The sequence below is a fragment of the Lepidochelys kempii genome, chromosome 4 (genome assembly GCF_965140265.1).
Source record: "Lepidochelys kempii isolate rLepKem1 chromosome 4, rLepKem1.hap2, whole genome shotgun sequence".
NCBI classification, from domain to species: Eukaryota; Metazoa; Chordata; order Testudines; family Cheloniidae; genus Lepidochelys; species Lepidochelys kempii.
The window spans coordinates 13400785-13544963 of NC_133259.1; the positions used below are offsets into that span (position 1 = coordinate 13400785).

Below are 144179 nucleotides of genomic sequence, written 5' to 3' on the forward strand. Positions count from 1 at the left end.
ACACTGCATACAAAGTTCCCCTAAGTCACCTCTAGTCTATTCAATACTTTTGATAATGACATTTTACCCTATTTTTTTAAGGACTGGCAAGCATCTGCTTATGAGAATAATCTACAGAACATCTGTCTACTGCAGAGGTGGGCAAACTGCGGCCTGGGGGCCACATCCAGCCCTCCAGACATTTTAATCCAGTCCTTGAGCTCCAGCCAGGAAGCATGTGGCTCCCGGAAGCAGCGGCATGTCCCCCTTCTGGCCCCTACATGTAGGGGCAGCTAGGGGCTCCACACACTTTCCTGCTCCCACAGCTCCCTTTGGCCAGGAACTGTGGCCAATGAGAGCTACGGGTCAGCACCTGTGGACAGGGCAGCGTGCAGAGTCGTCTGGCCATGCCTCTGCATAGAAGCCAGAGGGGGACATGCCACTGCTTCTGGGAGTTGCTTGAGGTAAGCGCCACCCGAAGCCTGCACCCCTGACCTCCTCCTGCACCCCAACCCCCTCCCGCCCTCCAAACCCCTCAGTCCCGCCTGCACCCCCATCCAGAGCCCTCACCACCACCCCCGCACCCCAACCCCTGCCCCAGTCCAGAGCCCCCTCCTGCACCCTGAACTCCTCATTTCTGGCCCCACCCCAGAGCCTGCACCCCCAGATGGAGCCCTCACCCCCTCCCACACCCCAACCCCCAATTTTGTGAGCATTCATGGCCTGCCATATAATTTCCATTCCCAGATGTGGCTCTCAGGCCAAAAAGTTTGCCCACCCCTGCCTTAGCCTAGCTGCAACTCAGCATAACAACTAACAGGGTGAAGAGAGAAGAGACAGAGCAATAGGACTACAAAGATCTTTTTCTTGCTTTCAGTAATATTTAAAAGCACAGAGACTGAGTCTTTCTCTGTTTGGAAAGCACTTTGAACAACGTAGGTGATACAAGCGTCTAATTATATTGCAGTATTTAAAATACACCTGTTTGACAAGGTTTCCAGGAATGGGTAAGGGTGTGGGACTTTGGAGTGGAATGAAGTTTACTGCTGTGTTTATTGGCTGGCGTATTAATTTTTATATTGTGTTAGGTGCTAGGTGATATTTTGTTGGTAAATTCAATTGGTAGGGTGCCCAGAGCTTAGATATACACATTCTTTAAACTTGTGTTAAATAATGGATAATAACACAGTAAATGTTAAGTGTTTAAAATATATAATATTTTTAAAAGTCTCATAGACGTTTCAAATATAATTTTTCATTGCTGACTTCCCCCCTTCATTATGCACAAAGTTATAATGAATTGCTGTTTTTAAAAAGAACATTGAAATATTTGCTTTCGGGGGAAAAACGCAGAGAGAATTATATGGCCTCTTTGCAAAGTGATAATAGGAAACAAACAGGCAAAATTTTGGGCCTACCAGTCTTGGCAATGCTAGTGAGGCATGGTAACACAAGGGAGTGGGTTGCTATTGTTCATTACAAAAAATACAACATAAAAAAGGAAACCAATTGATGGAATCTATACCTGCAGGGATATCTGGTATTACAGATGCAGGTACTTGTATGTATCTGGTATTGTAAATATGCTTAAATGCTACATTGAAACTAAAATATCAAAAACATTGAAAATGAAGTTATATTAGATACCTGCATTTATCATGTGGCTGAAGACAGCTGGAGCACAGCTCCCAGTAAAGAATGGGGTCCTTAATCTTTATTATTATTATTATTATTATTATTATTTATTATTGATATGTATTACATTAGCACCTACAGCAGGGGTGGGCAAACTTTTTGTCCTGAGGGCCACATCGGGGTGCGAAACTGTATGGAGAGCTGGGTAGGGAAGGCTGTGCCTCCCCAAACAGCCTGGCCCCTGCCCCCATTCGCCCCCTCCCACTTCCCTCTCCCTGACTGCCCCCCTCAGAACATCCAACCCCCTGCTCCTTGTCCCCTGACCGCCCCCTCCCGGGACCCCTGCCCCTAACCACCCCCTGGGACCTCACCCCCTATCCAAACCCGCCCCGCTTCCTGTCCCCAGACTGCCCTGACCGCTATCCACACCCTCACCCCCTGACAGGCCCCCGGGACTCCCACTCCTTATTCAACCCCCCCGTTCCCCATCGCCTGACTGCCCCCAAGAACCTCCGCACCATCCAGCTGCTCCCTGTCCCCTGACTGCCCCACCCCAGAACCTGCACCCCATCCAACTGCCTCCTGCTCCCCGTCCCCTGACTGCCCCCCCAGAACCTTCACCCCATCCAACTGCCCCCTGCTTCCTGTCCCATGACTGCCCCCCGAGGACCCCCTACCCCTTATCCAACCCCCCCCCCACCCTCTTACGATGCTACTCAGAGCAGCAGGTGCTCACAGTCCTGCTGTCCAGATGGAGGTGGCGGGAGGGGACAGGAACAGCAGGGGTGGGGCTGGGGGCTAGCCTCCCCAGCCAAGAGCTCAAGGGCTGGGCAGGATGGTCCCGCGGGCCGGATGTGGCCCATGGGCCATAGTTTGCCCACCGCTGACCTAGAGGCTCAGGTGAGATTGGGGCCCCACTGTGCTAGGTGTTATATATACACATAGTAAGTGATGGTCTCTGTCCTAAAAACTTTAGTCTAAGTATACAAAGCAGACAAAGGGTGGGACAGTAACTGTAATAGGCAATTTAGGCACAAGGGGACTGAGGTCCTGATCTAAGGCTCATTGAAGTCAATAGAAAGCCATTGACTTCAGTGGGCTTTGGATCAGACCCTAGGTTATATGACCTAGGTCACACAAGAAGTCCATGACAGAACCAGGAATGGAACCAAGTCTTAACCACAAGACAGGCCTCTGTCATGTCTCACCTTGCATCAGTGGCACGTTGGTATCCATATAACTGCAGATCTTTTAGGTGTTTGGTGTATCCACAAACATCATGAACCACGAAGCGTGCGCAGTCTTTGCAAACACCATACATATATCATGATGATGATAAATCACAATCACACTCACACAGTTTTTATTTTTGGTTATTTTAAGTATGGCTATAACAATTAAGGGTCAGACCGTGCACAAATTTATCAGCATCAGACGGGCATAAGTGTTTGCAGGACTGGGTCCTGAGATAAACTGTATACTTGTATTCATTCAGGGGACTGATTCTATACCATTAGGTATCAGTTGCAGTCGTCTATCATACTGGTTGATGTAACACATCGTACTACACCGAAACAGTAATCATAAGTGTTGCATTTGTGGAAGTATCTCTCTAAGCATAGCACTGTCACTATAAAGAAGCTTGAAGTTGCTACAGTAAAAGTTACAGTTCAGCAACAAATAGCAGAACTGTTCAAGAATCTGTCAGCACTTTTCATGAGGTTCTGCTGCAGAGCGCACATGGATAGCAATGTGTGATACTATCTGTCTGTACCATACACTCTTTCATTCTTGCCCAGGGTATCTTTTATGAACGTACATTTACATCCTCCCAACAACATTCATCTGATGGAGAGTATGCACTCAGATGGACATCGTACCAAAAGGACTGAAGGTAAAAAATCCATTACAATCTACATACCACACAGACTATGCTGACAGCTTGTGCCACACGCTCTCAAAGAAACTGTGGAACCACCTGATCAACATCCTCTACAGCAAACAGGGAAAGATTAAGAATGAGCTCTCAAAAATGGATACTCTCATAAAAAACCAGCCTTCCACACAAACTTCCTCGTGGCTGGACTTTACTAAACTAGACAAGCCATTTACAACACACACTTTGCTTCTCTACAAAAGAAAAAGGACACTAAACTTTCTAAACTACTACATGCTACAAGGGGCCACAGCAATCATTCCCTCAACCCACCCAGCAATATTGTTAACCTATCCAACTATACTCTCAGCCCAGCAGAAGCAGCTGTCCTATCTCGGGGCCTCTCCTTCTGCCCCTCCACCCCCACGAACATGATACAGTTCTGTGGTGACCTAGAATCCTATTTTTGACGTCTCCGACTCAAGGAATATTTCCAAAATACCTCTGAACAACATACTAATCCACAGAGACCTCCCTACCAACATTACAAAAAGAAGGATTCTAGGTGGACTCCTCCTGAAGGTCGAAACAGCAGACTGGACTTCTACATAGAGTGCTTCCGCCGACGTGCACGGGCTGAAATTGTGGAAAAGCAGCATCACTTGCCCCATAACCTCAGCCGTGCAGAACACAATGCCATCCACAGCCTCAGAAACAACTCTGACATCATAATCAAAAAGGCTGTCAAAGGCAGTGCTGTTGTCATCATGAATAGGTCGGAATATGAACAAGAGGCTGCTCGGCAGCTCTCCAACACCACTTTCTACAAGCCATGACCCTATGATCCCACTGAGAGTTACCAAAAGCAACTACAGCATTTGCTCAAGAAACTTCATGAAAAAGCACAAGATCAAATCCACACAGACGCACCCCTGGAACCCCGACCTGGGATATTCTGTCTACTACCCAAGATCCATAAACCTGGAAATCCTGGGCGCCCCATCATCTCAGGCATTGGCACCCTGACAGCAGGATTGTCTGGCTATGTAGACTCCCTCCTCAGGCCCTACGCTACCAGCACTCCCAGCTACCTTCGAGACACCACTGACTTCCTGAGGAAACTACAATCCATCGGTGATCTTCCTGATAACACCATCCTGGCCGCTATCGATGCAGAAGCCCTCTACACCAACATTCCACACAAAGATGGACTACAAGCCGTCAAGAACACTATCCCCGATAATGTCACGGCAAACCTGGTGGCTGAACTTTGTGACTTTGTCCTTACCCATAACTATTTTACATTTGGGGACAATGTATACCTTCAGATCAGCGGCACTGCTATGGGTACCCGCATGGCCCCACAGTATGCCAACATTTTTATGGCTGATTTAGAACAACGCTTCCTCAGCTCTCGTCCCCTAATGCCCCTACTCTACTTGCGCTATATTGATGACATCATCATCTGGACCCATGGAAAAGAAGCCCTTGAGGAATTTCACCATGACTTCAACAATTTCCATCCCACCATCAACCTCAGCCTGGACCAGTCCACACAAGAGATCCACTACCTGGACACTACAGTGCTAATAAACAATGGTCACATAAACACCACCCTATACCGGAAACCTACTGACCTCTATTCCTACCTACATGCCTCCAGCTTTCACCCTGACCACACCACACGATCCATCGTCTACAGCCAAGCTCTGCGATACAACCGCATTTGCTCCAACCCCTCAGACAGAGACAAACACCTACAAGATCTCTGTCAAGCATTCTTACAACTACAATACCCACCTGCGGAAGTGAAAAAACAGATTGATAGAGCCAGAAGAGTTCCCAGAAGTCACCTACTACAGGACAGGCCTAACAAAGAAAATAACAGAACGCCACTAGCCATCACCTTCAGCCCCCAACTAAAACCCTTCCAACACATTATTAAGGATCTACAACCTATCCTGAAGGATGACCCAACACTCTCACAAATCTTGGGAGACAGGCCAGTCCTTGCCTACAGACAGCCCCCCAACCTGAAGCAAATACTCACCAACAACCACATACCACACAACAGAACCACTAACCCAGGAACCTATCCTTGCAACAAAGCCCGTTGCCAACTGTGCCCACATATCTATTCAGGGGACACCATCAAAGCGCCTAATAACATCAGCCACACTATCAGAGGCTCGTTCAACTGCACATCCACCAATGTGATATATGCCATCATGTGCCAGCAATGCCCCTCTGCCATGTACATTGGTCAAACTGGACAGTCTCTACGTAAAAGAATAAATGGACACAAATCAGATGTCAAGAATTATAACATTCATAAACCAGTCGGAGAACACTTCAATCTCTCTGGTCACGCAATTACAGACATGAAGGTTGCTATCTCACAACAAAAAAACTTCAAATCCAGACTCCAGCGAGAAACTGCTGAATTGGAATTCATTTGCAAATTGGATACTATTAATTTAGGCTTAAATAGAGACTGGGAGTGGCTAAGTCATTATGCAAGGTAGCCTATTTCCCCTTGTTTTTTCCAACCGCCCCCCCCCAGACATAGGGGGGAGGGATAGCTCAGTGGTTTGAGCATTGGCCTGCTAAACCCAGGGTTGTGAGTTCAATCCCTGAGGGGGCCATTTAGGGATTTGTGGCATAAATTGGGGATTGGTCCTGCTTTGAGCAGGGGGTTGGACTAGATGACCTCCTGAGGTCCCTTCCAATCCTGATATTCTATGATTCTATGATTCTGGTTAAACTTGGATTTATGCTGGAAATGGCCCACCTTGATTATCATACACATTGTAAGGAGAGTGGTCACTTTGGATAAGCTATCACCAGCAGAAGAGTGAGTTTGTGTGGGGGGGGGCGGAGGGTGAGAAAACCTGGATTTGTGCTGGAAATGGCCCACCTTGATTATCATACACATTGTAAGGAGAGTGATCACTTTAGATAAGCTATTACCAGCAGGCGAGTGGGGTGGGAGGAGGTATTGTTTCATGGTCTCTGTGTATATAATGTCTTCTGCAGTTTCCACAGTATGCATCCGATGAAGTGAGCTGTAGCTCACGAAAGCTTATGCTCAAATAAATTGGTGAGTCTCTAAGGTGCCACAAGTACTCCTTTTCTTTTTGCGAATACAGACTAACACGGCTGTTACTCTGAAACCTGTTAAAATGGGAGTACCCCATGGGAATACTGTGAAAAGTTAATATTTTTATCAACATCAATTAATTTGGATGCAACTTTTCTGTATTCCCTTGTTCACTATTCAAGAAGTAGCTCCAATAATCCCATTCTGCCTCCACAACCAGCTTTTCCTTCTGATCAATCCTGCACTGAAGTCGTAATCCGGTGTTTATGACATCAGTGCATTGCTGAGGAAATGACTGACTAATGCTGCCTAATCTCATAACTGCAGGATCAAATAGGAGAGAGTGATAGATTATTAGGGTAAAAAAAATTAAAAGAACTATATTTGATTCTGAAGATAGGGTGACAGTTTTAATGGAGTTATGAGTAAGAAGGATATATTTCTAAAGTCCCCCCACTCCTGATGTGGTAGTTCCCCTTAATAATTTCTGGCTGCATTTTCCTGCTTGATATATTGTCTGTCACAGCACTCAGACATCCTGTTCGTTCTCAGCTTGGAACATTCCCAGCCAGGCTTGTTCCTAGCTTAGAATTGATCAAAAACAGCAAAGAACATTGCCATTAGTAATACAGCCAAGGATAAACATGGGTAAGTGGAGTTTACCCGCTTCTCATTTGGTGACTTAGTTTAGTTTAGTTCAGGAATTTACCCACTTCTTCTTTTTATACCACTGCATCACTTCCCTCTCTCCTCCTACACAGATAGTCCTTGATCTTGCAAATGCTGTCCTTGAAGTTAATGGAACTGCTCATACAAGTAAAGCAGCTGCATAAGTGTTTTCAGGATGGGGGTCATACTCAGAATTGCATCATGAGGCCAGGTATATGTATAAATTTGCACTGCTTTAGATAAACTGGTTTACTTAATCTGGTGCAAACCCCTGCACGGACACACTTCTATTTTGGTTTCAAAGTGGCTAAATTCAATTCAGCTTAAAACGATTCAAGCTGATTCAAAATAAGCCTGGTTTATACCAAACCAGGAGTGTCCACACAACCTTTTGCACTGGTTTACTGAATCAGTTTAAAATCACACTTTAAGACTAACCTGGTGCAATGCTGCAGGCAGGCAAAGATCATGGCTTGGGTACAGTCAGTGTACAGCAAGCCGGGTGTGGATCTACAGCTCTCTAGCTTGCCATGCACTAAATTGCTGTGTGGACCCTGCTACGGTCCACAAAAAGGTCTGTAGTGCACTTTGACCAACTGCTGTTTATATGTTGATATGTTGCTCAAGGGTGTGAAAAATCCACACCCCTGCGAGATGTAGTTAAGCCAACCTAACCCCGGTGTAGACAGTGCTAGGTCAACAGAAGAATTCTTCCATTGGCCTAGCTGCCCACTCTCGGGGAGGTGAGATTACCGACACCGATGGGGATGGGAGAACCCCTCCTGTCTTCTTCATAGGTAGTGAAGTGCTACAGTAGGGAACATGCCGATGTTGCATATTGAATGTAGACAAGTGGCTATGTTGCCATGTAGACAAGCACTTAGTACAGTCTTGTCACCTATAATCTTTTCCTTTGTCTATTCCAAGCTAAGTGGTTTAAAGAGATACTATTGTCTGTCCTTGGCAGTTTGTAATTGTTTGATCTCTCTCCTGTTGGTAATACCCTTCTAGATCCTTGAAGTTAATAAAGTTTAGCTCTTCATGGTTGCTGAGCAACTCTACAGCTCCAAAGGTCATTTCTGAGGGTTCTGGAGAAATTTGAAAAAAGCCCCTAGTAGAGCTGGTCAGAAATGATGGAAAAAAAGATGAATCAGTATTTCAAAAATAGACTTTTTTTTTTTTAATTTAACAGTTCTCGCCCTTGACACAGGCTTTCTAGACACTCCCCTTTTAATGATACAGACTCCTCCACGTGTACTATACAAACAGGGCTGTCTTTAGGGACCCATATTCCTAGATTTTAAAGCACCAAGATTAAACAAATGGCAAATAATATTTCAATTTATCTTAAATGTCTATTTTCTCATTCAGTTTCATCTGAAAAATAGAATAGTCCCATAGTTACAATGAAACGATTAAAGGACTAGGCCAGGGGACCCCTTAGTTGCAAAATCATAGAGCTAGGAAAGTTCTGTTAGAGCAGTGATCTGCTTTCGGAGGAATAACTTGCAGTTCTCTTTGCACCAATGTCATTTTAGATTTGATGAAACGAAGGTGTGAAATCTTTAAAAATATGCGGTCCCCCTTTCCAACTGAGCATCAGGGACACCATGCACTGCACGAGAATAACCCAAATCCAAATGGACTCTAGAAAATCTTTTTTATTGTTGGTTTATTTATTTGTCAACCTCTATACCCTAAACAACTGTATCCAGGAAGTCATCTACATGATACTATAAGAGAGAAACCTGATTCACAGCTCTCATAGTTGAGGAAGAAGGGGATGAGTCATCCTAGGGCTTGTCTAAATGAAGGATTTGTGCACTGGTGTAGCTACAGTGTAGCAGCCCAGTGGAAGGTCCTAGTTCAGAGAGGTGTTAAAATCAGGCTTCCGCTGGTGTAGCTGACCCAGGTGTTACAAAGGAGGTAAGCTGCACAGAAGCAAGTCACTACTTAGACCGCAGCAACATGTCTGCACTAGGGGGTTGTGCTGGTCCAGCTACATTCCCCCAGCGTAGGCCAGACCTGAGACTTGACATCCACTGAACTGAAAACTGACAATACTTTTCCTCTGGGAGAGCCACAGCCTAAGTTTCAGCTTCCTTTCACGTCAAGGGTTCCCAGGCCCTTAAAGCGGGATGAAAAGCTTTGAGGAAAGAAAGCAGCCAGGCCCAGATAGTCCTTTAAAAATAATAATTAATTAATTAATTAATTAATACTAATTAACAAAAGGCAGATCCCCCCCCCCCCACTCACAAATGGAGAAAAACTTGTGCAAGAACTTTAAGGCCATCATTACACATCCTGACTATAAATGGAAAATACAGTGACAAATAGCATTGTAGTTACACGTCATGGGACTGCCTTAGGGCTAAAATGTGCACCAAGGCTGCAGCATACTGTAAGGTTGCTGCACCCCTCCAGGGAGCCGTGATCCTTTCCTTTCTCCCCTCTTGGTCCAGCAGGATAGTAATTTCCTGCTTGCCTAGGCTGACAGCTAACTACTGCCCTTTCCTGCCCACCCCCCTGCTGCTCCTGGCTCAGCTTTCCTGGCTAGAGCATGGGGGGGGGGGGCGCAGAAAACTCTTCCCATATCACTCCTTTCCCTCTGTGCTCTGAGTGCAGAGTAAGAAGGCATACAGAACCACTTGGACCTGAGTGGCCTGTACAGGGGAAGCAAGATGTGAGCTGACTCCCCCTGGAGCATGCAGTCTGGTCTATGATCTAGCCTTTTGTAAGAGATTGTGTGTGCATTACAATGTGTGGTGTGCATCTCCTTGCACAGTAGTATGTAGATAACTTTCTGGATAAAGATATAAAATATTTAGTTAAAGGAGTGTGCATATGTACAGATATACACACAACATTTGTGTTATTAAGCATTATGTTACCAAGACATGGTTAATTATCACCCTGACCAATTTGCTTATTTGTTGTGCCCTTTTCCCTTATCCTCTGTTGGTGTGTGATTTTGACTTTCATCCTGGAAACACACAACTGTGTAACTTTATGTACTGCTGTAGTGCAATCGATTTCAGTGTGACTACTTGCATGTGTAATGTGAATGTGTTCAGGATCTGGCCCTTACACTGTAAGCTCTTTAGGGGCTCAGTTTTGCAAAATGCTGCGTACTTTGGTCCTGGTCCAGCAAACTTCAAGCATCTGGGTAGGCCCATTGAAGTAACTGGTACTGCTCATGTGCTTAAACTGGTGCTTAAGTGCTTTGCTTGATTGGGGGCAGACTGTGGAGTACTTCGTAGGACTGAGCCTAGGGTAATAACAGTGCCTCTTCTCTGAGTTTGGAAATCTTGGGCAGGAGCAGCAAGCCACAAATGCAGTGTTATTATTTAGTAACACTGCTTAAAAGTGGAAAAAAATCTTGATGAGGCCATCTTTACACATCATAAAGGAGCAGCAAATTGCACAATTTTTCCTTGTTGTACAGTTCACCTTTTAGACTGCAAAGATGTCATTAGCTGCCATTCACAAGCTGCTCCAGCTCTGATGTGCTTTCTAATATTTTATGAAATCAGTGCCCCCCTCATTATCCAGGCACTGATGTTGACCTCACTGTGCAAAGGCTCTGCAGTGGTATGTCCATCGACTTTCAAATCCTTTTCTCATCTCCACATTTGTGATCTTAAAAAAAACAGATGAGTGATATTGTGAATGTCCCAGCTGAAGCAAGACAAGTTTAGACTGCAAATAAGGTGTAAATTTTTGACAATGAGGCTAATTAACCATTGGAACAATATACACAGGGTCATGGTGGATTCTCCATCACTGACAAATTTGAAATCATGATTGGATGTTTATCTAAAAGATATGCTCCATGAATTATGTAGGGGCAGTTCTATGGTCTGTGTTATACAAGAAGAGATCAGACTAGATGATCACAATGGTCCCTGCTGGCTCGGGACGCTATGAATCTATGAACACCGCAAAGCCATTCACCCTATAAAGGAGAGTGCCAAATAAAGAGGATTTCTTTTCCAGCTGAGAGTAATGACAGTTCTCTTTCACATCTCCACCCTTTTCCTTACCCACTTTAATTATACGGAAACCTGTACAAGAGACCATCCCTGTTAGGTAATCTGCTGTTTTAAGAGACTGTGCCACAGTGTATCCAATGTAATGAGTAATTCTAAAAGTGGTATGACAGGACCACTTCCAAATAAATGCTACTTACAGGTCATGGGGTCAGGAATGATCTGTGTTTGCATAGCAGAGGCCTGGTCCAGGACTGGGATTCCTAAGTACTACTGCCAAATAAATAATTGGGGTGAGAGCCTTCCCTAATGGTTTAAGCTGGGATTCACTTTGATTATGAAGGATTGTTTATAAAGCACAGTGTGAGTGCTGGGTCTGTCCATACCCAAACAGAGACACAGTCCCTGCCCCAAGGATCTTACAGTGTCAGTTAGTCTGGCAAATGATAATTGGTCCTTTCCCAGGCACATATGTTTGTCTGGCAACACTCAGGAGGGAGGGACACAGATTCCAGGTGCAGAAGACACTGTTTAAAATTCCTGTAAATCCTTTACAGGCCTGGGAAATGCTGTGTGAAAATGTGAACCAGAAACAGAACTCATCGCAGCCGCCCAAGAGGGGGCTGTGCAGCCTGGCTGGGGTTTAATCCCCCTGCTCCCAGCGATCAGCTCTGCAAGGGGGGCAGCTCCCAGTGCAGAGCTCTGTGTCGGAGGCCAGGGGGCATGTGGGGGGGCCACTGGCCCTTGTGACCCTAGTCACCAGGTAACCCCACAGGTGCTGGAACTGGGGGTGCAGGGCACCCCCCCGCCCCCGGCTGGACGTGGTTCCCAGATAGCCCAGCCAGGGTCACAGTTTGTTTCAATGGCTGGCAGCGACCCCCCCCCCCCTTGCACACATGGTTCCCGGGGTGCCCCCCCCCTTGCACACATGGTTCCCGGGGTGCCCCTTCGCCTTCCCCCGCGCGGCGGCTGCAGCAGGCCGGGCGGACGCGGGCACTCGCCGGGGCTCGCGGGCTGCAGCGGACCCCGGGGGCGCGGCCTGCGCGGGGACTGGGGCGGGGGCGGCTCCCCCCCCCGGCGCGGCCCCTCCCCCGCCCCCGGCGCGCATGGGCCCGCCCAGCCGGGTGGCCATGTTGCGGCTGCAGCCCAGCGGGGGCAGAGCGCGAGCGGGACCCGGAGCGGCGGCGGCGGCGGCGGCTGGAGCGCGGGGAGCCGGGCAGGCTGGAGCCGGAGCCGGAGCCCGAGCCCCGGCGGCGCAGCGCGGGGATGGCCGTGGCGGTGGGGAGGCCCGCGGTGAGTGAGATCCGGATCGGGCCCTTGCGCTTCGCCTGGAGCCCTCCTTTGCCCGGGTCGGGTCTGTGTCTGTACAGCCCCGAGCACGGCGGGGTCCTGGTCTGCCCCGGAGGGCTTCCAGCCCCGGGAGAGCATTCACCCCAGCAGGGCGATGGTTCCCTAGCCCAGGGCACAGACCTGGCGCCTGCCGTGGGCTTCCAGCGGGGCGGGCGGCGCCTGCTGGGTGGGAGATGCTTGGGGAGGTTTTCAAGCCGCCTGTGTCCGAGCAGCAGTGGCGGTGAATTGAGCCCCGCAGGGAGACGCCTTCAAGGCTTCCTCCCTTGCGACAGTTGGGCGAATAGTTTATTCTCTGGACAAAGCGTGTGGTGTTGCGTGACCCGAGAAAGGGTAGCGTTGAACTGGAGAACAGAGGTGCTGGGGGAGAGCCGTGTAATGAATCTGGGTTAGCACGGCCGTGACCTGCCCTCTTTGCTTCCTCCCCAGCTATTCCCGAAAGAATAAAATAAATTAATAAATGGTGATGGTGACTCCATGTGGTCATTTGGCAGCTACAGCTTCTCCCCAGCAATTTCCCACAGTCAGAAAACCTACAGCTGCTGGATTTAAGAGCAACTGTAGATTGCGTCTAGGATTAACTAGGGAGGGAAAAACGCCCAGGATTTCAGATTTTTTTTTTTTAGGGGTTTTTGTTTGTTTTGATACTTTGCTGATGGATTATCACTGAGTTTAGAAACCATAAATGAAAATGATTTCTTAGGATGAGCTTATAGCTTTTGCAGGTTTTGATGTATACCAGTTTGTTTTGATCTCTGGTTCCCACCGAGTTTTTCATACATGTTGGGAAGTACAAAAGCATTAAAAGTGATCTTACAAAAAAAGCTTTTATTGTGTCGAACTCACAGAAATGGGGGAGAAATGAAATGTTGACCAGATGAATGCGCTTTCATACACTGTCGAGAGGGGGAAGGGAAAGAAACTTGATTGACTTTTTCCTGTGCCTACCAGTAAAACAGATGTTGCACATGGAGCTGAAGATTTTAAATGTGGTAACTTTCATAATGTGAAAATGGTGTCTGTGTTCAAGATGTGACCTGGATCACACAGTTTCTGTTAGCATTCATTACGTAATTATGGATCTAACAGGCTAATAAACTGCATATTCTGTGCATCAGAGTCAATGTATATGGTCCCTTAGCAGTGTTGCTGTAGAAGGGGAAGTTACACTGCTAAAGAAAACAAAACAAGAGTTGAAGTTTAATAACAGAACAACTATAATTTATGCTAGCTACTGGAGAGCCATAGCTGGCTGTGAAATGGGTCTCTAAGATCCCAGTTCAGCAAGGCGTTAAACAGGTACTTACATTTAAGCTTGTACTTCAGCACAGGCTTAAATCCCACTGAAATCAGTGGGACGTAAGCGCAGGCCTAAATGTGTTGCTGAATGGGAGCCTACAGATCAGAGTCTTCCAGGGCCATCTCATTAAGTAGGCTCAGAGCTTGTCTACACGCAGACTTGCACCAGTTCAATGTAAGGTGATATATAGAACTGATGTAGTTAAACTGATGCAAAAAGCTGTGGGGGGCATTCCTGTGTTGGTTTAATTTAAGTCCATGAGGAACAGGTGTCAGCTAAACCAAAATAAGCATTTCTTAAACCAGAATAATAGTGCCCCAGTGAAAATTTGCACCAGTTAAACTGGCTTCAAGTCTGTGTGTGTCGTGGAGCCCTCGTTGATTTCAATGGGACTGCTTGCAGAATAAATTCCTACTCAAGGGGAGAAGAGTGGGGAAAATCTTTGGTTTAGAGTTAAGGTTGCCTAAGTGCAAAGCCTAAGGCAGTGTCCAGTTAGGTAACCTGCTATATAGCACACAGTCTGTTAACCAGCTGTACTGCTAGACTCTGCTACTCCTCTAGAATCTCAGTTTCTGGGCTCTGCTGCTGAACAAGAACAGAGTTCTGCTCTCCTGAGAGCATCTCTAGAGAGTTGAAGTCTCATAGCCATGGTGGACCATTCTGTATGTGCAACTCCTTTAATCTAATCTTCTCTTCCCTACGTTTACTCCTGTGTGGGTATTGGGTTGGTGGGAGGGAGAGCTGGAGAAATGGTTAATTGTTAACACATTATACATGCGGAGAGGGTGAAGTTCCTCTTGTTAAATGTTTGCCTTTCAAACTCTGAATTTGGCTAATTTGTGTGTGTGGTTTTTTTTTAAGTATTTGGGGTGGGGGGGAATGAAAGTAGAAGGAATGAAATTAAGAACAACTTAATCTGATTTAATGAGCCAAGATAGCATTCTTGAGTCGTAACATTTTACTGCTGAGATGGCCTATGCAGGATATGATCTTTGTTACTTGTAAAACATGCATTAAAAAAAATAACTAGAACAAATATCTAACCAACCACTCCAAAGGAACTATATTTAATGATAGTCTAGTAGGCTGGCTATGAGTACTGAAAAGATGAAAGATTTTAAGGCCCTGATCCAGCAAATGATAATTCAATTTATGCACTGCATTGCCTTTGGTGGTACTAATTACAATGTGTAAAGTTAAACACGGGCATATGTTTTTGCAAGATTAGGGTCAGGGACTCCAGTGGGACTTTGCATCTGCTTAATATTATGCATGTGCTTAAGTGTTTTCAGGATCGTGACTTGACTTTTGTAGGAAGACCAATAGCTTAAATCCAAGAATACTGCGCAGGATGAAGCGCTGGAGTGCAAGTTTTACACGTGGGCTTTGGAAGATGATGATATAATCTGAACAGTTTTAAAAATGGTATTATCTTTATCCTTGACAATATATTAAATATACAGGAAAAGGGCTACCAATCACACCCATTGGAGAAAAATGAGAGAGAAAACAAAAGCACGGCTAATGGACTACTCGAATTTGTGACCTCTTTTAGGATCTTTGAGTGTTTGTTGTTGCTGGCAGAATGTCAGACTTCGTTTAAAAAAAATAAAAAGCCATTGAGTGGACCCCAGGTGCTGAGTGCCCCTGGCACCCACTGACATCAGTCAGAATTGTGGGTGCTCACCATCTTTGGAAAGCTAGGCCTCCTTGTGAATTAGTGGAAGGGTGCTCGTACCTGTGTGGCATCTTAGTTGTTTGGACAACTGGAAGAGTAGTTTATGGAAGGTGTTATGGAGTTGCGGATGGCTTGGAGACCTGGGAGTAGGGAGATGGGTTCAGAAGCAAATGTGGTTCACTCCTGCACCTTTGTATGGGGTGGGGTGTTCTGCTTCTGTCGTAGGTCCTTGTATGGCCCCATTACTGTGATAGCTGAGCACCTCGCAATCTTAGCACCCCTGTAAGGTAGGGAAGTGTTGTTATCCCCATTTTACAGAGGGGAGCTGAGGCCAAAAGAGATTAAGTGCCCAATATCACACAACAGGTCTGGCAGAGCAGGGAATTGAACCCAGGTCTCCCGAGCCCCAGGGAGTAGCACCTAACCACTAAATCAGTCTTCTCCCTGCTTGCAATCTTCTTCTTTTTTAATTCTTAGGGAAATTCATTCAAACCTTTCTCCTTGTTGCTCCCACTCTTCTAGCTGGGCCCTGGTGTGAACAGTGTGTCCCGTGTCGTCGTCCCCCCCCCCCCCCCCGACATTGTTGCCATTGCTATCTCAGGTTGAACTGCGAGTGATGTCCTGCACCCAGCAGGCCATCTTCCCTAGGGCTAGTTGCTCCGTGAAGCAACTGTGGGAAACTCTTGGAAGATGTCCCTTGCCACAGAGCAGTTGGCTTTAAAGTCAAAGGAGGACCATTGAAATGCCAAGGCTCATTAAGCAGCTTCAGTCTGAGAAACAAATGTTTGCTTAGACAGGAGGCATTTTGAAATGTCCCCTCCCCCGCCCCCAGATTCTGCTTTTCTGGCTCATTGTCCACACTGGAAGCAATCTGGGTTTTTGTTGCTCATTCCTCCTTGGAATCTTTGCTTCTCTAACAATTGCAAATGCAGGATGGGCACAAGGGTTTTATCTGTTTTGTTTTGTTTTTTAATTAGTGGCAGAAATCCTGTCGTGGGGGGGAGGGGCGGAGAGAGCAGGGGGAGGTGCTGGGAAGAGACAGGCTTACTCTTTCGTCTGACCCTCAGCAGACTTGTCTGCCTCTGCAACATCCATTGTCTTCTCTGGTTGGATCTGCTCTCGGTTCTGAACCATGTTAGCACAATGGTTCTTCCTGGAAAGGTGCTAAAACAATTTCAGGTCCCAGCATAGATGGGTCCCTCTCCTGGAAGTGCATAATGATGATCCAATCTAAATTCGCCTGTGCTAGTAGCATTCACAATTAATACCAATGAAGCACCCTCCTGACTGGATGGGAAACGCACACAGACAAGCATGTTGCAGGGAGCCTTGTTCTCACAATAAACGAAGTGATAGCAAAAAGATTCCCAGATCACTAGTTACAACAGTGTTCTATAGACTGTGCAATCACATGGCTGATGGCCCAATGTGCACTGGGATTTGAAACAGACAGGGTATGCCTTCCTCAGAGGGGAGAGCTCAATGACTCTTCAGAGCACTCTTCCAAGGAGATTAGAAGGTTGCTGGGATATTGGCTTCCCTCCATTGCTTGCACCTTATTCCCCGCTCCTGGAGGGTGAAGGCCTATAGGCTAGCAGAAACCCAGATGGTGCATAGGAAAGCATGATGTGGAGAATGACTGCTGCCCCTGCTCTGCCATCTGCCCTAGTCATCCTATGCCCATCGTCCGGGCCCTGAGCATGTGGTTCTTGTGCAAAGGGGCCTGTTGGCTCAGGGGAGACCATGCCACTGAGATGCTGTTTCTTCTCTGCTCCATTGAGTGTCTGGAGGCTCTTCTAAGCCATGTTGCACTCCTCGACACGCCAGAGCACCGGGCAGCGTGTGGCCCAGGATTAGCATCATTCTAGAGTGAGTTTTACACACAGTTCGGGTTAACATCATTTGGACTCTAGGATAGACAACGTCTGACTGACCACTGCGGTGTGCTGTGTTTAAAATATATATATATCTCCACAGAAGGGGGATCAATTCCCTGCCATTTTTTTACAAGTATCACCATGTTTTTCCTGTAAATTTTTGTGTCTCTGCACCCCCACAGCATCTCTTTGGACTTCCATTGAAATTGCCTCAGCTGTGCCAAAGTGAATTCTAAAAACCAACTGTTGCAACAGCAGACAAGTAGCCAAGAGACTATTCTCACCATTTCACTGAAAGTACATTATCTTGCAGCTCTCTGACCTAATGTCCTAGGGATTTCTTATCCAAAAATCTAAACCCATTCTGTTTAGAAGAGAGTCCTTTTCTGTGAACGTGTATCCTAGCTCTGTTGAAGTCAATGGGACTCAGTGGGAGTTAGGACTAGTGCACGTTGATCTGTTTGCAGGACTGGGCCTTCTATTTTCTGCTTTCATCTCCTGTAATCACTGATAAGATCATGTCAGGGGGCACTCCAGGGATTTTCTCAACTGATTGCTTATTTCCTTAACTCTGTATGTGTTTTTGTACATGTGAATTCACCGTCTTTCTGTTTCTGCTTCCTTGTTTTAGTTTGATTCTATTTGCTATTTAAAATCTATTAGTAAAATCTTTTTTTAAAGAAACAGTCCATTTGCTCCAAAATCATAAATATTTTCTTTACCAGTTCCGGTCATGTGCCCTCCTCAACAGTTATATGCAAAGAGCTCATTTTAGAAATTTTTTTTTTTTTTCCTTTTGATCCAAACATCCTCTTCTTTGGAAATTGGTTACTCAAAACTGATTCCTGAACAGCAGATGCAAAATCCTTTTGTAAATCTGTTTGTATTTGGTCCCTTGCACTCCTGAGGAACAGTAATTGCTCTTATCATAAGAATGTTCCATTTTTTTTTTTTTAATTCTTCCACTGAATCCATGTATTGAATCCTGAAGGGAGTCTTCAGAAATGGTTGACTAGTTCCAGGCTGATATTTTTCCCATTAGGTGGCTGATCTAGCTCTATTGAAGTTGATGGGAGTTTTGCCATTGAGTTCAATGACAATAGGATCAGGCCGCAGTTACCTTTTGCAGTTGACAAGAGATTCAGTGTCTGGGCTGAGTATATCAAAAGCTTGACTCAAACAGTTGAACATAATTCCAGTCAGGTTTCCAAGATCTCTACCCATGGCATCATCCATTTATATTTTTAAACAGTATAAAGATGAGGCAGGGATCAGCCTTATGAAGACTGCTTTGATAATTACAAAGAAGCTTTCCACCTTTTTTTTTTATTTGCAGTGATAAATTGCAGAGCGTAAGCTGCACTGAAGAGTGAACTGAAAATCCCTTATTACGTTGTTAGATGGTTGTACACACTGCTTCCTCCACAACCTAGTCTTTGCATTTCATATCATCTTCCTTAACTGATCTGAACACCCATCCCTTGGAATTTGAGTGTTAGTATCAGGCCGTAAAAATTATGGGTTGGGTTTTGTTAGGTTTTTTTGGGGTGTGTGTGTTTTTGTTTTTTTGTTTGGGCCAAGCTCACATGAATGAAGAATGCCATAGTTACAATTATGGCTTTTTTTCCAGTATGCTATTTGGCAGGCAACAGCCTGGTTTGGCAAGTGAGAGACTTGCAACCTGGAAAGGCACTGGCATCTGGCTATCATTGAATTGGCTATCACCTTTTGGCACCCTATTGTAATAACAGTGATTACCCAAGATACTTCAGACTTGTACAGGAAACAGGTTGTCACCTGGTAGCTACTGAGGCTCCACAAAACTGGAACTGTCTTTTCTCTTGTTTGTTGTTGCTTCATATCTTTTTGTCTTTGAGTCTCTTGTCTTGATTTTTTTCGATTGGTAGTATTTGATCTATAACACACATGTTTAAAAAGAAACTTTATTAGTAATTCGGGTCAAGATTTTAAAAAGTGGCTAGTTTTTGTTTTTGTCTAAGAGTTTTTTGGTTCCCAAGCTGAGACGTATTTTATTCAGAAAGTGGTGAGCACCCACCTTCAGAAAATTGGGCCCCTATAGATTCAAAGTTGAGATACCAAAATAATCCTCTAATTTGGCCAGCTGTGTAACACAGGCCGTATTTCACCCAGTGACCTCTGCATTAAGCCCACTAACCTGGGGTAGAAGGGGCAGTGTGTGTACGGGTGTAATATATTTATCTATCTTAGAGAGACCTCTGATCTGCTTTAAATGATGGAGACTTTACCACATCCTTTGATCTGTTCCATTGGTTAATTACACGTACTGTTAAAAAAACAGAACACCCCTCTTCCCTGCCCACCATTACTACTTATTTCCAGATTGAACTTTGCTCAGCTCAGCTTTCGGCAATTGGATCTCTCTGTTTGATTAAAGAGGCCTCCAGATCTTCATCTGGGGCAGGTACTTTAAGGGTGTCTTAAATTGAGTACCTGAAATCACTAGTCACTTCAAAATCCAGGCTAACAATTTCAGTTTTGAACATTTTCCCATCTTGTGTCCAAACAAAATAATGAAGTTAAGGACTTTACTAAATTGGGGGTGGGGGATAGCTTTATCCCATGGTTTTAGGGTTTTTTTTTTCAAGGCATTAGATTTCAGTTTAGTACTGACAATGGCTTTTTTCAAGTATGTTTCCAATCTTCTGTAGGTAATACTGTATCTAATCTGAGAAATCCTTCATGCTTTGAATATTTAAAGGAATTCATGTCTGCCACAAAGTGTCTTTTATTACAGAAAGAGCAAACCTAGTCTTGCTGTGTTTCATCTGTCTCATTAATATTGAGTACGTGGCACTTTAATATGGCAGCTGAGGCAAAGCAGGAATTTCAGCAACTATCTGACAACTGCAAGCTGAGAATTAACTGGCATCCTAGTGCGATCTGCTATATATAAAATAATTTGCACTTTCCAGTAGCATTTGACCTAATTTACAATTCTCTTTTTAACCTGTTTTTGGAACCCTGGATTAGTCAGACACGAGGAGCCTAAGTGTTCAGTGTCTGCCACCCTATGGCACAATTTTCAAAGGTGCTGAGCACCCACAGATCCCATTGAAGTCCAAAAGAGTTGAGGGGCCCAGCACTTTTGAATACTACCCCCAGTACGGCCTGATTCGGCCGTGTATACTCCTGTTCAAGTGCTGACTCTCACAAGGAGTCTCAAAGCAATGATGGAAAGAGCTGCACTGGCATGAAGGGGTGTGTGAACCCAGCGGATCTGTATGTCTTGTATGAAGTTGATATGGCTAGCGCTGAGGATATCATGGGGCATGGAGACTTGGCTGTTGTAACGGGCCCCTAAGGGCAATCGGCAGCTGTGCAGAGCTAAGTTTGCTGAAGTGGTCCATAGCTGACCTAAGATAAGAGGACACAAAGGTCTCATGAAGCTCCATCTCCATCCCTGTGTGCCAAGCTCAGGGATCGGGATGAGCTTTTTATTTCGATGGGTGGAAAATGTCTTGACATGGACGCACTGATAGAAATTAGAACTGCAAGAACCCCCACTGCCTGCATCAGGTAGAACGTGCTTTCCGGGTTCGTGACTGTCTGTTGAGTTGCTCATTTAAAAGTTTGAGGTGAGCCCTCAATACACCCCCAGTTTCAAACACCCACAAGCTGTGGGCCCAGTCTCTGTAACAGGCTGAAATGAAGCTGGGGGCTGTCATTGTGTTGCTGGTGGGCATGAACAACCACCACTGACTTTAATGAGAGTTACTCACATCCCATGGAGGGGAAACGTGGGTCTGGTTATGGCTTACCTGTGGGGAAAGTTCAGGTGTGGATCTGAACTTTGGCTCCGAGCCAAAGCAGTAATAAAGCCCTCCTGATGCTTTGAATTTACAAGGAAGCTGAACTGAAAGATGAAACCAAGCTGTTTCTCAGAGACGTGCCATACTTCCTGGACACGCACTGATTGTCACAGTGGCAAGGGATGCTGGTTAAGCAGACTTCACAAATCTAGAGTTTCTCATATTCTTGAGCCTATGTGTGTGTCCCCTCCTCCCCCCAAAGCAATTTATACCTTCCTGTTTGAAGCAGGAGTATCTAGTAATAGTACTATGTGTTAAGAGGTATGTATTTACTCTTCCCTATGTAATTAGAGGCAGTGGGGCGTAGTGGACAGTGCACTGACCTGGGATTCAGAAGGCCTAGGTTCTAGTCCCAGCTCTGCCACTGGTTTACTGGGTGACCTTGGACAATGTCATGTTGCCTCCTTGTGCCTCAGTTTTCCCCATCTGTAAAATGGAGACAATTGAACTCCTTTGTAAAATGCTTTGAGATCTATGGATGAAAAGTGCTATAATAAATTATTTAGAACCTGAGCCAGTCCCTATTGAACTTAATGGGAGTTTTGCCGCTCAAATGTTTCATCAGCCTAATTCTAGTGATTACTTAATACTGGCACAAAACTAATATATTGTGCAACTGCTTTTTTGAGAAGACTAAATGAGTGATTTTAGCGAATAGCATAAATAAACCTGCTCTGTGAAAATCCAAGGTAACTCCACTAATGGAACTGGTGGCAGGATTTGGCCAAACATTTCAACCATTTTGTTGGAAAAACATTTCAAATCTTTGAGCACTCATCTGCATGCTCTACGGAAGGGCATTCTTTTAAATACATAAATTATTCCACACCCCGTCTGCTGCAACATCCATTAGCTGTCAGTGGAGCCCTGCAGAAAGGTTACACGAGAGCCAGCGACCAGCCCTGCAGCTGCACTGTAGAGCTTGCCACCAAATTCTGCTTTGAATGCCCAACCCAGTCTTTGCTTTACTTCTTTAAAAAAAAAAAAAAAAAAAAAGTCTCTATACCGAATTATTTATTATTGTCCCTTTGCCAAGGCTTGTTGTGAGGTCGCAGGCTGTAACCACTGCTCTTAGTAAGGAAACATGAAAATAAACTCCGCCATTTTTAATATAACATTTTTTGTGATTTATCCCCGAGAGAGAGAGAATTTTCAAGCTATTTTTCAGATGCTTCCAAACACGTATTCCAGCTACCACAACATGCAGAAGGAAAAATCTAGAGCAGCTATTCGGATTCTCTTCCTGGATACTTCAGCTAAAAACATACCTGCCAGCATCTGAAATCTTATGACCTTATTTATGAGACAAAAATAGGGCCAAACCTCCTCACTTCGTTGAAATATGCTGTAAAAGGAGGAGAGATTTTTCGAAGGATGAAATGGAAAAGACTGCAGCTCTACTGCCAAACAAGAACAAAAAAACCCAGGGTGCTTGATCCTCCATTGCTTTGTGCGTCTATAGTCATCTACTCCTGTGCAAAGCAAGTCTTGTATATTATACCCACTTTGCATGGAGTAAAGTCATGGAATCACAGAAATATAGGGCTGGAAGGGACCTAGAGAGGTCATCTGTCCATCCCCCCCATGCTGAGACAGGACCAAATATACCTAGACCAGCCTTGGGAGCTGTTTGTCTCTCTAACCTAGTATTTTAAACCTCCAGTGAGGAGGTCATGGCCTCCTTAGGTGCGGGGTTAGCTGAGAACCTCAGGGACTCTTACACAATGACAGCTTCATGTGGTGAGCGTTACAGCATGCGACCCATGTTATCAGGATAAGCTTGTAATCTCAAACAACACCGTTTCAGTAGAGATGCTGGGGACAGACAGCCCAAGCCGGGTCGCAGTCCCGCAAACTGCATCCACACGGACAGAGTCAGGTCCTTGTGCCTGGGCAGAGTCCCATGTGGCTCCAGCTAGGTGTCAAGATATTCCTAGCTGACTCCAGCTGCCCAGCCTGGGCCTCGCTCTGTAAAAATTAGATACTAAAGTAGGTAACCAACACAACAGGTCATGGCAATTCATTTTCTAGCTTGGCCATCGACCGCTCAAGCAGATAATTGTGAAGCGGGTAGTGGCCTAGCCAAAAACCAAGCACAAAAGGCTGTCACAGAGACTGAGTCAGACAAGACAAGATGCACAAAGTTAGTAGGGGCAGACACTAGTCTATTATGTTTCATCTCCTCACAACAGGGTGGATTAAAGGACCTGATAAAGAGGCACAATAAATCCACAGCTTTATGAGCCATACCGGTCCTAGAAGACAAACCCACCCAGCGGAAAGTTCAGCTTGCTCCAGAAAGATACGGAGAGGGGCAGAGTAGCTCAGTAGAAGTCATACAAATGAGCTCCCTGCATCCCATGGTCACAGGCTTACTAGTTCTCTGTCCCCATAACTAGGGCACAATTCTCATGTGTGGCCCAAGCTTTACTGTGGCTTATTAAAGATAGATATAGATGTTACTAAAGTAAATTATCTGTAGTTAAATGTTTCTTACTATTTGGAAATGAGTAAACTTGCAAATAAAGTCCACACGTCTGTATTAGCACAGTCAAGGGCAAGTAAACTCAATTGCAGATTCTTCTCTAGCTGGCTGAGTTTCATCAGCTGACTGAAGAGCCTGGCTAATCATCAGGAAGTCAATGTAGGTTCCTATGGTCCTTTCCAAGAACAAAGCTCCAAAGATTACCATATATGGCAACGGGCAGGGTGATTCCCAGATGATGCTCTTAGGAATGTGGAATGCCATGTTAGGTGGTCCATGGCATCTCCAGTCAGGATAGAGGCATGGACATTCTTCCCTCGAGATAGGGGACTGTGGACCATGTTCTCTAGCAGCTGTGGAGACTCATCTCAGCTAGATCATGCTCAGAGCACCAGCCTTGATTGTAACGTTTCCTGGGTTTGAGCTCAATCTGAAAACATCTACTCCTAGGGCTAGTCCCTACAGTGCGACTGGTCCCGTTGATTCCCATGGGAAACAAGCCCCATTTTTAAATGGGGGGTGGGATGGGGAGGGGAGTATTTTGTTCTCATTTCAGAAATTTCTTTAAAAAAAAAAAAAAACCTATACAAACCAGTTACGAATGGGTCTCAAACATTTATGCAAGAGATGGCAGCAGCCCCAGCCATTGGTTACATACAGGCAGGTAATGGGAGATAATTTTAAATGTATGTGATTTACTACTTATACGCTGGACCATAACTGTTTGGGTCTAGTGTACAGAGTTACTTTGGACACTTACTGTGCATTTAGAAGGGCACACAAGTTCCTTATTAAGGGCCTGATTCTGTTCCCCTTCCCCACATCCAGCTGTGCTTTTTATTATGCAGGTAAGTCCCACTGAAATCAGGAGGAGTGCTTGTAGTAGCCACATCCTAAAGTCTCATTTCCCTACTCATGGCACTCATTATTTACTGTAGTTTAGTTGTTATAATCATCACATCAAAGTGCTTGATGGTGCCACTTAAGCAGCGGCTGGCAGGCACGCTGTGACTCAGAGGGACAGAATGCTGCTGGAGATGCCTGGCGTGCAGATAGAGTGAGCTCCTCAACACCCTCCAAATGGCCAGTCTGCTCCGCTGCCCAAGGCAGTGCCATCCATAGCTGCTCCCCATCCCCTTCAGAGCACGATGCAGCCCTGAGGGTGTAATGACGGATGCCCAGATCTTCCCACCTCCGTGTGGTTCAAACCCCCATTACTCCCGCACTGAGTAGGAGGCCCAGTCATGGAGCAGGACCCCATAGTGTTAGGTGCTGTACAACTGTGCTTCTCAAGGTATCTGATGCGGGGGACCGGCAGTTTTTTTTTCCAGTGTGCGCGCAGACCGGCAGGCGATGGCTCGTGGACTGACACTGGTCTGCGGACCACCACTTTGAGTAGCACAACTGCTACAAATCCCAGCAAACTATTGTGTGAGAGCAGGGAGCACGACAGGGAAACGGTCAGAGGGGAAAGACGGCAATATCTGCAAATGTCACACCCCTACGCCTGGGGTCGGTTCCTTTCGCAGAGCAGTGAAGGGCTGTGGAAAGAATGCTCTGCAGCTGGAGGGTGGCAGGGACAGTAAGCGTGTTCAGAACCTTGCAGCCTTTGCATGCCATAAGATGTGGGAAGCAAAGGCCTGAGTAGCTTGCAGGGAAAGACTTCAGCTGTTGGCCCCTCCCACGCAGCCTTCCTGACCCCACATTGTTCACTGTCCAGAAAATCTCCAGCTCTGAGTGCCCCACAGGCATTGAATCACTTCGTCTCGCCGCTGCTGAGGTTACGTCAGTCGTGTTCTCAGTGAAATGGGGATGAGTCGGCTGAGGGCTCATCTGCGCGCCCAGAAGTACAGGTGCAAGCTGAACTGGTCTAAGCCAGGTTTATACCAATGTAAGAGTGTCCACCTACAAAAGTGCACCTGGTCAACATTGCACCGTTCCTTCAACTGGTGCAGTGTTGGGTGTAGAGCAGGCCTGAAATACAGACGGGTTAAGGGCCAGGTTTACAAAGGGGTTGAGGCAGCTAAAGATGCAGATAGGTGGCTAGTGGGATTTTCAGACATGCCTAAGAAGGGCCCATTGACTTGTCCAGTGTAGACCTAGGAATCGTGACAGTGGGAATTTTGGGCAATACTTTTATGACCCCCCATTCCCCACATGTGCCTCAGTTTCCCCAATATGCGGAATTGTTTCCCAGTGGGTGGAAAAGGACTGTTTGCTCTCAGGGCAGGCCAAGGAGCCACAGGTATGAATGTCACTTAGTTATTTGAGTTGGGATGGGTCATTAAAAGGGACTGGCCAAGGCCAATCTCATATCCTCGAAGACAATGGCGAAGACAATCACCAGGACATTGACACTTAGCAACCAGCGACCCAAAGGGAGAAGGATTTTCCCACCTCTCAGCAGGGAAGCTGAGCAGCATCCCCCCAGCTGGAGAAAAATGGACAGGGGAGATGCGAAGTGGGGAGTGGGGCACAAAAGAGTTGGCTGCTGGAAGGCGTCAGAGCTCTCACCTTGGATCTGATCAAAGAGGTCAGACAGAGACCCCTTGAACAGGGGGATTTACTACAGCTTGGCTGGGCTCTGGGCTAAGCAGAAAATACTAGAGCTGTGCATTTTTCTCTCTGCTAGCGTAAGGACTTCTTTTGCTGGGTTCCAGTTGATAAATAAAGAAGCCTGTTTTGACAATGCTGTTTGAGTGTCACTGCAAATGTTTGGTGGAGAGCGTACAAGTCTCTGCCGGGCGGCTCTCTGTTGGAGTTGCTGAGTGGCGGTGTGAAGCCAGAGTGCTAGATCCCCAGAGGTTCAGTCTAAGGAGGCAGTGATGCCGCATGCCTTGCCTTGGAGGAAAAGTGAGATCCCTTGGGGGTCTGGTACACTGAAGGGGTTCCTCCTATGGACTGTGGACAAGCTGGGGGATCTTGTGGATCTGTGACATCAGGGTGGATTGATTTTTTTTAAAATTTTTTTTAAATCAAGTTGATTTAAATCTGTGATTGAAATCATGGCATAAATCACCAAGTGGAAAGCCTTGAGTTGAATAATTGAATGTAATTAACTTTTCCCTTTGTGCATCAGTTATTTTCTAAAGAAAGGTGCATTCTCATTGGTAGACATAACCATTAAAACATCTTGACTGAGAGCTAAATGGATCCTTTACACTAGAATTGGTACATCTTTTTGCTACCTAGGAGGGTACACTATAATTATGCATTTATTTAAGGAATTATATAGCTTAATATTTTTCAATTCTTATTAGTTGTACAATTTTAATGTTAGAAAATGGTGAATGATTGCTTATTTACTAGATAATTAACATTTTGCTTATGATTTGTGTCAAGCTGCATTAGGATGGTAACTGGAATTTAATTAAACACAAAACATACACAATTTATTTTTATGAAACAAAAAAACCTTACATCTTTTGGAAACATGAACTTCTCTTTTCAAAACTTGTTTCACATTTACAGTGAAATGATTTATGAAACAGAGGGATTAACTGTAGTCAGTGAACTAAATGGATTGTTTCAGGTCAGCCTGGGAAAATTTTCAAATATGCCCAAGTAAAAGTGACTGGGGCTTAGGTTTCTACTCACCTAAGTCTCTTGAAAATGAGGGAGTCTCCTAAGTTACTTAGGCTGAGCTATTGCTGCATATTTATAAAGTTTGACCTCAAAAGTTTGATGTTTCCCCCCAGTTCTTTCTTTACATGGCTAAGCAGCCTTTAAGACAGAGTTTTTGATACGGGTTCGTGGATTCAGCAAATTTTTTATTTAGAAGTTTTAAGAGATTATAAATTCAGGACTTAACATGTTTTGTATTAAATTCAGATTGTGTTGCAAACAGGTTTGCTTTAGAAAAGAAAAACATAATTAATAACAGCATAAAAATCTAATTCAATAAAAAATTGATTCCTCCATCCCCCCAAAATCTTTTTATTTTATTTGTATCCACCCTGCTAGAAACAGACCACAGGTCCTTAGGCTCCTGGCTTGGTGCATTACCCACAAAGCCATCCTTCATGTCCTCTTGCTTAGCTGCTTCAGGAGTGCCAGAGGTGGCAGCTGTCCGCACAACGCTTCCATGTGTCTTATTCAGCTTTTTGCCAAGTGCCTTCTACGTGACTGAGCTGTGTGAATAATTAATACTAGCATTACCTCGTGTGGCCAGCGGCCTTTAGGGGACTCGCTGTCATTTATTAGATGGTGCAATGTGCCCATTCACGTTGGCTACAACCACCGAATAGAGCAGCCCCTGCCCTGCAGCGTGAGGGGTGAGTTTGAAGCTGTCAGGAGAGAACGGTTCAATGGGTTTTGGGGGTCAGAGCAGTTGGCCTCATAGGCCAGTATTTATTACTAGGTGATTATTTGCTGCTGCTACTCTTGTTACAAATAGCACTGCTTTCTGTTGCAGAAAGCCACCTGTGTTTGATGGGATAAAATGCAGTGCAACCCCGAAAGGTTCTTGAGCTTTGAAATGCATCATGAGATGGCCAGACTTATAACTCTAATCAAGTGTATTGCAAAACCAAGAGCCTTTCAAATATGCTTAAAGAGGCCACTTCTGTAACAACTGCTTGAACAAAACTGTAGTGGTAGCAAGACATATTGAAACAACCCAGTAACTTTTTTTAGAGAGAGGGGATGGGGGTGTGGGTGTTAAAGGAACCCACATAAATCTTATGTTGACTTTATTCATTAACTGCTTCAAATTGTAGATGTAGCTTGTATTTAATAACTGAAGAAAGGGAGTTTGGACCTGATTCTCCCCTCCAACTTGTGCAATCATGTTAGTGCAAAGTGCTACCAAATGAGAGGGGCAGTGTTCTGTACTCACTTTGCATAGTTGTTTACATCAGTACAAGGTGCAGAGCAATGAAGAAGCAAGCCTCTTGGGTTTTAGAGGGTGGTCAATGGAATTAAACCTCAAACATAATTCACAGAATAGCCTTGATTACTTTAAGTATGGCTGTATGTCTGTCATGGGCATAGAAACGTTAAATGTTCTGTCTGAGTGGTACCAGAACAGTCTCTGCAAATTCTAAGGGACTGCAGCGTAAGCCTAGCTGTTTGTCAGATCAAGTAGATGCCATGAAAGACTTTCTAAGTATAACTTGTGATGTTAGTAGTTCCTGATAGTCCTTTATGGAACATACAAACTCGATGAACTTACTACCAGGGATGGGTCCCAGCTAAATGCCTCAACCGTATATCTATCATCTCACTGGAACACCTGGGTTGTATGCAGTAGTGATCTGGAGGGATACATGGAATTGAAACATGATGGGGGCTTGAGTCTCTGGCTCCCGATTTACACGACTGTAAGTAACACCCGTGAAGTCAATACTATCTCTCTTTCCAGCCCTCTGATTATTGGTTCATCCCCTGGGAATAGCAATCTTGCTGAGCATGAGTCTCAATTCTGGAAAGCCTTGAATTTTGTGACATTTCTGTGCAAGCTGTTTCCTTCCTGTTGTGTTGGTTGCAGGGTGGATTAATTAAAATCATCAAGTGGAAAGCCTCCATGTAAATTATCGATTTGAATCAACCTTTCCATTTGTACTTTAGTTGTTTTTCTGAAGAAAGGTGCATTTTCATTGGTTAGTATAATCATTAAGACATGTTCATTTACAATTAAGTAGAACCTTTACACTAGCTTTGGTACATCTTTTTGCTCTCTAGGCATGTATGCTATAAAAATATATATTTATGTAAGCTATTATATAGCATAATATTTTGCAGTTCTTATTAATTGTACATTTTTAGTGTGTGAGAAAATGGTGAATGATATATTGCTTATTCACTAGATAATTTACTTTTTGCTCATGTTTTGTGTCAATTCCAGTTACCATCTCAATTCAGCTTTAAGTAAACACACACAACAGCACATAATTTATTTTTATTCAACAAAACAACCTTGTGTGTTTTGGATACATAAAATTCTCTTTCTCAAAACATGTTTCATATTTACAACTAAATGGTTTATTAAACAGAGGGATCAACTGTAGTCAGTGAATTAGACTGGTTATTTCAGGTCAGCCTGGGAAAATTTTCAAGTGTGCTTAAGTGAAAGTGACTGGAGCTTAAGTTACTTAGGCTGTCCTGTTGTGCCATATTTATAAAGCTTGACCTCAAAAATTAGATGTCTTCCTCCCCAATTCTTTCTTTATATAGAAAAACAGCCTTTAACTCAGTTTTTTTTAAGAGAGATTCATGGATTCAGCATCTTTATTTTTTATTTAAATGTTTTAAGAGATTATAATACATTTAGGCCTTAACATATTTTGTATTAAATTCAGATTTCATTTTGAAACAGGTTTATTTTTTTAAAAGAAAAACTTATTATAATTTAAATCATCCATTTTTACCCATCCTGGTTTGTGGGATATTTTTATGTTTTGCGGGCTTTTTTTTTTTGGTTTTCTTAGGGATCATGTGCAACAGTTACTGCATATCTGAAAGAAGGATCAGCCACTTTGCAGTTGATGCTGTGCTTCAGATCAAGCTCTAAACATTATTTACTAAACAATATGAATATGGTTGCATAACTGTGCGACCACTGATCTCATTAGCTTTTGGAATATATCCATTAATTCGGGGTTAATTTTCCTGATGCTGTCAGGTGGAAATCAGACTTCACGTTTGAAACTTTTTTTACCTGCAATTGTTCAAATAACACTTAAGGTTACTCCCACTGAACAAAAATGGAGGAAAAAACCCTATTTATCTTTTTTTTTTTTTCTCTTCCCAGTTCAGGTACACTACATTTGAATGCTCTTGGTGTATAGTCAGTTTCATTGGGTCTCCCACACTCTCGGTCAGTTTCCCTTTGCAGGCATTAACAATAGAGAGAAAAATATTTAACAAAATAGGAAGATCTGGTTGTAACAACCACAAAAACTGCTTGGGAATTCCAGGGGTATGCATAGCATCTGAAACGATTTTTAATTTACTTGTTAAAAAAAGAATTAGATTTCAAGTTGGTGTCATAGTTAAGAATGTATTTAGCGTGGCTGATTGTTCTAAAGAATGCTGGCATATAGGTGCTGGATTTTGTCAGCGGTTGAAGCAGAGTTCAAGAATTTGGTGAGCCTTAAGCGTTGAAAAAGGCTTCTCCTCTTTGAATCCTAGGTAAAGTTCTGAGCATCACGAGGAGGCCACTCGAACTGCACAGCTGCAGGAAAAGGCATGGTAGAACTGCAAGTGGGATGTGGACCCTTTAAGTACAAGAAAAGCCGAAATGAACGTTACGTCCACTATCTGTAGTGATCTAGTACTGCCGCCTAGCACTCGGCTACTGCAGAATAGTAGCCCAGAGGGCAGTCACATGTTACAGACAGAGCATTAAATGTAATTATGTTGTTCAGAAAACCCACAGTGCCGGATTGATCCTTGTGCAGCCACAGGGCAAGGAGGGCAGGCTGTCACTCACCTCTTCCTGACGCTTAACTTCATCAATGTCAGTGAGTCAGAGCTATAGCTGGTGGAAATCAGTGCAGTTCCCTTGACTTCCCTGGACCTATGCTGACCTACACCAGCCGAGGATCTGGCCCAACAGAGTTACATCAGGGTAAAACTGGTGCAAGTTTGAGCAGGATTGTGCCCGATTTCTACTAAATAAGCAAAAAAGCTCATGTTCACCGAGCCACTGAGAGCAACGCTTCTCTTGTTTCAGCAGACCGTTGCTCTTTGCAGATCTAGCTTTTATTATAGGACTGTAACTGCTGACTGAGGTGGTGTTTCCTTTTTAGCACCTTAATCAGTGATTCGACTTCCTGCTACACGAAACGTCCATATTTTTAATTCTCCCAATTATGAAATAGTAGCTGGTCCCCCCTCAGTGTTACTGACTCTGATGTTCTCTGCAGCTCAGAATCCCTAGCTGAGGCCATTGGGTGATGGAGAGGGAAAATGTAGGGGGCCTTTTGGGTTAAGTCAGTATCCGCCAAACAGAGGCTATAGGAGGTGGCCCTCTGTGTGTTGCGAAACCATTTAAAAATCCTGGAACCAGATTCACTCAGCTGGTATAAATCAGAGCAACGCTGATCTGCCCTAGCTGAGAATCAGCCCTTGCATTCTCAGAACTGGCTTTGTTGAGGCCGTAAATATTAAAGCTTTGCACCTTGTGTCATAAAACATTTTGGTCTTTGCATGAAGCTTTTAGCATAGAAAAACTGCCGTTTCTACTCATCCACTCCAGAGAAGAGAATTTCTCCAATGAGTGGGGCAGACTGTAAAGCTTCTGCTCTGTGCTAATGTTTTGTTTTTCTGATGGGTCCTCATCCACGGGTTAGCATTTATTTCAAGACTGACATTTGCCTTGATAATAGGCACTGGGGATTTTTACAGCACATGTAAAGTACAGACCATGCTGTAAAGTGCATAATTTTAACAGGACTTGTTTTCTCCGTGTGCAGATCAGAATGTTGTTGCAAAAATAAACATGCTCGATGTATAACCTTACTGCAGAGGTTCCCTGGACTGAGCTTCCCTGGACTGCACACCATATTGCTGCCACTCCAAGACACCCTGGCGATCCCTCTGCTCTTGCTTCAGCCTGTAACAATTCATTATCTCCATTGTACTGTTCCCGTTACTCGGGAGGGGGATTTTTGGGTGGTGCGTGTGATCGCTCATTGACAAGAGTAGGGAGTCTGAATTGAATTAACTTGGTGCCTCTGTAAGATGGCAGTGGTGATGTGCCCTGTGTCTGTCATGCCTAGATCGTAGGCCCTTCGGGGCAGGAACCAAGTGTCAGAGCTGAAAATATAAATGGTTGATAGTTAGGTATAGAATTGGTTAAATCCCTTTTTGCTGTTACCAAAAGAGCCCTACTTACCATGGCAAGCCAGCACCTTTCAGCTTCTAAAGACGTGCCATTATATGGCTTTTTTTAAAATGGAAATTGGTCAAAATTTTAGGCTGTCCAAACCTGTGCGTGCATAAGTTTGGAGACCACATAAGTATCCTGGGGTAAATCTGAGAATGACTTGTGGGGCCTCCATTTTGCCACAGATGATTCAGAAATCTTTAGCCTCTGGGCTGACGGTCTGGCAGGAAGCTTGTCAATGCCTAGCAAAAGAGAGGGAGAGCAAAGAAAGGCAGACAGCTGTCAGAAACAGCTTCTGGCCTTAGCTATGGCCACAACTACTGCACTAAACTAAACCTGCTCTTAGTCATGATTGGGCCTGCACGTCCCACTGGGGTCAAATAGTCGTGTTGCTGCCCTGATCACTGCAAAATGCAGGTTCTGTCTGACCTGTTTGGGGGAGGTAGGGGGCAACATTTGTTGTGGAGGGTTTGGGTTTTGATTTGGCTAAATATAAATGGTCTGTGTTATTTAAGGGCAATAATGTATTGCTGATTCACTCTGTGAACGGCTTAGTAGGATTTTACAGTGCCCTTTTGTTATCTATGACCTATAATGTGCCTCCCTCACGCCCTCTTCCCCAGCTCCGTCCTCGGTTCACCGCCGTTTATGGATGACCTGTCCCATATCAAGCATGAGAGAAGACCCAGACCCTGTGGCAGAAGTTTCATGCTGAGGCTGATCAGTTGCACTGTAAAGATTCTTTAGAATTCTTCTGCCCTGGCTGTGTGGGAGACAGTGAAATGTTTCTTTGCCTCCGCCATAGTATCTGCCTAGCATCACTCAGCTGATTTGTTCCAGGTGGTAGGTAGTCTGGTTAATCTAGGCTGTCTTCACTTGGTTGCTCATGTGTGCTCCTCCCGTTGTGAGTTAATTTGCAGATAAAATCGATCATAGCCAGACTTAACTGTCTGCAGCCATGGAGGTGGGTGAGTCTCTAAAGAGGAAAAACACTAGGTCTTCTCTGTGTGGATGTCAGCCAGTGTCACATCTGATAATTCTGGCTGGTCAGGGAGAATATCTGCTCTCGATCCTCTTTATTTCCTGGTTGGGGCTGTCCCCAGTAGGCAGGGCATCCTCTGTGTGGGCCCTATGACTGCAGTTTACTCTTTTCCCCCGCCAGTGCACTGCTACAGGCTGGGGACCGACTGGCTGAGCAGCAGTTCTGCAGAAAAGGACCTGAGGATTACGGTGGATGAGAAGCTGGATATGAGTCAGCAATGTGCCCTTCTTGCCAAGAAGGCCAATGGCATATTGGGCTGCATTAGTAGGAGCATTGCCAGCAGATTGAGGGAAGTGATCATTCCCCTCTATTCGGCACTGGTGAGGCCACATCTGGAGTATTGTGTCCAGTTTTGGGCCCCCCACTACAGAAAGGATGTGGACAAATTGGAGAGAGTCCAGCAGAGGGCAACAAAAATGATCAGGGGGCTGAGGCACATGATTTATGAGGAGAGGCTGAGAGAACTGGGCTTATTTAGTCTGTAGAAGAGACGAGCGAGGGGGGATTTGATAGCAGCCGTCAACTACCTGAAGGGGGGGTTCCAAAGAGGATGGAGCTAAGCTGTTCTCAGTGGTGGCAGATGACAGAACAAGGAGCAATGGTTTCAAGTTGCAGTGTGGGAGGTCTAGGCTGGATATTAGGAAAAACTATTTCACCAGGAAGGTGGTGAAGCACTGGAATAGGTTACCTAGGAAGGAGGTGGAATCTCCATCCTTAGAGGTTTTTAAGGTCTGGTGTGACAAAGCCCTGGCTGGGATGATTTAGTTGGAGTTGGTCCTGCTTTGAGCAGGGGGTTGGACTAGATGACCTCCTGAGGTCTCTTCCAACTCTAATCTTCTATGATTCTGTGAATGCATTAGAATGTCTTGACTTCTTGTAGCCTGTGTATCTGAGAGGGCTTCTGGGGAAGGCTGAAGACTGGGTTTTTTTTTTTTTTAGAGAGAGAGGGTGGAATGTGAAGGCAATTCTGCTGGTTTGTAAGATGTTCTGGTGGCTGGTATGTGGTGGAGCAGGCTAGGAGAGAAGTATACAGCTATTGTGGTTCTGCAATGATTTATATATTGTTTTAATTGACATCACCTGTAGTCTAGGACGGGCCTTCTTTTATATTGCCCAGTACAAATCCAAATAAATAAAATGGAAAGACTGGAAAGAGAAAATCTACCTGATCATGGTTATTTTAGCACCATGCTATCTAAGGACAATGCCTCCAGCAATCCCAAAATGAGACTGTTTGCAGTGTCTGCATTGCCTGGTGATGAAAGTATTTATTTTTCTTCCTGTGGAGGTTTGATTATCAGTCTCATTATAAGATGTAATAGGAATTTAACATTTTACAGTGTCTGGTAAGCTTTCCCTAGTGCCCCATTCAAAAGTTGGAATATCAACATGATTAGAGTGCTGATCAAATGCTTCCTTTGCAAGTGACAAATGTGGGGAGTGCTGTGGGAACATTCCTTTTGTGCAGTTTGTATCTGAAAAGAATGTTTTGTCTTCTGCTGCTGGCGAAGTCCAGAAATGTTAAATATCTGTAACAATCTATCAGCACAGTAAAATTGGAGATGAGGAAGAATCTTATAATATGGCCTCTTGCTTCTGACTTTTTCTAAATACACCAATGTTATGACTATGCCACAGGAAGATCTCTTGTTGATGTGCCATTAACATTTTCAAATTTAGATAAGCTATTACCAGCAGGACAGTGGGGTGGGAGGAGGTATTGTTTCATATTCTCTGTGTATATATAAAGTCTGCTGCAGTTTCCACGGTATGCATCCGATGAAGTGAGCTGTAGCTCACGAAAGCTTATGCTCAAATAAATTGGTTAGTCTCTAAGGTGCCACAAGTACTCCTTTTCTTTTTGCAAATACAGACTAACACGGCTGTTACTCTGAAACCTGTCAAATTGACAGAGTTATCCATCCAATTTTAAAGGCAACCACTGAAATCATAATTAGCACGCCCACAAAAAAAAAAATAGTCTAAGGTTAGCACCTCACTCCTTCACATCATGATCTCATAACTAAAAACTTTTAAAAGAATATTCCAAGGAAAATATAAGTATACAAAAATTAGAAAATTCAAGACTGGCTGAGAATATTATATCTTGTTAAGGTAGCTTACAACTTTAATTCTAGAAAATGAACACTTTATGCCGAGGTAACTTGTGTCGGCAAAAGTTTGTAGTGTAGACGTGCCCACAGATTTACAAGAGATCCATATGAGCCACAAGACTTCCTAAATCAATCTCTGTCTCTGTCTCTGTGGCCAGCATTTCACCCTGATTGTGTTTCACCCATGACTGATGTATGTGGTGTTGTGGAAAGCTGGCCAAGATTCAGACACCGCTTTCGAAATATCACTGGGAATTCTACACCAACACACATGACTATCGTATCGGGGCGAACTGCAAAATCCAAAGTCTTTGAAACAAACCAGATTTGCAGCTGCAGAGATCAAACTTTCCTCTGTGGGTTAATTTCTCATGGTGTTCTGACTCCACCTCTGGGTTTTTTGGTTTTTCTTTTTTAACAGAGGCTACCTCCATTTATTTGCGAGTATGTAATGTAGCCCTTTTGGGTGGGTGGCAGCGGTGTTTAGGAGGAAATGGTTCATATTTTTCTTGCCACTGACTTGCTGGCTGAAGTCTGCTCCTCTGATTACATGGGCTGAAGTACAGGAAGGACTAGAAACGTGAATGGTGACCGAATAACTGAAAATAAATGGTTTTCCAAAGCTCCTGTTCTGAAAACTTGCTTTCCCCCCTGATTATGCTTCTTTCCTTCTAATTTGTTATTGAACTCTAAGGGCCAGATCTTTAGCTGGTGTAAATTGGTGTAGCTGCACTATGCTGATGTGCACCAGCGGAGGATCTGGCCCAAACTGTGCATATCCTCGTAAAAAGTATTTGAATGAATGGTCCCACAGCTTTCTTCTGTGTTTTGTGTTGGGGGGGAAGGATGGGTGTGGGACATAATCCGAGAGGAGGTGTACTTGTTTTCTCCTCTTATGACACTTTGGAAGTCGGGGGGAAATTAATTTTTAAAAACAAACTGTAGGCTGTTGTGGAACAAAGTAATTTAGCATTCTCCCCCCCCCCCCTCCAAAAAAAAAAAAAAAAAACCTGGGAAGCTTGGAATTGACTGACTTCTGTTCTGTCTCATCAACTTAATGCAGCCATTCAGAATGGTAGTGTTGCACATTATCTGCCTGACACTACAGACCCTGGGCCAGTGAGGGGAACAGCATCTGTTTCTTATTGGACTTTGTCTTTGGAAATTCCTCATGCTTGTTTGTCACATTACTGTCTCTTTCTCTCTCGTTCCCTTCAGTAAGTTTACAAGACTCGCCGGAATGCACATATGGTCCTTATCAATTCCCAAACTTCAGCTTTCTGCTGGTTAGCAATTTGTGACATTAGGGCTGTTAGAGGCATTAGTCACACTTACTCCAAATAGAAATGTTCGTGGTTTTTGGAAACCTAAGGAGGAAAATACTTTATGTCCGTTCTTGGCGTAAAGGGAGATGTTACTGCTCCGAGTTTGCACTGACCTTTAAGCTAAACCATTTGCCTTGAAGATAAATGTTTGTTCCCACTCTACAGCCACTTGTGAATTGTCACATTTTGCTGACTCTTCTCCTACAGCTCATGTGAACTGTACTCTTTTCTCAGCCCCCCTCGCTCAGTTTTTACAGGATGCCATGGTAATCTATTCCCCTCCCAAGTGCCTTTATGCTGTAGGCCGCTGTCTGAGATAGTAGCAACATGGGCTCTATCAACTGCAGATGGGCGTGTGCACGTCTCGCAGGCTGTGGTTCGGTCCTCAGCAGCCCCCATTGGCTCAGAATTCACTCTCACCAAATACAAATGAACAAGCCTCTTGATGCTGGGCTATTAGGGAGAGAGATAAATGCCTCTTGGTTCTTATTTTCTTTGGGGAAGGTGGTAGGGAGAATAATGGGTTTCAGTGGAAAGAGGAGGTGAAGAACTTGAAAATTAGAATAAAGGCCCCACCCTGCTGGGTTTTCCTGTTGTGGCTGCCTTTGTACGTTTTGTCTATGTGGCAACTTGCAGTAACATTTAAAATGAGTATTAACTGAAGAGTGAGCCAGAATGGGAGTGTAGAGGGAAGAGCAGTCTGACGCATGTAACAGGATGAACCACGAGGGGGGCCCTTTAGGAATGGCTACTGCAGAGAGGATGGATACTGGGCCCAATTGTGCTCTCTCGTAGCAGCATCCATCTGGAATAACGCCACTGGACTGTAACAGCGAGCAGAACATGGTGCATGAATTGTAACCATCCGTCAGTATGCACGGGGAGAGATTTTGGGGGAGAAATACATTATCACACTGCGCTAGCATTCAAAAGTCCAAATACTCCTAGCTTTTAAAATCGACACGAGATTACATTGGATATTTGTAGCCTGATTCCAAAGACGAGCTGAACCATTGATGGGCCTGATAGGTTGTTGCACTAGGTCTCGTGTCAGCCAGCTCTGGTAGTGCAAAGGGGCTGATCCAGCCACTGGAGAATTTTTGTATGTGAAAGAAGTCCCTGACCTCTGCCCCACACACAGCCCCATTGAACTCTGGCTGTTTCTGGCTGCCACTATGTCCTCCTGAGATCGTACATAGCTGGGCACCTGCTCAGGCAGCCCTGAAGGTGTTTTAACTTGTGCCAGAGGGCGGAAGAGGGCGGTGGAAAGGGACCTATTTCCTGCTCCCTGGGTTCTGCCCCAAGCACACTCCAGCTGTACCTTGCCATTTATGTTCAGGAAAATGAGACTCTTTGCTAACAAGGAAACAGTGGGGGAGACTTCTGGAGAAAAATGGAGGCATTGCAGCCTTGGGATAGTCAGTGCATCAGAGAGGGAAAAGCAGGATTTGCTGATGGATGCTGTGGTAAAGATAACTAAGACTAGTAACCTGGGGTCTCCAGCCAGCTCCAAAGTTGCTGAGACTTTCTCTTCCAGGAGGCAGGATGTTGAATGTCTAATTGTGCTTGTAACTTGCATGAGGGAACCCTCCCATTTTGTGTCCTACCCCCGGCTTCCATAGATACTCTTCGGCGAATATCTGTTATCTTAGGCTGATCCCAGTGCAAAACTGCAGCCATATTCTCATTAGAATATCACTGGTATAGTCAGCATTGGACAGACACTGAGGAAGTAAAGATCCCTGCCCTCAGGAGTTCATAATCCAAACAAAAAGAGAATCACGCCTTGCTAGGGTAAAAAGAGCCTCTCCACCAATCGCAAGCGCAATCTGTCCAGCTCTAACAATCACTCCCTGGTCATGTAGTTGTTGGCCTACCTGCTTGTCCAAGGTCTTGGAGCCTCCAAGCGTTGTTTCTTAAAACACGTCTCTGAAATGACCCGTTTGTGGAATTATTCGAAGAGTAACATCTCTGCAGCAGAGTTGCTTGTTTTGCCTGTTTGCAGCCTCCTAGGGCCAAAGGCTGCTCCAGTTTAAGCTGATGGAATTGGTGAGCAATTCTGTCTGCAGCCGAGACCAGTTTTGTCTCTTCGTCCCCACGGCTCTTGTTGGTCACACTATCTAACTATACACTGTGTGTGCTCGGGTCTGGCTATCGGCCAGCTCCCTTCCTGCCTCTCTTCCACAAAATAACAAATTTTTACTGTCCAAGTGCTCCAGGATAAACAGAGGAAACAGTAACTATATTCAAGGAGAAATGTCTCCCATCCCCCGAGGGCTCAGCGGCTGTGTTGAGATGGAGCCAACCGTAGCTTAATATTTTGCAATCCTCCTGTTTGGGAGCCTTAATTCTCACTGAGGTGGCTGAGACCTCTTTCCTCCCTTTCAGCTTAGAAAGCGGTAGTGGGGCTGTCCCCAGGGGAGGCTCACCCTATTGTTACATGCTTGTAGGGCAGCGGCAGCAGCAGCAGCATGGGCCAGCTGAGGGGTGTACAACTGATGAGCACTGTCTTGGCAAAGACAGGAGATGGCCACAGAAGTTCTAGGGGGAAAAGACCTGTTTATAGCAAATCGCTGCATGGGATTGTCGTACGGCGGAGATGCTGAATGTCTGGCTGGTATACCTGCTTCGTACGTCTGTATGGCCCATGTGGCATAATCCCAAACTGCAGAATGTTAAGTTTTTTCTTTTTTTTTAAATGGTGTTTGTAGCCCTCCTGGTTTCACAGAGAACCTTCCAAACAGAAAGTAAGTGTAACCATGCAGAGATGTCTGCATGAGTCTGCAGACAGCCTGCAACAACAGCTCTTAGCAGCACAAACTTCTCAGCCGCCATTAGTCTTTATGAGATGTTGACTCCAAATCCTTAATGAAGATGCTTTTCTTGTCATTGTTAATGAATGCATAACTGATTAGTTTTTCAGATGGCATGGGTGGATTTAAGCCCAAGTTGGAGAACTGAGAGTTTCTAGAAAGAAGGAATAGTAGTCTATTGGATGTTTTCTCCATAGTATTATGCATGGGTTCTCTTGTATGGAATACCCTCATGGTGCAAGGCTTTCAGCATCACTTAAGTCTGCATTGGGAACCAGTGGGGATCATCTGTGGGTCCTATTCCAAACATGCACAGCAGCCTGGCTAACTGTCCCTGTGTTAGGGATGGTTGTGGATTCCTCCACACTCCACGTGTATAGTCCCTGAGTACTCTGGTTTTATGTAGCGGCGGATGAGAGCAGTGCTCCAGTCCTTAAAAAAAATAAACAAATAAAGAGTGCCAGGATGTAAGTACTGTCCCAGCTTGCCCCAAAAGTGCCAGAGCAGTGTTCTGGAGCATTCCCACTTGACCCAAGTGCTGGGTGACAGGTGGTGGTGGATTTCACCCTCTATTCCTCGCCTCCGTTCCCACAGCTCTCTCTCCAGACACCTCAATGCACTTTCTGCCTGTGCAAGGTTCCCAGCTTTGGATCCAGCATCCTAAGTCACATCAGAATTTGGGAAATGTGCTTCCAGTCATCATGCAAAAATGTAGCCTGCTTGAAATGTTGACACTGATAAAAGCCTAAGAATATTTTTGAAGTTACTCCTAAAATGTGTGGCCTCAAATAACTAAACCCTTGCTTCGTATTTGTGGTTTATCTCAGTATTTTACGTGCTGGCAGTTTTCCCCTCCCCTTGAATTTGCAGCTCATTTGTCTTTTTTTAACTCTTAAAAGGCATGTGAAATTTCAGTCAAACAGATAAGTGAATGAGTCCCCCATTTAAGGCAGTTGTAAGGGGCCACACCTAAAAGAGAGCCTAATAGATTCTGCCCAGAAATGAGAGCGCGATGGGGTGGAGGGTTCGACTGGGTATAGTGAACCGGCGTGGGTGTTGGAAGGGGTGTGCGGCGCGGGGGGAAGAGAACACACATGGGAGAGACAGACAGCCTGAAGGAGCCTCTGAAAATGGTGGCTGACTCTGGAAGAAGCCTGAGAAGAGGTTTTTGGGTCAGGGGTGCAGGCTGAAAAGAAGGCTTTTGGTGCTGTGAGCAAAAGAAGCTGTTTCCTGCTATCTGATTCTCTCTGCATTCAGAGACCCAGGGCATTCTACATTCTCTGTAAATAAATAAACCGCATCAAAGAAAACAGCAGACTCCATCTACTTCCCCTGGTCCTGAAATTTGACTAGCCGCTCGGATGGAAAAGGGGCAGCAGCAGGCTTAGTCAGACACAAGTCATTGGGCTCAGAACAGGGGTAACTAATGCAATTATTGCCCTGTCATAGACAGGAGGTCAGACTGGATGATCTAATGGTCCCTTCTGGCCTTCATCTCTATGAATCTATAAATTATCCACAGGGCCTCGGATTCAGCCGCACATTGGAGGCAGGGCTCCACTGCATGTGGGAAGAGAACAATATACTCTGCTAAAATAAGTTCTTCCTCATTACCTTATTCAATGAAGTGATGAGAAAAAATGCCACCTTCTCAATCCTCAGGTCAGATTTTTTCCCCCCGTCTGCATGGAGAATCATACCTGCTGTAATCGGGAAAATAAGTTTGTATTGCTTTTTATTCCTGTTAGCCCCGGAGAGCCAGCGCGGCTCAGAGGGAGTGAACTAGGGCCCCTTCCTTCACTCATCTCAGCAACCAAACAGTTTTACTAAGTTCCAATGAATTTTACCCATGCAAGCCCCTTGGCAACAACGAGAGGTCACTGAGGGTATTGTTTGATCTGCAGAATCGATGTTATGCTTGATGTATAAGAGAAGAACCCTGGTTGAGTTTTCAGGGCTAGCAGTCACAGACGCTGCCCTGACTTTTTACTTGTAAATTGAACACATGGGATCTTGAAATTGAAAGGTTGTGACGGGAACAGAGACCATAAACTTAAGAACATAAGAACGGCCATGCTGGGTCAGACCAGTGGTCCACTTAGCCCAGTATCCTGCCTTCTAACAGTGGCCAGTACCAGATGTTTCAGAGGGAATGAACAGAATGGGACAATTATCAAGTAATCCATCCCTTGTTGTCCAGTCCCAGCTTCTGGCAGTCGGAGGTTTAGAGACACTCTGAGCATGGGGTTGCATCCCTGACCATCATGGCTAATAGCCATTGACGGACCTACCGTCCAGGAACGTATTGAATTCTTTTTTTGAACCCAGTTTATATTTTTGGTCTTCATGGTGTCCACTGGTAAGGAGATCCACACATTGACTGCGTTTTGTGAAAAAATACTTCCTTTTGTTTGTTCTTAAACCTGCTGCCTATTCATTTCATTGGGTGACCCTTGGTTCTTGTGTTATGTTAAGGGGTACATAACACTTTTTCTCCATCATTCATGATGTCATTGACCTCTAGCATATTCCCCCCCCCCCCCCCCAGTCGTCGTCTACTCTAAACTGCACAAACTCAGTCTTTTTAATCTCTGCTTTTTGTAGAAGTCCTTGACAAAGCCCTGGCTTTGATTTAGTTGGGGATTGGTCCTGCTTTGAGCAGGGAGTTGGACTACATGACCTCCTGAGGTCTTTTCCAACCCTATTATTCATAGAATCATAGACTATTAGTGTTGGAAGGGACCTCAGGAGGTCATCTAGTCCAACCCCCTGCTCAAAGCAGGACCAATCCCCAATTTTTGCCCTAGATCCCTAAATGGCCCCCTCGAGGATTGAACTCACAACCCTGGGTTTAGCAGGCCAATGCTCAAACCACTGAGCTATCCCTTATTCTATGATTCTAAGCTGTTCCATACTCCAGATCATTTTTGTTGCCCTTCTCTATAACTTTTCCACTTCTAATACAGCTTTTTTGAGATTGGCGACCAGGACGGTACTCAGTATTCAAGGTGGGGGTGCACCATGGATTGATACAGTGGCATTTTGATATTTTCTGTTTTATCATCTCATTTTTACCTAATGGTTCCTAACGTTCTGTTCGCTTTTTTGACTGTCGCTGCACGTGGAGGGGATGTTTTCAGAGAACTATTCACGATGATTCCAAGATCTTTCTTGAGTGGTAACAGCTAATTTGGATCCCATCACTTTATATGTATAGTTGGGATTATGTTTTCCAATGTGCATTACTTTGCACTTATCAACCTTGAATTTCATCTGCCATTTTGTTGCCCAGTTGCCCAGCAGCGCTTGGGCTGCGGGGCTGTTTAACTGCAGTGTAGATGTTCCTGCTCAGACTGCAGCCGAGCTCTGGGACAACTTGCGTGGTCCTCGAGCCCAGGATGCAGCCCAAGCATGAACATCTACACTGCAGTTAAACAGCCCCGCAGCCCAAGCCCTGCGAGCTCAAATCAGCTGTTAGGGGTCAGGTGTGGGTTTTTAATTGCAGTGTAGATGTGCCCTGAAAGTCCTATTACACTAGATCAGCTGGATCACCCTTGTCCACATCCTCGTTCATTCCCTCAAAAAATTCTGATAGATTGGTGAGGCATGATCTCCCTTTACAAAAGTCGTGTTGACTTTTCCCTAATGTATCGTGATTATCTGTGCATCTGATACTTCTGTTCTTTACTGATTTCAGAGTAACAGCCGTGTTAGTCTGTATTCGTAAAAAGAAAAGGAGTACTTGTGGCACCTTAGAGACTAACCAATTTATTTGAGCATAAGCTTTCGTGAGCTACAGCTTATCGGATCCGATGAAGTGAGCTGTAGCTCACAAAAGTTTATGCTCAAATAAATTGGTTAGTCTCTAAGGTGCCACAAGTACTCCTTCTCTTTCTGTTCTTTACTATAGTTTCAACCATTTTGCCTAGTACTGAAGTTAGGCTTAGTGGCCTGTAATTGCCGGGATTGCCTCTGGAGCCTCTTTTAAAAATAGATATTATATTAGCTACCCTCCAGTCATCTGGTACAGAGGCTGATATTACAGTTAATTCTGTAATTTCATATTTGAGTTCCTTCAGAACTCTTGGGTGAATACCATCTTGTCCTGGTGGTACTGTTAAATTTATCAATTTGTTCCCAAACCTCCTCTACCAACATCTCAGTCTGGGACAGTTCCTCAGATTTGTCACCCAAAAATAATGGCTCAGGTGTGGGAATCTCCCTCACCTCCTGTGCAGTGAAGACCGATGCGAAGAATTAATTGAGCTTCTCTGCAACAGCCTGATCTTCTCTGAGTGCTCCTTTAGTACCTCGATCATCATCCAGTGGCCCCCTGATTGTTTGGCAGACTTCCTGCTTCTGATGTACTTACAAAAATTAACAGCAAACTTTTTTTTGTCTTTGGCTAGTTGCCCTTCAAATTCTTTTTTTGACCTGCCTAATTATACTTCTACACTTGACTTGCCAGAGTGTATGCTCTTTTCTATTGTCTTCCAATTTTTAAAGGATGCCTTTTTGCCTCTAACCTCCTCTTTTGTTCTGCTGGTTAGTCATGGCTATATAATATATATATATATATATATATATATATATATATATATATATATATATATATAAAAATATGGTTCTCTCACTACTTTTTTTAAAATTTGGGATATACGTTTAATTTGAGCCTCTATTACGGTGTTTTTAAATAGTTTCCATGCAGTCATCCACTCACTGACACCCTGCAGTTCTGCCTCTCTAACTGGCTCTGTGTGTGTAACTGAAAGCATTTCAGAGAATGCTACCATGCAGGTCCTGGACTTAGCATCCTCAATTTGGCCTCCGGGACCTCTCTCCTTCCTTTCCCTATGTCCATTGTTACCTATTTGTACCATAAACACCAGCTTCTCTCCAGCACTGCACATAAGTCTCAAGAGGTCTTCAACCTTTGCACCCACCAGGCAAGTCACCATGCTGTTCTCCTGGTTGTTACAAACACAACTTTTCATTTGGTTTTGGTTTAAGTGCTATATAGAATGGAGCCTTGCTTTCTGCCCTGGTTAGATTGAATGTCTTACAGCCTCTGAAGGTTTGTGTGTGTCTGCCCCACTTAGCTTCAGCCTGCCAAAAGAAACACTGAAAGTTACAGTACCGAAGCCAGGAAGATCATCACTCATCAAAGTTTCTAGCTGTCATCCATTGTAGCTACATCACATTCCACCTTCCCAATAATATTAAGCATTTTGAATTTTGTCTCAATATTTATGTATCTCTCTCACTCTACTCTACAACTGTTAATGGATAAGACAAAATAATGGCCTACAAATTGCATCATACAAATGTATACCCCATATGGGAGGGAAAAGCTTACACAAAAACAACTCAAGATGGCGAACAATAGAATGTTTAAGCAGTGACTCTGTCCCAAACCTACAGGAAGGACCAGTCTAAAAATGAAAATCCCCTTTACCTGCTCTTCAGATGACTTAAAAAGCCTACAACACATGAGATTTTCTAGATGTTAGAGGTGAGAACTTCAGCTTGTGTAAGCTGGTGTAACTACTGAAATCAGAGGAGCTCCATTGATTTAGACCAGCTGAGGATTTGGCCTAATGATACACTTGGGGAAGGAGCCAGGTAGATGCCATTCCCTTAGCCTCGTGCCATAAGAATGAGAATAACTTTTGCAAATGGCTGTGTAGTAATAGGACCATCCCTTAATTCCAGGTCGTCATACTCCTCTGAGTCATCAGCATTAGTGATGTTAGAGGCATTGTTTTGAATCAGGGTGGGGAGGTAATACTAGCGATGATGTTGAGCAAGGAAAAAACTGAACGTGCATCCAGACTACCTTCAGCATCTTGCCAGGGATGGATCTGGGTGGCGCATGATTTGCAAAGAGGTCATGTCGCTTTGGGATTTGCTGTGGTGGTGATGAAAGGGAAAACTTAGGCTGAAACTCATTGTTTCCTTGTGCTGAGATCTCTATATCACCTAATGGAAATGGTGGGAAGACGCATTCCTTGGCTTGGATGAAGTACTGGTGCATCTGATGTAGGGGAGAATCCTGCACCGGGAGAGAGGGGCCTTTCCATCTAGGAACAAACCCCTGCACTGCAGTGGTTCAGTGATGTCTTTTCACCCTTTGAAAGACTCTCATTACATAAGAAAAAAGAATGATCCAGATTTTGATCCGAGTCGCACCAGCATTAAACTTGACTAACTCCAGGAACTTTAACAGAGAAAACATGTTTACACCAGGATAACGGGGATCAGAATGCCGGGATTTCTTTCTAGATGGAAAAACATATCACAATAGGTCACATTGACAGTTTTCCCTCCCAAAGGCAGGAGTCTTTCCTATGTTCCTTGAACAGGTTTTACATAAGTGTACCTGAGAGCAGAATCTAGCCTACTGACTCCAGTGTGGCACACATCACGACAGCTAATTACAAGATAAGTGAGGCCATCTGAGTTGGCATCTTTGTGTTTAAAATATTTGTGCCGCACCCCACTGAATGAGTGAATCATCCTCCCAGTCTTGTAATTATGTACTGAAATAGTCACACTTACTGCTCCACTGCAGTGGCTTCCTTTCCAGGCTCCAGATAAAATCTGCGGCCATAAACTATTTTGTGCTAGAGGAGTTTTTCAGCAGTTTTTGCCTACCCCAGCCCCTTCTTCAGAGTGGAGGCAAGGGCCAGTGACTAAAGCACAGTTGTGTAGTTTCAGTGTATTCGCTCCAGTTAATGCAGCTTGGTTTGGTTTCTAAATAGCAGGAAAAGTGGGGAGAGTAATTCCAGACATGGTTTTCGGCCCCAAGACAGATCTCATGCTGTTGGTCTGGATCATTCTGCAGAGAGCAGCTCTTCCCTGGCCTGGCTTTGGGGTGGAGTTTGTCTTCACACTGGAGTAATCATTCCCTTCTCTGCTGATATTGGTCTGTACTAATAATCCAAAGCTGCCTGCCTGTGTACCTGGGATTCCTAAGGGTCAGTAATTGGGACTACTGGATACTGATAGGGGGAGCCATATGCAAACACAAGGGACCACCCTGGGGTTTAACGTTCAGAGCCAGATCCTCAGCTGGTGTAAGCTGTTGTAGCTCCATTGGCAACCTGTGCTGATTTACCTAGCTGAGGATCTGGCTCAGTGGCTACCCAATGCCAGAATTTAAGTGGTAAAGTGCCTGAAAAAGGACCACAAAACCATTTCAAGGCTCTTCCCCTCCCCATCCCACCTTCCCAACCTCTTTCACTATAATGAATGGCATTGGCCCAGACTGTACCCTCACCCTGCTCTCAGGTCTATGCGTCTTCCCCCTTCGCCTCTATCCTGTCCCATTTAAAGCACACAGGAACAGTCTGGCCCAATATAGAGAGGAAAATAGATCCAGCTTCTTCTTTGTTTAAGCTTAATGCATAGGCTTCAGCATTAGACATCGGGCCAGTATTTACTCCTCCCTTTCTCTTTTCTCCGCCCCTGGAAGACTAATTGCTGTTGTCGTTGGCTTTCCCCAAATATAAATGGCAACTAATGTCTCATTGCACAGACCAGCCCCCTGTAGGATTCCCGGTGCACAGCAGAATCGGTCGCGTTTCCATGCGGTATGGTCCCGTTTGTCCAGGAGGGGTTCAGACTCTGCAGACCAGTGACCCCGTTGGCATCTAATGCAGAGAAAAGCGGAGATTTTTAATGTAGGTCTCCCATGGTGTTGAGTAGAATTAGCTGGCCCTGCGGAGAGCACCAGCTGCAAAGAGTGGCCGCTGATTGGCTTTGTCCTCTCCTTGCTGTTGCAGGGAGGCAGTGGCTCTGGGATCTTGGCCCAGCCCTGCAGTACGACCTGAAGGTTCTAGTGTGTTCCAGGCTGGCTCTGCCTTGGGCTTCCTTCAGGCTAAGATGTAGCATGAGTTATGACAAATGTTTGGATTACTATGGCGTTCAACTCTGGTGATAGATTGCCATTTCCAGCACACACATACAATTTGCAGTAGAATAAACCAGTTGTGCAGCATGACTCTGTTATGAAATTCTTATCTCCTGGATCTGCTGAATAACTCATTTACAAACAAACAATCACTTTCCTAAAATACTCCACTGAAAGAGCTAAGGGCCTGTTCTTGAGGAGTACTTAACACCCACCTTTCTTGGTGGGTCAGGCCTTAGCTTCCACTGCTTCATTAAGTACTTAATTCAATGGACACTTAAAAAATGTCTAGCATCCACAGAATGTTAGTCACCCCATTCGTGTTCCGGTAAATGCTCAGGGCTCCAGTCCCGCTTTGAATTATACTTGCATAAGTATCGGTAGGAGATTCCTGTGACCTGCAGTTAATTGAATGTCTTAGGGATTCTTCCTTCAGGTTGTCAGTGTACTTGGCTATCCACAGAAGAAGGCAGGGGGTCAGCGTCCAGATCTAGCACTTGAAGACGCATCTAGCTCTTGGGATCTACATGAGGTCAGAATTGAGTGTGGAGGCCCTGTGTCCATGCCCCGATGCTGATTTTCCCTGTTCTTTTGCTGATAGGGACATTCCTGCCAGTAGTTACCCCCGAAGTGCACCTCCTAACGGGAGATGTCCAGAGGACAGGGGTGTGGTGAGGATAAAAGGCATTAATGATTCTCTGCTGCTGAGGTACTAGAGTGAAGGGTGATTGACAGATACCTGCATTCTGGTATTTGGGTTGCGGGGGGAGGGGGCCTAAAGCCCGTCAGCATGCAAAGAAAGAAAAGGCAGTCATTGCCTGTGTGTACCATGTGTCAACCTAATTTGGGGATGGCCAAGAGAGCCCCTAGATACCAGGCTTCTAATGGAAATGACAGTTTTTACATCTATAGTGCTTTCCGCCGCAGCTCTCCATAAACATTAAGGGAAGGGTTTTCAGAAGCACTCAGCCTTCACCTAACTCTGCTCCTATTGGCGTCAATGGTAAAACTCCCCCTTGCTTCAGTGGGAGTAGGTCAGTGCTGAGCTCCTTTGAAAAACCCACCATTAGACCTGGCCTGCGTGTAGCAGGTTTGCTGGCATAGCTACATCAGTCAAGGGAGTGACTTTCTCTCTCTCCATCCCCAGTGGATGTATCTGTGCTGGCAAATACAGTAATACTGGCAAAAAAGTCCTTTTGCTGGTAAATCTTGGGCCTGGTTTACACTAGAAAATTAAGTCCGTTTAACTGCGTTGGTCAGGGTGTGAGTTAAGTGTAGACAAGACCTTACTCTCTTCAGAAAACTGGCTTAAGTTTCACTGGCAAACCCTTTCAAGTGTATGGTAACAGGGTTTGCCGGTATACCTCCGCCAGTATATCTGTGCCAGCAAACCCTTGGAAGTGTAGATGAGGCCCTGGTCTCACAGTCCCTGAGCAATAGGGCTGCTGTTTTTCTGGATGGGAAATGGGCACGGGAAAGGTCAATGACTTGCCCCTTGTTGAGCAGCAAATCACTGGCAAATGGGAGAACAGAACACAAAGCAGCAAACAAGGATGATCCCTAAGAACTAGATTAAACACCATTTCTCTAAGGACTTGATCCAAACCCAGTTGGAGTCAAGGGAAAGACTCCCACTGAGTTCAGTGGGTTTTGGATCAGGCCCAGGCTATACAGGATTATAATTTAGTTGCAAACATACAACATACATTGAGTAGCTTCTGTGCAAATGTCTGGCATTGGAAAACATTTAAAGGTCCGAAGTCTGGGGCACCCAACACAAGCTGCAGGGAATGACCTCTTTTTCTGTTTCATGGAGTCCTGTAATCTGTTTTCAAGGTATTTGTGTCGATGTGATTTGGCAGAAGAGCTAACTAGTGTGGCTGCTTTTTTCTAGACTAAAATGTAAGTTATTACACAGCTGTTGTGGAAAACTCTCTAAATAGAACATTGGACTTGCTCCAACTCTTCATCCTGCGAGGTCTTTGCTGGTACAATAAACCCCATGGAAATATCTGTTGGTGTGTCTTTCAGTTCAGGGTGCCCGACCAAGACAGCAGAGGCAAATGGATGGGGAGGGAACTACTGGTTAAACCTTCCCAGGTGCTTAAAGTGACCCTGAATGAGGACTAGAATGCATCTGATTCGGGTGACTGTACTGATCCTTCAAGGCTATGGAATATGAGATGTGCTCTGTACGGGAAATTGTGCATCACGTTAAAAAGCCAAGGGATGATTGCCCTGCTTTCTCACCTTACAACGATGTTATGTGTAAACCAAACCACCCATAGAGCAGCGCGCACATGGTCCTTGTCAGAACGCGGCATCCAAAGCCTTTCAAAGCCAGGGGTTTAGCTGGCTTTAGCGGCATTATCTGAACAATGCGAACAATGCCCTGCTGCTGTCGTAAAACAATAGTCAGCACTGAAGCACAAAGTGTCCCCTTTCTGCTATGTTGCTGTGCTGATTAGTAGAGTTCTGGGAAGTTCCTTTTTCCATGACAAATGTAACGGAATAGCGAGCTGGGTTCTCCACTTATTTAAATCAGGACTCCCGACATTGAAGTCAAAATCCCAAGGGGCCAGCTGGGGCTAGCCAGATGTCAGCATGATCCAGCCACAGCCCCTTCTCAGCCCAACACATCCCCTATTGCAGGGGCAGTGGTGGAGAAGCTGCCTATCATTCTGCACCAGACGGGAAATCCTCAACAAGGGAGAGGTAACCAGCTTCCATCGCCTCTGCACCACCGGAGCTGCCCAATGGTAACAAAGCAAGGCAGAGAATCTGTCTCGCCAGGTGCACCGTAGTGGGGGCTCGTCTGATCACAGCTAAAATTGAAGCGTGGTCGGGTGTGGTCACATCATTACTACTCTGAGTGAAGTCCTGCAGTACCTAGTTGTCTGACTGTGTATGTCGCTTCCTAACTTTTTTCTTCTATGGCCACAGGAATGGTGGAAACTGGGGCACAGAATTTCAGTTTCATCTTCTGCAATTTGCTAATGCTTGCTGATCTGCCAGTCACTGGCACGGAACTACCTACTTCCTGTGGTTTGGGGGCATTGTAGATAGCTACCCCCCCAGGAGAGTTGGATAGATCACACACAAGGAAGACATTGAGGGTTGGGGAGGAAAATGGTCCAGAATAAGTGGTTGAGAATCTACTCTGTCTATTCTTTCCCTCCTGCCCTCAACCACCTTGACTAAAATGGGTCCCAGTGAGAGATTATTCTCCTCTCCTTTGAGAGTGGTGGGTACTCCTATATCTTTCACCTGCATACGTTGTTGTTCTACATCTTTGTTACAAATATTTCTGTTTGGGATTTTCAGAATGACGAGCTTCGAAACCTGTCCCTCTCTGGTCATGTTGGCTTTGACAGTCTTCCAGATCAGCTGGTCAACAAATCAACCTCTCAAGGGTTCTGCTTCAACATTCTTTGTGTTGGTAAGTGATGCTGCACTGCTGAGAAAATGGCTTTTCACATCAAGACATCATGTGACAAGAAAATTATTAATTTAAACAAAGAGGGGTGGGGTGGGTATGTTTGTGAATAAATAAAAACAAAAAAACCCTTCCATTCAATAACATGGATAAGATATAAACCAATAGGGTGAGCATTATAAAAGTATCAGGACCCAGGGAGGGACTGATTTAAATCACTAAGTGGAAAGCCTTGATTTTAATCAACTTTTCCATTTGTGCTTCAGTTATTTTCTAAGGAAAGGTGCATTCTCATTGGTTGACATAATCATTAAAACAAGTTGATTTACAACTAAATAGAGCCTTTACACTAGTGTTGGTACGTCTTTTCCTTACCTAGGAGGGCATGCTATCACTATATACATTTATTTCAGCAACATATAGCTTTAATATTCACTGATTCTTTCTTGTACATTTTAGTATGTTAGAAAATGGTGAGTGCTATATATTGCTTATTCACTAGATGATTAACTTTTTGCTCATGATTTGTGTCAAGGTATATTAAGATAACTGGAATTTAATGAAAACACGCGTTTATTTTTGGTATTTGAAGAGGGAATATGTTTGGGCCTTAATATATTTTGTATTAAACCCAGATTTCATTTTAAACAAGCTTGTTTTTTTTAAATGATGATATAAATTGCTTTCCCCCTCCCCCGGGGGTGAGGTTGACCGTAGGCTGTACGTACAGACTTCAGGCCTGCTCCTGTCCACATTTTAATATATGAGTCACTTTACGCTTGAGAGTAAGGCCAAGAGATTTCTCATGTGTCTGTGTTGGAACAGGGTGGGCTTGGGCCTGATTCTGTGTTATAATAAGGCCCTATTATAGACTCGAAGGTCAGAATGGACCATCATGATCCTCTAGTCTGACCACCTGCACAACGCAGGCCACAGAATCTCCCCCACCCACTCCTGCAATAAACCTCTCACCTATGTCTGAGCTATTGAAGTCCTCAAATTGTGGTTTAAAGACGTTAAGGTGCAGAGAATCCTCCAGCAAGTGACCCGTGCCTCACGCTGCAGGGGAAGGCGAAAAACCCCCAGGGCTTCTGCCAATCTGCCCTGGAGGAAAATTCCTTCCTGACCCCAAGTGTGGCGATCAGCTAAACCCTGAGCATGTGGGCAAGACTCACCAGCCAGACACCCAGGAAAGAATTCTCTGTAGTAACTCAGATCCCACCCCATCTAACATCCCATCACAGGCCATTGGGCCTATTTACCACTAATAGTCAAGATCAATTAATTGCCCAAATTATGTTATCCCATCATACGATCTCCTCCATAAACTTATCAAGTTTAATCTTGAAGCCAGATAGGTCTTTTGCCCCCACTGCTTCCCTCGCTCTGACAATGCCGGGGGGCCTTAAGGTGGGTGTGAATGAGAATCAGGCCTACCACCTCGTTTATATCGTATTTAATCGGGGTACTGCAGGTACAGCATCTGTTCACTTGCCTTAGTTACTTTGTTTCTCCCAATTATTCAGAGCTGAAATCCCAAATCTTATTGTCTAGGGGAGACACACATCTGTGGGTTGGAAAACAACCTTGCCTCTTCCCCCTCCCAGCCCCCACCCGTCCTCCAGTGATTAGTACTTTCAAGCTATACCAAATAAAAAAAAAAAAAAGTATATGGCTCAAACTCGGGGAACCATGTGTCAAAACAGTTTTAACATCTTGGTTGTCTTCAAGATATCATCTAAAATTGCTCAAACATTGAATGCACTTCTGTGTGCAAACAAAACACTTAGCTTGGCAGAACGTTCCAGAAACTATCTATTTCCATTGCTCATGTGTTGAAGCAAAATGTTTTCTCTTTTTTTCTGATTAAGGACTTGAGGTTTATTTTTTTTTAAAATGCTTTGACTGGATTTTCATGTCATGTTTAGAATATTGTCCACAGTGCAGTTTCAGCTATCTGAATCCACATCTGGCGAACCAGACTAGACTGCACTCGCAGCATTAAGTGTTCAGGAGCTAGACAGGAGAATGAGCATGGAGAAATATGACCAGAGCGACTGACCATCTCTTAGCAGCATGAAGCTGTTTAAAATTCAGCAGGGAGCTTCCCGATTAGCAAGCAGTTGGATGATCAAAATGGCATAAATTGGTTGCTTTTTTTTCCTCCTGCGGTAAACATTCCTAGCCTAGCGTGACTCAATTTGTCTTCATTAACGTGGCAATTTGCTCCACGTTTTTTCTTTTTCAAAGTGTGCCGGTCAACTTTTGTTAAGCTCCAAATAGAAATTTCACACACACGTTGCTGCTATTGTCCAAAGGAAGGAGAAAAAAACCTGGCATCTCTTTGAGGGAAAGCACACAATTGGCTCTTGCATGGTGACGTAATGCTTCTAAATGTAGCATGTCTTGAGCCACAGAGAACAGTATGCAATGATGGCTATGTTTGCTTTAGCAGCTCGCCATCAAACACTGCTCTAGTGATTTACAGTAGAACTGTTTAATAATAGTAATTCCATGCACAGTGCATTCCTCATGGGGACCACATTGAGCTGGTCTGTGGCTATGATATAGATACATATTTTTAAAAGCCTTATTGCTTTGAGCTTTGCGAGCTGGGATTCAAGCTGCTCTTGGTTTGGAGAAAGTATTGCTTTCCAGCTGTAACAGTTTGAGAGACTGGCAGCTAAAACCAGGCGGGAAGTGAAGCAAAAGGGAAAGCCAGATGGCTATGAGAATGACATGATTTTAAGGCTCCCTGTATATCGTGCAACTTTCCAGGATAGGAGCGCCTTGAAAATCTGTAAATCCCAGCATTTCTAGCCTCCATGGTTACTGGCCCCTTAAGATGATCATTGATCCCACAGGCTAGGAGTGGGCTTTTGGACACTGGTCCACGTTTAAATATTGTTAGTTTTAGGCCCCAAACCAATGTTTCATTCCCTGCCTGTATATGTTTGAAAGCATCAAGACTTATTCATGTGGCGTGTGAATCAATGCAAGAAAAGCAGGAGCTGTGGTATTGTTCCAATGAGAAAACAATAATGAATAGGTATAGATATCTTAGGCTCCCTTGGTGGAAGGATTACGGCTAGGAGAAAACGGTTCCGCTAGAAAGCTGAGCATGCCAAACCAGCCCTGTGAGGGATGGAATGAAACCAAAGGTGTACAAGTCTGGGTTCAGCGGGGTGGTGTGATTCTGACCTGGAGCAGCTCTGCAATTTGGGACCCTTCCTTAGAGCACAGTGAGAAGGGAAGGATCAGCTGCTTTGAGAGTGGGCTCTCGAGTATTAGCGTTGGGCAGGTTGCTGGAATGCGGGCTGTCCAGTGCTAGCGCTGAATGGGCAGAGACCCTGGGTATGTCTAGCCTGCAACAGCTGGGGGTGATTGCCACCGGAGCCAGCAAATCCAAGCTAGCTTTAATCTAGCTCGCTCGGCACCCAGAGCTGTGAAGCTATGGCCTGGCTCAGTGCAGACTGTACAGACCCGTCTGGGTCGCTGGGTAATTACATGTGGGGTTAGCCCACACGCTCGTGGCATCACTGCTCCAGTACCCGAGCCAGCCAGATGAAATCTGGTTCAGGTATGTTGGCCGCAGCTGCAGTTACAGTCAGTGATTGTAGTCTGGACGCCCCCCCTGTGACGCAGTGTCGGTTCAACGCATGCTGTTCTCGTGGAACCCAATCTTTCTTTCCATAGTCCATGCCAAATAGAGACAGTGATCTTTTGTTATTTAAAGGGGACACTGTATTACTACATGTGAACGGAGTGGACCCTGGCGAATAAACCGGTCCTTAACTTAAAAATAGGCTGATCATCTTTGGTTATTAAATGGAAACAGCCATCGCAGACGGGTTACTCTTTGCTGCTGGCCTCTTACAAGGAGGTCTCTCACATTACCACCTTTACTTTCAGAAAGACCCCATTCCTCAGTACTGCCTTCCCTCAAGGTATCTTAGTGGTGACTTGAAAACAAATTGGGCCCATAGATTCCCTTTTTGCTTGCTTAATATATTTAAAATGGTTTTGCTTTTAACAATTTTTCTCCCTTTCCTGCTTGTGTTTTTACATTAGAAATTCATGTCTAGTCTGCCCTGGAATGCTCTGTGATAACCAGTGCAATGATGAGGTCACAAGAGTGCAAGTTGAGCGTTTGAGAAAAGAGATTGGTAGTCACTCTTTTAAATTCTTGGTTTCTGTGGTTTGTTTTTAGTTTTGTTTTGTCAATACCTACTTACTGTTAACTTCCATGACTAACATTTTGGTTAAAGGAATTCTTTAATGGAAGGGAGTGCTGATTCTTTACCAATGTGTTAGTGCTCACAATGAGCAGACTTTGAAGCCCTCCAGCAAAACTAAAGAAGACCAAGTTTTGCTATTCTTGTCCCCTTTAAGTTTAAAAAGCAAGTAGAAAAGCAGTTTCAAGAACAAAAAACAAACAAACAAAAAAACCCCAACCTTCCCATCCTTCTGTACACATCAGGCTTGGAAGAATTAGATTTTTACTGGTGAATGTCAATTTCACTGTACACAAACTGGTCAAAAAATATTTCCATGGATAACCATTGATATTTACAGATAGGCAAAGTAAGAGAAATGCTGCTTCAGAACTTAGTTTGATTTAAGGCTATTTACTTTGTATATTTTGACATGCAGTGTAGGCAATTTGTGTGTTTAATAGGTGCAAAACTTTTTAATTTTTTGAATCTTAACGTTTGCTGTCGTTAAATAATTGTTGTCCGCCCCCCTCCCATAACTTTGGAGAACTGTAAAAATTAAAATAGATGGAAAACGATGCTTAAATAAACATTTCTATTATCCATCAAAATTATTATATACAAAACATTGAATTCTGCCAGGCCTAACCATAAATTAGCTAAAACTGCACAAACCTGATTTTTAATATTTATAATCCTTTGCCTTTTAAGTTGCCTTTAAGAAATAACTTGCATTTCTATGTATCTATATCCTGGCTTCCTCATTAAGGCCTCAATCCTGCAGTTAGATCTAAATCCAGACCTTGAACCTATGCAGAGTCCCATTGACTTCAAACAATATAATTACTGATTTCTGTGGGGATCTACGTGGATGCGGGGGTTTGCCTGCTTTGATTTGATTGCCACAACAGGACCTAGACCAGCGATATACACCTCCCTCCATTTACTATCTTGTGTGGAATGATGATAAAGTCTTGGAGCTTGTACATTTGAACAGATCCTTCCACTTAATCCTGTTTTAAACATTCATTTACCTGTGTTACTAATTACATCTCAAATTAATAAAATTGAAAGACTTTTAAAAGTCAATATTTATGCCGCACATTTGGATTCTTTACTTTTTTGCCTTTCTCTCAGCTGAGACTGTGAAAATCAAGTCATCTAATTTTTATTGATTTTTTTTCATTATTGGGTTTTTGATTCTACAGTGATTTAGTTTGAAAAATATTGCAGGAGAATTGAATTTACTGTATGTTTGACTAATGCAACAGCTTCCATTGGAATTTTTAAAAAATGTAAAAGTCTATAAATCTGAGTTTGGAGGGTCCCGTTTCTTTGTAAGAAAAATGCTGTTAAGATTAGTGTCTAGCTCATAATAAGAGGGAATTTGAGCATGGTTATTTCTCGAGACAGCATTCTGAATACTGTACCAGGGTTATGTACAAGTTAGGAGTATTTGGGACGCACATGTCCTATAAACAGTGTGTGAGGAGTGTCTGGGCAAAGAATTAACTTCTTCATGAGTTTGTAGAGAGGATATTACATAAACAATCAGTCTAGTGTGAAAATAACCAGCAATGGCAGAAGAAAACACGAAGGAAAAGTGTACTTAGGAATGTAGGATTTGCCATATTTACATCTTGGGTCTAACAAGTCTAATAACCTGCTTCCAGCAATGGCTGATTCCCGCTCCTTCAGCGGAAGGCAACTCTTGTTTTCCCCCATCTAGAAAACTCACCTGGTCTGTTGACCAGTGCTGCACATTTCAGCTTCCTACCCAGCCCACAACACTTCGAATCTCTTCTCTAAGAAGACCTAGTCCAGGAGACCTATAAAGCCTAATTCACCCCCTCCCCAAGAGGGGTGTTAACAAAATTGTTGTCAGGAAAGTATATTTATTAACCCTTTGCTCCTCCTAAAAATGATGAAACATAATTGTGCCGGTTACTTATGTATTTGCGGTATCCCATCTGTTGTCTATACATCGTCTATAACTGTAAATGTAACCCAGTGGTTGATAGGTAGGCGGGGTGTGTGTGTGTGTGTGTGTGTGTGTGTGGTGCTCCCTTCTGGACCCGATCCATACAGAATGGGAGTCAGTTACAGCTCTCAGCCACAGAGCGTGGCTGAAGCGGTAGAAATTCATGCGTATAGCTCTAGAGGTACCTGGTGTCTGCCAAACTGGCAGCCATCACATAATGGATTGGGGCGCTCACTTGGGCTGAGTTTCCTTTGATCAGAAGATGTAGGTAGTCCAATGATGAGCATGTCTTACAGATCCCCCTCACTGCCTGATCTGCAGGGGAAATGAGTCTGTTACAACCCCAGCTCAAGCTGTTGCAGAACTCTGAAAGTCCCCAGTTCAAAACCCGGTGGCTGACCAAGATGTCCGCCATCTTATAAGGCATCTAGGCCTGAAGAGCTTATCTCACTGTCTGAGAACCATCCACTGTGTTTTTGGTGCGACAGAAGTAACAATGTCTCTCTCTCTCTCTCTGCTCTAAAGAGAGCTTTGGACAGAATGGTAGGGGGGCGAAGTGGTCTCTAGCTCTAACCCATTTTTTGCCTGCTTAGGTGAAACCGGCATTGGCAAGTCAACCTTAATGGACACTCTGTTTAACACAAAGTTTGAAAGTGACCCAGCCACCCACAATGAGCCCGGTGTGAGGTTGAAAGCAAGAAGCTATGAACTCCAGGAGAGCAACGTCCGTCTGAAGCTGACCATTGTTGACACAGTTGGATTTGGAGATCAGATTAATAAAGATGACAGGTAAAGTCCCTTTTGCATAGGAAGGGGGTCTTGCATTGATTCCTCCTCAGGCTGGAAGGGCTTGAACGTACTACAGGAATATTCAGTATCCAATGTCCTCAAGGACTGCAGCATCAAACCTGGTGCTGCTGTAGCAGTTGGGTTTAGTGGCACTCTGATTAAGGAAACCGCATAGTCCAGCAGATAGAACACTGGACTGGGACTTGGGAGACCTTGGTTCTATTCCCTGACCTGCTGTGTGACCATGCATAGGTCCCGTCAGCTCTCTCTGGGTATGGCTACACAGCAAAGAAAAACCTACAGCTAGCCCCTACCAGCTGACTCAGGCTGTGGGGCTGTTTAATTGCTTTGTAGACTTGTATGCTCAGGCTGGAGCCTGGGCTCTGGGACCCTACAAGGTGGGAGCAAAGAAACAGCCCCGTGAGCCCAAGTCAGCTGGCACAGGCCAGCCCTGGGTGTCTAGTTGCTGTGTAGACCTACCCTAAGCTTTTTTCTCCTCTCATCCTTTGTCAGTCTTGTCTATTTAGAATGTAAGCTCTTCAAAGTGGAGACTGTATCTTCTTATGTGCATGTGTAGTGCCAAGTGTAATGAAGCCCTGATTTTGATTGGGGGCCTCTAGGCACTGCTATAATAGAAATAATAATGCAGAATAATAATGCAGTGGATTGTGGAGATTTATTATGCCAAGCAAAAGTCAAGTTGCTTCTGAAAACTGTTGGTTTGACAGATGAGCTTATTAAATTGTGTAGGTTTTTAATTTGTATTAAATAATATTACTTAATTAGATAATGCTTTGCATGCTGAAAGCACTGTTTCGTCATCAACTAGGGAATCAACACGTGTAAAGCAGATAGATACTATCACTCTTTGATGAATGGGAACCTGATATGGTGAGTGAAGTGACTTGCGGAAAGGTCATTCAAATCCGTGACAAAGTTGGGACTAGAATTTAGGCATTCCTGACTCGGCGTTCATTCCTCCAGACCTCAGCAAGAGAGAACTCACTGATCACCTTGTTCTTAAGGTGATGTTGGGATGTGGATGGGTTTTAGTCTGGATGCAGATTTTCCCATTTCAGACTAGAAGTAAACGTTCTGCATGTACGTTCCAACATACTATGTAGACTGTTGTTTAATATTTCTAGGATGCCCAACTGCGCTGTCCGAATAGACATTCTTACACTTAAACAACAAGTCTGCCTTCCCCTGGGATCGCCTAATCCCAGACAGTATTTTAAGATTGTTGGGCTTGTCTTAATATTTCTATCCCTTGATGGAAAACTTCTCGAGATTCATGGCATTGGTTGGTTGTTCTTGTTTTTGGACAGTCATTGCTGTTTTAAAAAGCATCCCCATTGGCTGCGATTGCACCAAAATGCTGTGTGTGTTGTGAACTATCCAAGCTTCGCTCCTCCTGCTCTGCAGCAGCTTTTAACTAACGCACCGTGTGCCTTCCCGCAAAGGAGAAATGAAAAGTGAAGTGTGTGTTGACCGTAGGCAGCTCTGTGCTTTGAGCGATGCCATATGCTCTCAAGCTAGAAGGAAGGCAAGTCAGAGAAGGAGCAGGTGTTCAGCATGGGAACATGGCAGCTTGTTACTGCTGGGTCACTTTGCGTTTGATTCATTCAACAGACAGCAAGAGCAGGCAGTATTGTTATTGGAGTCCCTCAGACTTCACTCTCCAGAGCTCCTTTAGAGAGGCAGCCACAGCGTGACGGGCACAGGAAAGCCATTATTCCAACTCTGCCGCAGAACAGTCCGAGACTTGTCACCTGTGACTGCAGCAACGGGGGCTACCAGACTAGGGCTTTCCAGACCATTTTGGTGACCCTTTTGTACAGCATCTTCTCTAATTTCAGACCATGACAGGTCCCAAGCAGACAGCCACAGCCTCTTCTACAATACACTATTGTCTGAGGCCTCCTTGGATCATCTGTGTCAGATCAGACAGTGTTACTCAGGGGTTGGAGACTGGAGGGAGGACTGTGTTCTGAGCACTCACCGTGAGGTGTTTGACCGCTGTTTTGTAAGCCATGTGGTTAACAGTGCTGACCACCGTGTGCCCTGCACAGGTGGTTGTTAGATCTGGGCCGTATTCCGCACCAATCTACACTCCCAAGAGCTAAACCAGGGAGGAATGTGGTGGATCACACACCCAATCATGCGCTGCTGCATACAGCCTTCAAATAGCTGCCCTGCAGTCTGGAGCCGGACTTGGTTCCCTGCTCTGGATTCAGATACTGGATGCATTTCTGGCTACCTGCACAGGGAATGTTCTCAGCTCCTCCACCTGTGACCCCTAACGGGCTCATCTTCATCCTGTCCGCTCTTATCACCATGAGGCTGCTGTGAGACCTGAAGTGTCGGGAACATCTCATGGCTTTATGCTCCTGTCGCTTCTCTGAGTGTTTTTTCTTGTGCCCAAGAGTGCAGTGGGATGAGGAGATGGCAGGAAAGCAGCAGAATTTCAATGTAACTCCACTTAAGAGAACTAATACCCACTCCTTGCATTGCTCTCTGGCCCCGGGGCAGGTTAAACAGCAGAACATTAAATGGAGCAGACCCTTGTCCTTTGTTTAATCTGGGCAGTGTCTTCTAAATAGCTGACTCTAATTTCAGTCTCGAAGGAGCTCTAAAATGTGAATATAAAGCTGGGATTTTGAAGCTGTATTTCCTGTGAATGAATGTCAGTGGGTTCGAACAGGGGACCTGCTAATGAGCCACAGCTTTTAAAGCCCGGGAGGGAGCCAACCAGGGTAGGGGGAGGGTGGGAAAATAGGCTGAGGCATTATTTTTGCTGGGGTCTGGCAAATGAGGCCCAGAATCTCAGCTGGTGTAAACTGGCCTCATTCTGTTGAAGTCGCAGATTTACAGCAGCTCGGGATTTACTCCACTGTGTCCAACGGACTGAGTGCACATTAGCTGCAGGAAAGATTGTTTAGTTGACTTCATTTAAAGTTTTCTAACCAGGGGATAAGAATTTGGACAATTGCGCTCTCAGCATGCACTGTGTTGTGGGTGGAGAGGGGGAATCCAATGAATGCCTGCTGTTCGAGGGCCTGACCCTGCATATGCTGTGGGTTACCAACTTTTTTTGGCTTTATTGGGAACTAGGGGTGCTCAGAACCTCAAAGGATCAGTCCCCAACTTAGAAACCTATCGGCAATAGGCTTGCATTGAGCTCAGCTTTCGGTGGATGGTGGCTAGCGCCCAGCAACAAACAGTTTGAACGGCACGAACTACAAAGCTGGGACCATGACACCCTTCTCTGAAGGCAGAGTCAATTAATGAATCAGATCGCATCTCCAGTAAAGCTGTCAAAAAAAAAAAAAAAAAAATTAGCAGCTTTGCTCTGCAATCTAAACTCCTGAGAACTGGTTATCCCAGGTAAGTCTCTCTTCCCTTTAAAATAACAGCCCGGAGTTTGGAACAGCTGGGATTTTTTTTGCATCACACGTATCTGGTCGCTCTTGATACAGACAAGCAAATGGTTTGTGCTGTAGTGTGTGTCGAGGCTGTTGTGGCCTCCGTGATTTGAAAGCCTAGGCTCTCTTCCATCCACCATAGCTGAAATCTTGTATGATGCGTTTTCTTCTGGTCTAAGATAAAACACATGGTCATTCAGAAAGGCGTATGGGCTGGGGACGGGGCTTGGCTCCAGAAGTAGAAAATCTCATGGTGAACATGAAGGTGGTCAATGGCAGTGTCTTAAAATTAGACATGCCCCCACCCCCAAAAAAGGCAATGAGACGTCATGCGTGTCTGCCAGTTAGACTGTAACTTACCAATAGCGAATGCCCTGATCTGAAAAGAACTGTTCCTTCCAAATTTTCAGCTATAAGCCCATAGTTGAATATATCGACACTCAGTTTGAAGCCTATCTGCAGGAGGAACTGAAGATCAAGCGTTCCCTGTTTAATTACCATGACACAAGGATTCACGCCTGCCTATATTTCATCGCACCTACGGGACACTCACTGAAGTCTCTTGACCTAGTCACCATGAAGAAGCTCGACAGTAAGGTATGCACTACCCATGTCATGCCCCTGTGATTCTCTCCTGCTGCCACTTAATTTGGTGACCGTGCCAAGGATCTAGCAGAAGGTGGAAGGAAAATACCCATTCTCTCTAGCAGCTGTGAATGGATAGGAGTGCAGAGAAGGCTTAAAAGAGCTTATCAGATTTCTCGACAGCAAGAGCAGGTTAGCACTAATGAATTTCCAAAGGCTCTCCCCATTAACTGGGATTTGGGCAAAAATCTGGGTTCTTTTTCATCCAAACTGGTCCACCATGTCCAGTTAGAATGATAACATCACCCACTTTACTCCACACCAGCCCCAAATGAGCAGCAATGCTGAAACAGGCTGCTGCAAATGAAACTATAGTGTGTGCTCACACGGATGGCCCTCGTTTCATACCAATAGAGCCCCATTTTTGGCATTTGGGGGTCAAAACTCCTCTGTGCTTTGCTGCAAATGCCCCCCTCACAGCCAAACACTATTTGATATAGTTGATCAGCAATTCTGCACTGCAGGCAAAACTATCCTTACTGATGATATAGCCAGTAGATCTAGCAGTGGGTGGGGCGCTGATTTAGCCCTCAGATGGGTAAAGAGAAGCTCCTGTTCAAATGTTTCATGTTCAAGAGCATCTTTTAGCAGAGAAAAGTTAGCTGAAAACCCAAGCCCCTTGAAAGGAAGCTGGTATTCCTAAATACTTAAATGCCCTCTGCCCACCAGCACTGTGACATGGTCAGCTGCTTGCATTCTGGTTTGAAATACGTGCAGGACAGGAAAGCGGGCAGCTGGAGCTCTTCATTTCATATGCGTAGAACGTTCCACGTCTATTGAGTGACTCTGGAGCCCAAGAGCCATGAAGAATTCGTAACAGGTTGCCTGATGATGATGATGTGGGTAAAGCTTCGAGTCGTCTTGTTCTGTAGTTGCAGAGATTTGCTGAGAATTTGCCTGTAATTGGCACTAGTCTTAACTTCTCCCTGGACAGGGATTAGTTGCTGTTACAGGGCCATCCTCAGAAAGGAATTAGTCTATATAATTTAAGAGGATTTTCAAGTACTGTAGTTAAAATGTCTCCATATAGGTCCATATTAACGTCTTCCTTACTGTAGCAGCATTTTATATTGCCACAGGGCAGAATAAATGAAGGAAGGCTACTAATCAACCCTAGATCACACCTCGCAGTCTGGTCTTTTCAGAGTTGGTTTAAAAGGCACTGTTGAGCAAGAGCTACATTAACCTATGGCTGTGGTGAGCTGGATAGGCCAGACCCTTGGGGACCATAAGCAAGTTACAACAGCCAGCAATCTAGGGCGAGAGAGAGACCAAGAAAGGATACACAGATCTTCATTTGTCACAGCAGAGCTGTGGCCTGCATGAAGCTCCCTGATCCCTATCGCCCCATGGTCCTCAGCCAATGTAAATTAGTGTAGCTCCATCTGAGGATCTGGCTCTGCGTCCAGTTTCTTCCTGTATGTACTTGAAGTTTGCCAAATTTAGTGCGACTCCCCTAAGCAGTATAGGGGGGATGCAAGCTTCTTTAATGGGGGAGGACAAGGTTGCTCATTTCAGGCCAATGCAATAAAGGGACAATTCATCTCTGTCCAATCCCTACACTTTGTTCATCTTATATGAACGTTTCCTTTTAATACTAGGCTGTAGAGGTGCTCAAGGATAAATCTCTAGGCTGTTTTCTGAAGGTGAGCTCTAGAGTAGTTAAGCATGCTACACGTCTGAAGAGGATGAGTGCCTAGATGGTAATTTCCTTTGGAACTGTTTGGATAGTCTGTCTGACAGCATTTCCTCTCCGCCCTAGTTAAAAAAGTAAACAACTGCTACAGAAGAGGAAATAACATGTTGCCAAATTGCATTTGACTTTTAATGGAGCCCTTCTCTACACATGAAAAGCGATTGGCGCAATCCTGTCTCAGCCAACGTTGCTTGCTTCACCACCCCCCCAAAAATATCAAATGCAGTGGATGGACCGGCAATTTCTGTTCTAGTAGAAAGTTTGTATTGCATCACTGTTTTTATGTGCCATGTTCTTTGTCCTCTTCTGGTTGAATATATTGAGGGAGGTGTCCTTTATGAGGCCATTGGCAAAGTAAAATGACAGCGCTCTCTTTGCCTTGCAGGTTAACATTATCCCTATAATAGCCAAAGCTGATACGATTGCAAAAAACGAGTTGCATAAATTCAAGAGTAAAATCATGAGTGAGCTGGTCAGCAATGGTGTCCAGATCTATCAGTTCCCCACAGATGAAGAGACAGTGGCTGAGATAAATGCTACAATGAGTGTAAGTATTGTTTTTCTGAACCCATCCATCCCCACCCCCAGGGCAGGGGGATGCTGCATCCTTTTGCTTTTCCAACTGAAACTCAAACATGAGCCAATAAATAGAGTTTGATGGAAGCCCCCCTCCGCTCTGGTCAGCAGGACTTAATAAAACGGGGTGGGCTTGGGCTTGAAAATATTTCTTCTCTGCTGAGCGTGTCCTTTCCCATGTGCTTTCCCCCTTACTAAATATTCATATCCCCGGAGGGCAGAGTGATCAGGGCAGAGGACTTGGAGCAAGGCCTCCTGTTCCCACTCATTGCTTGTTGCTGGGTGATCCACTTCACCTTCCTTTGATTAAGTTTCTGGGGGAGGGCTAGAATCAGGCAGCTGGTGCTCTGGTCCCGTGTGGAGCAGTTCTGGGTAGTGCGGTGGTTAAAGTGGTGGGGACTGCTGGCAACTGACCTCTGCTAGCACAAACTGCACCAGTGGTAGCAATAAGAGAGATTTTTAGGGAAATAAAGCTAGTGTAGGCAGGTCTTTACACAAGGGTTACGCAGGGAGAGATGAATTGCACCCCGGGAGGCTTGTTTGAAAAAGCAGAGGAGGAATCTAAGCCCTTTGCCTCTAACTGTATTACAGTAGCACATAGAGGTCCCCAACCAAGATCAGGGCCCCATTGTGCTAGGAGCTGTACATGCATATAGTGATCCATCTATCCAGTCCAGAGCTTCCGGCTGTCCAAGGGTAGGGACACCTGGAGCCGGGGGTTGCATCCCTGCCTATCTTGGCTAATAGCCATTGATGGACCTACCCCCCATGAATTTATCTAGTTCTTTTTTGAACCCAGTTATTCTTTGTTCTCTTTGGTGAAAGCAAAGGTTCAACACTCCCCCACTGCTCTTCCCCAGGTGAAGTCCCGGGCTGACTGGCTGCTTGGAACACAGAACCTGGAACACAGATTTTATTTGTTCTCGTTTTTGGTCATTCGAACCATTGAATTGAGGAGATCAGCCATTTTTGCCATTCTAACAACTTAGCTCATGGTTACGACTTGGGCCACCTAGAATCACATTAGCTGTGCTTGGTTGAGAGGAGAGTATATTTCTCGCCACACTTAGTGCAAGAAAACTCTTTCTATTTTGTTCTATTTTTAAAAAATATATATTGAAGTTTGTTTCTTGGGAATCTCTCTGGTGCCTGCTGCTGTCTTAACAGCACCTCACAAACATGAAGGACCATGTTGTGTCTAGCTGCCTTCCCAGAGGCACAAGCTGAACCCAGGCAGTGCCTTAAACAGAAGGCTGTCCCTGCTGTCTGTGGTGCCAGCACTAAACTGTGAGTTGTCCTCTGAGGGTCCATCCTGGAGCTCTGGTCATGTGGTTGCACAGAGACGTGACCTGAGGCTGTCTGCTCTGCAGCTGGCAGCAAGCATCCCAGCACAGGGTAGAGCAACATGCACAAGCTCAGGGGGAGCACAGGCAGCCACTCGGGCTAGCTGGCCAAGGACGTATGAGCCCGCACCCCTGGGTAGGTACTCGGGTGGCTCGCAGAGCTAGCGTATGTCCGTCTGTCCATGCTGGGAAGCACACTCGTGGCTGCAGTGTGGATGTAGCCTGAGAGTTTGGATGCTCCAGGAAAGCAGGAGTGGGTGAACAGCATGAAATCCAGCCCCTATGTCTCTGGGGTAGCAGAACTCCGAGAGGGAAGGCGGGCAAAATTCCAGTGGGTGCGTGCCTGGCACAATGCAGAGCTCAGCCCTGCAATCAACCCGCATGGCAGTGAGGGAGGGAGAGGCAGGCGCGTGGGGTGGGCTAGGGGAGGAGAAGCACATCCTGCTTCTCTGACTTGCACCCTTTTGGGGCTGAGTGGAAGGGCCAGTGGAAGTTTGTTTTAGTGAGGGAGCTGCAGCTGCTCCATGGCCAGGCGGGGATGATTTCTCCTCCCATCCATCTGCCCCATTCTTGGCTTGGCTGCCCAGGCTGGGCATTGGTCCATACCAGCCCTTTCAAAGGACAGGCTATGAAAATACCACCTGGCCAAGCTCTCCAGAGGCTGGCGTGCAGGCCTAGCTTCCTCTTGGCAGGGGTTCTGAGCATCTCTTCCAGCTGCTGGGACTGTCTCAAATCCCCTTGCAGGGCTTTGATCAGCTGCCTTCGTCCTGGTCTCTCTGCTCCGTTCTCCCAGAGCAGCTGGGCGGTGGAAAATGGGTGGAGCTTCACTCCATCTCTTCTCCCTACCTTCTCCCCACTCATACTCAGGCTCTCTCCTTACTGGCTAGCACAACTGGCCATAGTGGGTCCCAAGTGTGCTGCTGGTGTGGGCCAACTGCAAATTAATACCCACCCAGTAGGAAGCCAGGGATGAGTTGTGAGGAAGGCTGCCTCCGGTGGTGGTGCAGTTTACACACCACCTCTTGCTTAGGGCTGTGTCTGCAGTCATGGCCTGGCCCTTTCCTGGGAGATCGAACAGTTACTTCTAGCTACTGCAAATGGCTGGATTAAAAAGCTTTGGCAAATATTTAATTTTTAATTTTTTTTTTTAAATGGCCCCTTCTTTTGAGAAGCATAGTTGTTTTTACTGTGTGACATTTGATTTTTTAACATTCAAATCCGTTTCCATTTTGATTGCCTTGTGCAAAAGACACCGGTTCCGGGTTTAACATTTGTACGGTCATCCGATAGACACAGATATAGAAGAAAACTCATTACTCTCCCATTTGCAGGATTTCATCTCTATCCCATCTCAAAAAACAGGGGGGTTAAATTTGTTCTGAAAATGAATGTGTTGGGCATTAAGCTGCAGTGAAGTGCACTGACCTTTATATTTAAAGTCCATGTTGTAATGAAATGCAAGTGCTGTAGTTGACTAAGACATTTTTGTAGGAGGTGGCTCATCTGCTTTAGATTTTTCCTTTCTGAAGTCCGAGCATGCCTCTGATCTAGAGCCTCCATTGATCATCCAAAGACACCAGCTGGATTGCAAAGGCATTTTAGTAACTTTAAATAAAAAATCACAGCTGCTATAGTAAATAGAGCTTTCTTCGAAAACACTCCCTGGCAAAGCAACACAGGAAATCCCTAATCTCTTTGTCTCTTTGCTTTTGTAGGTCCATCTTCCATTTGCTGTTGTTGGCAGTACTGAAGAAGTGAAGATTGGCAATAAGATGAGCAAGGCCAGGCAGTATCCATGGGGGGTTGTGCAGGGTATGTCCAAAGACAAACAAAAACTCCTTGTTTTATGCCATCCAGTTTTTAAAAAATTGCTGATCTGTTGAGGCTGTCTGCCAATTTCTGGCGTTGGGCGGGAAGAACTTTGCAGTGGTCAGGGGCAAAAAGGCCATTTAAAAAGCAAAACAAAACAGGGCTTCGTAAGCACTTCTTAACCTTGAGATTGGTCTCTTGGTCACTTGTGAAAGGCGTGAATCCACAACCTGACTCTCTGATCTGGGGAAGAGCAGGTTAGAATTCAGAGACGTTGGCAAATATTTCATTTGTAACTTTTTTCTTTTTGTGTTCCTGACATTTCTGTGCCAGTAAACTAACTCTGATAACAGGGAATGGTCAGACAGGTGAATGGTTTGCTTTATTTTCAAGGAATATGCAGCACGTGCCTTACTCATCTCTGATGAAAGTCAATGGGAGTTTTCTCATTGATTGAAATGGGATCAGAGTTGGGCAAATGCTGAGTGCTTGTGAAAATCTCATCCTGAAATTCTAACAAAATGCCAATGAAGGCCAAATTCTTCCCTTGGATGTGCTGGTTCCTCTGGAAGTCAATGGAAGCCCTGCATCTACCTGCGACTAGAACTTGTCTCTGAGGGCATGTCTACATTGCATGCTAAGCCTGGGTGTGTGGGAGCAGGGCTTGTGGATTTGTTGCCTCCATGCCCATACTTGTGTCCACACTGCATTGTAAACCTGGGCTTACAACTGCTGGCCCCTGGTCTCACGGCTGTGGTAGTGCGTCCGTGCTGCACTACTCAGACCTTCTGTCTCAGATCTGCAGCTTAAGCTGCATTCACACTGCAAAATAACAGGGGCTTGGACCCAAGTCTCAGCAGGAATTGGGCTCTGACCCACCTCCCTAGCCAGGTTTAAGGGACCCAGGTCCTGAGTTCTTGCTGATGTGAGGTAGACTGAATTGTGTGTGGACAGAAGGGGGGCTTGGACTCAAACCTGAGTCAGACCCCTGTGTTAGTGTGCAGTATAGACATACCCTTCATGTTTGAAAAACCAACCCAGAATGTATAGACACTGGCAAAGCCTAGGCCCTGCAATTCACCCCCACTGCAGCTCCCCAAGTGGTAGCAACGGTGGATGAGGTGAAATGGAGAGGGCCTAGTTATTTTTACCACTGTATTGTCTAATCCTGCCAGCACAGATAGTGCTGATGCCCTGCTCTTGGTACGCATTCAGGCAGGGGACGTAGAGGTACCTGACTGGAAAGCAGCATGTCAGAGACTCAGTGCAACAAACTGCAAGAGTGTTTGCAAAATAATTCTTCAGCTGTTCGAATATTTTTCAGCAGTTTTCTCACTGAGCAACTTAGAGCGCCTGGCGAGTTTCATCATACAACACAAATCAGAGCAACATCTCTGAGTGAATTAGGGTTAGGAAATAAGCTAGCAACATTTGGAAATCTCATACTAGTCATGTGCCGTGTCAGTTTCCCCTCATTCCCAGGAAACCTAGTGCTTTATTCCGATTTACAGTGAACCCAGTTTACACTGCTGTAACATGGGCCCCTAATTTCTAACACTGCCTGACGTGTGGAACTCCAGACTAATACACAAGCTGCATAGACATGCATCTGTGCACAGTAAATACTAACCATGAAGAAAGAGGAATGGTGAAAACCCGCTGGATGTAACTTTCTTTTTTCTTTCTTGATGGGCTGTTTTTCTTTTCGTTTCTTTTGCAGTTGAAAACGAAAACCATTGTGACTTTGTGAAGCTGCGTGAGATGTTGATCCGAGTGAACATGGAGGACTTGAGAGAGCAGACGCACACCCGGCACTATGAATTGTACAGGCGCTGTAAGCTAGAAGAAATGGGATTCAAAGACACTGACCCTGATAGTAAACCATTCAGGTATGAAAGCATAACAAAGCCCATATTCCTTTGCTGGTGTGAGTCACTAGTGAGTGACAGCACTTGTTTTTCCTTCTCTACCCTCCTACATTCTCCTTGGGGTTTTTTTGTTTTCCCTCATCCAAACAGCCAAACATGTTGCCCCTTCAGCACCCCAAGTCTTTCCTGGCTGGAGTGAGTTAGATCCAAAATTAGACTCTGATTGCATTGCCACTATTATGCCACTAAGTCAGCCTGTGCCTAAATCTGTGGGGGGGGGTGTGCATGTGCAATCCTTGAAATTGCAGATTGTCTGCTGGCACCAATCACTGCAAACAGGATTTCTTTCTGATCCTTGGCAACATTAAACCCAGGTGTGTTCCATAGCTTGAGGTAAAGATACGGCCTTGTTCTCCTCACACCAATGCTCATATAACCCCGGTATGGAAGGTCAAGTTTGCATCCCTCTCGCTTAGGCCAGACTGACACCAGTATTAAGCTTCAATGACTAGGCGAAGTTCCACCGGCATGAGTGAGAGGGGCGTCGGTCCCCTGCTCTCTAACCAGCTGAAGTTTGATTTCCTTTCCAGAGAGCAATGACTTAAGATGACAGGTTTCGGAGTAACAGCCCTGTTAGTCTGTATTCGCAAAAAGAAAAGGAGGACTTGTGGCACCTTAGAGACTAACCAATTTATTGGATTTGTGCTGGAAATGGCCCAACTTGATTATCATACACATTGTAAGGAGAGTGATCACTTTAGATAAGCTATTACCAGCAGGAGAGTGGGGTGGGAGGAGGTATTGTTTCATGGTCTCTGTGTGTATAATGTCTTCTGCAGTTTCCACAGTATGCATCCAATGAAGTGAGCTGTAGCTCACGAAAGTTTATGCTCAAATAAACTGGTTAGTCTCTAAGGTGCCACAAGTACTCCTTTTCTTTTGACTTAAGATGGGCTCAGCCCTTCCCATTCAGGAATCCAAGGAATTTCCATTGCTTCCTGTGTACTTGAGGCCACTTTTGCTCAAGTTTATAAGTAGAAAGGAAATGGGGAAAGTACCTAATTTTATACATCGGGTGGATGCTAGTAGTTTAAAGTACCCCCACCCCCTTTTCCTGCAGTAGTTGTATTCCCAAAATGAGGGAAACGGTCGTGTAGGGAGGGTATCCATTATTTCTCCCAAGACAAGCAAGCAAATATGCATTCCCTTGAGTCTGAGTCGTGGTCTACAGAGAGCATGTCCGCAGCAATCCCAGCTCCTCAGCTGGTTTACATTACTCTGTCAGGAGCAGTAAGTATTCTATTAATCTTAAGCAAGCTGGATAAGACCGCAGCAAACTGTTTACACTAAACAGGATATTGCAGAAAGGAAGCATGTAAATGAGAGGCCAGTGTCAGTGAAATTAAGCTCGTTGCAAGAATGCAGGCCACTGCTCGTGCAGGCTCAAAGAGGTGCTAAAACAGGAGGAAGTGTCTGTGTTCCTAACAGAAGGTTTTTGGTTTTGTCTTTTTGTTTGAGAAGAGGTGGGTTGTACCCCACAAAAAACAGACAGCGTCTCTTTACTGTTGTACTCTCCTTGCTTCCCATGCATTTTCCTCCTCTTTGTGGAATCCTTTCTCCGTCGCTTGGGTTGTTAACTGGCCTATCGATTTTTAAAATAAAAGCTAGAACGTTTGTTTTTTTTTAATTGACAGTAATTTGGAAACGTGTTTTCCTTAATTGGATGTAAATGTTCAGATTCTGGGAGTTTTCTCTGGAATGTAGGTTTATGCCTCTTCGTTTGATAGCTGAAGTAACAGCATCTCTAGAGTGCTGCAACTGTAAGAAGTTCCTGAAATCCCAAATGGCCTTGCTTTTATACGCCTCCAGTGAGTTTTCCATGTGTCATTTTGAATTCCTGGGCCAAATTCTCTGCTGGCATAACGGCCGAGAGGTCAGCGGTGTTGCCCCAAGAAAGAATTTGACCCAGACGAATTCTAGGGAAGTCATGGAATTCTACCAGCAGAGAATTTGGCCCAGACGAATTCCAAGAAAGTCAGTGGTATTACATCAACAAACAATGTAGCTTGCTGGCTTTCACGTATTTGAAAGTTTCACACGAAGGGTGGGATTTCCAACTGTAGTTGAGGGCCTAACTTTGGTAGGCTCTTCTGCAAATGCCAGGCTAAAATAATAAGGTGATATCAGTAAAAATGAGTAATTTTGTCTGTCGCCGGAAAAAATCCTGCATCAGCTGGCCAGCCTTCCGCCTTCCACATCACCCTGCTCTTTTGTTTGTGACCAAGATGTGGGTTGCAAGGCAGGATATGATTAACTGAGTATGGAGTGCTTTCAGTTTGGTTTCGTAAGGCTCTGCTGCTCTCTAGGATACTATATTGCAACTGCAGTTTCTAATCTTCACTCAAACGAACAGATAAAACTGAAAGCACGCACAGGGTGCTAGCAGCTCTGTTGATGAAGAAGGTAGTGTATCCAGAGCCTATACTTGGACATTTACAGGATTTCGATTAGATATGGGCCACAAACAGAACCTTCCATCGAAAATTGAGTTTCAGGTAGATTCTGATTCGTTTGTCTGGATCTTTACCTATTACCACCAGTCTGGGACTGTTTCCAGTCCAGATCCAAAAGAAGCTCATTTTCATTTTCCCATTCTCAGATGGTGAGAATCTCACGAGAACTGAACCCTATGAGACTTCCACCATTCAAGTGCTGGGAACCCAGCTAGGTTAGCTGGCATCATGAGACTGTCTCTGTCTGTGGTTGATAGTGCAGAAGAGCAGCTCATGAGAGACCCATTCCTGCAAGGGGCTATGGGGAAATTGGTGGGAGCTGGGGTTACTGAGCACTGTGTGCAAGATTAAGCCTGAGATGTAGCAATCTGAAGGCTATGTTTGATTGGGATTGCAGGAGGAACTAACAAAGAAAATCACTGCACGCAATGAAGAATAAAGCACTGGCCCGAAGCAGGGGCAAATGTTTCACTAACTCAGTTTTAATTAAAAAAAGAAAAGGAGTACTTGTGGCACCTTAGAGACTAACCAATTTATTAGAGCATAAGCTTTCGTGAGCTACAGCTCACTTCCTCAGATGCATATCGTGGAAACTGCAGCAGGCTTTATATATACACAGAGAATATGAAACAATACCTCCTCCCACCCCACTGTCCTGCTGGTAATAGCCTAACAAAGAAAATAACAGAACGCCACTAGCCGTCACCTTCAGCCCCCAACTAAAACCCCTCCAACGCATTATTAAGGATCTACAACCTATCCTAAAGGATGACCCAACACTCTCACAAATCTTGGGAGACAGGCCAGTCCTTGCCTATGGACAGCCCCGCAACCTGAAGCAAATACTCACCAACAACCACATACCACACAACAGAACCACTAACCCAGGAACTTATCCTTGCAACAAAGCCCGTTGCCAATTGTGCCCACATATCTATTCAGGGGACACCATCACAGGGCCTAATAACATCAGCCACACTATCAGAGGCTCGTTCACCTGCACATCCACCAATGTGATATATGCCATCATGTGCCAGCAATGCCCCTCTGCCATATACATTGGTCAAACTGGACAGTCTCTACGTAAAAGAATAAATGGACACAAATCAGATGTCAAGAATTATAACATTCATAAACCAGTCGGAGAACACTTCAATCTCTCTGGTCACGCAATCACAGACCTGAAGGTCGCTATCTTAAAACAAAAAAACTTCAAATCCAGACTCCAGCGAGAAACTGCTGAATTGGAATTCATTTGCAAATTGGATACTATTAATTTAGGCTTAAATAGAGACTGGGAGTGGCTAAGTCATTATGCAAGGTAGCCTGTTTCCTCTTGTTTTTTCCTACCCCCTCCCCCAGATGTTCTGGTTTAACTTGGATTTAAACTTGAAGAGTGGTCAGTTTGGATGAGCTATTACCAGCAGGAGAGTGAGTTTGTGTGTGTATGGGGGTGGGGGGGGATGTGAGAGAACCTGGATTTGTGCAGGAAATAGCCCAACTTGATTGTCATGCACATTGTGTAAAGAGTTGTCACTTTGGATGGGCTATCACCAGCAGGAGAGTGAATTTGTGTGGGGGGGTGGAGGGTGAGAAAACCTGGATTTGTGCTGGAAATGGCCCACCTGATGATCACTTTAGATAAGCTATTACCAGCAGGACAGTGGGGTGGGAGGAGGTATTGTTTCATATTCTCTGTGTATATATAAAGCCTGCTGCAGTTTCCACGATATGCATCTGAGGAAGTGAGCTGTAGCTCACGAAAGCTTATGCTCTAATAAATTGGTTAGTCTCTAAGGTGCCACAAGTACTCCTTTTCTTTTTGCGAATACAGACTAACACGGCTGTTACTCTGAAACCTGTCAGTTTTAATTATCCTCATTGTGCCTACGCATAGAAAGTAGCCTGGGTGTAAACACAAAATCCATATCAATGGAGCTTTAATTGGGATTGTTTGTTCTCAGGAATGCAACCTGGGAAAAGAGTTGCTGGCAAACTCCAGCTATCCTTTTGACTGAGATTTTCAAAGCCACCAAAGGAATAAAATAAATGGGAATTTGGCTTCCAAATCCCCTGAGCGACTCTAAAAATCGCAGCTCTTTGTGTACGTGTGTGTTGGCCCATTTTATCCCCCAGAGGTCTGCTGCAGCATCTCCTCGTTGGGTAGTAAATCAGTGTCAAGAAACAGATTCCTTTGTGTTGATGGAGGAATGAAGAAATTAAAGCTGTAAAAGATGGTGATTCAGAGGAAGAATAATAGTGTTTTACCAAACATACCAGCCCAGAATCTGTGTTCTGTTAACCCTGGATCCTATGTAGGCTAGATGCAGGACAAACAGAAGATGAGGCAAGCAGATTGGGAGCAGACAGAAATGTATAACTGATCAGGCGTGGAAGGCTGTGTTAGCTGCTGAATTGCAGTAAATGCATATGCAGTAGCTGGTTTTGAAGCGGAGTCACTCTTGCTGCCTGTTAAGTGACTTGCAGACTCTGAAAGCCTTTTATATAACTTCCCAAACTGCGGCCTTCCAGAAAACGGGAATGGAGATTCGGACAATGCGATCAGGTCTCTTCTCTGAAATTTCATGGCGATGCTGAGTGAGGGGTGACATGCCAAGAGGCCCAAAGCCTGGGTGAATATCTCTGGTCCATGCACGAAGCGTAATCTTGACTGTGTTTTCCCTTGTGTATTTTTAATAGTCTCCAAGAGACCTATGAAGCGAAGAGGAATGAATTCCTGGGTGAGCTGCAGAAGAAGGAGGAAGAAATGAGACAGATGTTTGTCATGAGAGTGAAGGAGAAAGAAGCAGAGTTGAAAGAAGCGGAGAAAGATGTGAGTGATTTCTAACCAAAAGGATTAGTGCGGGGGTTTACGCTGGGAGCTTGAAAGGGGTCTAAAGGATTCTGACATTTGGATCCCACTGGTAGTCTGAGAGAAAGGATGGCCCACTTGTTAGGACATGTGCCTAGGTGTTGGGAGACCTGGGTTCAAGTCCTTGCTCTGCCGTAGACTTCCTGTGGGACCTAGGGCAAGACCCTTAGGGCCAGATTTTTAAAGGTGTCCAGGCACCTACATTGATTTTCAATGGGAGTTAGATACCTAAACACTTTTTTAAACACCTGACCTAAGGTCCCTGTGCCTCAGTTCCCCCATTTGGACAGTGGGGATAATAGCGCTTCCCGGCTTCTCAGGGGTGTTATGAAGATACAGACATTGAAGATTGTGAGGGGTTCAGATGAGGGGAAGGGGGGCAGCAGATAAATACCATAGGCACAGAGAACTCCCTCAGGCTTCTTGATAAAACCCCAGCCACCACGTCATGCTGGCTCTGCAGATGGGAATCCTTCCTGCCCAATGAAAGGCGCATACTTGCTAGGTCATACAGCTCAGTGGTTCCCCTTCGCCCAAAATACTGGGGACAGCTGCAGTCTGGGGAGCTGATGGCTTTGCAGGATGGCACCCAGCGCTACAGACTATCTGTCTTTGAAGGGGCCACGTTTCAACATTACAGTTCTTTGAAACCTGGCTGCTGCATAGAGCCTTTCAGCAGCTCAGCACTGTTCTCTGGACTGCCACCCCCCACTGCAGAGTCGGGGTTTTTCAGAGTGCAGCCCCAAAGGGCACAGCTGAACTGTCATAATTCCAAGAGGGCCATTTCAACAGGAGTTGCTCTAAGACCGATTTCCTGCCTCCCTGCACCTTGTCGTCCCATTATATCTCTGCAAAGGGGGTGTAACATGCCACCGGGTCAGAGTGGTAGCGTTTTGCACCCACTGTCTACTCGCTTTGTGCAAATGTAGCTGTCCCAACATGGTGCTGGGCAGAGGAGAATCAAGCCCTGAGCATGTAAGTGCTCAGACACCTGTGAATGTTCCGAGAGCATGAGAGTGTTTCTGGAGGGCTTTTCATCAGGTGGTCACGTAGCAGTTTTGCTGGTCACCAATGTACAACAGTTTGTCACTACACAAACGAAAACACAAATTGTATGAGTCTGTTCATTAAAGTGAACAAGACACATCATTGTAACCTTCCCAGTGCTTGGAATTGGGAATGAGTTATCTAGCAGTCCCCAGGAAGGCAGAAGATATGGTGGAGGAGAAATGCTAGCTGGCTTGGGTCTTTTGTGCAGTCATCTCAAATTCATGTCAATACGTGAATGAAATAGATGTTTAAGGCAGTTCTCTTCACACGTAGCTTTCCTGCAGCGAAAGGTGAAATCCTAACTTTCCCTGAAGCCCGTTGGCAGAATAACTAGTACATAAGCACCCAGCGATACCTCTCCATACTTTGCTCCTCCTTGTAGAATACCAGGATTGTTTAAAATCCCTTTAGGAAAATTTCTTTTTGAGATCAGTAAAGCTTGGTTTTGTGGTGAAGGCCCTGGACTGGGAAGATCTGCCTTCAATTCCCAACTCTACCACAGCTGTCTTGTGTGACCTCAGGCAAAATTTTCAAAAGTGCCTCAATGACTTAGGCTTCTTCATGCATTAGAAACAGGACTTAGGCTCGTAAGTCCCACTGATTTTCAATCTGACCCTTATTTCTTTCTCTACTTCAGTTATAGACTACTTCCTTTGGCCGGCGTGCCGGCTTAGATTGGGAGCTCTTCAGGGCAGGCACTGCAGTTTTGCTATAGTTCTGCTTTATGTCTGTGGAGAGCATCTAGAGCTGTGGGAACCCTGTAGGAAGTGCTGTAATTCACACAAATAACAAAAAGCAATATTCTCTCCCCCTCTCCTCCAACTCCATCATCCCCTCCCTGTCTGGGCAGCTCCACGAAAAGTTCGATCATCTCAAGCGGACACACCAAGAAGAGAAGAAAAAAGTGGAAGACAAAAAGAAGGAGCTTGAGGAGGAGCTGAGCAACTTCCAGAAGAAGAAGGCAGCCACTCAGCTACTACAGTCACAGGCTCAACAGGCTGGTTCCCAACAAACCAAGAAAGACAAGGACAAGAAAAAGTAAGGGGCTGTCGCACTACAACCTTGTGGCCTTATTCCAGTGTGTGTGGTTTTTTTCTGTTGCATGTCTGTATTTGCTTTTCCCCATCATCAGACTGGAAACTGGGCTTTTTACCAGACTGATCAAATAAAATATCTCCAAGGGGTGGGCCAGGGAGATGATTTTAATGTTTCATTAAAAGGGTACCGTAAAGTTTAATTTATCCCTCTGGCTGGTTTGAGAGAGCAGTCAGAAAGTAGAGGTCTAATCTGTGATTTTTTCAAGTATATTCTGATCCAGCTTTGGGACACTCGGGTCACAGACTTATTCTCCTGAGCCCAATAAGAGTGTCTCTAATTGTACTTCCCTTCCCCATTTATACTTTAACTATAGTTCCTAAGTCTAAATACTTTAGGGTTGCGGTTATAGCTGTAAACACCTTTAAAACCAAAAGCTTAACAGCCATGTCATTTTGACATGGAACATCCTAGTGCCAAAAAGTGAACACTTGGAAGGGTTTTTTTTTGTTTTTTAAACTATGGTACCTATAATTACAGGTTAATTTAATTCACGTAGTATCAATTCAACATCATAAGATAGCACAACTGATACATCTAGCAAAAGATAAATGGCATTATATTTTCTACTATTATGTATTTACACTTGTGAGGCAAATTCTACTCTCAAATACTTATGGGGCTTCCGAATGGCAGAATGTATCCAAGGGCAGAATTTTTCCCTTTATTGGCTTTAAAAAACCCCAAACGGTCTCGGGACTGGGGACTTGCAATGAAACCAAACAAGTTTGACAGAGCTGAAGTAGAATAAGAATGGATTGTCTGTATAGCAGAATGGGACAACCTATTCTGAGGGCAGTCTTGGGTAGAAAGTACCCATAGTTCCTCTCTGCCATTCTCAGATAGGGCAGGGTTCCCCTGGGATTTCTTCCCAGGTTGCCTGAGATAAAAACACACATTCATTTTACTGAAATCATATACTCTATAAAGAGAGTGATACTGTAGAAGCTGAGTAACACACACAAAACTTTGTTGTCTCCAGACCTCAGCAAACGTTTAATAGCCAATGATCCAGCAAGGTCTTGCATTATACATATGGCATAGGGCATTTCCTGGTATTCTATGAAATACGGTCATAAATAACTAACACTGAGCTGTCATTGACAAAAGAAAAATGGTTGAAGTGCAATTAATGATGTGGCAGTTTTTGCTTTTTATTTGGTCACCTAGGGCTTGTCTGCACGTGGAGTTATTCAGGAATGGCTGGTGTGCTTTAAATTCCCATCCTACCTTAATCTGAATTAACTCTCAAGTGTGGGTAAGACCTTACTTGCTAATTGACTAACTTCAACTATTCATAAGAGGACTAGAGCGAGCTAGTGAGCTTCTACTTTATTTCATGTACACTAGTATATTTTTCTACAATGGGCAGCGGCACCGTGCTCTCGTCCTTGTACCAGCAGAAGCCAGAGTGTCTGTCTCTGGTTTCTGCTGCTGGATCAGTGCTCTGAAAGTCATGCCCAATGAAGACATTTAAAATAATGAAGGGCCAGTTCCTCACCTGATGTAAATCAATGTAGCTCCTATGGAGCCATGCTGGCTTACTCTAGCTGAGAATCTGTCTCTAAAAGCTTACGCAAAGACCATAGAGAAAATACAGCATTTTCATGTGTACTGGAAACTCATTTAATTAAAATAATTCAAAAAGCAGATCAGCACAGAACTAATAATATCTGGCAGTAACCTTCCTAGAATGCTGAGATTTCTCCCTTGTGCGTTTTCAGTAAATAGGATAGACTGGAACAAGGGTCCTGCCTGGCATGGCTGTTCCCACATTGTGTTCCCCTAGTATGGTCTTTTTTCTAAGTAACTTGGAACTTTTGATGACCTTTTCCTACTCGGAAATCTTTGAAATGGCGCTGCTAACTTAATATTTATATAAAATCTGCAATAGGCTTCTTCATCTCTTCTGTATCAGACTGAAGCTATACGCAGTGAGGTTTGGTTTTGTAACTTTTAATAGTAGATGTTCGCTACTAGTTATTCCTGTGAATTTTTCGGGCACCTGCATGGAATTGGTGTATTATATACATCATGTTTCTAGTTGCCATTACAAATCACATGGTTTCTATTCCGCCACAGAAATCCAGTCATGAGGAACATGCACTTTTGCTTTGTAAATATGTTTAAAATAGTCTCGGCTCTCCGTATCATTCCACACCAGCTGTTGGGAGTTGCTCAAATTGTTTTATGATGATCAAATTGGTAACAGAAGCTGGAAAGGAAAATGCGGATGCATCTGCATTGTAGCATATCTTGGTTCCTAAAACCTTTAAATTTCCTCTTGCACTCTAATGAAATGCTACAGTTTTAATAGGTAAGGTTTTTTATTCTTATCGTTGAGCTGTGGTGGCATGACTGTGATGTTTTATACAATTACCAGTGGAAGTCAGGCTAATTCCTGAAATGCTCTCTGCTGGATTTCCCTTGTAGCTTCCCCAGAATGCAATTTATTGGACTGCTTCTTTTTAAAGGTGGAATTACACATCTGTAACTTGGACCGCTGAGAACTTATCAGAATTCTGCACAAGCCAGAATGATGAAACAGGGCCAAATTCTCTGCTGGCCTAACTCCACTGGAGAGAATTTGGTCCCATCCCATGAGACTAAACCACTGTCCTTATTACTTCCTTTTTACTGTGGTTTTTCTGATGGATTCATGAGTGGAATTGAACATCTACAGTTCACAGACATTTTTCTAACTTTTGTTGATGTTGATAGCCCTGATTGAGGAAAGAATTTTGAGTGGGGACAGCACTTAAGCATGGGCATAAGTCCCCTTGGAGTTCGAGGTATATTAACTTTTTCATTACCACAGCACCTAGGGGCCCTATTTGTAGACCAGGCCCCACTGTGCTAGGTGCTGTACAGCCATGTGCTTAAGTGCTTGCCTAAATCCCATCCTGATCCCATAATCTTAGTTGTGGCCTTGGCATTTCTTCATACCTAAATGTTCCAGAGGCATTTGCTGGCAACGAGTGTGGTCATGGCACATGTCTAACCAGAGTGGGTCCTTTTTAATAAGATCAGTGAAATGCTTCTTGGCTCTTGCCTGTTCCATTGAATAGGTCGTCAGCTGCGTACCTAGATGTGTGCATTGTATTACCTGCCATTTCTCAGACAGGCACAGGAGTTGGAACTCTTTTGTTTGGCTTCTTTAATGTAAAGTCACTTTGTAAAACAGTACAAGAAACTTCTCTTCCTTTAATGAAAGGAATTTTCAAACAGGTGCAAATATACTAGGCCGTATTCAGTCATGGTAGAAGTCCTTAAACTACACCATGCAGGGTGTTCAATGGGGGCCTGGGACGACACCCACTGAAGAGAGACTCTAGCTGATTTCAGTGGGATCGGGATCAGACCGGTCGGCTACATTTTCAAAAGTGGTGATTGACCTTAAAGTGCCCAACTTGAGATGCCTTAAAGGGGCCTGGTTTTCAGAAAATGTGAAGCATCCGCTCTCAGAATCCCTTTTAAGATGTCTTAGGTTGGGCATGCAAAATCACTAGCCACTTCTGAAAATATTGGCCTAAGTCACTATCAAACAGTAACCTAGTTTGGACTAACTATGTGGTTGGTTTGTTTTTCTCCACTCAGTTTTTCTTTGCTTTTGCTTGTCATATAGAATAGAATTGACTCCAATTTTAAGGTTTGTTTCACTCCTTTTTAATTTCATAATCCATTTGCATGGGCGTCCACCGAAGCAGAATGCTGGTGTCAGCTCTCCCATCTTTCTTTCTTTTCTTTTGGGTTTCTATTATTTCTAATGTTTTTTGTTTTTGTTTTTTTAACTTGCAGTGCAAGCTTCACATAAAGCCTGGCAAGCCAAGGATGTTCCTGCATTCACCTGCTTTTGCAGTAACGTGTGTCTGCCATCTGTTTGGTTTTTGTTTTTGTTTTAAACACAAATAACTATTAACTCATTTAATAATGGAGTGGGTGGGAGAAAGGTGGGTGAAGCAGTGAGCATCTGGAAATTGAGTGTGTGCGGGGGGAGAGGTGTGTTCTTGTTTGAAAAGTTGATGCCATTTCTCTCTTTGGTAAGGACAGCAGCAATAGATCAGACCTGCCACTTGGCTTTGAATTGAGAGCAAGACTTGTGCGTCATTGGCTTGATCCAAGGGCACTTAAAGACATTGGAAGGGTTTCAGGATCAGGCCTTAAATGCTGCTGTTACTCGTTTGCACACACTGCTCTCAACAGGCCAAACTGTGATTCCCTTTACTCACACTGAATAGCACGAGTACTCCCATGGAAATCTGGGGGCTAAGTTATGAGTGAGTTACTATTCAGTGCGAATAAAATCAATGCAGACTTAGCCAGAGTCTCCCCAGTGTATTGCTAAACCCAGAAGTCCACTTAAATGAGTGTTTCTTTGATAGCTTGACTTGTAAGACTAGAAATCCCATTGTTAGGTTTTTGTGTGTGTAGGTAACAAAAGAGCAACTGACCTTGCATGCTTTTATTCTTGCATGACTTTTTTACCTTATGGATAATGACTTTTGGCCTGGCTTTTTGTAATTCACCCAACAGGTTAAATATTTTTGTAATAACTCTTCTCTATTAAGTGTTGTGGCTAATCACTAAAAGCTGTACAGTATGCATCAAAAGGAGCTGCAAATTCCCAAGACAGGAGGTTCCCCCTCCCCTATTGCTTTGAAATCAAGAGTCCCCCATCAAAAACTAACCAGGTGACTGAATCCCATCCCAAAACTTGAATACACTTTTTCCACAGATTGCCTGAGTAAAAGTGTCACCCCTCCACACTTCGTTGATTCCTGCAGGGCCCCATCCAGCAAATGCATAAGCACAAAAGTAACTTTACTCATGCAATATAGTTCAATTGACTTTAGTAGGACTCCTTATAGGAGTAAATTTTTGCACATGCTTATGTGGTTGCAGGATCAGTCTTGGAACATAGTGTCTTCTGTTGGTAAGTGCCAGTGAACCATTAAAGGAGTTAATTAAAACTCCATTAACTTCAGTTTCTCTGGGCTCCTAAAGTGGAGAATAAGGCTGTTCGCTCTCTTTACCGGGCTAAGATATAGCTATCTTGCTTGACAAAGGCAACCTCAATGCACTGATCAGCTCTGCGCAGCCGGCTGAGGCTTGGGATGCAAACAATAGTTTGCATTAAAAAACGGTGACTGAACGTCTAGCATAAGCCAGGCCTTTTTTTAGGGCGTCCTTGGTGTGAAAATTGACCTAACTGTTTAATTTGTATTTTCTATGCCATTCCTTTTTGGACAGAGTCTTTTCCTTTCTGATACATTCCAAGAAGTGGCGACCCATGTTTACTCTCTGACTTCTGGATTTCTTTCTCTGCTGCTGCTGATCTGCCAGCTTTCCCTCTGCTCCTAGCTAGGTAGTCTCCTGTTTTTCTTTAAAGCACTCTTGAAATTAACCCTCTTCACCTGATCCCACTCATTCCAACTTTGCTTGTTTCTACCCAAGCACAGGGGTCATGTAACTACAGTCACAAAGGCAGGTTTGTGGGGGGTTGTTTTGTTCTCTTCCCCCCCCCCCCCCCCCGGCGTAAACATGGCCCTTAGGGAGGGGAAAGGGTGGCTGGACAAACTGCATAAATTTAAGCAGAGGAAAAGCAGGGAAGAAACTTTTGAAATTCAAGCTAAGTTGTCATGTGAACACAATCACTGGAAGGACTGACAGTTGCAGTAGCCAGGTTAAATAGCAGTAAAAATCAGAGATCCTTGCAGTTTTGCTTCAGCTTAACCTTATAAACTCACTTGGTATTGAACACATGAAACCAGTTTCCTAACCATGGGCTGCATTTGATCATGCAATATGCTCAAGTTTAAAGCTTGTGTAGTGTGTTTCCATCAGCTGTGTCTGTGCGTGTCCTATTTTTAATTAACACAGGTGGGGTTTTTTGTGCCAAGTAAGAGAACTTAATTTTAACATTAGTTTTTCCTGTTCAGTTTAAAAACCCTTTCAAGGGAAGCTTGGCAGAGAAAATTAGCTGAGACTAGGTATTTTTATTTTGGACACAAAGCTGTTGCCAAATGTATTAAATGCTGGGGGGAGGGATTGGTTTGTTTCTCTTTTTAGCAAAAAACAAAATAAAAACCATCGTTTTGGAGAAGCTGGGAATAAAATTTTAAATTTAATTTTTTTTTTTTTTTTTTTTTGCCCAATAGCACACTAACTTTTAAAAATCCCTGGGCCATGTTTAGCTTGTTACTGCTGCACTTCTTTCCTTTCTGTATCTATGCCTTTTTTCACAGTAGTCCCTGGCTCTGCATGGAGTAAGTGATACCCTCAAATCTAGTTGGATGTGCTTTCTTTCACCTTTGCATGTAAGTACAGCAGCAAGAGACCTCTCTGCCCACTTTTGAAATGTAGAAAACTCAACTTTCATTCAAGTGGCAATGCTGAGGGGTTTTTAAAAACTTTATTAAACAATAACCATCTTCAGCTGGGATTTTCAAAGGAGCCAAAGGGAGTTAAGCACCAGCTCCTACTGGCTATTAGGGACCCCTAACTCATTTGAAAATTCCAGCTTAAGGTAGCGTTAGCTTTTGATGACAGCTACGTAACCCTAAATCTTGCTTGTGAGGATCTGCAAATGGTACGATGTTTAAACAGCAATGACTAGTCACTGATAATGCTGCATTTCCCAGAGGTGCTGGGATGTCCATTTTTAGGATGTTATAAATGAGCAGGAACAAACAATGGAGAGTGCAGATCTGCACATTAAAGCACTCCCTGGATGTGGAGTAAAACCCATAGGCGAAGTCTGAATGACATACTGGCCACCTGGGAAGGGTGATACTTGTTCCAAAATGCACTGTTGTGAGTATTGGGGGTTGACTTTCAAAAGCACAGATTAGGCACGTGATTCCCACTGACTTAACATCTCCTTGGTTATAAAGGGGTTTGTTCAAGAGTGCTCAATATTGGCGTCACTGCTCCTCTTTAAATCCATGGGGAAACTCCCCTTCATGCTTTAAGGAGCAGAGTTAGGCCAACACTGAGGGCTCTGGAAAATCCCACTCTGTTATATAAGAACCTTGACTGTGCTTATCCTCAGTAGTAACTATGGCGACCTGAGTATATCCAATCATGCCCAGAGTTGTAAAACAAAACCAAAGGTTACCATTGGACCAAAATCCATGTCATCTTTCAGTATGGGGTGACATGTCATCTTTGTGGCTGATGGGAAAGGGGGAATTACAAGGTATTCCACTCAGTGGTGTCTCCAAGCTGGAATTTGAACCAGCTACTGAAAACTGGCCAAGGTACTGATCTGCAGAATGCATCCTCTCAGCTGCCAAGCCAGACTCTGTGTTCCTAGCTACTGGGAGATTTCCTAAATACAAGATTACTTATCCTTTTGCTGCCTTGTATATTATAACCCTGTCAAGAAGACTTTTGTATTTGTGTCTTTAAAAAAAAAAAAGCCTTATTTTATTTAACACAATCAATGGGTTTTTTTCAAGTAGTTCTCATTCTACTTTTAAACTGTTGTGACGGAATACAGCAATGTCTTGTGTGTGTTATCAAATCTGTCCATTTGAATCATGTTCTGATTTGCCATTCTCAAGGTGTCAGAAACAGCTTATTCCTGTCACACATCCTTTCTCCAAGGAGCCCAACTGCATTTACAGTATCTATCATCTATGAGGCCCTAAGGGCCAGGGTGTGACAGTATGGGATTATACAAATATGAAGGCTGTTTTTTTTAAACTAACTGAAAATAAAGCTGTGAACAGCAGTAGGAATATTTTGTGTACTTATTTTTAAATATATGCTGATGGCCTTAAACTAGAGGTGTAGAACATTGTTACCTTGCTCTTTGAAAATAACCCATGTTTTTGTCCAAATGACTGTATACCTTCAGCCAGTGTTAATGCAGAATTATGTATGTATGCCTCTTAGATGTCTTATTGATGTCAAAATGAATCATAGCCTTCCACTATAGTTCAGTTCCTTTTTTTGTATGTGCTCTGGGGTGCAAATGTGAAATAATGCCAACACAAAGCGGGAAAGGGGAAATATATTTTTACCCAAACACTCTAGTTTTTGTGTGGCCTTTGTAATTTTCTTTTGTTGTGGTTGTTGGATGTTGGGTGAAAAAGAAGTGGACGTGTGTGAATGCCAAGGGTGACGTTTTTATACTTGCTTGATGTTGACATAGACATTTCTTGTTCTTTGGTTGATTGCTTTTGGGCTGTGCTAAGGCGGTTCACAATGGGAGCGTTCTTTTTACCTTTTTTAAAAACCCCATTCCTTGCTCCTCTTCCCCTGTTCACTAAACAGGGGCTTGGTAGGCCAAGCCCCTTGCACCGCTCCTGCTGCATATTAAACCCTACACATATGCACGCTCTCTTCCCTTCACAGCTTACTTCCTTTTAAAATGTTTCATTTTCTCTTTTCCTTTGCGGTTGAATTCTGAACTTTTTCTTCTTCTTCCTTCTGTAGCTTCTTCTTTATGTAATGGTCACCTTGCCAAGCCCCCACTCCCTTTCTCCTAATGGGCATTAGAAGAGCCAGCGGGACATGTACACACCTGTTGGGAGAAGAGTTACCTCATTCTTCCATCATCTCCACCTTGCTCTTTAAAGCGTGGGTCAGGGAAGTGCGTAGCTCTAAGGGTCTGTTTGCTTCCCAGTATGTCTTCTACAGGATTTTCATTACCACAAAGAGACAGAATAAGTGGAACAGAGAACTTAGATGCTATCACAGATATTACATTGGGAACTTTTCTTTTGCCTTCACCTGCACGCTGCTCTTGATAAATAAGAAGCTTATGGATTATGGACAGAATGAGTGTGCAATAATAAAGGATTGCTGAGTAGTAGACTTAAGCTAGAACTGACTTTAATGCTGACAAACATCCTGATCTGGCTACTCTGAAAGCTGTGCGCTCCTGTGCATTTTAAACCAGTTCCTTGGACAGGGATCACTATTTTTAAGTATGAAGTGGCATGAGCAGAGAGAGCTGCTATTTGATACTGTCAGGTTGATGGAATTTGTTCAGTTGTTTTCAGCTGATCTTCTGCCTCTTCGTGTGCAAAATGAGATCTTTTCCTATGAAGTCCAGCCATGCAGATTGCTGCTTGAGGAGAAGACTATTTAAGTATGTGAAGCCCATCCAGTAACTGTTTTTACATGCTTTATGTAGTCTTGCTGTGGGACATGTGCATAAACTTTTTCACTTGTCTACTTCAGAAGCAGATTCAACAGCGAAGAGCTTGAAAAGTGCCAAAAAGTAAACTTGTAACTTAGTTTACACATGTAAGTCAAGTGCCCTCTAGTGTCAGTGGCTCTGTTCATTATGATTGTTGTTTTAGGTGTATTGTGGGGAGGTTTTTTTAATCACTTGCTGCCAAACTGTGGCTGTTCATTGCTCCTGACCACAAATCAATGCCGTATTTCAGTGTGGAGTGAAAAAGGGAATGCAGAGTATTTTACATTGCCTCCTTTCTTGTTTAAAGAATAAAAGCCACTGTCGTTCCTAAACTTGCTTACGTGCTTTTTCGGAAGTACAGGTTTTTTTGGCAGTAGTAGAGGATTTGGACTCCTGCTGCAAGAGAGAGGGCTGGATTTAGAGTGACAAAACAACCCTTTCTTCAATCTGATTAAGTAGATTTGTGCTTATACATCAAGGAAATATTTAAATCAGCTGTACAAAATTGTCATGAATGTTTACCAGTCCTGGTATTAAGTTTAGCTGGCTGAAATTGTACTCTCCTCCTACTGAAGGAGTGGTAGAAGATGGGGAGAGAACCTGAGGGTGGAGTTAAAGCCCTGTACCTGGAACAGACTTGCTCAGAAGCAACCACCTATAGAAAACATTTGAAATATATTAAGTTTAGAACACCAGGCCTCAATCCAGGAAGTGTTTAAACACAGGGTTAGTCCATTGCTGGATTAAGGCCTGACTCCATTAATATTTAATTTCTTCCACAGATTTTTGTTACCACTTTAGTAAAACGTGACTGTTACTGATTAGCAGAGATGAACCCAATTTTCTAGCACTGTGTGGTCAGGCTGTGATCTATATGAAGCATAGGATGAGAGATTCTCATTGTGCTGCTGATGCCACACCTTGCCCTCACTTCAATGGGAACAGGATCATGGCCTCTGTGACTTCAGTAGAAGTAGGTGACCCCAGCTGAAAGTCACCTCTGGGCAGGTGGTCAGCTAGAGGCTTAGGCCTTACTTAACTCCCTCTCAAGCCCTCATTTGAGAATAAAATTTATGCATGTGCTTAAGCATCAAGGCCCTGCCACCACTGGATGATGTCTCACCCAGGGAGTTTATAAGGGCCATGCCTTCCAAACAAGTTAAGCTACTTAGCCCCCAATCCATTTGTGCCTCATTCCTTAATGCACTGCTGCATGCTCTGAATCCCTCTGATGGGTTAATCAGGTGTGAGTATTTTTAAAATCAAATAGTAGTTAGGAACCCAACTTTGGCTTCTGAAAATGTATGGTCAGAACTGCTTCCCTGCCTGCATAGTCCTGAAGCCTACAGTCTGCCTAAGGCACAGTGAGTTCACTGCTGTCCTGTGCACAAGGAGTTGAGATTCAATTAAGTTTGTATACATGGTTATACAGCCAGGCTCCTGCACCCTGCTCAGGCAGCTAGATGAGCTTAGACCAAGGGTTGGCAATCTTTCAGAAGTGGTGGGTCTAGTCTTCATTTAGGCACATGCCAGTAAAAAAATATATATTTTAGAGACCTTCTAAAAATGTTAACTAAATGAGTATTGTAAATAACTCTTCATTTAAAATTAAATTAAAATGCAGAACCCCCAACCAGTGGCCAGGACCCAGGCAGCATGGGTGCTGCTGAAAATAAGCTTGTGTGCACCATAGGTTGCCTGCCCTGGCTTAGACTATCACAGAAACATGAGTGCTTCATGAGGTGGGGCCTGTGGTGTTTTATTTTCACTTGATTGCCTTGCAAGTGTTATGTAATGCACACAAAAGGCTGAGCACCTGTGTTACAAACCTATTAGCAGCCCCTTAGGGAAGAAGATATGATACAGCTGAGGAGCTGCTGTTTGGTAAGGGGCACACACTTATTTGGGTTCTTTATATGAAGTGCAAGCCTTTGAATTACTTATGTTGGCCATATGCCTAGAGAGAGGGGCTCTTCTGTTTGAAACAGAAACCCAACCACTTTCTTGTTAAACACCTTTAAAGTTTCCCCACTTGTTTTTGTCAAGGAATTTTGAAAAGGGAAGGATAGTGTTGACTCACTTTCCCCCTCACACCCAGCTGTTAAGAAAAGTAATAGATACCACAGGGAGAGATGACAACATAAGTCATCCAAAGCAGTTACATATTCCTCACCAGGCAGGGTGCTCTTCCCCATAGATTATGGAAGCGATCTATTAATTTAAAGGTACTGAACACTTTGGTGTAAGAGAAAAAGCAAAACAGGATCAGTTCCAGAAATGAGGTAAATGCATTAGAGGGCCATGGGCCAGATCCCCAGCTGCTGCATATCACTACAACTCCATTGACCTACACTGAGGTGCTGCCACACAATAGCGTCTCTATCCAAAGAGCTAAATAATAGTGCCTACCTGTATCCAGCTTGGTTTTCCCTGAGTTAGTGCCCTTCACGGGTGTGTCCCTTCTACAGCTAGCCTGCCTTGCCTTGCCAGCTAAGTCTCCTGAAGTTTTCCTTGCACATCACCTACTGTTCAGATAAGAGCCTGTTCCCCAGAATAAAACAAGTCTGACTTGTTACTATGCCTGCAAGAAAAGAGAGGAGAGTCAGTCCATGTGAAGAACAGTGTCATACCAATGGTAATTAACACATCTTCACAGCTATGGAGGATTCCTCCTCCTCCAGTCACTGCTGCCAGCTGCGCTTCACAGAGTAAAAGGGAGACTTGGGGACAGACTGAACTGGCTCAACATGAGGTAGTTCTGTCAACTCTCCTTGAGCTGTGGAGATTTACAGCTGCTGAGATGCTCCAATCTTCACCCTTACATCTCATGAAGTAGTGTGGTCTGGGATTAGGAACCCCTCCCCTTACATGCTGTAGATCAATTTGTATTTTGGGGTACAGTACTTGAGCCCCATCTGCCTCCAGGCCAGCTCCTTGTAGCTCCCACAATTCCCATTCACAGAGTGTGGTGTAGGGGAGGGAATGTAGAATGCAGTGATGAGAGAAAGCACAACTCCTTCACAACATCACATGTAAGCTCTTAGGGACCGTCTTTTTGTTCTGCGTTTGTACAGCACCTAACACAATGGGGCCCTGCTCTGTGACCAGGCTTCCTAAGCACTGCTGTAACACAACCAAGGAGAGAGAACTTAACACTGGGAAACCAGTCTTACCCCAGTATCTAAGAGCGGATTCTGCTGGATTCTCTGCTTGCCGTGGTTTTATAAGCAGTGTAACTCCACTGACCTCAGTGGAACAACGCCTAAGGGAGAGACACATTGTGCTCTCTGGGGTTAGCTGCAGTGGTCCGCAACCAGTCAGTGCTGCAGGTTCTCAGCGCCTTTGGGAAAAACAATGGATTTAAATGTCTAAATTTAAAAGCCTCCCAGGGTGGGACTTGTACCCATTTTGAGTACCCCTTCCCACCCTTTAGTTTGCGCAGGACACATAGCCAGCCCATCTAGTGAAGCAGCCTGTACAGGGTCAGTGATAGGAGATGCTCACCTGTTCTCTTCCAGAGTAACCACCATCTCATGCTCTGCTGTATTGGAGTCCCTAGGCTTGATGAGCTCAGCAGCCAAAAAACCTGAGGCAAGGAAGAAGTGGAATGATGATTAATTTGTTGTCCATTATTACTAATGTTAATGTTAATCACAGTAGTGGCTAAGGACCAACCAAGAATAGGGCCAGGCACTGAACAATCATGGCATGACGGTTTGATGTTGTAATGGGAGCTGAATGTAGTAGCCTCATGGGAACATGGTGAACAGTGCAACAGGCTGCCATGAGGTTGTGACTCCATTCAGTGACTGGCTTGGCAAGGCTGGAGCTCCAAGCAACGTGCAGGTTCCTCTGGGCATTTGTATCCGTGTCCACAAGGCACCTCCTCCTGTGTGATATTCAGGCATAACATTTAAATAATAAAAATGTGTTCTTGGTCTCATGTGGTCTTTTAAATGCTCCATTTTCCCATGCACAGTGGTAAAGTGCGGCCAGGCCACCACCCAGAACGTAAAAGATGAAGTTGGGCCTCACACATTAGCAGCACCTGCCTTCCAGTGGGCTGCCCTGCCTCCCCTGGGTTTAGCAGGGGGTCACAGGCACGCAAGGACTTCATTGCTCACACGTTGTGGGGACGGAGCTGGAGGAAGACGGGACCAAAAAGCGATGCATCGTTGCCCGTTAAAAGAGTTATTACTTTCTTGGAGCTGCTGCAGCACATTAGTAGACGCAGATGGTACTGAGACATTTGGCACGGTCCCTCTGTTGGACGCGTGCTGGTCGGCGTGACAAACACGAGCTTGGATTTGGCTAACTTTTAGGGCATAAAAATGTACTTTTCAGCCGCACTAAGGCCTCAGTCAAAAAACCCTTGAGCCCAGTGAAAAGACTCCCATTGACTGCAGTAGATTTTGAGTCAGGCCCCAGATGAGGAAGAAAATACCCCCCCACCCCCAAAAAAGAATTAAATGGCCACAGGAAAAGCAAGTTGGGCCCGTGCCCATCCAGTGTGGTTCAGAGCTGACACGCCTGTCTGCTGGAGGAAGTAGATGGTGAATCATTCACTAAGCAACCATGTCCATAACACAATTTGATTGACATCAGTGTGTGTGACATCACCACAACACTGCACTGTGGGAGACAATAAACTTCATGAAGGGAGGGGAATTTGGTTTTTAAATGAAGGATTTATACTGTTAACACAATAAATAAAAGGCAAGTATCCAAGTAGAGAGAAGCAAAGATCATTTCCCTAGAGACCTTGGAGAAGTGGCAAAGGACTAGAGGATAATTGCTTTCCCCTTACATCCGTTTCCTCTGCTGCCTCTACAAGACTGAGAACCTGGGGCAGGCTGGATATGTGAAGACAGAAATTGGGAAACATCTGGAGGAAATTTTTTAAAATATTAGGATTCAAATCACCTAAAGGCAGAGCCTACTTTATGCACACAGCTCACCGTTGCCATATACACATATGGTTGTGCACATCAGCAGGGACTTGCCTACAGGAAGCACAAGGCACCAATGAATCAGGACCTATAATTCTACACACCATTGTCTGTTCCCTCTCCACCTGCATGTTCAGCGCCAGACTCAACTGTAGCCCTGTTCAGTCCTGCTGCACAATCCTAGCAAGACGGTTCCTTGGCATGAGAGCAGCTGTCCTTTTCATTCTTCAGACAGCTCCAAGGCACCTTTTGCAGCCTGAAGCATTTGGCTTTGTAAACTCGCAGGGCTGCCATATAATTATGGTTAAAGTGGCACCGCACCATTTTGCCCTCTGGACAACAAGCATTCACGTCAAGTCAAAATAATCTGCAGCTTTCACGCCCCCCAAAAATCCAAAACAGAGTACTAACAGCTACATCAGCCACAAGAGGGAGGCAGAGGCTGCAAAAGACACCTTCCATGACTCATTTCAGAGTAACAGCCCTGTTAGTCTGTATTCGCAAAAAGAAAAGGAGTACTTGTGGCAGCTGAGCGACTAACCAATTTATTTGAGCATAAGCTTTCGTGAGCTACAGCTCACTTCATCGGATGCATACTGTGGAAAGTGTAGAAGATCTTATTATATACACGCAAAGCATGAAACAATACCTCCTCCCACCCCACTCTCCTGCTGGTAATAGCTTATCTAAAGTGATCCACTTTAGATAAGCTATTACCAGCAGGAGAGTGGGGTGGGAGGAGGTATTGTTTCATGCTTTGCGTGTATATAATAAGATCTTCTACACTTTCCACAGTATGCATCCGATGAAGTGAGCTGTAGCTCACGAAAGCTTATGCTCAAATAAATTGGTTAGTCTCTAAGGTGCCACAAGTACTCCTTTTCTTCCATGACTCAGTGACTGCTTGTGTACTCTAGGGCAGTGGTTCCCAAACTTTAACAACCCACGAACCCCTTTCACTAAAATGTCAAGTCTTGTGAACCCCCTCCTAAAAATGAGTATTTCCAGGGATTTTCTCCCTTACCTCAGCATAAATTATAAAAGCAGTGATCTTGGAAATATAAAATCTGTTTTTATGACATGCTTATTACATATTAATTATTATTTATCATTACAGTATTTTTATTACATTACAAAAACGACACTCTTCCAAGATCTCACTTTTATAGTTGGTATCACTGTTGATTAAGCCCATTATAAGACAAGGCTCCTATCAGATGCGCTAGTAGAAGAAAGGGGTGCAAGGGCAAAGCCCCCATGCCCCCCCCAGGGAGGGGGCATTGCTGGAAAAGTGGAGGGGCCCCCGCAGGGGCCACTGGAAAAAAAGGGAAGGTACCCGTGGGGGGGGTCACCGATGCAGGGACAGGACTTGACCCTCATCCCCCCCCACACACACACACACTGGCGCTTCTGGCTCCTAAGGAGTATCTGATGTGGAACAGCATGAAGGTATTTAAGAAGCCAACTCAAAGAGCTCCTCCTACATGAGCATTCAGATCTTGAGCAGTCCAGGCAAACAACACACAGTACAAAAAAGCTTAAAACTTGATCATAATTTTAAAAACACTAGCCGCCTATTTAATTTTAAAAACAGCAAAAAATATCCACCTCCCTTTCCATTTTGTACAAGTCTAAGTTTAAATCTCCCCAGTGTGATAGATAATCCTTGCTTTGATCTACTTAGTTCTTGGAAGTCCCCAAGGCTCCGGGCTGCTGGCCCCATGCTGCCCCGGGTCCCGAGGGACAGCTCTGTGGGCCATTAGCGAATTCTTCCCCCCCCCCGCTCCAAGAACCCCCTGTAACATTTCGTGAACTTCATTTTGGGAACCACTGGTCTAGGGTCAGGGTATGTCAAACATGGCAATTGGCGGTATGACTCCAATGCAGGTAGGCAGGCCCATGCTGACTGACTGAGCTCGTTCTGCTAGCCCTAGCAGTAAAGATGCAGTGGTGTGGGCTGTCCAAGCGTGCCCAGACCCTGGACTTTAGCCCACACCTCTGCATCATCGCTACTAGTCTTAGCTTGCTAGCTAGATTAAGGCTCCTGTGGGTATGACTACCTGAGCTACAATCACCCCTCTGACTGCCCTGGAGACGTACCCGCAGCCCTGCACTTCCTCCTGCAGCTGGCCGGTCCCGGGAAGGGGGGAAAAACAGGACACTTCATGGGAGGAAGGATTGCAGGATCTGGCTCAACGCTGGGAGCAGCTCACTACAGCCATGCTGGCAGGGAGCCGGCGGCCAAGCTGCGGAGGACTCTGAGCAGACACACAGGCACTGGGCCTCCATGGAGCTGGCCCTGACCCCAGCAGCCCTTGTGGGCCAGAGTCCTGAGAGCAGGGGAATCTCATGGAGTTTCCTGACCCCTATGCCGGTGGGCCCAATAGGGGCACAGTCCAACCGTGTGAAACACTGACATCCTGTCCTTATAATTCCCTGTGTTCAGCCAGAAGAGCAGAGGCTACACATCACTAAAACACTTCAGCATTTGCTTAACTTGCAGCAGGTAAAAGGCCTGGTGAAGTCCATGGGCTTTATTTAAGCATGTGTTTCCAGATGGGCTTTTCAAAAGAGCACGTCCCCTTGGCAACCATTGGGCTTTGTACTCCTAAGTCAGGTGCTTCTCAGAAGTCACAGCCCAGCTGCTTCACTGAATCAGGGCCATTAAACTCTTGAGCCAAAGAACAGGGATCTGCACTCAGCCCACGAAAGCAAGGCAGTTTAATTCAGGAGTTAATATCGAACACAGCTCTGTGCACGGATACTGGAGGGTCACTAGTTCTGCGTTTCCCTGCTGTTGAGTTACACGAACGTAGGTCTTTTCAGAATATCGTGCCATTCACACTAGCTGGTCCCGAATTGCCCTGCCCAATAGGCATAGAACTGGTTTCCACGTGCAAACCAGAGAACTCTACGACGGCGCCTGCTAATCACTACATTTAATTCTGCCTTCCTTACAGTGAAAATTGACTTTCTGGCTTGAGTAGACTTATTTTTACATATTGAGAACTCTGTTCTCCGTCACCCAAAAGCAGAAACGCCTAAGGCAACATGCTTTGTAAGGGAAAAAATATCAGCGGATCTTTTACTTAAATAATCACCAACATTTTTAGAATTCTTAAGTATTCTGGGCATTGCCAATTTATCCAATCCGAGCACACGGCCCATAGCCTCATCACTGAACTGACGGGGATTTTCATATAGATTTGATAAAACAATGTGTTCAAGTGATGAAATTTCAACACACAATGCTTCACTTGCCACCCCTCCAACAAAATTATACCATCCTGAAAAATAGTGCCATGAAAGGACCAGCCCTAAGGAGATAAACTGGAAAAGCATCTACCATTGTGGCTGTTTGGGCTGGGATTTGCAAAGGTGTTTAGAAGAATTAGGTGTCCAACTCCCAGTGATGTCCCTAACTCCCTTAGGTTCCTCCAACAGTCCCAGCCATTGTAACCTAAAGTTTGGCTGCTCAGCAAGGCACTGCCCTGTTTTTCAGAAAGTGCCGAGCACCCCCAGTTCCCAATGGTCTCTGGCTGGAGCTGCTGGGTGCGCTGAACCTTTGAAAATCAGGCCACTGAGTAGCTTCAATAATACTAAAGTTTAGTTCATTGATAGCATTTTTCCATCAGTAGATCTTAAAGCACTTAAAGGACGTCAATGCCATCAGCCCTATTTTACATATGGGGAAATAAAGGCACAGAACGAGGCAATGACTTACGCAGGGTCACCCAATAGGCCAGTGGCAGAGCCAGGAACCAAACCCAGCTCTCCTGAGGCCACACTAGATTTTAAGCCCCCATTTTTGAAAATCTTGGCCATAAAAGACACAGACTGAAAAAGCCTGAATCGTATTGCTGCAGAACGACAGAAAGATTCACCGGGCTTCAAATAAGCATTGCTTATTACCAGTATTCTAACACACACGGAAGAGCCAGTGGGGAACAACTGGGTGCAGGGGGATTGGGAGAAGCTCAATGGGGCTGAGTCTATGACTACGTCTACACTTACAGCGACATGGAGAGGACAGCCACTGCATACCCCCCAGCACCAGTATAAAGAGCAGTGTAGACGGTGAGGCATTGCTTAGGCAAGTAAAGACACACCAGAACGACAGCTCTCAAGCAACGCCTGCCAAATCTACATTGCAATTTGTACTTTTCTTTTCATTTACTTTTACTTTGCTTTTCACTGTGGCACGGAGCGACACACACCCTACATGGTGCCGCCAATGTAGACGAAGTCTATACTGAAGCACTCTCTACACTGTCAATATTTAACTTACTTTGTAATCACATAGTGCCCTGGCTGGCTCTGAACAATTTGTATCTATAGGAGTCTCAACCACACAGTAACCATGGCAGCTAGCAAGATGCATTCCCCCTCCCTGCTCTGCACAGAACCTGGCGCCCTCCCAGGTGGCACTCTCTCACCACTCTGCCTCTTTAGCTTGTCAATTTGGTTTCTGGACCTCACATCACCTTTTCCAGGTTGTTGGGTGTTTGTCAAGTGTCCGGCAGCATCGAGAAAGAGAAACACGTGTTTTTTCGGCCCCTTCACGTCCTCCATCTATTGGCTCTGAAAAACATTTCCCCAAGGCTCCACAAATCAGTAAAAGGTCACGAGAAGAGAACGAGGTGGCTAAGAAATCGAGAGAAGGGGTGTCCTAAGGCCCAATCCCAAAGGCTGTATCGACAGGTGTGCCGATACGGAATCTGCTCCTACTCAGCCTCTTGGAAAGATGTGAGACACCTTCAGCCTTGCATTTAAGGGACAATCCATGACACAGTGAGAGCACGTCGTGTTTCTCTCTAGCAACTTCCTTTGGAAGCCTCAGCAAGATACTTTTGGTGGTTCTCAAGACAATTACATCCAGCTAGGTAAGGGCTTATCCACACTGGCCAGCTTTGGGAACTCACTCACAACTGCAGCTGCACCAATGCGAGCATTCATGTCAACTGGCCACCGGCATTCTTACCTCTGTCCCAGCAAGGCCTGCTCAGAGAGGGCACGTGTCCAGAAGGAGCGCATTAGTTCCAAAGCAGCTGAGAAGTCCAGGAGAGCAAGGATGGACTAAAGACCTTGAGATGTGGCCCAAGAGTAGGTTATTAGAAACCTCATTTTCAATGGAGAGGAGGAAGGGGAATCCAGATTGGATCTGATACAGAGAAACTTGAGTCAATAGCTGTAAACAGCTTGTTCAATGAGTTTGGAGGGGAAGAGAAGAAGGAAGACGGTAGTTGGAGGGGCAGATGTGGTTGGGAGAGAGACATTGATAATGGAAGAGACAGAATTGCACCTGTATTTGGAGAGAGAGGAACCAGAGGGTGGGAGGGTAAGGAGTAACAAGAGGGATGGTCTGAGGAGTAAAGATGAAGGAGGAATGGATGGAATAAAATCCAGGTGGCATGTGGCTGCAGTTGGCATCCTGGATCCTTGGCAACTCTGAAAAAAATCGGGACTATAGTGTATTAAAACATACGCTTCCTTTTCTCTCAGGTGCTCTGCTTGGAAGAGTCCACCTGGCAGTGGCTTGTCAGCATTGCTGCAGCCCCAGCATAACACTCACCTTTGTCCAGTGCAAAAAGTGAAAGCAAAACACAACTCACAAATTAAAGGACAACATTTTTTTTATTGCTACCAGAAGGCTATCATCAGTACAATGGCTCTGAACACCATGCGTTCTTCAGGGCTGCAGAGAGAGCTAAAGATCCAGGACAGGTCGTTCTGAGAAATAGGTATTAAACATTTAAAAAGACAAGCTTTTAAAGGTTTTTTTTGTTTTTTTTAAACTTTTGGTTAAAAGTTACATAAACACAAAACTTGGGGTATTTTGTGGCTTATAATTACACACGTTCCAAAACTCAGAATCACAGAACTGTCCCAGCACCTAAATGAGCAGCATTGATCTCATGCTAAAATTTACGAACATATGAATCAAAATCAATTGCAGAATTTACGGTTTGCATTTGACGCACACATTAATTTAAACTTTTGTGAGCACCTACCAGAGAGCTGATTGACTGCAAAAATCCTTGTGTGGGTGTGAAAAAAACCCAATATTTTAGTTAAATTGGCCTAATCATTTGACTGCTTTCACTTTTTAAAATCAAAACCACAATCACTTAGTTTCTAATCACAATGACTTCTTACTTATGCAAGACTCTAAACACAGTCTCCCTCTTGCTACCTGAATGCTTTTCGATAGCATATTCACACTGCTTTGGCTTTTTAAATGCAGGGCAGTTTGCAAACACCGTAGGATTATTTTTTCCAAATCTTATTTAAAGCCAGTTTGAAATATTCTTACATTAAGACACCAAAGTGGCTAATGAAATAAAGAAGGATTTTTGGTTAAGGAAAAAAAAATATCTGTGGTGAAGGTCAGAATACAGAGAATCACACACAAGACTTGCAGAGTGTTAAAGGAAGAGCAAGCAGGAAGAGGAAATCGGAACAGAAAGAAATGGGATGGCTGAAAAACCTGGAACAATTTTGCACAATCAATGTGAGCTCTTGGACATGGATGATAGATTATAATACACAGTAGCAGAAAAACAGGGGAACCAATGACACTAGAAAGAAAAAAAATTTTTGCTACTTTTTTTGTTGGTTTTTTGGGTCTTTTGTAAATTTTTTATACTTTTTTGTGTTTTTAAGTGCTTAAATAATAGTTGAACTATAATTAGCCACACAAAGGGGGGAAAAAAATCTTCAAAAAAAAAAAATAAAGGTTTTCTTGGCTCTCTTCAGTTCAGCCTGATGAGATACAGCTTCTTTCACAGCCCCCTCCCACATCATAGCCTGATTTTGCATGGTTTAAAAAGTAGCTTTCCTCTGAATGCTTGCACAGGCGGTAGCTACATAACAGAGACCGGCTGTAAAGGTGGGCAAGGGGAACTCTTGCCCTCTTGCCTCGACACATCAGCACCACAAACAGACCCCACGTTTTCTAGTGCCACCGCCTCTGAAGCACTGTCTTCATTATAGAGCCGCTTGATTCCATCGTAGAAGTCATCCACTTCCATCTCTTCCACTTTGCGCTTGGCGGAGGCTTGCTTGCACCCGGGGGGAGCTGGCAGACAATGGTAGAACCCCCCGGCTGTACCTTTGATTGGCACTTCTGGTCGGCTGTTGTCCTTGGAGAATTCTGGCCCTGGGACAGAGGAGGGGTTGAATCTGAATGCTCCTCTGTTACAGGTCACAAGGGTACGCTTGAGGGGACTGTAGACGTATACAGAATTGGGTGGCAGAGCAGACTGCAGAGTGGAAAGGTGACGGGCCACAAGCTCCCGACAGTGGATCAGCTGGGAGCTGTCCATCTAGATGGAAGAAACAGACACAGGCATTGCAAAACAAGGTGAGTCACTGCAATTCTGGCTCCCGACACGTCTATTGTCCCCATACCTAGCTGCTTCTTGTTTTTCTGCTGAATGTGGGGGAAGTGATCACTTTAGGGGTGAAAATTATTCTGCTTAAAGGCCAAGATTTTTCATAACTGCCAAGAGATTTGGACACCTGGTTCCCATTACAACTCATGGAAATTGGGTGTCCAAATCCCCTACGTGGCTTTGCAAATGTCATCCAAAATGTTTATCAATGGCCTATGTGTTCCTACCTCTTACATATCTATCCATATGCAGCAGAAAAAAAAATTAACCCTTCCACAGAGCCTTCCTAGTTAGGACACTTAACGTATTTAAGTGTGCTATAACCACTTTAATCTCCGGCCTATCAAGGGAATATTTCATACCTTCCCTTGTTACGCTGGCAACAATGATTGCATCCTTCTGATTAGTTTAACCCCTTGTGGCCAGGCCAGTTGGGCATTCTCTGCTGAAAACACTTTTGATTTGTACATTAGCTCATGCATTAGGCTCCCTCTATCAAGAAGCGAGCATACTGATCGTCAAACAATGCAAAGTATTTGCAGAGATATGTCTCAAAGACTCAACCCTTAAGGCTGTAGCCTGAGCATCTTTGCAAAACATAGAAACACCACCCCACCACCACCCTCCCCACCTTGCCAAAAAGAGAGAAAACAAAAAATCCCAACCACAAAACCTTGCATCCAAAACTCAGAGGCTGGGAATCAGACAGCTCTCGAGGCCTTATCCACACCACTGTGCTCACAGAAAAAATGCTATTTTCAATCCTATTTCAGATATAGATCCAGAGCATAGCTCCACTGAGGTTGACACAGTTACAACCAGCTAAAGATTTGTGCCGTAAAATCAGATCAGCCAAAGTCTAGGCTTATTTCCACTTTCTAATCTGGGGGCTCAGTTCTATTCAAGCCCATTTGACACTATGGGGGATATTCCTTTGATTTATACCAGCATAAGCAAGAGAGCAATCAGCCCCTCAGTCTGTCTCTGTGCTATGGACATATATCATTAAAGGTACATGTATCTTCTTGTAACTTGCTTATTACTTGACTCAGCTTTTATTGGATGGGTGTGTTACGCTGACTGCAGCAACAACTACTCCACCGGCGTCAAAGATTTCCTGGAGCCTAGGGATACAAATCAACTTGAATGAACAAGAAGTAGGTCTATGTTCATCTTCAGTAAAGTGGGGAGAGATGGTGTGCAAGAGACATGAAGGGGGAGGAAAAACCGCCTGTCCTGCTGAATTTCAACCTATTCAGCTCTCTCCATTAGCTTGATAATTCACTTCCTGGCCTATGGCTAACCCAGGTGATTATCTATCAATTGCCAGCTGCCAGAGTAATGGTCACAAGACGAGAGTGGTTTCATAACCACAGCTGGCTGTTTAGTGCAGACCATCAGCTTCTCCTCCTCCTCCTCCTCCTTTCAGTGGCCGTCCCAGAAACACGGGACCTTTCTCCTACCCAGAATGCCAGTTAGCTGGGATGTCCAGAAGACCTCTGCCCAGGCCTCACCTGTGCTTTCTGGAGCAATTCAATGATGAGCGAGAGCCAATCAGGAATCAGCTTCTCCAGTTCCAGACTGATGATGGCCAGTGCCAGCATGGAGCCCTTGAACTGCAGCAGCTGGTAACAGGCCATACAGTGCAGTAACTGCTTGGTGAGAACAGCCACATGCTGAGATGGGTTCATCTTGGGCAGGACGGTCAGTAACTGAGGCCTGGTTGACACAGCAACTGCATGGAACTGAGGAAAAAGACAAGCAAACCAGTCGGTATGTTACTGACAGAGTTTAGCACACTGCTTCATGAGCACATGCAAAGGCACGAGCAGCCATTCGTTCCTGTGCCTGGGGGGTTCAAGTGGGCTATGTTATTCCAAACAGCTCACGTGGAGTGAGATTCTCTCCCCCCCAGAGATTTCCCATCTCATGCTCTGCTTCACCCCAGCCAGGCACTGTCCCCTAAGGCAGACAGCTCTGCGAGGAGTGGGAAGCCTCTTGCTGGGTTGAGATAGGGCCAGGGGATGCACACTGTCCCCTCGTTGGCCCTTCGGCGATACCCCAGGAAAGGTGACACAGCCAGGGGAGCCCTGTCTATGGTGGAGACTGCCTTGTAAGGGATGGGGGAGCAGGGTCCCAGGGCAGCCATGGCCAGGGGGAGTCCTGGATAGAGCAGTTCTACAGGTGCAGTGCTGCCAGGGAGGGGCACGAAGCCCCTGTATGGATGATCCTGCCTTCTTCCTGAACTGCAGGCTCAAAGGTTCAATTGGCCCTGGACAAACAGGGCTCTCTCCTGGGATGAAACCACTGAGGAGAGATTCTGTGAGGGGACACAAAGTTTTCCTTGCCACTATCCCCCTGCCATGGATTTCACCACACGAAAGGGCTCTCTGGCCCCAGTTGTTAACAGGTAAACCAAAACTTGGGTCAGTTAAGGACACACTGAAGCACGTTTCACATCCACCAATTATGTGGCCCCTCTCCCCCCCCCAGCCACTCCTCAATGCCTTTGTGTTCTATTGTTGTCTGTCTTTGATCCTGGAGCAGATATACTGGCAGTTAACATTTAGGGCCAAGATTTTCAAGAGGGACTAATGGTTTTGGGTGCTCAACTCAAGACATAGGGACAGAACTGGAAGGGACCCTCTGTGTCACCAAGTCCAGTCTTGTGCTACCACAGGCAAACCCATCAGATAATCCTGTTCATAAACTTATCAAGCTCCATCTTAAAACTAGTTGGAGGATGTTTGCCCCCACTACTCCTTTTTTGGAAGGCTGTTCCAGGAACACACTCTTCTGATGGTTAGAAGCCTTCTAATTTCCAGCCTGAATTTATACATGGGCAGTTTATATCTTAAAGGGGCCTGATTTTCAGAGGATGCGAGCTCAGCACGTTTTGAAAATCAGGCAACTTTAAAGTGTCTAAAGTTGGTCCGCAAAAAATCACGAGTCACTTTTGAAAGTCTGTCGTCTCGATTTTTGTTTAGGCCAAGTTTATGAACATACGACCAAATCCTGGAATCCTTACCCACCCCAGCAGTAGGGATTTTTGCCCAAGTAAAATCTGAGTAAGTCCCTCAAGATTTGGCACATACTCACATTAATACCAATGAACCGAAAAAACAAACAAGGACGAGCACCGGAAAGAAGGTAACTAGCAACATATTTACAATGTGAAGGAAATCCAGTGGCGTAGCCATGTGAAGATCCCAGTGCAGTTTATCCAGAATAATCTTTTCCATTCTGCGAATTTCAGCTGGAGAACAGCCGCAAAAGCTGTCTCTGGCCAACACCTTCAGTACTGGAACCCTCTGCAGAAACAGATGATAAAAAACAAAAAGAAAAGAAAAGCAAGAACAATCATCAGTCACAAAAGCCGTTTCCTTCCTGTCCTGGCAAGTGCCAACCCCCCTGCTCAAGCGACCAAAGAATTAGATGAGCATAAAATTTAAAGCAGATGCTAGGCCTTTGGAGAAAGTATTACCTCATCTTCCTCAACGGTTTTGGCAGCAAGGAAGAAGCAGCTGATCGCAATACAATTCAAGTATTTTGGACGGGCCTAGGAAACAGAAAAAAAGTCACAGAGTACAATGCAGAAACGGATTTGTGACCCTTTGGCTCTAACTCCCTTGCCCTGTGATCTCAGGATGCCAAAACAATGCAGACAGGATCAATGGGCCGACCTCCAACTCCACTGCTACTATTGTGAGCCACAGAAAGGAAAAATCCATACTCCATTACATGAGGCAGGATGGAAGTTAGTCAGCCCCAGCGTCCTAACTGGCATCCAGTGATGCGCATCACTGGAGAGGAACAGGAGCTTGTTTTTAGTGGGAGCAGTGGTACTTGGAAGGAGAAAAAACAGGAGGCTGGATCCTCCGTTGGCAAAACTCAGCACAGCTCCACCTACTTCAATGGAGTCAGGCCGATTTCCACCAGCTGCGGATCAGGCCCAGAGAACAACACGGGTTAGATGTGACGCAAGGAAGAAGATAAAGCTGAGGCGTTGACACTGTATCTAGTTAGAAACAAACACCAAGAGAGAATTATGTTTTACGGCAACAGCTCTCAAACGAGGGTAGCCGAGCCCTTTCCGGTGAAATGTTTTGGGGTTAAGCGAGCAGTGGAGTGCAGGGAGAGGTGGTGACTAGGAGTGACCGTAGGGTGACCAAACAGCAAGTGTGAAAAAAAAAAATCGGGAGAGGGAGCGTTAATAGTTGTTTATATAAGACAAAGCCCCTAATATTGAGACAGTCCCCGATAATATCGGGACATCCAGTCACCCTAAGAGAACCTCTCTTGCAGAGTGACAACAACGAAGAACCTTGTTATGGGCCCCAATTCTGCAAATGCACTTAAGCATGTGCTTAACTTTAGGCACATAGGTAGTCAATTAAAATCAACAGAACTCATGGGTGTGCTTCAAGCTAAGCACATGCTTAAGAGTTTGGCTGAATCGGGACCTTAGTGGCTCTATTAACGTGATTCAGGACTTTGTTTCCCGTGCCAGTGAAGTAGGAGAGCAAGAAAGGAAGATGCATCCCTCTATTCTGTATGCACAGAGTACAGTATTCAGTCCTGTGAAAACCAGGAGCAATGCCTGTGCACAAACTGAGCAGCGCAATGATGTCCTTTCCCCCCCAACCACTTCCAAACAGCTAGCTGACAATTTCTCTCACGCTGTCTGTACTGACAAAAATTTAAATATCCTTGTGGAACATGGAACCGAAAGAAGCCGCAGGGCAAGGAAGAGAGATAAATAAGTAAATAATAAGTAAATAAATAACTGCCCTGCTGAGAACACAAAATCAGTTTTTAACCTAGAGCACTTCCATGATTAATTCCAGGCGGATTAATTCCAGCAGACAGAATGGAGCTACAGGGCAGTTCCAAGGCCCGATCCTGGAATCCACACTCTAGGTCCTTAACAGTCAACATGACTCCTCCCAGCAGGGAGCGAGGGGGAAGGGGTGCAGGATCAAGGACAAACACGGCCTCTAACAGGTTCCAGTTCCTGTTACACAAAAGGAATCGCTGATCCCCAGGGACTTTGACTTCTACTGGCGAGGCACCGGGAGGTTTGAATTAAATAGCTGTATAAAATAGCTGTTTCAACGTGTCCAGGTACTGCTGACAGTGAGGAGAACAATGTCCCCGAGGGTGAATCTGTGGTTTGTGCTACATGCCCACACAAGGAAATAAGGCGGGGTGGAAGTACCCTCTCCACAGGTGACCATGCAGGAGGAAGGAGCGGCCTCCCCGGGCCCACAAGTGGGAGGAGTCTTGATTCAGCCCCTCTCCCACACAGCACAGCTCAGCTGGCACAGAGCAGGAAGTAATCTGCACAAGGTAAAGGGCTAGCACCAATAATTTTCCCTTGGTGCAAGTGTGGAAAAAACCAGGCAGCAGAGAGGATCCCAGAGTTCCCTGGTCTGTTCCAGGGGCATCACAATGACATGCTGCCCCTTAGTCAGGGCCCTGGGTAACTCCCTCCTGAGAGCGCTCAGTGAGTATCCCCTAAATCCACAACATCCATCCACACACTGTACAGCACCGACTGTCACCTGACACGACTTCAGTCAGTTACACTAGTAAATGCAGCCAGGACAGAGATAAAATCTATTCATTTCTACTACAAACCTAGGTCCCTTTCATGGTAGGCAGGCAAATCCTCTTCAACTAATATTAACTTACTAAAATGGAGAGAAGAACCCAAAGCCTTTATCCCACATCAGTCAGCCAGCTCTGTAAAAGACCAATAGCTAATCTCCTGGAAAACCTACCTAACAACTGCCATCTTCAATAGGAAACCAGGTTCTACTCCCATCTTGGCTAGAGATTCACTGCAAGACCTTGGCCAAATCACCTAGGGCCACTGACTTCAACGGGCTTTGGATCAGGCTGACAATTCATGCCTCAGTTTCCCCATCTATACAATAGGGACAAAATTTTATTGCATTACAGGGATGTGGCAAGGCTTAGTTAAAGATGTGAAGTGCTTGGACATCTCTGGATGGAAGGGGCTGGAGAAGGGCGCAGTGGAGCAAGAGGAAAGGATGTGTGAGAAACAGTAAATTTAATTAGCTGGGCTAAAGACAAATCCCTGCATACAGAAAATGGAAAAGGAGCCACTGAAGACAGCTTGTAGGAGAGTTTCAATGTTTATTGAAAAATTCCCCCATAACGTCCTGCATTATTGTAACAGAAATTGTCCCCCTGCTCACCCTCCCGTCCTCACCCCTGACATCATCTGAGTCCGTTTGTGAGATAGTATTAAAATACAGTCACACTGCTTTGGCTCCCACACCACCCCCTCTGTGCTCCCTCTTTATTGGCAACTGCCACACAGTTAAACCAAGACTGTAATTATGTTGAGGATTAATTATTTAGTGAAGTGACCTACAGCAAAAGCCACTGCTGGTATGTGAATGAACCAGAGCATGGCAGGGCAATAGGACGGGACACAGAACAGTCTGAACTATTTCAAGGCACATTCGAATTCAAGGGAAGCTATTAGTCAAACAATCCCAGGCTGTGGCTAAGATTCTCCCTTCACACTACGGTACATCGTGTCAATGGAGTTACCCTTTTGTAAATCCGGTTTAAAGGCAGGGAGAATAAGGCCCAGTTTATTTGCAGCAGGGAGAGAAAAAGGACATGTTTAAATGAACAATGCTATACCGGGCGGGGGGCACGTTACCTGAAACTCCTCCCCAAACTGCTTTCAGTGTTTTCTATTATCACCATTCCTTGAAGTACAGAATGGAGTTTCTTTTAGTCCTAGTCTGTGCCACTTCATTTCACAGTAGTAGCCTCTGTAGAACAGTCAGAGCCTTTGACTGCTACAGAAATACTGAAACAATCACCATTTCCTAAGGGCATTAGCTATTTAGGGGTTTCAATCACACATTTTCTATCCCTTCAACATCTGACCCCATCACTAAGATGTCATAATGGTTAGAGGTCAGGATTTCTTTAAAAACAAAACTTTTCAGTGTCTTGCAGTTTAAGCACTAGCAATAATTCACCACATATCCAAGACTTACAGTACGTCCAGACAGCCCACGTTAAAATGTTGCCATGGCAGCACTTTAAGGTGGCTGTGTAGTTGCGGCTCCAGCGTTGGGCAAGGGGAAGGGCTCCCAGCACTGGAGCACTGTCTACACTGCCATTTTACAATGCTGAAACTTGCCGCGCTCAGGGGGGTGTTTTTTCACACCCCGGAGCGAAGAAAGTTTCCGCGCTGTAAAATGGCAGCGTAGACAAGGCCTTACTGGAAGATCCAATTTGTACTTTAGTGAGGCAAGCTACGTTAATGATGTAACCACGGGGGTAAAATTTTAAACTCCTCTGACCTCTGTTTTAGCAATGTTTGTAATAGGATTAAAAACCTCACAAACAGAGGAGACTGACCATTTAATGAGACCTGAGCTTAACAGAGCAAACAGAATAAAGGATTATGTTAGCCAAAGGCAAGACTGCCAGATTCTAGAACTCAAGGCCAGGGGGACATGTTTTTCCACTACCCTGCACCTTGTGCAGTTACTTACAGAGGGTGCAAAGCCTCCGCAGAGCACTACCATTTCAATTTGGTGGCGTTTTAGACCCGCTTACTCTGCAAGCTGTAAGTGACTGCACCAGGGTTGGGAAGGACAGCACAGACTCGGAGGCCAAGAGTCATGGTACCATGTATGCCCCAAAGGCTGATATTTAAAATATTTTAATCAGTCGTGTGGAATTTTATTCCTTAAGCCACTGTGTTCACCATACTCTTATGAGCACACGCACAGCTCCACTCCAATAGACAATACGGTAGGCCTGTTTGGACTGCCACTCCTCCCTTTATGGTCTTCACTGATAATCTCCTGGATTTCTTTTTATTATTATAATTATTTATATTATTGCAGCAGTCTTGGAGCCCTAGCTGTGGGCCAGGACCCACCTGAATTAGGTGCTGTCTTTTGCCCTACCATCTTCATATAGCCCTCCCTTCCAGACCCACCCCTTGATGCTCGGCCCATTGACTTCAATCAGACTCCTGGCATTGAAAGTCTCTACACTTCCCTCCCTCCCTCCTACCTGTGTCACCCTGCTCCTGAAGCCCTTTCTGTCATACTGCTTTCTTTTCCTAGCCTGGCTCCAGCCTTCCCAAACATTCTTCTATCACCTCAGACTCCAGGAATTATTTTGGGAAGGTTCTCTGGCCTGTGTAATACAGGAGGTCAGACTAAACGATCACAATGCTGCCTCGGAATCTATGAATCCTGTTCCTTGCCATACTTCTGGCTAAGCCATGGCCATCCCACTACTCCTACGTCCCTAGCCCTTGGGCAACAGCAATTTCAGGTGATACAAACAAGACAAATGCAGACCTACCCAATGTCTGAATTAAATATTATAGAAACACAGATCCTCCGTGTCATGCCATAGGACATACGAGTATGGAAAGGGCTTACCACAAAGGCAGTTGCATTTCAGAATCTATTTAGTTTAACAAGCTTTTTTGTATATTTTAAGCTAGAGATGTCAGATTTCTATGTAGATCCTCCGCCCCCCACCCCGGACTTGCCAGGGGCAATATTTGGATACAGTTTGGAAGACAAATGGCTAGGTGAGGCTAATTCAACATTTACACCAGGTTAGCAGAGACAGCATGAACATGGACAGCTTCTAGGTAGGTGGAGTGATTATCTCCTCTCTTCGGTTAAACTGATGAGCTGCAGCATGTCAATGGAAGCTGGCAGAACAGGGAAGAGAGCAAGTATTCCCGACATGGACATGCACTGGGCCAGATTCTCAGCTCAGGTAAGTTGGCATGTCTCCACTGCAATCAATGCAACTATGTTGATTTGCATCAGGTGAATATCTGACCCATTAACTAAAAAATAAAACTGTTCCAGAAAGCCCATCTATTATTTGTATTACTGTAGCACCTAGGTGCCCTAGTCAGAGACCAGGCCCACAGTGCTCTCATGATAACAGGGGGTTTCCACAGACCCAGCTGCACTGTTCAGGCATAGTCAGGAAGGGATATACTGAAGACACTAATCTCGTTCAGCAGCTGAAATCTAAGGCATCATGCAGTGTGTAAAGCGGAAGTACACACTCTCATACACTGAGCCTGATTGGGTTTGGCCCAGCAGCAAGAAGAGTCACTTCTAAAGCCATGAGCTGGTGGTATAAATCCACTGCAGGATACAGATCCTGAAATTATTTACCTTTACCGTGGCTAAAAACCGGTCCAAGAGACTGACGGCCAGGGCGAGTGTTTCTGGATAAAGGTGGAACTGGTACTTGAGTTTGGCCAGCCACTGAATCACCTCATCCCGCTGCGCTGGAGAAATGGCTACATCCTGTTGGAGGGGGGGAAAAAAAAACAACAAAAAAAACAAGCTGTACTCACACCCAGAACCTGAAGGCTGAGAGAATTGAGAGAAGGCAAAATATTAACATATGCAGAAACAAAGCCCTATGTGGCTGTTCAAGGGAAGGGGGACCAAGGGGATGCTTTTAACACAGACTGAAGCCACTTTCTATGTTTGCACCTGGAGTTCTTCGTGGTCATATTGACTTCTCCTGACCTGATTTGTGGGTGCACCCATGGAGTTAGAAGTCTAGCAGGCTGAAGCTGCGGCATGCCTGCAAAAATGTAGGATCTACTTTTAGAATGTGGCCCCATAACACTGCTGTCTAAACGTAGGCGTATGAAAATTGGAAAGCTCCAGTCAGATAGTGTTATGGATGAAAAGGCTACGATAGATGATGCTAGTCTCATGTTCAACAAAAAATATTACAGAACGAAGAACGCACTATCCAAGTGAAGATGCAATTCAATATGAAACCTGTTCTTTATGGTAACCACAGGCTACATCCTGTATAATACTGAGCACCCTCTGCGCTGACCTGCGTCAGTAGGAATCAAGAACATTCAGAAACTTGCAGGATCAAGCCCTCGGCCCTTATCCAAGCTGACCTATGAGAGACACCTATGCCTGCAGTGACCCCCTCAACTACAACAGGGGTCCCCCCATAAGGAGCTTAGGATTCAGTCCTATTTAAGTTCCAAGAGAATATTTCCACCACCAACCATAAACTCTGTACGATCTTGTTTGTGGGGCTTGTGGTTTTAGTGTGTCTAGGGCAGTGGTTCCCACATTTTAACAACCTGTGAACCCCTTTCACTGAAATGTCAAGTCTCGCAAACCCTCTCCTAAAAATGAATATTTCCAGGGATTTTCTCCTTTCTCCTTTATAAAATTATAAAAGCAATGATCTTGGAAATATAAAATTTGGTTTTATGACATGCTTATTACACACTATTATTAATTATTTATCATTACAGTATTTTTATTACATTATGAAAACGGCAACACTCTTCCAAGATCTCACTTTTGTAGCTTGTATCACTTTGAATAAGCCTGTTATAAGACAAGGCTCCTCGGTTTCATCAAGGAGTATCAGATGTGAAACAGCATGAAAGTATTTAAGAAGCTAAATCAAAGAGTTCCTCCTACACCAGCATTCAGGTCTTGAGCAGTCCAGGCAAACAACGCATGGTACAACAAAGCTTAAACTTGTTCTTCATAATAATTTAAAAAACAATACGAGCTGCCTATTTAATTTTAAAAACAGCAAAAAAATATCCACCTCCCTTTCCATTTCTTATAAGAATTCTTGAAGTTTAAATCTCCTCTGTGTAATAGAATCATAGAATATCAGGTTGGAAGGGACCTCAGGAGATCATCTAGTCCAACCCCCTGCTCAAAGCAGGACCAATCCCCAATTTTTGCCCCAGATCCCTAAATGGCCCCCTCAAGCAGTGAACTCACAACCCAGAGTTTAGCAGGCCAATGCTCAAACCACTGAGTTATCCCTCCCCCAATATGATATGCTTGCTTTGATCTGCTTAGCTCTTCAAAGTCCAAGGGCTCCAGGCTGCTGGCCCCGTGCTACCCAGGGTCCCTAGGGACAACTCTGTCTGCCATTAGGGAATTCCCCCCCCACCCCCCCGAGAACCCCCTGTAACATTTTGCAAACCCCAGTTTAGGAACCACTGGTCTAGGGAACAGCCTTTTATGACTGATCTAAACAGTAATACCTCCTCTAGCTAAACAGTAATATTACTAAACAGTAATACCTTAAACAAAGAAAACCCAAAACTGAACACACACAACCTTCTGTGTGTCACTGAAATGTGATTTGGAAGCTCAAGAGACCCTCTGTGCAGCTCCCACTGTGAAAAAGATGACAAAGTGTGCTCCCGTGAAAGTTACTGAAGTTCCACCAACTTGGAGAACACAGTCAAAGCCTGATTTTCCAAAAACCTCTTGCATATAAAAAAGGAGGCCATGCCCTCTGATACATATTCATTTCCTATTATCTGCACTGTTTATTGTCTGAAATAATTTGATCCCTCCTTTCCAGGCAGATGACAGATGTGACCGTAACTAAAAAGAACTATTATTGTTCAGCCTCGCTGGAAGTGTCCCAGGAGAGCTAAAATAACTATGTAATTCACAGTTGTGTTCTTGTTGCAACAGTGGTTCCTTGGGAACTGTCAGATACTCCTGGCCTCATTTTAAAATATGCTCCGGATAGTTGCCATGCTGCTGCAGCCTGTGCTGGCAAGAGGGGTGAATTTTATGATCAAGCTGGTCTTTTCCATCTCTAATTACTAAGACTTTGGTATTTTACATCTTACAGTATCTAAGTGAATGCAGGATTTGGTAACATGTCAGGTGTAATTATCTCTGAGGAGGGGGAGACTTGGAAAGGCATTTTAAGGCTTAGCAAGCAAGTCTCCCCCTTTGAATGAACTTACCAATTACTGAGCTGTGTGGATTTAAAAAAAAAAACAAAAACAAACCTATTAAGAGACCAATCCCTTGCCATCCCTGATCATGTGAATTCTGGAAAACCTGAAACACTATGTCTTTTGGCTGTAGCGGTGAAGCACCAACCCCTTGGGCATCAGCCATCTACAGTTCATTGTGTTCATACCGCAACATGAGATCAACCACAGTGTTAACCCGTAGATCCCTGGTGTTTTCCAGAGCACCAGCAAACTGAAGGCATTAGGTAAATATATGGCCACAAGTTTAAGGTATAATAATCCACTCCTGTAATATTTACTCTAATATACATTGCCCTAATCAACATCTGGCAGATGTCCTAAGAATCAATGAAATCTTATTTTTGGACTAACCACAGCAGGTGTTATAAGGTACATCCATGCTGTTTCTCCGCCCCTCCCCACCCCGCCACCCTCAATCTACTTCTCCAAATTCAAACCCAGCAATAGTGGGGCCTGATTTTCAGAGGCATTGAATACCCACAGATCCCAATTGTCTGAGGCCCTGAGTCCAGGGTGAGAGGGGCAGCTGGATAGTCATTTATACATCAGTTTGTGCAACAGATTGCGAGCAGTATCTGGACTTCTGGAAAGGGAATCAGCAGAGTGTGGCATCTTACTGCAGTACTGAACCTCCCAGTCCAAGTTTACTTTCCCAGAGGTGATCCAGCAGTTGCACTCATACATATGAAATCCCCATCACTGGAGGTTTTTAAGAACAGATTAAACAAATACCTGTCACGGATAGTCTAGGTTCACTTGGTTCTGCCTCAGCGCAGGTGAATGAACTAGATGTCCTTTTAAGGTCCCTTCCAGCCCTGTATTTCTATGATTCTGTAGTTCCAGTCTGAACAACTGGTCCACCACAACTTCTGGGGGGATGAATTTTCTCCCCCCCATCTACCCAAGATACCCAAAGAGAACTGTCAGCAGATCAAGGAGGAGCTTTGCATTAAGCAAGGGGTCCATGAGGAGGGGTATGAGCACATCTGTGAGGTAGGGAAGCACTCTCATCAACATGAGGCAGGTAGCAATAGTGCTCAGGAGTGCTAAGCCCCAACCCCAGTGCTTTTTCTCTAGCCCACAAGGGCTCCTGGAACCAGCACTCCCACAACGTTGTCGTCGTCGTAGCTTCCCTGTGTTTGTCAAGTTTTCTGCACTTTCTGGGTGGGAGTTTCGAAGAGTGACAAAGGGAGTTAGACAGCTGATTCCCATTGAAAGTCTGCCTTTGCAGGGAAAAAACCCCTTACAAGTCTGGATGGAACTAGAGCACTCTGCAGCAGCACTCCTGACCTAGCCACTAACCAACCAAAAATCTTACAGCACATGGGTGAGGGGAAAACTCAGCATTCTTAACTTACAAGGTACTGATCCAATTGCCTTCAAGCCTGGCTCCAGTTTTTTCAAAGATATCACTAACACAAACAAACCAGGTCTGAACAAAACGGATTAAAACACTGGGACTAGGCATGCACACAATTTTGCTAGCAGCACGCATGGGACGAGGGTTTTGTTTTGTTTTTAAATTCAACATACACTTACTGAACTCAAAAACACATTTCACTGAAGATTTCAACAACCAAATTACCTATGGCCCCCGCCCAAGAATTGAAAGAGTCAGCCTCAAAAGAGCTTGTTGGCTGAAGTTACAAGTAACTGAAAATGAGGGTTTATGGCTGAAGTTACACATCAACCTTAACTACAGTAGTCACCCGCATTACCATTAAAACATTCTGTTCTGCTTGTATGCGGAGCCTCATTTCCTCTTCTGCAATATTTACAGTACGTCTGCCTAACATTTGGAGGCATGTGGCTGTTCCCACTTCAACTCTAGTCACTGCAACTTGCTGAGCTAGAAGGGAAGCAGCCATCAGGTGTGCTTGTTCTGTCCTTGACAGCCCTTCACCCCTCAGTGCTGCTGCTAATGTGGTTTCAAAATGTGGAATCGAACGATGGCTGCCAAGGCACTGTGGGGCAAGAGAGAGCTAACAGCTTGCACAACAAAACACCACGCTGCTCTGAGTTGTTGTGGGTTGCTTTCCTTTTCAGCAGAAGACCAAAGAAGAAAACCAATTCAAAAATAAAATAAAAATAAATACCCACCACTGATGCAATACCTAGTTTAGAGATCTGTTCCATTAACCAACAAGGCCTTCAAAAGGGATTAATGTATACAAGGGACCAACCTGATTATGCAGCCTCCTGCCTTAGGTCTGGGTCTACACAGTTTTTGTACTGATTTAACTATTTCATGGGAGAGGGAGAGATATTTACACTGAAACAGTTAAATCAATACATACCATCATATCACATTTATGCCAGTATCACTGTCAATGCTGGGGTTGTACCGATTTAACTATTCCAGTTTCAAATAGATATAGTGAAGGGGTGCCCAACCTACGGCCCGCGTGGGCTGTATACAGCCTACCACAGCATTTCATAAAGCCTGTTTCAACACAATATATTAACGGTCGATTCATTAGTGTTTTGTCAGGTTTACATCATTTTAGTTAACACCACTGTGTAAATAAACAATACTGTACATAGGTTGTTTCTATCTAAACACATACGAAATAAGCTGAACTTAAAATATAAATCAATAAGGGTGACTTTAAATCTTACTAAAATATGCAGTATCTGTTTGGCCCACACAGGGTTGTGTTTAGGTTAGTGTGGCCCTCCTGTGTAATAAGGGTGAGCACCACTGAACTGAGTGTAGACTAGCCCTTTGGATACCTCCCCACATGGGCGGTGCATATCATAGGCTGGGGGAGACTGTGCCTTCCCGAACAGCCCAGCATGGCCCCACCCACGCTCTGCCCAGAAGGCCCCCTCAGAGAAGCATGCTGGGGCTGCCCAATACTGGGGGGGAGGCCCCGGGGTGCTGGGGCCGCACCGCCCAGGCGTGGAGGGGCTGCCAGCACTGCCTGCCCATGCTTCGGGGAGACTGCCCACCCAGCGCTTGGGGGGCTAGCCTCCCTGAGCCGGCAGGTCACCCACGGCCCGTGCCTCCCCACAGGCAGTGGCCAGAATCACCAACACTCCAGCACCCAGAATAGAAGCCAAGTCTTCAGAAGAACTCAGCTCAGTTCAAATTCAAATTCAAATGCAAAACTCAGTTAACCTACCCACCCCAACAGCTGGCAGGGTCAGAACAAGCTGAGCCACCTAGAAGTCAGAACCATGTCTGAGACTCCTCCGCACAAGTAGCTGCAGTGCTGACAAAAAAAAATGCAAATTACTTTTAAACTCATGTTAACTTTCCAAAGACTGTTTTAAACTGCGGGTTAAACCAGTTATTGGCTTTGAGACACATTTCCTACATTTTACAAAAGTTTAAGAAAACAGCGAGAGGCATGGGTTCAATGTTTGGCTCTGCCACAGCTTTTGGGTGTATCCTTGGTAAGTCACCTGCTTAATTTTATGCATGTACCCAAGTCCCACTGAAGTCAAATGATCCTTAACTTGTCAATCTTCTCAATGTATTTAACCACATGCTTACGCGTTTTGTTCAATACTTCCATTTTGCCACTCTGTCCTGTTTATTTAGGCCCCAATCTTGCAAAAACTTTGCATGAGCTTAACTTTACAATGAACTCAAAAGATCCATTTCACTGGGCATGAAGCTAAACATACGCTTAAGTCTTTGCAAGATCTTTGGGGCTGGGAATATTTCTTACTATGTATATGTACAGCATCTGGCATAAACAGGGCCCTGATCTCAGTTGAGACCTCTGTGCACTTCTGTAATACAAATAAAACATACTAATAACAGTACCGTTTTAAAAATAAATCTGCTTTATGGAGAGAAAGTAAATAGATTTATTTCTAGAACATTATATAATTTTAGCAAGTGTCATTATGCTGTGTGAGTGAAATCCTGGCCCCACTGAAATCAACAGCAAAACTCCCATTGACTTCATATGGGGTCAGAATTTCACTCACTCTGGAAATGCCAGTTGTCATGTAATATAAAGTATTTAGTAACTCTGCTAAAAAATAATGAAGAGTTTTGGTAATGGTGTAGGGAACAAAGTTTATCTGGGGAGAAAAATGGGAAACAAGATATTAATATTGGGTGATATTATAAGGAACATATATCACATTGTTAATGTGACAGATGAAACTGTACACCAAATAAAATATTATAAATCCACCTACTTCTAAACAATACCCCAAGGTGAAAAGTGACAGAATGAACTTCACTATCCTTTTATCTGGTGCTAATTTTAATACAACAAGGCAAAATACACAAAGGGAGACAAACACAACCAGGTTTGGACCGTATTGTCGACTTAGATGGTTTCAAGTAGCTTAAAAGCTTAGTTTGAACATGTGGTATCTGGGCGAATCTGGAAGCTAAGCTCCAGATGTAAAATGCATCAACGCTGAACCAAACTGCTTCTTCAGACAAACCAAACACTTTTAAAAACCTGATCCCCAATCATTGCCGGAATATTAAGCCGGTCCTGTCAGCAGGAGTTTTGCCAGTGACTCCAATGGCAACAGGCCTGGAGCTTTTACAGGCAAAAGGAAAGATTAAAAATAGATACTACTGAAAATAGAACAGCAGTGTCACTTTCTGAAGCATTTCCTCTTGCTGTGTGCATCTGTGTACAAGGGAAGGAGGGAGGAAGTGGAGGCTCTTGCAACCGTTGCTGACAGGAGGCGGCATCTCCTGGCAGTTGGCCAGGAAAATGCTCAGAAGACAGCACCTTCCCTGCCATTCTCCGACCCCAACCCTGTACAACTGAGCAGGGTCTCATCTGCCTCCTCCACTGAATTCTTCCGTTGGGGAAGAGGTCTCCGTTCCAGCTAGGTCCCTAAAGGAGCAGGCAGTAGCCTGGAGCTTATGTGTCTGTATCTGCTTCTGCAGTTTTGCAATACTTCCCTGAACCATCCCCTAAGCTATAGGTCTCTGGCCACATCCCTCCCAAAAGCTGGGTCCATATGATGTGGCAGGTGAAGAGCACACTTCCTAAGCTGGGATTCGGCCTCTAAACCCCTCAGGCTGCTAAGGGGACTTCTGACAGACCTCAGAGTGACAGTCCCAGGCCTTCAACCGGACAGGAGGCTAGGAAGTCACATATTCAGTCTTAAAGTAATAGGAAGCAAAAGGGCTGCACTTTGTGGACGCTGTTTCTTGTTAAACCTCAGGAATGGGCAGAGGTTATTAGACCGAACATTTGTTTTGTGAGGTGTTCTTGAGGGGCGGAAAAAGGTGAGGTCAGTACAGGAAGGCTGTGCTGGGAGAAACGTTTGGAATCTTGAAATTTCCTACTCTAAAATTTGAAGAAGTGTTTTTTATTTCCCATTTCTCACTCACCCCCATTCAAAGGTTAAAAGTGACCTGCAGAGGAAAGCAAATTGGGTTTGGGCTTTTGTTTTTGTTTTTTAAATGCTCTACACAGAAAATGTGAGGGTTATTTATTTATTCCCCCCCTCCCCGGTTTGATTTTTTACATCTGAAATTCAAGTCAGGTCTCATTTTCCCTTGGAGACTCCAGACATCAGGTGTGCGACATCACAGGCACTTAAGAAATGAAACCCAAGAAACAGAGGGGAAGGGATTTTTAGTCAAAATGTTAACTCCTCTTTGGGTTTCATTAGTAGTTTTAACTTTAAAAAAGGAGATTTTTTTCCTCTCACCTGTTTAGAGACTCACTCTCTCCCCTTCAACTAAGAGCAAAGAAAGCACCCATTCCAGCACTCAGTTCCTCTACCTGTGGGTAAGACCGGCATGCGTGCAAATTGCAAACAGTGCAACAAAGAAATGCAAGGCCTTGTTACCCGAATGAAACAACATCATGAGAAGTGTTCCTTCTCGGGAGGAAGCTGCGTTGAAGATGATGAAAGGAACATGTCTGAACATGCAGGATCTTCAGGTTGGTAAATTTTTTTATTTCATACTTCTTTCTTAAGGACTGACGGTCTTCCTTCTGGACTATTCCTGAATTCTCATGTTTGCAAAAAATATAGTTGTTACTCTATGGTATTAGCATTTTAGACGCAGTTGTGATAAAAATTAAATAGCTGAAACAGGCAGATCTTCCTTTTACAATTTCACCTTTAAAGTAGTACTGAGTGACAGTGAATGCAATGAGTAATACTAAATGAGCAGTATAGTAATAATAATTAAAATAACCGCATTGACTTATTTTGTTTGGGAGAATCCATCCTCAACATACAGGATTCTGAAGAATATCCACTTTCAAGATCACCATCATTTTCTATAGTTTCAGAGTTATCTGCCAATGATAGTGTTTCAGTCACATCATGTATGTCACATAGCCACAGTATAGCACCTGTAGCAAAAAGAAAAAAAAATCTCCATCATCCAGAAACTACCACAGATAAGTCTGTGATAAGAACCAGCAGATTACAAAAAGATGTAATGGATGAAAAATTTGCCCGGTTTGTTTATGCAACGAACTCTCCTTTCCGTATGATTGAGAACCCACATGTCATTAAAATCAGGATACAGTCCATCCAACAGAGCAGATGTCACAGGCAAGTTGCTGGATAAAGTGTATGAAAGAGAAATTGAGCAGTGGGCAAAAGATCTAGAGGGTGAAATTGTTAACCTGAGTCCTAATGGGTGGAACAATGTCCACAATGATCAGGTTGTATGTGCTTGTGTGACAACAGAAGGAGGAATGTCTTCCTTACAGAAACAACTGATACATCAGGAAATGCACACACAGTAGAATACTTACAAGTAGCAGCAGTAAAAGCTATAACAAACTGGAAAAAAAAATTTCAAATGTCTAGTACACAGCTTGGTCACAGACAATGCTGCAAATGTATCCAAGATGAGAAGAAATTATTTAGAAGAGTGTCCCAAGCTAACAACATACAGTTGCTGTGCTCGTTTGATGCACTTCCTAGCCAAAGACTTCAGTGCTCTAGAAATAAAGGCTAGTTGTTGAAATTGCAAAATACTTCCATGACAACCACTTCGCAGCAGCTGCTCTGAAAAAAGTGGGAGGAACCAGGCTAACTCTCCCACAAGACGTGTGGTGGAACTCAGTAGTGGACTGTTTTGAGCACTGTATCAAGAACTGGCCTAATCTGATGACAGTTTGTGAACCAAATGGTGGAAAAAATAGATGGCCCTGTCACAGCCAAAGTGCTCAACACTGGGCTTAAGAGAAATGTTGAACACATGCCGAGTACCTTATGTAGCCTTGAACAGAATGCAGGGAAATAGCTGGTTTATTGCTGACGCTGTTGAAGTTTGGAAGGAATTGAGTGAGATCTTAAAAAGAGAAATATGCAATAACAGAGTTAAATTACAAGCATTAAAAAAAACAAATGGGACAAGCACTATCTCCAGCTCATTTTCTTGCAAATATTCTCAATACTCGGTACCAGAGTCAAACTTTAAGTGCTGAAGAAGAGGAGTTGGCTATGATATGGCCATCCAGCAATCATCCCTCCATAATGCCAACTATAATACACTTCAGAGCTAAGGGTGAACCCTTCAAGAACTATATGTTTGCTGATGTTTCAAAAAAAAGTCACACCAGTGAACTGGTGGAAGTCACTTCATCAGTCTCGGAATCCAAGTGCTTAAGTGATAATCTCACTTTCAACAGCAGTAGCTTCTTCTGCCAGTGTAGAAAGAATATTTTCTTCCTTTGGACTAATTCATTCCAAATTGAGAAATGGTTTGGGACCTGAAAAAGCAGGAAAGCTTGTTTTTCTTTTCCAGATTATGAACAAAGAGGAAAATGAAGGTGAAGACGACTGAGTTAGCTGCAGAAGCCAATATTTTAAGTTTCTCATGTTGACCTGGCTGACAAAGTTGATTTAATTTTTGGTTGTTTTTTTTTTAAAATATTTCATTTCACTAAAAACAATTTTAACAAAAACAAACCGGATTTTAAAAAACTTGAATGTTTAACTAAATTCATATGCTTGTTTTGTTAAAATATTATTGTTTGCTTTTGAAGAAAAAAATCCGGAACACATCATGTTGTTATTTTAGTTAAATAAAACAATTTAAATATCTGTCTGGTGATGTTCTCCTCCTAATACAGCATGGCAAGAAAATCCTCCAAATATTAATGATTAACCAGTTGAACTGGAGATAGTTCAACTCCCAATGACTTCATAAATATCGGCTTCAATTACCTTTGGTAAATGAAATAACCAAACAATCATTCATTTTCTGATATAGCTGTAAAACTAATCTGAAAAGTTTTCAAATTAAATCACTTAAAAAAATGCATAGTGTGTACCTCCTAAAAATGAAACCTACATCTATCGCTGAGTTGTGAAGAACATGTATTAAGGTTATAACAACCACTTTTATGTAGAAAGCCATGATTAAATCGAGTCTTCCTGACGAGTGATTTAAATCATGATTTCAATAAAATCCACCTGCCGGCAGTTCATGCCTCTTCATATTGAGATGGGGAAAATTCACTATTTTCCACAGAGAAAGCAACACTCCCATCACCGGAGAAGATGCCCAGGCTCTCAAATAGGGCAGGGACCCACTTGTAGAGGAGTGGCCGATCAGACTGCCGCACGGTTTGTGTTTGTGAAATGCCCAAGGAGGTTTGCATTTCACATAATCCCAACGGCACACGCAATAAGTAGGAAGCTATAAAACTAAACAAACAGCAGGGTCATAATTTCTTGAGCTATGTGAGTTAAATTGAAAGCAAAGCAAGGTATTTTTGTTCCTTAGACTAAAAAGTCCCTTTCAGTTGCAACAGTAAAGTCCCTTCCTAGACTCCAAAGGGCTTTCCCTTAGACATTTTCTCACACCACAAGCCCATCACATGTCAGGGTTTTGTTTGTTTTGTTGCCACATGCCAGTTGGACACTTACGTAACAGTCCAGTGTCACTGCTTTAATTACAGCCCCCCCATGCCAGGGAAAATGACAGGAGGCATGGCACTCGCAGGGTTCACTTTAATTTCCTACACAGCAACAGCAAACTGAAGCAGCCCTACTGCATTCTGCGCTCAAGCAACACTAACAATGGGCTTCAAGATTAAGGCACAGTTCGGCTTGCCCCATGATTTTCGAAGGGACATTTTTCATGTTAAAAAGGAGGAGTCCATGGGCCAGATTCTCAGCTGGGCAACATGACTTACAACCAGCAGAGGAATCAGCTGTATGTCTCTACAGGCCTGCCCTAGACCAATGATCTATGGAAACGTGCCACGACTGAAGTCAGTGAGAGCTGGGGGCGCTCTCCACCCCTCACCAAAAGCACTGGCAGGATCAAGCAACTGACCAAGCCATTATAACCATCCCGGTTATGGCTGGCTGCCTCGGATGCATACCTCCTGCAAAAGTAACTATTCCTCCCCATGACGGCCAATGACTGAGGGGCCATACACAGAGCCACATGCACTCCCCTCCTTGTGTAGCACAGGGCTAGCACGAGGAGCCCAATGTGGGGAACGGGGCTGTGTACAAACAGCGTACCCTGCAAGGCGCTGAGCAGTCTGGCCCTGACACACCCAAGCACTTAAATACGCTCTCAACTGTAGGCATGTGAGCACTGGATTCCATGAGACTACTCACATGCTGAAGTTATGCATGTGCTTTAGTGCTTCACTGTCTTGGAGCCAGAGTGCTCAAATATCCTGCAGGATCAAGCCCTATGACGCAGATCAGGGCCAAGGCAGATATTGGCACAGGCTGCAAAAAGCCAGAAGGCATCTGTGGGGCTCAACAGACCTCAAAACAGCTTGCTACATGGAAAGCGTGAAGAGGGCAGAAATGCTCCTTACCAGCTTCTCACAGGGGTTTACCAACACTGGCAGAGATGCAACAGGGGTTTACCAACACTGGCAGAGATGCATTTAAAGAATTTTTACATTCTCCCGCTAAAACAGTTGTCGGTGCCTTTTTTAAACGGTCCACAGAGAACTACAGTTAGCAACACGGCCATATGTTGACAGGAGTTCAGAGCAGTATGAAAACCCATAGAGAAGAGAATAGCTGTCTAGCCACTAATTTCCTGGACGTGCACACAGCTGTGATGACATGTAACATGGCACTAAGATTAACACTGCTATTTAAAAGCCTTAATTCCTCCCACTAGAACCTGCTCACTCCTGTTTGGCACCTCTGCACACCAGTCCTACAGGAAGAGGCCACTACAATGCTCCTGCTTCTAGAACATTAACAATGCACCTCTACTAATAGATTCTATGGAACCAATGGGGAGAGGCCTTTAAAAAAAAACCATAATAATAATACATGCTTACCCTTTCCCCATCCCTCCTCTGAAGAGTAAGCAGTCCCCTCTATCAAAGGAGCACAGTGGTTCAATGGAGAGGGCACTGTACTGGGAATCAAGAGACGAGTATTAGGAGGTAAAACTAGATGATAATGGTCCTTTCTTACCTTAAAATCTATTAATATAATCCAAGGTCCATGCAATTACTGTGGCTGTATTTTCTACTCCAAGTGGAAATGCTGCTCTAGTTCCGAGTTTCCCCAAGTGCAGCGAGATAGTGAACTGATCACCAGCCGCATATCAGAGGTGTATAAAAACAGGGATCTTACTGGAATTGCAGAACTGAACTTGGCACGTTTTAGGAAAGAGGCTGGCTCAGAAGGGGGTCATCTCATGCACATCCCACAATATTTTTTCCTGCGAATACTTATCTAACTCCATGTAGGAAACTCTCGCAGTTGCGGATTCTTAGATGCTCTTTCAAGGGGTGTACATCTGAAGAACTGGATGTTCCTCTGAAAGGTTTAAGACTAGACATTTTAACTTACTGGATAGCAGAATACAAAATAAACTCAACTGCACGGCTGATATGCTATAACGTGTTGGTGGAAGTGCTGCCTCTGATGGCACGATTCTATCGCCTCAAAATGAGAAACAGCAGAGGAAAGTAAGTATCCTTAAGACAGGGAAGAGCAGCACCAGTTATGACCGTTAGCTACTGGCTACGTCACAGGTCCTACTTAGACATTCAGGTGTTGGTGTGAATTAAGAAGTTGTTATTCTGATTTCCAATTTAACCAAAAAGCCATTTACATGACACCCGGGGAGGCCTGAAGTTATTGGCTTGGAAATGGCGAGGGCGGAAAGGGGCTTTTTCTACTGCTTTGATACTGACCGGCTGAACTGACTTATTACTGTATCCAACTGCTTAATGCTTCCGGCAGGCTGGGTTTTTCAGGTTTGTAGGTGGTTATTAACAGATGTAAGATTAACTGCTAAAATGCCTAGAACTTGTATGGGTGGTTATTTTTTTATACTATTGTTTAAATCTAAAGCTAGATTAAAAATAAAAAAAAAAAAAACAGTTACCCTTCCCTCCATGTCCCCAGATCTTAGCCAGCACCAGCAGAGGCCCATTCCCTACCTGCTCTCAAACCTGGATCTCCTCTAGAGCGGAGTCATGCTATTGCTAGCTACGTGGACTTTTTGCCATCCTCCCTCACTCCAACCTCACAAATACACACTTTACAGCTGGGGCCTCACAGGAACTGAGGGGAGTCAGGTGCCCAAATCTCTGGACCAACTCCCCACCCAAAAGCTTGCCCATGGTTAGGCTGCTGATGTGCCAGGACCACATGCTGATCAGTATTGCCTCATTGTTTCCTTGTGTTCCCCGACTGTCGTCTCCAGTCCTACACTTCGATAGTAAGCCCCTTGGAACTAGGACTGTCTTGTTCTGTGTTTGTACAGTGCCAAGCACAATGGGGCCTGGGGATCGTAGGTGCCGACTGCAACACAAATAATAAATAGAACCCCACTGAACACTCCTTAGGTGCCTTTGAACACCCATCGTATTACATTCTGGGCAAACTCAATGCTATTAAATTTTTATGTCTCAAATTCAGGTAAATTTTACTGGTTGAAATTTAGTCAGTGAATTCCTGGGTTTTGTTCTTTCCCCATTTGATTTTTCTTCTTCTCTTTCCAGGCTCTTCTGCGAGAAGCAGTAACCTTTATCAGGACTGGCATACTTAAAGGGCAGCTACAGCACTGCGGAATTAGGACCAATATCCAACCTCGGGTACACTGGTTTTACACTGGTGTAACTCCACTGATTTCAGTGGGGTTGTTTCTCAATTGCACCAACGTGAAATCGGATGCAGGCATCTCTCTGAAGTCTCCAACAGTGCTAATTTATGTTTAGTTCCAGTTTAGTGAAAGCTACAAAATTCATAAGCAGTACAATTTCCTTTTTGTGCATGGCCACATTTGGAAACAGACATCTGGAGAGGCAAAAAGTACTATTTTGCACTTAGAGCATTCCATCCAGAAATCTCTCAGGGCTTTACAAAGTTGGGTAAAGATGATAATCTCCATTTTGTCTTGTCCAAGGTGACATGACAAGGCAGTGGGGAAAAAATGGGAATGAACTGAAGACTCCTGATTCCCATTGTCATGAGGAATGGAAAAAGAAAACAGAACAAGCAGGGAAAGGAAAAAGGAAGATGAAATGGCATCAAGTTTCTAAAAAAAAATTTTCCTGGCCCATGAACGTAACTGCCACAGAGAGGGTTACTTGTTAACGAGAAAACTAACCTCTGAACTTTCACCTGACTAAACTTTCACCTAACCATCATAAGCAATATACATACACTATTTTACTGTGTGTGTGTATATATGTATAATTTATGTGAACAAACAACTTAATAGTGCTAACAAAATGCAAAGTGGTCCTAAACACACAAGCCAGATGACTCTTCAAGACTGAAAAACCCCTTTAACCTTTGGTTTAGAGCTATCAAACACAGGCAGAGTCAGTGTGTCACAAGTCAGAAAAAGGAAAACTGAAAGCAATACACATTGTCAGGGACTGGGGCTTTCCAAAACATACCCGGACAGAAATTCCCACCAAACTGCGGCAGACTGCAGTACACATATGTTACACCTTTATCATACACTATTTTCAAGGATCTAAACGGGGGGGGATTTTTGGCCTGAGGGCCACATCAGGTTTTGGAAATTGTATGGAGGACCGGTTAGGGGAGGGGGTCGTGGCCCAGCCCCCACCTCCTATCTGGCCTGCCCCTCTTCCCCCAGACTCCTGCCCCATCCAACCCCCCAGTTCCCTGACAGCCCCCCCCCGAAACCGTGCCCCATCCACACACACCCCTCTCCATGTCCCAGGACCGCCCCTGGAACCCCTGAACCTGACTGCCCCCTGCCGCCCCATCCAACCCCCCTCCTTCCTGACTGCCCCTCCCGGGACCCCCGCACCCATTCAACCCCTGTTCCTGCCCCGACCCCATCCACATCCCTGCCCTCTGCCCACCACCCCAAACTCCCCTGCCCTCTGTCCAACCCACTCTGCTCCGTGCCCCCTTACCACACTGCCTGGAGCACCAGGGGCTGGCGGTGCAACAGCTGCGCTGCCCGGCGGGAGCCAGGCCACGCCGCCATCACCATGCAGCACAGAGCACCGGGTCAGGCCGGGCACTGCAGCCGCACTGCCCCAGGAGCTCACAGCCCCGCCGCCCCGAGCATGGCGCCGGCGGTGAGGTGAGGCTGTGGAGGAGAGGGGGCAGCAGGGGAAGGGCCGGGGGCTAGCCTCCCCGGCCAGGAGCTCAAGGGCCGGGCAGGAGGGGCCTGCGAGCCAGATGTGGCCCGTGGGCCATAGTTTGCCCACCTCTGATCTAAACTAGAGCACAATAAGGTCTAGAAAGTGTGTGTGTGTGTGTGTTTTCCCCCTTTAGAATTTAAAAAACAGCCAAGAACCTAGCTGAACTTTCATTAGTAGGAAAAAAACAAGAAATATACTTTCAGTTTTGATCATTAGATTTTCCTTGTGTGTTTCTTCATTTGGAAACCAGAGTACCACGTCAAAATAGAGTTTATACTTATAACAGGCAATGAAAATTAAGTGCTCACAGAGTCCCAGGATTGGCTATCCAGTACATCTTAGATTTTCTGAAGGTCAAGGGAGACAAATGATTTTGTGTTATTGGATGTTTCAGGCTATTGAGAACATTTTCAATGAAGTGAATAGATGCTAAGGAATAATATCCCTGTTTCAGATAACAGGGGGGTTAGGGTAATAATATGGGTTGAACTTTATGACATGAAACAGTGCCAAAATGAGCACTGATAAAATGAAATGATCTGTGACAGTCTGAAGTCCAGTGTCTCATGAACAATAAGCACTAGAAAAGAATATTTTATACCACTACAAAGCTGGTTATCAGTTACCGAGTACCTATAAAAATTGTGTAGTTTTACATGTCAGCATGTGCTCGCTCTCTTTTTATTCATTTAAATCTAATTACCATGTATTTTTACCCCCACATGCTTAAATTTCAACCTGATTTAGTAATTATTTTCTCTGGAGTCGCTAATGCTAGAAAACAACATTTCATATTGTGTCAAAGCAGTCTGGCATTCCAGCTGATAGAATCATGTGTGAATTGAAGTATGGAAAGATGCAAGATAATCATTAAAATGATGTGATTTTAATGACCTACCAAGATTGGAAGTGCTTGGATGGACCAGTACAAAAACCCTTTCAAGGCCAGTAAACTTTTCCAAGCATGAATCCTAACTCAGCAATCAGAATGAAAAAAGTCAACCTTATGTGTAATGGCATTATAGCATAGTAGAATCCCAAACCTGAATCAGTCAATTCTGAAACTAGACTTTCTACTGAAAAGTAACACTGTAGGATTTTTGCAGATACCACAAATATTAATCAAGACTGTTTCCATGACTTTATACCACTCTGACCTTTCACAGAATCTGGTAACGCTGCCTCCCCGTTTTCATATCTGCAGATGGCCAGACACATTACAACGTCAAATTAATGTCACTGACTACGTACCTATCCTGTGGGTAGCTGAGTACCCTTCGCCCCACTGAAGTCAACCTCACAGGACAAGGTCCTGAAATATCCACTGACTAACACAGAAAAGTTCCAAAGACGACCCAGAGCAAGACTGCAGCCATAGCAAGGTGTAAAGACTGAATTCAAACAACCACTACCACCTAAACATACCATGGTTGGAGAACCTGTACTTCAGTGGGTACTAAACCAATTTTACAATGCAATAGTTGTTACAAAGAACAACTGATGCTTTGAATGCAAATAACCAATTCTTGGGCACATCTGTAATTAAGTGCCCTGGATATTGTCTGCACAGAGATACAGATCTGTGGCTACAATACTGGTTTCCGGTAAATATTTGAAGTCAATGGAAGCTACTGAGTGCCCGCACTCCTGTGTTTTCTGTGTACCAAGCTAAGCAAGGATGGACCTTTTTCCCTTCCAGAGCCCATCAATACTGTTCTCTCTCTGTGTCAGCCACAAAGAGGCCCAAGAGTAGGACTTGATGCGCTCCCAGCCTCTAGGAGTAAAGAATGGGAAGGTCCAATCCCTCACCCTGACACTGGGATATTTTGTTTTAAATCAAACTACGCCGGTACGTAGCACGCAGGCCATTCATAAACAAATATGCTACGTGGGGTTTTTCGATACACAGAACACAAGCGGGAACTCACTGTTTACCAATGCCAATTCTGTGCCCAGTTCTGCCATCTTTAGTTACACTAAGTAATACACTACTCTGAAATCAGTGGGACTACTCGTGGAGTAGGGTATTATTCACGATGCCAGATCCTCAGGTAGGGTAAACTGGAGTGACTCCATTTAAGTCAATGGAGTAACACCAATATACGCTATCGGAAAATCTGGCCCAATATGAGTAAGGGTGGCAGAAAAGGCCCTACGTTTGAAGAAGAAAATTCAGAAGGGAGTGACCGCACACCAAGCTAATGTCAGCAGTAACACACAGACCAGCAATAGGATGCTTCACGTAGAAAATTGCCCAGGATTTCAACAACAATATATTGTAAGTCAAACTTAACCTAACACAATTGAGTTGCCTTTCAAACTGACTGTATAGCAGCAAACGTGTATTAATTATCAGGGCAATTCACAGTGTCAGTTTAATAAAACCAAATGTGTGTGAGTACTTCTAGAAGAAATAGCAGTGATTTAACACTGTATTCCGTACACCACGTTCTGTACCTCAGACTGTGGGTATGTTCCTGAAACAAAGCATTAGTCACTACATTGAATTAAAGGTTAACCTCCCTCCCCCAGGCAGTAGGATCACTTCTCATGTAACGGGTTCAGTTATTCACTGAAAAATATGCCAGAAAATATTCCCATCGAGTAAAAAAATGTACATAAGAGACTTTACCTGATTGGGCTGAATTTTGGGCATATGCACTTTCCACATCTGAGCTTCTCTAGAGATTGCCGTCTCCAAGAGGAGAGACAATCTCTGGCTCTCCAGGGACCCCGAAAACTTCATGATAATCCTTGGATCCGCCTACCACCCAACTGGATGCAGCTACCTGCAAAAGCAAATACAAACCAGTGACACAACTGTGTCGGGCCTACGTATTTAAATCAAGAATGAAGACCGCTACAGCTCAAGAGTTGCACAGAATGGAACTACGTACACATCAAGGATAAAGACAAGAACAATTTACCATTCAGCCCCCGACAAATATTTGAAATGAATGCTTTAAAAATTATATATATGGTGAAAATGAGAGGACAAACAGCAGTGACCATTAAATGCAATTCTGTCTACCAAATACTTTGGATGATTATTAAAAACATTTTATAGATAGATCATAAAGTAGATTAAAGTCTGGGCACCACTGTGAGGCACTACACCCAGACACTAGGATCTTCCTAAAGCGGTTAACATGATAATCAAACTGCTTTAACCAATCAGTACTCCCATCAAGAACATATTTAGAAAGAAAAATCGTATCTGAGATCCATTGTCAGGAATTCTTGATGCTTACACACTGCTCCATAGACATGGTCTATTGTGTAAATAATGCACTACTGAATTTAGGAACAGATCCTGAAAGCTGATCCACAAGGGCAAAACACCCAACATCAGCTGGATTCCTAAGTCACTTCAGCACTTTTGAAAGTTTTACCCATAATGAAAGGAGTACTTGTGGCACCTTAGAGACTAAGCAATTTATTTGAGCATAAGCTTTCGTGAGCTACAGCTCACTTCATCGGATGCAGTTTTCACGGTATGCATCCGATGAAGTGAGCTGTAGCTCACGAAAGCTCATGCTCAAATAAATTGGTTAGTCTCTAAGGTGCCACAAGTACTCCTTTTCTTTTTGTGAATACAGACTAACACAGCTGTTACTCTGAAATTTACCCATAATGTGGTTTATAATTCACAGAAATTGAAACTGGCTTCACATACCCTGCAATGATACCTAGGAGGACAGGAAAGCTATTCTTGGATGTAATTAAAGTAGGTTAGAGTCAACAACTGTGGAGGGGAACTTGACTGAACATGTCAATTTTTAAGGCCATATCTACACTAGGGAACATTTTTAAAATACAAAAAACCCAACCAGTGTTTATTCCAAGGCAGCTGAACCTGTGTTACCCCTACTGCAGACCAGGCTCCTCTAACCTGAAGCCACCCATCACTAATTCCAATTCAGCTGGAGCATTAGTGGGAATCTATACAAAACTCATTAGCACAGAAAAGGCATAAATGCCCTGCAATCTAGATAATCAAGGAGGAAAATTTTCCCACAGAAGCCTACAGAATTTAGGAGCACAAGTCCCATTTACCTGTAAAATCTTCCCACAAATGCACCAAGTAAATAAATGAAAAGGGGTTGGGGGGGGACATAGAAGCATGCCCTCTCCTTCAATAGCTTTCAGAACTAAAACTTAGATGTTATTTGTTACAATTTTAAGCAAAAAAAATTGTTTTTTAAATGGACCCTCTAATATAGTTGAATCAGAGAAAAGATGTTTTCAAGAGAAAAAGGATTTAAGTTTGTTATTTAAGTCAGCTAGATATCACCAGCCACTTTTTGTGAGCACAGATTTCTTGATTGTACTAAGGCAGTCAGGCAAAACGATTCATGCTGTAAATGTAAGTCCATGGGAAAGTATTTAAACTTTGAACTATTTGTGTGCTCTCTTGTGAAATCTGAAACACGATACGGAGGAGGCTGGCCAGGCTGTTTACAAAGACTGCAGTTCTTAGATTTATGAATATAATGTAGTTCATGCTTCTGTCAAATTGTACAGTAAATAAGATACCCTGCTACTATTTCCGTCAACGTAACAGCACAGGTAGCAACGACAAGAGAAAATTGGTTCTCCCAGACCAAAAATGGTTTTGTTCGTTTTTTGTTTGTTTGTTTTAAAAAGGCAGATTCAGTACGCTGTATCACAAATTTAAGGGAGACTAAACCAAGTTTTTTAATCTGTTGCTAAGATTCCTGCAGTTCTTAATAGGTGCCATTCACCCCACTCGGACTTATGCACAAGGCCTAAACATCTCTTCAATCCCACTTAAGCCCTCAAGTACAGTTTAAGTGATGTATACACCTTGTGTGATCTCTGTGCATAGGTTGAATTTCACCTCTTCTGAGATTCTTCCAAAACAAGCGCTTCAAAGTGAAGCGAACAAACTAAACCCCCAGCTTGTTAGCCAACCCTATGCCAGCCTAATACTAGAGTAACGAACCAGAGTGACAATGGATGGAGCGATTTCCAGATTCAAGTTCCCAGTGAATATTCTAAACCAGGGGTTGGCAACCTATGACGCAAGCCCATTTTTAATGGCACGCTGCTGCCTGTCAGGGTCCCGGCAGGCAGCAGCGTGCCATTAAAAATCCAGCCTGGCCCAGCCCGCTCTTCTCCGCTCCCTGCCCTCTCCCGCGGGGGCAAGGGGCAGAAGCTTGGTCCTGCCGGCTCCCCAGCCTCTTCCTGCAGTGTGCTGCGTTCCTACCCCTCCTCCTCTCCGATCAGCTGATGAGCTGAGTCAGCATGCTGGGGGGAGGTGGGGGGGGCAGAGAAGAAGCAGGGGCAGGGCCTTGGGGAAGCAGGGCATATCCCCTCCAGCCCCGTGCCGTGAGCAGCCCACGACCCCAGCCCTCTGCCCTGACCCACCCCCCCCCCCCACACACACACACAAAGTCCTCTGCCCTGAGCCCTGCACACCCTCAAGGCCCCTGCCCTGAGCCCTGTATCCCCCTCACACACCCCCAGCCCTCTGCTTGACTCCTTCACCCCCCCAAGACCCCAGCCCTGACTCTGGATCCCCCACACATGGCCCCAGCCCTGACTCTTGCACCCACCCCCACCCTGAGCACCAAACGGGAGCTCCTGCACCTTCCCCCACACACACATTCCCACCTGCAACCCTCCCACCAAATGGGAACTGCCCAGGTAAGCACTCCACACCCAAACCTCCTTCCCCAACCCTGAGCCCCCCCTCATTCTAGCTCCAGGCCAGACCCTACACCCCAACCCCCAGCCTGCTCCTTCACCCCCAGCCCTGTGCTCAGTGCACTCCCACCCTCAGCTCAGTGCAGAGAGAGAGAGGAAGAGATGGCCAGAACCAGGGAGAAGGTAGGTACCCACTGTATGTGGGCAGGGCTGGGACCCCAGACCGGCAGCGGGCTGAGCGGGTCCGGCAGCCAGGATCCCGGCTGGCAGGAGCCAACAGATGGAACCCCTGAGCGGCAGTGGGCTGAGCCGCTCAGGCCACTGCCAGTCTGGGGTTCTGGCTGCCAGCCCCTTGCCAGCCAGGGTCCCGGCCGCAGGCCCCGCTCAGCCCACTGCCGGCCTAGGTGAACAGAACCCCAGACTAGCAGTGGGCTGAGTGGGCTGGCGGCGTAAGATCAACATTTTAATTTAATTTTAAATGAAGCTTCTTAAACAATTTTGAAAACCTTGTTTATTTTACAATACCAGAATAGTTTAGTTATATAATATATAGACTTAGAGAGAGAGAGAGAGAGAGAGAGAGAGAGAGAGCGCGCGCTTCTAAAAAACATTAAAATGTGTTACCGCATGTGAAACTTTAAATTAGAGTGAGTAAATGAAGACTCAGCACACCACTTCTGAAAGGTTGCCGACCCCTGTTCTAAACGAATTCAAAATACTTTAAAATTTATGAAAAATACCGGATATTGGCTTCTAATGGATCAGCTGAGGATTTACACAGAATAAATCTTTATTTAAGTGCAGTACCCTTTTACCATTTTCACAGGGGAAAGTTTCCTTTTAAAAGCAGAAGGGAAGTTGCCCTGTTACATTCTCTGGGTTTGTTCCATGTGGGTAACTGCTGTACTTCTCATTTACTGCTTTTTCACAAGTACCTCTTCTCAGGGGGAGACAACAACAAACCTCACTAACACCAGGATAAGTCAGGAGTAATTCCACTAGAGTTACCCAGCTGTAAAACTAGTGAGAGATCGAATCAGGCCTGTAGACTTAATTCACACGGATGGGGTTCAATCCCACACCCACTGGCAAAACTCCCTCCGACTTCAAGGTTTGCAGAATTGGAACTGCTGGTTCCAAAAATATAGACCTGGGGCCTGATCCACCCTTGCCTTTCACAGTCATTCACACCTGCACAGATTGGGTGTATAACACCAGCAAGTCACAATAAATGGTCTTCGACACTCACTTTGCACAGGTGTGTGTGTGACAACACAAGGGTCCAGGCAGGGGAGAATCTAGCTTCCTATATTGGTGGCTGATGACTACATTTAGGAAGCACGTTACAATAATTTAGGACCTGATCCAACTGCAATTAGAACAAGCCAATGGAAATACTCCCTTTAATTTCAACACCCGTTGGATTTGGTCCTTACGAACAGATTTAGATAAAACATAACACTAGCTCCCACGTCACAGAAATCATTCTTCCACACCTCCTAAATAAAATTGGATTTTTTTCAGGGACTCCACAGCACAGCAGCTGGACATAACTTATTTTCAAATTCAATTAGACCCTTAGGAGTTCAGTTGCTATGTAACTGCTAAGTAATGAAACATTCTTTACACAGGTAATCCTAGCTGGGTAACATCCAACAGGATATCAACTGCAGCCTGTCAGACTGCACTGTAGGGTACAGAATTGGAAAAGACTGTAATTAAAGGCTTATGTGAACACTTAACTTTATAGGAGATAAAATAAGTACACGGGGAAAAAAAAGAGAATGAACGAGGCAGCGGGGGACGGGACAAGCAGTGCTTTTAGGATCTGATCCAAAGCCCACGAAAGCCAATGGAAAAACTTCACCGTCTTCCATTGGTTTTAGATCAGCCCCCTAAAGCACTGCCTAAACTCTGTTCTTATACCTCAAACCAGCAGCATCAAAGGCGTGAGTCCTGGGAACAAAATTCAAGGGCTGTTTTGGAAGCACAGAGGTCCTTTCTCCTCATGCTTCACAAGAAGCATGAGTGAACGTTACCCTGAACATCATGTCCCTTTATTTAAAATATTTGTGAATATCATACCTTGATTTCCTAGCACAGAAAACATAATTAGCCAGGCCTTAAACTCCAGACCTAAAATATCAAAAGGGGCTACAGATTTCAAGCAACAGTCAATCTTTCACGATTTTACTCCTCCAGTTATTTTGTTTAATATACACAATTCAGGCCATAACAGTCAGCTTTGATAACACAGGGCTCGATTCTGTTCCCATCACAGTTAATGGCAAGCCTCCCATTGTCTCTAATGGCGGAAGGTCTGGAATGCTTACAGATTTTTTTCCACTCAAGGCTGGATTCCATCCTTCAGAAGAAAAGGAGCACACACTTTGGCAAATCTTTGGATTCTAAGGAAAGCAAAATCTATACTCTTTTCTAGGCTGAGTTTTGAAAAAAAGTTAGTTTATACCAGCAGTTGTCAATTGTTTTTCCTATATCATGACCAAAACACCCACTCCAACAATGTTTACAGCACAAATGGATTTCACTGCACTCTAGTCCAGTCACTCACTCTTGCCTAACCTCTTCTTTCAAAGGTCACGCTTTAAAGTGTGCTCCCAACCCCTTTGCACAAAGAAACCCTGAGCCAGTATCTCCTCGTTCCTCTCATGAGGCACTCTACACAGGGATTCTTCTGAGACAGTCAGTGCTCCCACTGGTCTTCCCACTCCCGGCAAGAGATGTTTCTATGGGCACTACAGATAAAAGAGTGAGGAAGTAACTGATGCAAGAGAAGAAAGCAATGGACTCAGAAGAGAACGTTTCTTCCTTTCAGCCCCCTTTTCTCCCAACAGTGACGCCTGGTTGGTGAAAAAAGGTCCAGCTCTTGCAACAGAAGGAAGCAGTCAGCGAGGGAGTGTATCGCATAAGATTTTGAGAGTAGTACTGGTCCTAGGGCAACGCAGGGCAGGCCAATCACTGCCTCTCCTCATAAGAAATCAACTGATGCAATGCAAGAGTCACACTGCAGTGTTTAAAAAAAAAAAAAAAAAAGCACAATTCTGGCTGCCCAAAGAGAGGTGTCTGACCCACGTCTTTAATAAATGTAGCAGACAAGATTAGCAGTGGGCTGAGCATTAAAACCTCCTATTGAACCAGGAGAGTCTTAACAGCTTAGCGCAAACATGACCAGGTTATATCATACATGCCTTCATTTCTCTTTGACTACAACAGTCAATATGTAATGGAATGTAGGCTAGGTATATTTTTATAGATATATTTTACACACAGTTACACAAAAGGCACTAATATATTGTATGCTATCATACACCCACTTGATCATGATTCACTTTTTGTATTGCCTTTTTCCACTGTATACAAGAGAATGCGACAAAATGTCAGTATGAAGACTATTTTCATAATTCTATTGTGGGCTTGTAATGTAGTGATACTTGGATGACTTATCCAATAGAGACAATTACAACAATTAATATCCATGCTGTGTCTTTGATGGATGAACAAACTACATACATGAACGAAAAAGATCTATTGGTCATTTTATAAACCCAGACTTCAAGGGAAAGTCATAAACCCACCCTAGAGGGTTGACTCATCCCCAAGAGTGTAGAGGAGGGGCAATTTGAATCTCTTCCCCCAGCTGAGTGGGCACCTACACCTGAGGGAGGGAGGGAGGGTTGACCAATACATGCTGGGGTTATACTTTATTCACATTGCATATAACTACTATGCATTAAGCCCACAATATCAATATAACATTATACTGTGTATATATTTCTAGCTGTTACATGACCTGAATCAGCCTATGCCTTTTTATAATCCTGTTCACTTATGCTAAGTATCCAATAACACTTTACAAAACTGAAGTCAGCTTTGGCATTAGAAAATAGGTAACTCATCAAAGGCAAAAGTACATTAATGTCCTACCCTGGTACAAGCCAGGGAGGTACATTCATGGACCAGAGCGTGAAATGCTAGTCGCCAAAACAAAGATAAGGAAGATACAGAACAGGTTAAGGAGCTGGTAGGAACTGGTGGGGTGGATTTGAGTGATGTGTAAAGAGTTTTGTAACTTGTAAAATCATCCTCTAAAAAGCATTAGCTGAAATGTGTCACTTCAGAAGCAAACCTTCTTGGTAAGCTGAATTCAACAATGCTACACAGGATAGGTTCCTGGAAACTGGCATCATATTGAACTTTTCCTGTACTATTCCATTATTGACTTTTAGCAATAAACCTCACTGATACGGGTTATCTGGTCTCTTGAGAATATTTAATTATGAACCAAAGTGTGACCAAGCCCTTGACAATACAATTTACCAGCAGGAGTGAGGAGGAGCAAGAGGTTAACGATTTATACAGAGGCAGCTGCTCCATTGCACAGAAGCACCAGGTGAACAGAGAGAGCACCTGTACCTCACTGAATAGCTTGACAGCAAAGGACTGAGGGACACTTTCAAAAGTGCCCTGAATTAATAACACAGGTGCAGCGAAGAAGGGTTAAATACCTCTGAGAATGTTGAATCTAGAGCCACCACTGGGACTAAGAGAAGGGGGGTGGAAAGTCAAAATTTGCCAAATGGAAGAGAGACATTTCGTTTCCAAACTCAGGAGGTAAATAAACTGGAAATGGGACAGGAAAAAAAAACTACAATAAAATTAAGCCCTTGAAAGTGTCCCTGTAAGCCAAAGTGGCACATAACCTTTGCAAAAAGAAAAGGAGTACTTGTGGCACCTTAGAGACTAACCAATTTATTTGAACATGAGCTTTCGTGAGCTACAGCTCACTTCATCGGATGCATACCAATGAAGTGAGCTGTAGCTCACGAAAGCTCATGCTCAAATAAATTGGTTAGTCTCTAAGGTGCCACAAGTACTCCTTTTCTTTTTGCGAATACAGACTAACACGGCTGTTACTCTGAAACATAACCTTTGCAGCACTCAGAGCACCATGGGCAACTTGCCAAGGAGCCTGAAGGCTGAAACTAACTTGCATATAAATTAACATAGATTTTAACCAGATACATTCTCACTTAAAGAAAAAATTATAGAGCATTGCAAGCATATACTATGCTTTACAAAGCACACAGACCAAATACACATGAAAAGGCTGTACGGGAAGGAAACAAACGGAAAGAGTGGAACTGCTTCTTTGAATCCAGCTTTATAAAAAAGTCGGGCTGGAGCCCATTAGGCAACCCTGTTGTTTTTATGTGCTCAGATTCGTAACAGACAAGCTCCCTCCACAAAAGACACTTTCCAAGGTCCCACCAGTGGTAATACTATCTGTACCACATCCAATTAAATGTGTGCATGCATGCACCTGAGGAACTATTATGGCAATTGGGGGGGGGCGCGAAGGAATGGGAACCTAGAGCGGACAAACTGGCTTGCCCAAAATGTCAGCCTTTGTAGGCAGTTGGATATCTGTCACCACAATCACCATAGAAATTCAATAAACTTGGATCAGGGTGGATTGGACCACTGTAAAGCATTCAACTCCAGATTAATTTTGGCCTCCGCTTTCGTAGCGTTAGAATAAAATGGCTCCTTTAACAACTAGACTGATTTCTCTCCTTCCTCCTCCTCTACCCCCACCAAATCTTGGAAGTTTTTTAATTACTGCTCAAACATCTAGCAGCTTCTTAATCCATTCAGCATAGGCTCAACTGGCCACAGTCATATTTCTTGAGGAATTGCTGGCAAGTTGGAAAGGGTGAAAGTCAGCTGTGTGAAACCTTCAGTTTTGTTCTGAAGGCTGCTTTCTTCCAAACAAGGTCATAAGTTGGTGATTCTTGCCCTGAAATTAGAGGTTCAAGTCTTTTAGAGGTGATGCCTTCTCCATGTGTTCCCTCATGGCCACATGTCCCTCTGCCACATCCTCCCTCTTCAGGGCCCGTTACAGATTCCACACAGTCTCTCTCATGAGCACCATCGCCCTCCACCCGGGGCTGAATAATGATCACACGCAGTTCCAAAGAGTCCTTCATGTCCACAGAATAAAGTCGTTTCCTGAACCTGAAGGGTTTTGTTGTACCAATAAAATAAAAACCAGCAGGATCTTATTAAAGGGAAAAAGGCAAAATACCACATTTATTGTGAATACAGAAAGAATCATAGTAAGCAGTTAGTTATAGCTATAACATTCCATTCATACACATACACATACACATACACATACACACACACACAGGTTCTGCAAGGTTGTTATCATAGTTACCAGCCTTAGAGTTGCTCATGCCAAGTCACTGGCCAGGTGGCCTGGACATGAGGAGGGAGCAGGGCCTTGTCAGATGCTCATCTGATGCTCCTGGAAGTTGGTTTGCAGAATCAGACCCCAAAGTTCTCACTTTTTAGAGTCTATTTTTATAGGAATTTCTTCCTATGCCAGTCTATGGGAATTGCTTCATCATGCTGTTGCTGAATCAATCAGCAGATAGCACATTCCCGACGACTCCAAGATGTTATCTTGTTCTTTGGTTCTCCCATTCTTGAGGCTGTTGGGTGGATTCCAGTCTGCCCTCCGGGGGGGGGGGGGGGGGTCGTCTGGTTATTTCCACTTGACGCCTTCTTCAGCCGATGGACACTGGATTCTTAGGCTGGCACCTCCCTGATCATTCAGTTATTATCCACACCAAGCATCCATCCACATACATCCTCTATCTCTATTTTAATCACAATTGTTAATACAACAAAAGGGTGGGGAGTCTCTGGGTGCTCTTTCTGTTGTTAGAGTTTTGCTTTGAGTCTCTCTCTCTTGTGAATTGCTTTGAGAACAGACTCTGTCTTAGAATGTACTAACACAATTAGCAGCTTGCAAGTTTCACACATAGAGGGAGAGAAACAGTACCAAAAACCAAGAGACCTCTTAATTAGTAATACCCTGGAATTTAAACTCTGGGGAATCAAACTCATTTGTGATTTTAATACAGAACTTCTTTAAGATGATCCAACAGTTTCACTTATCTCTGGCTCTTCACTTGTCTCTTATCTTCTGGCTTTATGACCATTACAACATAAATTGATATGTAACGGACAAACTATACAAAGTAAATATCCTTAAACCAAACTAGTAAGCTCTCAAGCAGTATTCTTCTTACTGTGCCAGTCTGTAAATTCCAACCAGCAATGGAAATATTTTTGTCCGGTTTGTGTGTGTACAGTGAAAAACAACATTTACTGACATTACCTAAAAATCAAATCCTTTCAAGCCTAGTTGTAAGTATTTTACAGACATGAGTAGAATGCGATAAGCACATTGATAGATAATGTTCTAGATGGTCATAAATCAAGATTACAAGCAACCAGTTAGACTAACAACCTATGACAACTGTTGGACTCTAAAACAATTGATTAATCAACTATTAAAACATCTTCTGTTTACAAAAGAGTTCCCTTATGAAAAGGGGGACTGTGCGGTGGGGGGGGGGGGGGAATATCCATGCTGCAAAACTTTTCAAGAAGGCAAAACAGAACAGTGTAACAGGGTAACAAGGGTCTTCAGGGTAACAAGCTTCGGGATAAGAAGTCTTACAAATAATTAAAAAGAAGACAGGCATGGTTGGCAGTAGCCCTAGACTTTTAGGAACAAAGCATCAGCCATTTTTAGAGATGAGGAAGAATGTTGAATCCCAGGTCCACCCACACGTATTCAAGGCAGGACTGCTGAGGACAGTAGTAAAAAGTTGCCTTTGTTCTGCTCACCCTCTTTCTACAGGCTGGCCTGTAGAGACAGGAAATAATTTGATAATGGTATAAACCAGTGGCAAATTTAGTCACAATTCCTTCTCCTGCACTGCTTCTAAGTCAGTACAAACACCCCCGCTTACTGTGGGCAACATGTAACTCACCGTTGAGATTAGCTGCAGCTGCAAAATTTATGCCCCCGATGCTCATTTTTTGACGAGTTTTGCTTTTAGGTTTTGGTTTATTTGTACCCACATTCAAAGCAAAACCACCACCTCCTTCCACTCACACGTTAAGCAATTCCCCCCCCCCCCAAGCTTTGCATGAACTGCTACAAACCAAAACACGGTTGAATTTTACACTGCACCGTTGAGCTTTACACTGCCCTTATTTTATATGTCTATACGTTGTTACACATACAAGATGCTGTTTGAGATGTAAACTTTTATGACATTAGACTGTGCCCGTTTACTGGGCCCAATCCTGCAATTGTGGGCACTCAAATCTCATACACTAGTTAGCCTGACTTCAGTGCATGCCACGGACTACAAAGTCAGGATTATGTACATTTATTATTGCGGTAGCACCTACTGTGCCAGGCACTGTACGAACATAACAAAGATACGATCCCTGCCCTGATGAGCTTACCATTTACGCACAGGACTATAGATAAAATGTGGATACAGACAGGGAACCCTAGGAAATAAAACTGTTGTGACATATAAAAAACACTTTTTATTCCGGTACTAGTCAAAATGAAAGGCAAATATGAGGCAGCAACTGCACCATACTGAGCAAACTGTATACACCCTTACACCAACACAACCCATTCTCTTCAGTCTCAAGACAACAGCTGCACCGGTTTAACATGTGGCTCATTACAACTAGGGACAGCATACACCTTCTGTACATGCTAAAGCACAGAGTGCCTAAGTTAAAACATCACCACACAGCATTATGAAATGGCTCTTTGCTCCCCTCATTACAAACATGCTAATGCAGCAGATGCAGAGTCCAAGTCACCTCTCAGTGACACCAATCTAACTCACTGACTTCACTTACGTTACTTCTGATTTACACTGATGTAGATGTAAGGAGAATCAAACCCACAAAGATTGGGTAGTATATTTAGAATAAGGATCACTGGCTTTCACATTCATAAAATGCTAGTTTTTGATGTTTGTTTGTTACACATTCAGAAACAAAAATACTCTGCATTGCTTTACAATACAACCATCCAAACAAGAGGAGTGCAATACAGCTGCAGCTAGATACACATGGAACAGATTGAGCAACAGCTCCATTTTTTTGCAGCTCTAGCCAGTCATTAATATAATTGAACAGCGACAAAACAAAATTGGGTAAAAAAATTACTGTTCTTAAGTCTTATTTCTGACCAATTATGTTGTTTCTCTAACACCCACACGTGCACACAGAGCAATTACAATAATTTGGTTCCCCTTGACAACTGCGAACAGGATGCTAAGAGAAAGCAATCACCACCAGCCATTTATTAAAAACAAAACTAAACATGTAGTGAGTCCGATATTTCACAGTGCACACTCAGAACACCTTCAGAGATAGCTATCAGAGATTACTGCTAACTTGTGGGTGCAGTTTAAGGCACTAAGAGGAGACAATTATAAGGAAATGAGAAATAAGCCACTTTTGGAACAACAGATCAAGTAGGAGATAAGGTACAGAAGATGTAGAACAGCATTCTTAGGCTCTGAGGGTACCATGCCCTCCTCATCATTAACTGAAGACAACCCAGTATTGCAAAGTTAAATCGTCTGCAAGGATCATGTGTTCTCTGTCTAGACCAGTGGTTCTCAAACCTTTTTTTTTTAAAAAAACGGGTGATCTCTTTCACATAGCAAGCCTCTGAGTGCAACCCCCCTTACAAATTAAGAATACTTTTTTACATATTTAACACCATTATAAATGCTGGAGGCAAAGCGGGGTTGGGGTGGAGGTTGACAGCTCACAACCCTCCATGTAACAACCTCGTGACCCCCTGATAGGTTCCGACCCCCAATTTAAGAGCCCCTTCTCTCCAAGATGCCAATTAGAGAATGTAAATTATACAATTCCAAGTGTCCACTAATACAGGACTGTACAAGCACAGTTCTGGCTCTTCTCTGCAAACACCTGCCAAATTGGTGTAAATTTCAGTGTTAAGATGGCCCTCCTGTGCTGGTTGGTCCTGGGGCATCTGCACAGGTACTCATGTCAGAAGCGCAAGTAACTCAAGCTGAGAAGGTCTCATGAAGCCACCAATGGATCAGAGTAAGTATTAAAACACCTGGACTATTCTATCCCCAGAATGCCCACGCCACAGCTCAGAGGAGGTAAACTCTGCAGATTTGGGGAGTGCCAGCCTTTGCGTCTTGGAGTTCCCTTTCTGCTTGCTTTGCAAATGTTTAGTCTGAAGTCGCCATTTGTTCCCATACACTCGGTTACAGCAGTACGTGCAGTTCTCTGTTCCAAATGTTTGCGTGCTTCCCGTTTTGTTTCACCAATAAAGAACAAGCTACAGCTGATGGTGAACTTGTTTATAGTAGTTTGATCCTTCAAGAACAGCGACCATCAGCTGGACGGTAGTACTTACAGAGAACAATCTGAGCACTTAAAATTCAAACTGTATTATGAAAGTAAAGCCTCAAGATTCTTGGGACCAAGTTCTCAGCTGGTGTAACTCCACTGAAGTCAACAGTTACATCAGCAGAGAATTTGGCTTGTGATACAAAGGCAAAAATAATGTCACCATGGCACAGAACCTCTGGCAAATGGTTTAATTCAGCACCTCCCTTATCAAGTTAAAGAAAAGAAACATCTGATCTCTAGACTGATGAGCAAAACTGACTATTTGCCGTAACATGTTACTCATGAGTGAGCTTTTAGACCAGTTTATTGCATACTGTTACCAACTGCAGCTTTCCATTATGGTTAGTAAGACAGCACATCAATAACATCTGCAGTTAGTGAACAAACAGGAAAACAAGAGACTTGAGAAGCCTGAGATTTTCTTCCCATCTGATCCACCTCTAACCCACGGGTTTTATCATTTGAAAAAACAGACATTTTTAATTGGTATTTGAAAAAACCTCTCTTAACTTCAGTGAAACTAGATGTCTGTGGAGCTCAAGCATACCTTCTTTGTGGCCTGCCTGAATTTTCAATTCACCCTCTATTCCATTCAGAGCCAGTTACATGGTTACAGCACTTATGGCTCTGACATCTCTGGCCCCACCGAAACTCCTGAGGGAGGGCCTAAAAAATCCTTCAAACCCTGTAAGCAGACAGGTGTGGCCTAGACACTCATTATTTTGCCTTCAACCAAAGACAACCCAGTATTACAAAGCTAAATTGTCTGCAACGATCAATTCAAGGGGACTTTTAGAACATGCGACCATGTTTCATCCAACCAGATTGTATTTATAAATCCTAGAATATAAAAGACTAGTATTATTCTTCTGGAATTTGAATGGTGGGACAGAGATCACAAAGTTTAGCACTTACAGGTATAACTATTAAGTTTTTCCAACCATGAGGGTTCTCAACAAAAATTTTGGTGGCCTCAGAGTGTGGCCACAAAGTCTTACTGGTGGCCGTGCTGACAATTTTTCCTAAAATATTTAATTAACTTTAGGAAAAACAAATAAACATGCACATACACATGTCCAAGACATTGTAATTTATTCACATAGGAATTTGTTTTTGCAGACTCAATAAAAATAATGTACAGTTGTCTTTTCTTTACTGGACCTAAACAGAATAGAAACACAAATAAGACGCTTTGCACATTCTTCTCTTTGTTGTTGTTTCTTTTGCTTTTTTGGGTTTTTGTTTAAGGCTTGCTAGCTAGTAAGTCTGTTGCTGTAAAAAGTGATATTATGTATGTTTGTTAATATCACTCTTCACAGCAGACTTACTAAGCCCCAGTAAGCCTGAGGGCAAATCAAACCCTAGACAGGGAGGTGGGCAGGGAGGCTTCAGGGGCCAGAGATGATGGGGAAGGGGGGGAAAGAGAGTAAGGCCTGTGGCTGAAGCCTGGAACCAGAGCCTGCCACTGCATGGACGGAGCCCAAAGTCTTGCAGCCAAAGCCTGCCCACCCACCCCCGCCACTCCAGGGCTGAAGCCCAAAGCCAGAGATCCACCCAGGAAAGTGAGGCATTTACCAGCTGCCTGCTCCACCAGCTTCCGTCTCTCTGGAGGGGGGCCAAGCCCAACCCCTGCTAGCAGCCATGGGAGAGGGACCACTGGTTTTTCCCCCTCATCACAGTCCAGCAGGCTGTGGCCGCAAGAAAAGCCCCCTGGTGGCCGCATGCGAGAAACGCTGGCTTACAGCACAACCATTAATAATCTGCAGCAGGCTTCATGCCCATGATGCACTTCCCAACAAACTACAGAATGCAAATGCTCAGCAACGACTTTTACGATTCAAACATCAGTATGTAAATTCTCTAGCCAGAGAAAATAGTATGATATGGATAGCTATTAGGAATCAGCAAAGTTTAAACCTGGTATCAATTACTTTTGCCCCTGAAAAATTCGTTTTGTAGATCTCCACCTACGGGAATTATTCTGACATCATATAAGAATTTTGTAAACTTACCACGAATTTCCCTTTTCCGTGTATTTATAAAAAAAGCCACACCTATCTTTGCAAACCCTAAACTGACACTGACGTTTCCCCCTCTGTAGAATTTTTAGCAACGGGTTGAACACTTAGTACAGTGGAAATGTTAGGAGAGAGCACCACATCCAAAACCTTGACAACTGGAAAAATGTATTCAATCTCCCCAAAACAATCCTTGCACGGGACTAAAAGCAGTTTAAGAACAGTACAAGCACCTCAACATTACTATAAACTGAATGATGATTAGGTCATAATCAAGGCCTTAAAAAAAAATCTACTTGCCAATGACAGTAGCAACAGGGACTCGTGCCCAGATCCTCAAAGGTATTTAGGATCAGAGCCTCAGTCCTCCACTGCTGAGGTTGGTGGACAATGGGGAGAAAGAACAGGGCTGCCCTCCACAATTCATTTCCTACCCCTGCTCTTTCCTTCCAAGACCCCCAGTGAAATTTACAAGCATCTGGTCAGTTCTGCTGCCCTTCAGAATTTGACAATGAGCAGAAGGGGAAGCATGAGCTAGTGACCTGAGCAGAGCCAGAAACTCCTGAGGGCTAATCCCAGCTCTGCCAGTGCTGTGTGTGATCTCGTGAAAAATCATTAAAACCTTCCATCTCCTCTTTCAGTATTGTTAACTCCATTTTACTAATTAGCTACTGTTTACACACGGCTTTGGGGAAAAAAAATCTAAATAAGGCCACCAATAAAAGGTACACTTCTAAAGTACCCAACTTTCTTCTTCAATATAAGACTTTCTTGTGTAAAAATGCTATCTAGCAGAGAAGTTTTCATGATCAGCACCTCTGACAAAATATTCATCAGCTTTTTGGAACTTCAGAATAGTAGCAGCTTCGATGCAAAATGGTTTATATGTTTTAGGTTTGTTTGGGTTATTTGAAATACCTTCTATCCAAGCAGTGCAGCATCTGAAGTTTCAGAGAATAAGGGAGAAACTGAACTTTCCCTACAAGAATTAAAAATCAAAGGTAAAAGAAAAGAAATCAATACATGGGCCTGATTCTCCTCTAATCAGATGAACTCCTGAGTTACACACGTGTAAGTGCCAGGTAAATCAGGTCAAATATCTTTAATAAATAATACCACTACCCAATTCCTGCATAGTGCTTCATCAGGAGACCTCAAAACACTTTACAAAGACTGTACAAATACTGAGGCAAGCAGAGGTGAAGTGACTTGCCCAAGGTAATACAGCAGGCCAGCGACAGACCCAGAAATAGCATCCTCATCTTCTGAGTTGCACTCCAGTGCTCTATGCACCACAATATTCTGCTTCTAAAAGCAGCTGAATACAGTATAAACCAAAAGGATTAAACCTGCAAAGATACATGCTTTTAAGGACTCCAGTCTGGTACCAGGTCAGGATTAGTAACCAGAGCCACAGTGAACTGTTAGGTGCAGAGATGCAAAGAGAAGGATTCTTCCGTGGAAGGAAATCTCCCACGGGGGATTCTGAGCTGCTGAGTTCCACTGACTGAGCATTTCTCCGTTGTGGGAGTAAGTACATTTTTTGTTTCTCATCACTGCCACTACACAAGGAAACCAGGCAATCAAAGGACACTGGAAGACCCAGCCCTCAAGGACAGAAGGATGACAGGGAAGAAAACAATTACGTGGGAGATTTTCCAAAAGGCATGAAGGGAAGTTAGGTACCCCATTGCCATTAACACCTTTGAAAGTTTATCCTATAATTAAAATAAATAAATAAAAAGCCTAGACAAAATTAGTGGCACCAAAACTCAAAGCATGTTTAGAGTTCTGAAATGTATCTAAAACATATCTTTTTAAAGAGATTATTTGTATAGTTTGAGTTATTTTAGTAGCTATGAAAATTATTATTAAAACGTGCAGGCAAATTGCATTGCAGTCCTAGTTAAAGATGCCAGATTGCCAGCTCTGGAGACCGAAGCCAGTTATTTGTTCATAGAACAGATACAGCACTTGTACCTGTATGTTTTCTTCTATTGCCTCAACCCATACTCACACAACGCTCCCTGAGAAGCGAAAAGATAAATGGACCATAAAGATCCAACTATCAAATCCAGACTTCTGGGAACATGTACAAAATAGATCATTAAGAACTATACAATGCCAAACGAAAACACCCAAGACTTTCCCCAACAC

At 44.3% G+C, this 144179-nt stretch overlaps 2 protein-coding genes and 1 long non-coding RNA gene across 8 annotated transcripts in view; 1 reads left to right on the plus strand and 2 right to left on the minus strand.

Moving 5' to 3' along the window:
- Positions 1–12361: 12361 nt before the first annotated feature.
- SEPTIN11 (septin 11) lies at positions 12362–86617 on the plus strand. Of its 4 annotated transcripts, XM_073340439.1 has the most exons (11): positions 12362–12541; positions 51147–51261; positions 58047–58242; positions 62078–62264; positions 64394–64555; positions 67643–67739; positions 69457–69625; positions 74818–74950; positions 76890–77077; positions 83380–83451; positions 85577–86617. In XM_073340439.1, exons 1-10 carry the CDS (start codon positions 12515–12517, stop codon positions 83402–83404), a joined length of 1299 nt encoding a protein of 432 aa, XP_073196540.1. In that variant the 5' UTR covers positions 12362–12514; the 3' UTR covers positions 83405–83451; positions 85577–86617. The 4 variants fall into 4 exon arrangements, with proteins under 4 accessions (XP_073196540.1, XP_073196542.1, XP_073196541.1 ...); XM_073340441.1 differs by lacking the exon at positions 83380–83451; XM_073340440.1 differs by lacking the exon at positions 85577–86617 and having other exon boundaries at positions 80933–85173.
- On the minus strand, positions 82652–91123 carry LOC140910153 (uncharacterized). Its single transcript, XR_012158430.1, has 3 exons — positions 89790–91123; positions 89459–89625; positions 82652–88866 (listed from the first exon to the last, which is right to left on the minus strand). It is a non-coding gene; the product is annotated as an uncharacterized lncRNA (long non-coding RNA).
- Positions 91124–96849: 5726 nt separating this feature from the next.
- The window catches only part of CCNI (cyclin I), a 51624-nt gene continuing 4294 nt past the window's right edge, over positions 96850–144179 (minus strand). Inside the window, exons 2-7 of one of the 3 annotated variants that reach the window (XM_073340442.1) lie at positions 126656–126812; positions 107847–107981; positions 102113–102187; positions 101799–101939; positions 100143–100373; positions 96850–98559 (exon numbers count right to left, since the gene is read on the minus strand). In XM_073340442.1, the coding sequence (XP_073196543.1) occupies positions 98098–98559; positions 100143–100373; positions 101799–101939; positions 102113–102187; positions 107847–107981; positions 126656–126769 (1158 nt within the window). In that variant the 5' untranslated portion in view covers positions 126770–126812 and the 3' untranslated portion in view covers positions 96850–98097. The remainder of the gene's footprint in view (positions 98560–100142; positions 100374–101798; positions 101940–102112; positions 102188–107846; positions 107982–126655; positions 126813–144179) is intronic. The other 2 variants (XM_073340443.1, XM_073340444.1) reach the window with 2 other exon arrangements.

Coding starts and splice junctions, on each gene's coding strand:
- SEPTIN11 (XM_073340439.1), top strand. CDS start 12,515: ATGGCCGTGGCGGTGGGGAGGCCCGCG. Junction 51,262..58,046: donor CTTCAACATTCTTTGTGTTG/GTAAGTGATGCT, acceptor TTGCCTGCTTAG/GTGAAACCGGCATTGGCAAG. Junction 64,556..67,642: donor AGATAAATGCTACAATGAGT/GTAAGTATTGTT, acceptor TTGCTTTTGTAG/GTCCATCTTCCATTTGCTGT.